Source organism: Babylonia areolata, chromosome 8, assembly GCF_041734735.1.
Source record: "Babylonia areolata isolate BAREFJ2019XMU chromosome 8, ASM4173473v1, whole genome shotgun sequence".
Classification (NCBI taxonomy): Eukaryota; Metazoa; Mollusca; class Gastropoda; order Neogastropoda; family Buccinidae; genus Babylonia; species Babylonia areolata.
The window spans coordinates 39,213,663-39,340,986 of NC_134883.1; the positions used below are offsets into that span (position 1 = coordinate 39,213,663).

Sequence of the window (127,324 nt, forward strand, 5' to 3'; positions counted from 1 at the left end):
TCCCAGGTTTGTATAAACATTAACATAACAAGAAAGGCAAGGCCTTCAAGACTCCCTTGTGATACACTTTTTTTAAAATCCAAGCTTTTTATGTATTGAGTATAATGCATTTACTGTTATATTTATATTTTTTATATTCTCTAAACTCGGCACTTTGATCTGATATTCGACCCAACAAAAGATCTGTCATTATTATCATTTTTTGTTCAAACAGGAACTTCTTTTGCTAAGCATGGAAGTTTTGTTTATTGCAAACGTTTTGGTGCAGACAGTAAAACAAGGGAAATTACTCTGCTGGGGGACTTAGTTTGCTTTAAACTGATCTTTCTCATCTTAAACATTACATTTTGAAATTATACTCAATATATAAAAAGCTTGGATGTTTTTTAAAAAGTGCATCACAAGTGAGTCTTGAAGGCCTTGCCGCTCTTGTTTCAAAATGAAATGTTTAAGATGAGAAAGATCAGTTTAAAGCAAATTAAGTCCCCTCGCATTAATTAGAGTAATTTCCCTTTTTTACTATCTGCACCAAAACGTTTGCAAAATAAATGAAACTTCCATGCTTAGCAAAAGAAGTTCCTGTTTGAACAAAAAATGATATTAATGACTGCTCTAGCTGTTGGGTCGAATATCAGATCAAAGTGCCAAGTTTAGAGAATACAAAAAATATAAATATAACAGTAAATGCAGTTTGCATATAATTAGGCTTCATTCTTTATTTTTTGTGCCCATCCCAGAGGCGCAATATTGTTTTAAACAAGATGACTGAAAGAACTGAATTTTTCCTATTTTTATGCCAAATTTGGTGTCAACTGACAAAGTAGTTGCAGAGAAAATATCAATGTTAAAGTTTACCACACACACACACACACACACACACACACAACCGAACACCAGGTTAAAACATATAAATATAACAAAAATGAGATACGATAATAGTACAAAATAAGCAAATAAGTAAATGTTTTGAAATATAACGAAGGGAATGATACTGAGAAGGCAAGAGATTGAAATATTTTGCATCTGACACTATTGATTTAAACAAGAAATGGGGATGTGTTTGGTGGAGGAAGGGGGTTGTGATCCACGGACTTGAAGATAGAATACTGTATGGGTAGATGAGGGTCTTAACCTTTCTGCCGCCTTCCTCCTCACCAGTCTCCTGTGCTCTTCTTCTTCATGGACTGGGACTGAGTCTGCTGAGCAAGATGGGTATGATGAGTGGGTGGCCCAAAGCTAAAAAAAAAACCCAACTTGATCTAAAAGATTAAAACATGTACACGTGATGCTGCTGGTTAGCTGTTCTTAGCTGGGCCAGTATGCTGACCCAGACCAGCTGGAAGAGCTCCAATGAAGGAGTGTCCTCGAGGCTTAGTGGCAGGCAGGGTTGTAGGAAAGAAATTTTGCAGAGGGCTGGGTGGGTCGTACGTTCCTGGAAGTCTTTGGGCTCCCCTTGTCCGGCTATCCCCTTTGGTGTAAAATAAGGATTTATCAACGTCAACCATACTGTTATTGATTTTGTACGACATGGTGAGGCGGTTGTGTTGTCTTCTTTCCGCGAGATGCTCCCACAGCAGCGTACTGAGCATACTGGTCACACAGCGCTGTAGTTATCGAAGACGTAGCGGGCTGCCCTGCGTTGCAGTTTCCCAAGCGCCGTGACGTCTTTCTGATTGGTCGGGTCCCAGACGGTGGATGTGTAGCCTACTTTAAGACCGGTCTGACCACGGTCTTGTCTTTGGGCTTAGCTGAGCCAGTATGCTGGTGGAACATTCACGGAAGTTCCGAATTAAAAAACCCACAGCTCTGTTACTGTTGTTGACCGTCAGTGTTGGCAATGTGTTTTCTCCAGGACAGTTCCTCTGTGCTGGTAATGCCGAGGTATTTTGCTGGATGCTGTTGTTTCCATTGTCTGCCCATGGAAACTGTATTTGGTACTTCAGCTTTCTTCTTGCTTGGGGAGATGCGGTTAACGGAGCATTTGCTGGGGTTGAAGCTCATTTGCCAGGCTGCTTCCTAATGTTCCAGGGATTAAAGTTCTTATTGTAGTCGTTTCAGAAGAAAACAGTCATTGGCAAAGGGTTTGGGGGTGCTAAAATTGACAGCGTTGGGAAGGTCATTTATGAAGCTGAGGAAGAGAGAGGGCCTAGGACTGTACACTGCCGGACTCCCGAAATGACGTCGACCGGCGTGGATATATTGCCCTCCAGGATCACCCGTTGCTTGAGCTGACTGAGGAATGCGAGGATCGACTGAATGGTATTTTGGCGCACTCCATAGTAGTCCAGTTTTGTCAGCAGGCGGACACGCGGGACCTTTTCAAGCGCCTTCTAGAAATCCAGCAGAATAACGTCGACCTGGGCACTTTGGGCGAGTTGCTCTGCGATCCCGTGGACCATCATAATAAGCTGGGGTTTCTGAAGCCGTACTGGGCGTCTGTCAAATACTGTGTTGGTCGATGCGTCGTATGATGGAACTGTGGACGACATGTTCGAGGTTCATGCAGATAATGGAGGTCAAGGACACAGGTCGATAACTGCTCGCGATGTGCCGTTCTCCCTTTAAAAAATAAGAATGGGTACAACCCAAACTTGGCGCCAGTGGGGTAGGATTTGTCCTGTGTCCAACGATAGCTGAAACCCTAACAGGACATTTGCCACCCGGACAATAACCACCCGGACTTCTGCCACCGGATTTTTACCACCCGGACATTTGCCAACATAGGACATCTGCCACCCTAGGACATTTGCCACCCGGATTTTTACCACCCGGACTTTTACCAACATAGGACATTTGCCACCCTAGGACATCTGCCACCTGGATTTTTACCACCCGGACTTTTACCAACATAGGACATTTGCCACCCTAGGACATCTGCCACCCGGATTTTTACCACCCGGACTTTTACCAACATAGGACATTTGCCACCCTAGGACATCTGCCACCCGGGCCTTTCCACTAGGTTTTGCCGATGAAAAAAATCCGACACCTGTACATTTGCCAGCGTTAATCAATCGCCTACAAAGGCTAACTGATATTTCGCCGAGTCATCATCAGCAAACTTTCAAGACCTGGATGGGCGACCTAATTAAATCTTCATTTGGACAGTGTTGGTCAGAATCTGTCTTAAACTCGGTTGAAAAATTCACAACAGTTATATGAATAAATTTTTCAAACATGGATTTATTGTAAAACTGAACATCAGTAACAATTTGAATCAAGACATTACGTGATGAAACGGACCTGGTAAAACTGGCAGTTTTCATAAAGATCATGATGCTTCTGTAAGAGAGCAAGAAAAGCCAAAGCCTATTAGTGAAATAAAAAAGACCGCTAAGTGAGTGGGCCAACCACCAAAATATTGTCTGTTTCATATAAAAGGACCATTTTGTCAACTCATTCTGTAATGGATTGAGGGGGTGAACACTTTCGATCCCTTACAGAAGGATCCAGAGTATAATTCAATTGCTCAGCCAAAGACACCAGTATCATTGTCTACCAAACAAAACAGCTTTTGGCATAAGACAAGTCATTTGTCAAAGTACTCATTTTTTTTTTAAATTCTTACATGAGGGCTTTTTAAAAAGGGCACGGCATAATTGTAATTACCGGTACTTGAATACAACAGATGGTTCACACCTGGAATCAACAATTCGGGCTACAGTGACTAATTACATAACCTGGAATCAACACAGAAAAAATACTGTAAATAATTATTTACGACCTAACCCATCGCACACCTGTGACTGAAATCAAAGCGACGGTGACCTGGCACCAATTCGGGCTACAGTGACTAATTACATAACCTGGAATCAACACAGAAAAAAAAGCCCATCGCACACCTGTGACTGAAATCAAAGCGACGGTGACCTGGCACCAATTTGGGCTGCAGTGACTAATTACCTAATAAATTTCTTATTAGAACTGTTATTTCAAAATCAGGTAGCAGTGGCATTGTCACAATGGCGTACTTGCCACTTTGGTTTCTTGTGCACCACGCTTCCAGTAGACAAATAGTAGAAGTCATATCTGACATAAAATGCTTTGCCAAACACAAAGGCACCAGTAACACTTTGAGAGTAAAATATTGACAATAGTGACATATTATCATATATTGGTTCTCCACTTCCTAAATTACAACATGAACTACAGTACTGTAAAGTTGGTCCTACCAAGTTGGTCCTACCCGGATCGCAGCCCGTGCGACCACAGTCGGCTGGGAACGGGATTGGTCATTGACTATGGAAGTTTCAGAGGCACGCCTACATCCGTGTGAACGTAGATGTGCAGGCGTGCCTCTGAAACTTCTAATCGTCCCAGCCAATTGTGGTCGCAGGGGCCACGGTCCCGTAAGAGACTTTACTGTAATTGAGCAAAATTAAACACAGTTTCCATTAATTGGGCAAGTCAGGCTGTGCTGGTGGAGAGAGTGTTCTTAAGAATACTAACACAGACTCACTAACACAACAGTGTAGGCATCATCTCAGTCAGTTCCAATGAATCAGATACAACAGGCCCTAGCCTCTCAGTTCTTTCATGGCAAGATCAATAGTTAAAATTGTGTGCTATTCCTCTAAGGAATGCGATGATATCTCGGTTGGGGTAGTCTTCCACAATGTTCCTTATGCGCTGCTGGACGTCTCGGTAAACAGCCCTCTGCTGACGAGGATTCTGACCAGCCTGATCTTGGACCATCTCCACATGCGTCAAGGATTCTTCCCTTTTGATTACATCAAGGAATTTCCAGAAATTTGGATGATAAACCCCGATATCAGCTTGTAGTCGACGATGCCACCCCTCGACGTTGTTATTTGTTCTTGGCAGGTTTTGGAGTGTGCGTTCATGCATGTTCCACATTTCAATTGCAAACAGTGGATTCCTTCGACCGTTGCCATTGTTCCTTTCTTCTCCAATGTACGTGGCTTCAAAGTATTGGAGAATAGGTGCAGCATTGGCAGGCAGGTAAACTTGGAGCTCCTCGAAAGATTGGATAACATCATCAGGAGGCACAAATGCTAAGGCAGGAATCATTCTAAGTTGAAGAGCGAATTCAGCGTCTGCCTGGTAGGCATTTGCTAGCCCATGAGCCTGAATCTGAAATGCAAGGTTAACATGAGAGGCGCCCTTTTTGTCATGGGGTGGGGTGGGGGGGCATATGGGACCGTATTTTAACACCTTTTCGGCTATTCAATGCTATTTCACATATCCCGCGATTATACATGGTTAACCATGCTGTAACCAAACCAATCTAACACAATTCCCAAGGCAATAGACATACAGAATATCATCACAATACTGATCAGTAGGTTTCTGGGTTGCTACTTCAAATTTTCTTTGGGTGAATGCATGGTCACCCATCGGGTTTCCCGAAGGTCTCCCAGGCACCAAGGCTGACAGCAGAGTATGCTGGGCCAAGGATTAGATTGATAAATCAATATTACTCTTGATAGAAAAAATTAAGAAATCATTTTGACATAGTTAGATCACGGTTACCATGGTTTTACGGTTATCGTGGTTAACCATGGTTACTGTTGTAACATTATTTGACTGGATAAATTTAGAAATATTTCTAATAATTTTCAATAGCCCTCACTGAGAGCGTTTTTTTTAAATTTCACACTTCACTGAATTGAAGAAAGTGCTAAGCCATGGCCACTTCAATTTTTCAAATAGTATACATGTAATCCAAAAACTGAAGCATCGACAATCACTTGATTTACTTTTTCAATGTCTGTTTCAGACTGTACTCTACACATTTTTATTCATCTGAATGAAAAAAAAATGACCATTTCTAAGACTCGACCATTGGCCTACATACCTGACGATACACGTTTTGGGTGAGATGGAAGAAGCAGCCCTTTACTTCTATACCGGGGAAGACGTTGGCGAGTGCATTCAGTGCCGCTCTCTCAAAGTCTATCAGTGCTTCCTCTGGATGGAGTCCGTTTCCAGCAAGAGCCGAAACTTCTCGAAGGACATGTTCATATGTATCCTGCCTTTTGTTGGTCAACAACACAAAGACACAGGGGAAAACTCGTCCATTTGCAGAAAGACTATGTAGCGTGTAGAGCTGGAAAAACTGATCGGGGACAGTCTTAACTCTCTCCATACGAACGGCGAAAGAGACGGCGTTAACAGCGTTTCATCCCAATTACCATCATCAAAATATTGCAAGCAGAAGGCTCTTATACTGAAGAGGTGAATGTTGACAAAGAATACCACAGTTCTGACGACGGAAGCTAAAGATTGGGTCATTCAGACACCCACTGAACATCCGAGGGGTCTGTGTAGAGGAGAAGAGAGGACTGGCCGTACTGAGTGAGTTAAATGTGCCATCTGCAAACCAAAACTGCGACGCCAATAAGCACTGCTGGCCATCATCGCTCATGAAGATGAGGATCCTCTCTGCGTTTCCTTCACCATTGTCATACCTCAAGAAGAGACCACCTCTGGTGGTAACCTGGTATGCTGGGGGAATTACTATGGCGGCAGCATTCTGGGGTACTGGCAGTCGATTCCCAGCATGTTGTCTATTGCGACGGATATTTCGACGAACGTTCTCAACAGCAACCATTCTCCCACTCGCTGCGTCTGACATATTACGCACACCTTCTGTTATGATTTGCTGTGGCGTTTCCTCCGTATCTTTTGCTCTTTGTGTCATGTTTGCCCGAGTGGCTAACATTTCTGTTCTTGCTGCATCTGCAGCGTGAGTGTGCTCATTGATTTGATCGAGTAATCTGTTGCCCCGCAGATGCAGTTTCGCTTTGCAGTTTGTTCTCCTCCTTAGTTCACATTCCCATGATTCTTTCCCATCTGACAAATCTTTGAGCTTTACATAGCAGAATCCTTCATAAAGAAGTTTTCTGCCGCCTCTGGTTGTTGCGATGAACTCCATAGTTGTGGAAATGCATTCAGCAACTAAAACAATGATGCTCTATAGTACCCGGATTCTTGGAATCACTGTGTGGTCAGGTCTATGTTTCCAAGAATCTGAGCATCATTTTCTGGGAATCAGTTCAAGGCATGTGAAGGGCAGGGGACTGCTGTTTCATCGAACCCAGATTTTTCGAATCACTGACATGGAAATGTGTCAGAGAACCAGAGCATCATTTCTTGGAATCAGCGCGACAGAAAAGGCGTGATGTGGGTGGGTGGGGGTGGGGTGGGGGGGGGGGGGATGCAGCTTCAAACAAAACATCACATGTTTTGGTGGATGTTTTTGGTAGGATACCCAAAGGAGATGTTTGTTGCTTTATTGATGGCAGTGGAACTACTCTGTTTCCCGATATTCTGAGGTTGGCTTTTTAAAATTTTATATGATACTGAATAAAACACACAAAAAGAGACATTAAAACTTTGAAACTTTCGAAGATCCATTTCATGCATCTAAATATCTCTCTATCTTTATCTCTCCTTCCTTCCAGACCCCCTCCCCTCCCTTTTCTCCCCCGCATGTACACACACAAGGGCATGCGCATACATTCGTGCACACAGACAATTTCGGTTTTGTAGAGAAGAATGAAAAAAAAGAAAGGAAGAAAGAGAAAGAAAGAAAGAAAGAAAGAAAGACAGAGAAATAAATAAAGAAAAAAAGAAAGAAAGAAAGACAGAGAAAGAAAGAAAGAAAGACAGAGAAAGAAAGAAAGACAGAGAAAGAAAGAAAGAAAGAAAGACAGAGAAAGAAAGAAAGACAGAGAAAGAAAGAAAGAAAGAAAGAAAGAAAGACAGAGAAAGAAAGAAAGACAGAGAAAGAAAGAAAGAAAAAAAGACAGAGAAAGATGGGGGGGGGGATGCAGCTTCAAACAAAACATCACTGTCATGAAAATGTTTGCAAGAATTCATTTCAAATTTTCATGGGAAATGTTCAAAGAGGGCAAATGTCATAGATTTGCCAAAATCTACATGGCAAAAATCTGGGTGGTAAACATCCAGAAGGCAACTGTCCGGGTGGCAAACATCCAGGCGGCAAATGTCCTGGGGTGGCACTTGTCCTAGGTTGGCAAAAGTCCGGGTGGTAAACATCCGGGTGGCAAATGTCCTGGGGTGGCACATGTCCTATGTTGGCAAAAGTCCGGGTGGTAAACATCCGGGTGGCAAATGTCCTGGGGTGGCACATGTCCTATGTTGGCAAAAGTCCGGGTGGTAAACATCCGGGTGGCAAATGTCCTAGGGTGGTAAAAATCCGGTGGCAGAAGTCCGGGTGGCAAATGTCCGGGTGGCAAATGTCCTAAAATCAGCTGAAACAGCTTGGTCAGGACAGGTGCCAGTTCATCCGCGGCATTCTTCAGGATGAAGTCTTGCTTCTGGTATGGGCCCATTGCTTTGCATGTCTGGACTGAGTTCTCTCAGCAGCTTCTTAACTCCTGCCTCACTAATTAGGATCTCATCCATCGCGGGAAAGGGCTGTTCCCCTTGCTTGGGAGGTGAAATGTGTCCTCAGCAGTTAAGGCAATGCGAAACTGTTCATTGTAGGAAGCCATCAGCATTTTTCACTGCAGTGTCTTGCCCTATGCTTTTCATATAGGCCCAGATTTTCTTGCTCTTAGTGGTGTAATCTTCACTGACGATGTCTTCCATGTACAGCATGTGGGCTTGCCTGATGAGGACCTTGACTTCCCCTGGGAGCTTCTTGTATCGATTCATGTCGCGCTTCTTCTTCGTTCTTCTGGCTTTCTTGTGTGCCCGCTGCTTTCTGCGGATGCGTCTCCTGATAGGAGTGTTGATCCATGGGTGGGAGAAGCGACTAGACGTGAGCTTGCTGGCCCTGGGGACTCTCTTCTCCATGACGTCCTGCACCTGGGACTTGAGAGACTGATGCCCACATTCCTTGGAAGTCAGAGGGGTCAGTCATGAAGGTGTTGGAAAACTCCAACGCCAGATCTTCTTTGATACCAGCCGCAAGAAGATCCTGTGGCGACATGGGCGTGGTGTGAAGGCGAGAGCGCAATCATAAAGCACGATGTCATAGTCACTGTTGCCAATAGATGGTGGGGGGAATGGAAGCCAGGGAGTGCAGCGCTGTTTCGGGCCTGGGTGGGTGGTCACAATCAGATCCAGAGTAGCGTCTTTACAAGTGGGGAAATCAGTCCACAAGCTGTTCCATGCCAGTGTCTGCTTGCCGTAGTGGGAGTCATGGTACTCATGGTTAATGTGCTCTGGGTGCTGGTTTCCTGTGATGTTTGTGTCACTAATGTCTGGCAGATTGTATTCACCCCTTGTCAGTGATAAGGATGTTCTTCTTGACCATGATGAAAGTTGGCAAATTCTGATGTAGCTGCCTTTGTAGTATTCTTCGTCTGTTCTGTTCGGTTTGTGGCCGGTAGAAAGGCGGAGGTAATGTATAGCTTCTTGTCACCACTGATCAGCGTTGTTTCCTTGAAACTTGGGGTGTCACTTGCTGACAATACATGGTAAAACGACATGCATGTAGGACTGATATAGCATCACGTCACGGTGCCGCACCACCGACACACCATGTCACATCTCACTGACACTAATGGCCATATCATATCTTGCCAATGATTTTATATGGCTGTGATCAGAGATAGGCTGAATGCGATCACACAGATTTCACGTCAGTTTTGTGATGCACTTTTCTTTCTGGCACAACGCTTTTCCAAAATAACGATGAACTGCGCCAGTGTTCTAAAAGAAGCTGATAAATTTGAACTGTGTTCCCAAATCATTTTAACTCGATCCCATTCCATCAAGGCTACACCTCTGCGGCACAGAATGTTTTGATATTGTGGATCCAATCACCACTCTGCTCACTGTAGTTGCTCAAATTTTCACTGACTTTTGCCAGCGAAACAATTTTGCATTGCAACGTTATATAATGACGTGACTGTTTTGACCGTGGCTTTAACTCCAGAGAGGATTCTACAGAATATTGATAAACTGAATATTTGTTAACACAGATATTCAGTATTAGCAAATATTGTAGGTGCTTGAATGTAGTAAATTGATAGGTGTCCGAAATGAACCTGCGACTTGCACTGATGCTCGTGTTTTGTGTGACTGATGAGCTTATTGGAAAAAACTTGAAGAAGAAAAAAAAAAGAACGAAAATCATAATCATCAGTATGCAGATATTTTTTAAATATAACTTTTGGAAATTACGCTGATGGTAAAATTCGATTAATGAGGGTACACATGGAGAGTTTACAGAAGGGAAAAAAGAAAAAAATTCGTGACCCCGACGTGATTCGAACACGCAACCTTCTGATCTGGAGTCAGACGCGCTACCGTTGCGCCACGGAGTCCACATACCAAGTGTCTTGGATTATAAATATATATAAATGAGTAAATGATCATACGCAGATGAAGTGACCGCCAATGACAATTTAATCTGTATGGTTAATTTCAGTTTATCTATGATGTGTTGTTGTTTTGGTTTTTGTTTTTACAATTAAAGTGGTAAAGTCCTGTTTTTACGTCCTAGTTTCCTGGAGCTATGATGTTTGGCCGCCGTTCAGCCTATCGTTTTCAACGTGGTACATTAACAGAAGGGCTTTGATAAGGTTCGATCCACTAAGACTCACAGAATGAAAGAGTTGGTTATTTTAGTCGGATAGAAGACTGTACGTAACAGAAGCCAGTATGAAAAAAATTCAGGTGATTGGTCAAATGTAACCAGTAGTGTTCCCCAGGAAAGTGTTTGGGGCCGACGTTCATTTACTCATAATAAATTATTTCCTCATTTATTCATATTCATGTGACATGCCACATGTGTTGAAGTGTTTTGTAAAAAATATTTGCTGATGACACAAAGGCGTATTGTGGAATGAATAATAAAGGCAAGCAAATTCTGCTCCAAGAAAGTGTGGACAAACGAGTCAAATAGATAGTGATGTGGCAAATTAAGTTCAACAATGAACAACAATGTAAAATACTTCATGTTGATAAGAATAACCCCAAATGCACTTAATATCATATCGCACCGCAGATGATCTTGATTAAACTGAATCAGAAAAGGATTTGGGAGTTTTTGTGGATAGAAATCAATCATTTGAACAGCACATTGATTGTGCTACAGTATTTTTAAAAAGATAATAATAAATAAAATAAGATAAGCAAACAGAATAGCACACATGTGATCATTCATTTTATTCAGTTTGAAAATAAAGATGTCATGGTGCCATTATTTGAATCATTAGAAAGACCAGTCCTGGAATATGGTAATGTAGTATGGTCCCCAACCTTCAAAAATGTATTGACTTAATGGAAAATGAACACAGAAGATTTACAAAGAAAATTATAGGGATGGTTAGTATGTTATATATGTTCTACGAAGAGAGATTAAGTAGTAACTCAAATCAAACATTTTTTCACACTTTTTTTTTTTTACTAACAACTAGTGTTGTCAACTTGTGGAATAATCTGCCCAGTCACATTTTCACTGCAGGAATACTTAACAATTTTAAGAATTCATAAGATAAACACTGGAAGGAATATGGCTTCCAAATAAAATTTTCCATAGGAAAGTAGCCATAATATCAGAAATTGTCCATTTTTATAAAGTTCAAAAAAGAAATGAAAAAAAGTCCTAATGATCAGGCAAACGGCTGATAAAGCCCAAAGGCCATGACATGCGATACTTTTGTGAGAAGTTTCAGTGAGATGTTTTTTTCAGATGTTTGACTAAAATCCTTAACGCAGCACAGAGAATCTGGATCTGGATCATGTATGAACCCAAGCTGGCTTTTTCCTGGTGTCTGCACCTGTGGTCTTTTCTCAGCTGGTTCCACTCGAATATTGTCACAATGAGTCTTTTAAAAACCAACTTGTTTTTCGATTTTTAACTTTTCATGCCTATTGTTTGTGGTTGCTCTGTCCATGATGTTGGCTGCAATTGTCATTGTGTCTTTTTGTCTTTCGGTGTCTTGGAGCAGATCAGGTGGCTATCATCTCCCGGTCTCATATAAAATGAAATAAGCACTCTGTCAATACAAGCACAAATCTGCTCCATCCTCTTCATGTTATTGCCTTCACGTCTGTACCCCATCTCACCCTCTGCTATCAGCTTCATACCAAGTTTCAGTTTCTCAGAGGAGTCACTGCATTCAGACAAATTTATACACTCTATACTACATCTGCTAAACAGATGCCTGATCAGCAACATAACCCAACTTGCTTAGTCAAGCCTTGAGTGCATAAATATATATTCTGTGTAACTATCAGTGGACTTTTCAGGCCCAACACTCGGCTTTTATCACAGATCGACATAAATTAACATTTGGGCCAACAGCAAAGTAAGAGCTGTATTATCAATGGTTTCTACTCTGCAATGGGAAGTCATTTACAGTTTCATCTTTTGTGAAGGACTGATTCTGAAAATAGGAGACAAGATTGCATTGGCTCTCAGTGCTGCAGCCCTGGGTGCAAGCTGGCATTTCTGATTTGGGAACCATCCCAGCGCCGACTGTCCTAAAACCCTCTTGGCTGAGAGAGTGGATATGTACCTTCAGCAAGAGACTCCCCACTATAATCAAATTCTGGACCAGATAGTCAGGACAGCAGTTGCATCTTCTGCTGTTCTGGTGGTCATAGTTGGACACAACTGGCTATCATACATACATACAGAAAAGGACTTCTAAAGAATGTTACCAGTGGAAAACCCTTTTGCTGCTGTGGGTTCTTTTCCAGTGCGCAAAGTGCATACCGCACATGGGGCCTCAGTTTATCATCTTATCCAAATGACTAGTTGCTCAGTTTGATTTTTCCAAACTTGGGAGAAAGGGCAAGAGCAGGAATTGATCCCATATACTCTGTATAGATAGATGCACAGCTTAACCATTCTGCCACCTTCCTTCAGATCCACTTTCTCAAACACTCCACCTACCACTTTTCTCTATCTCTGGACTGACATTTGGAACGATTTCCCTTTCGCTTCATCAAAGCCCAAGACTGTTCTTTCAAGACAACCCTACCTCCTTCCAGATCCTCACTCCTTTGCCTCTTTCCATCCCTGGTTTCTCTAGCTTTCAATCTGAATGTATTTATTTTCAATACTTTCTTTCGTCCATTTGATAGAAAGCAATGCTTTCATGTTAAAGCCAGGTGTGAAAGCACTCTGATTTTGTCTCCACACAAGATTCAGTGCAACATGAAAACATTCATCTTTTAAGATATTCTATTATTATTATTATGAAAGGCCAACAAGAGGGTTGTCAAAACAAAAGCCTCATCAAAGTTACAATGAACAAGGTTTAATTCCTTTCACCGTATTTTTGGTGTTGGGAGGACAATCTCAACGACCAAATTGTCACCATTTGAACATTTCACATTTGTTTTTTTGAAAGGTGAAATTCTATTTGATAATTGTTGTGATGACATACACCATGCACAAGCACATTCAAGTGAGCATATGTGTGTAGGCTTTGTTTTTGTGTGTGTGTGTGGTTGGTGTGTGTTTTTTTGTTTTTGGGGTTTTTTTTTGGTGTGTGTTTTTTTTTGTTGGTATACTTATATCTTAAGAAACAGTTTTAACTCTATGTTCATGGACTTTTTAACTGTTTGTGTCTCTATTCTTTTTTACCTGAAACTCTTTCCTTTTACACAATGACATGGACATTGCATTCAAGGAAGAATTACCTCACATGATTATTTTAGTTCTTCCTCTGTTGACAGACACAGCATTTGAATGAACCAAAAGAATATTTTGTTTGAACTGTGCTTGAAGCAGATAATAAAGTCCTCTAACTGGCTGATTGATAATGGTGCTTGACTGCCTCAGTGTCATCACAAAAACGTTTGTGAGAGAATTGGTGACATTCAATTAGATTGTAGCAGGGGATGTATATGTAACAAAAAAGACAGGTCCCAACACATAACTTCATGTTCTATAAATGTAGCAGTTGAACAGACTATTTATGAACTTTCCACCTCAGTGCATTAAAGAATTTATCCTCAGTCCCATTTTCATGGAGATGTAAGAGTGAGAGGACAGATTTTCATAAACTATCAAGATATTATCCATGTAAAAACATCACCCTGAATTCCAAAAGACAGGTTAGATACTGGGTTTTTTTTTTAATCTGATGTTCTGGGTGAAACTGACACAAGTTCACAAGACTTGTGAGAACAGAACAAGAGGTAATTTTCTACACTCTACTGCTGCACAAGTAAATCAATCTGAAGGTTCACTAGACAAAAGTTTAGAGATTTTACTGTGAGGAAACAAAAGCTGTAGAAATGCCAAGATTCACACAAATGTCACAGCAAAAGAAAGACAGACATGTATTTGACATTCTGCATACATACAATGGAGGTTCAGGTCTATATATCAGTTGATCTGTGAAATCGGGGAAGTTTCCACCATTCTCATTTACCAGGAGGAACTGTACAGATTCAAACTCAAAACTCTCATTAGACGAGTCCAATGCTGTAACCACTGTGTTGTAGCACACATAAAAATCTTAGCGTGTGTGTGAAACTGGTTTTGTCTGTTAATGCTGTTGCCTTTGTTGTTTGAACTGCATAAAAAAAAACAATAAAATGGTAAGCCTTTACCCATGAAATCACTGACAGCTTCAACTTGGAGGACAAATACAGACAGCTCAAACTTGTATGCATTTATCTTTAACACTAAAATTGGTACATAAACCATCTTTACCTATGAAGCCCACTGAGTGATGCTGTAAACTTTTGATATGCCCTTGCAAATATCACCGTTACATTTGCTTTGACGAAGATAACAATCAGAAAATGCTCCCCAACTCCCAACAAACAACAGCACGTTTTGAAGGCACAACAGCAACACTGTTCAGAAAAATAATCTAATAGCTACATTTTTTTAAAAGCTTGTATGTAACTGTTCCAAATTAATGGAATTCCAAATGTTCCTCACACCAGATATTCATGAAGAATTGCAACCCATTACCACAGCTCTGTTTTCTGAGTCTTTTCCGAGTAATTTTTCCATCAGGCAAAAATGTTTAGTTCAAGAACATAATTGTTAAGATTAGAAGAAGAAAAAAGTGATGAAAGTTCTGTGTAAACTGGTTCCACTGTTAACTATCAAAGTTATGTTACATTCCTTCAGGATGCAGTGACAAAAATCCAGTAAATGCCCATGTTCATATTTATTCATTTTTTAAGCATGAAAATCACACAGGTTTTCTTTTCCTCTTTTAATGTCAATACTTTTTTTTAAAAAAGAAAAGGTGTAAACTGCGTCAATCAATCTAGGAAGGGTGTAAACTGCGTCAATCAATCTAAATCATATTTTCCCCCCTCAGCATCAGGATTGTGTTGTCAAACTGAAAGCTTTGTTCTGGAAAGCTAAGAATTCCACTCAAGGCAACTCACAGTGATCAGCATTTCATGATTTTTCAATATCCATGCAAATTCCAGCCATGGCATATCCAAATTTCCTACTTCGGGAGGTTATCGGCCATAGCTACTTTTGTTTTCTCCGCATAGGTAGGAAGTAGTTTGCACAGGACAGGAATCAGAGCCCTGCCGGAGTCTGCACTAGTGGGTTATGGTTAAGTATGTGTAATTAAATTCATTCTTTTGCCCAGTTGCATCATGACTTTCCAACTTGGGCACTTCATAATTGACTTGTTTGTCCAACAATCCATACAAAGATGTAGGCAAGATGGCAGAAACTGTTTCATTTGTAAATTTTATCTTGTTTCAATACTTAACAATTACTGCAACAACAAAAATAAGTGAACTGTATCAATCATTATATTTTCTGCTCACCATCAGAAAACGTTTTTTAATAGAAAGCTGTGTGTTGTTATGCGAAAATTTCTTCCGAAGCTTGGCTGTATCAATGTCAACATTGGATCAGCATTTCACTCTTTCATATTCAAACAAGCTGAGACAGTAGTATTTGTTGAAATCTTAAATCTGGTCTTACCTTTTCCATGACTTTACCATCCAGACACTTCAACACAAGCAGAATATCAATGCTGGATGCTTCCCACAGAAAAAGACTTTGAGACAGAGAGAACTTTCGCATTCATTTAATTTTTTGTCTTCAATTTATTCAATAATACAATGAAGGTGTGAACATTTAACTATGCATAAATGTACAAAATGTATGCCTCCTTGCATTTCAACACTCTTAAAATTCAAGAGTGTGAACAATGGAGGAGAGAAGACAGACTGACCGCACAAAAGGCAACAGAGCACTGTTCCATCAAATAATCATCAACAAGGCTGGCAAATAAGTTTCTTCTGTACAAGAACACCAATGATGAATCAAGACAAAATGTTATTAAAACATGTTCGTTCCATCTACTGTCTAAGTCCTGTACCTAATATTCTTTGCAAGTCACAGACTAAATCAACTGACCACACACTGATTCAGCTACACAAGAGACAAACACACTCAGTGATATCAATCATACATTCTCTGCAAAGATATCAACCATACATTATCAGCAAACACTGAAGTACCAGCTGACAGCAAATTTAGTATTACAAATGCATCTATACACAAGTACCACCCTGCTTTGTCAAACTTAAATATTTCTCAACGTTTTCACATTTTGATCTTTATTTGTGAAAAACAGACACATCTACCACACATTATTCATCAACATTTTTGACAAGAGGCTGAGTTTCAGTTTTAAGGAAGCGTCAATGCACACAGACTGATCCATATGAGTTATGCATTCATTAATCTGAGTGCAGGCAAGTGCTCAGTTCATAAAAAATGCACAATTCCCAAAAAATCGCCATTTCTATTTGGTGGCACATTCCGGTCAAGAAATGCTTTGACAAGCTAAGGATGCTTCTTCCTATCTCTGCCTAAAAGGGTGCCTTTCTGTCAAAAAGCCTTGGCAACTGAGAAAAAAAATCAGTGCCAAAGCCTTTATGCACCAGCTAACACTGCATAACAGGCAAGTTCATCTGAGACGGTCTGACCACTATGCTGAAATGAACGTTTTCTGGCATTAAAATTGCACAAAGAAATAAAAAAATAATTTTCATAAATTGAAAGACTCCTTTACATTTATTATTGACTCACTTGTGTAAACAAGTTGAGTCTATATAATAACCTAGTGTTTGGTTGTCTGTGTGTGTGTCTGTATGTATTGTATGTCTGTGTTAACTTTGACATTGTCATTTCATCTTAAAATACTTTGCCAATACAACATTTGGAATAAACATAGTTGGAAAAAAAAACTTCAGTCATACCGATAATAGATCAAGTATAATAGGATTAAACTGTATTTCTGGATCATCAATAGTTTATCTGAATACAAATAAATCACAATTTATGGTTTGGTTTAAGATGGCATGGCCTAGTTTTTCTTGCTCAAAATTAAAAGAAAAGAAATACTAAATCTGGACAGAACACATAGTGACACTAACAACACCACCCATGTTTACTGTATATGGATATTTTATAGTGGATACTGAAGTAACTAAATGAACATGAAAGAGAAATTGTATGGACCGTGTTGTAGTTTCTGTCTGCCTCAGTGTTAACTGATCAGTGTAGTACATTTTCATTTATTTTTCAAGAGTAAAAAAAAAAAAAAGAACACTGGTTATTATTTTCCCCAGCAAATAACAGTGTGCTGTTTCAAATTCTACATAAATTGTAAAATATTTCAAATTTCATGGAGTTGTAAATTTCTTTGTGTCTGCATTAATCATATATGAAGTTTTCTATTTTCCTTCCTTTCTGTTTTTCATTATTTGTTCATTTTTCTGATCAGTTTGAAAACATCTATGCATATTGTATTGTCATCATTACTGTGCTTGTTCACTTCCAAAAAATCCGTATAAACCAACAACTCAGTAGGTTTAATTATGGAACTATATTTTCTTTCTCTGCCTCTCTCTCCCTTGCTCTAGAGAGCGAATCACTGTGTGTGTGTGCCATGTGACTGATAAGAATGCTTGCACATGTTGGATGATTGTATGACTTTGCGAGTGCATAACTAAATGCAAAGAGAAGAAATGCATGTTAATAATAAGTACTATGTTTTGTCTACAGAATACTATTAACATACATTTCATTTCAAGGTGTCTGCAAATAAATATGCCAACACTGAAGTTAAAAAACAAGTTTATTTTTGCTTCCAAAGAAATATATCTAAAAATCTCATGAGACACATGACATAACTGAAATTTACTGTCTGGAGTACTAACAAAAAGAATTAGAGTGGACAAGTCTGTGAAAACATTTCAAACGTTCACTAATAAAACTTCCAAATCATTCCATAAAATGTTCCATTTTTCTTCCACAACCAGCCCACTTTGTTGCACAAACACATCTGTACACTTAGTGACACAAACACATCTGTACACTTAGTGGCACAAACACATCTACTCACTTTACAATTACACTTACTCATTCTGTTGTATGAATTCTCCCACTCTCTTTTCAAACACATCTGCACACTTTGTGGTATAAATACACCTCACTTTGTCACATGAATCTATCCACTCACTTTTGGTCAATGTCAGAGTGTGGATACCGCATAACTGTCATAACAGAGGACACAAAGATGATGGCAGCACACTGGCTGGGATACTCTGCCCAAAGAGAAGTCTAATATGTCTTCATGATCCTTGTCAACACACAAGTTCTAATGATGAAGATGCACCAGCTCATATAACATCAACAAAGATGGTTATATACAAAGAGAGAACTGTCAAAAGCTGAATAACAAAGATGTAGGGCATGGCGGGGGCAGGGGAGGTGGGGGGGGGGGGATTGAGGGAAGGGGAGAAAACAGACTTCCCACCCATCCTCGAACACAAAGACAGTAATTAAAAATAAAAAATAAAAATAAAAAAATGTTTGTTTTTGCAGCAGCAGAAAATAAGCTGCAAGCAGGACAGGGCTCATCCCCCACTTGCACTGAAGAGTCACAGAGTCAGGCACTGATGTCCTTCATTCAGTTTCGTTGTATCTGGCAAACAAGGTTTTCTTCACATTCTCCTTGTAGGTAGCACCCTCTTCCGCCACTATGTCAGCACCCCTGGCTCCCAGACCCGCTGATGCTGCCCGCCGCTGTGTCTGAACACACACACAGATATCTCACCACTTGACAACCAAAAGCTGCCTCTGGAGTAGAAATGAACAATGAAGGCAAAGCTCAATCATTCTCAGTTTTACTACAATCATTCAAAATGTTACTTTACTGCCATCATTCACATATAGAGAGAATAAACATAAGAACTGAAAATCACAGAGATCAATCAGTCTCATTTTACTTCTATTATTCAGATGGTCGTCTTTCACAATGTAATGCATATGGTCAATTCACAATGTAATGTATGTGGTCAATAAATATTAACTGAAAATATGCAGACAGAGCTCTGTCAGTCTCATTTTTTACTACAATCATTCACATTGTCAATTTACTATCATTCACACCGTAATATATACAATCAAGAAATATATGAACTGAAAATATCTAAACAGAGCATGATCAGTTTCTTTTTATTACCATACTTCACATTGTTATGAGCATGGTCTTCATAGGAATTAAAAGCATGCAGCACACTATGTGCAAATCGAATTAACATGCTCTTCCCTGTTTTGGCAATACTTTTTGTTGAGCTGTCTTGTGTGCTGAAAGCATAAACTTTTTTTTTTTTTTTTTTAAATAAATGCCTTTGCAACAGATCCCACAATATTTCTATTTGACATATCAAGTACACATCTCACGACCATGGGCAAAGATCCAGTATGCTGCCTACCTCAACAGGTGCAGTACGACCCTGGTTGCTTTTACCAAGCCCAAGTCCTGCTGTCCAGCCCATCTTCTGCAGCATTTTGTTACCAATGTTTTCCACCCCGATCCCCGCCTTGGTGGGCTGCTCGTAACTGTAAACAACCAGCCAAGCAAGCCATGTGACGACTCTTTCCCCAAGCTCATTCGGACAGAGAAAAGCAAAACACTGCCTGACTGATCAATGTGCACATCATGTTTTCTTTTACACAACAAAGCTAAAGAAGGCATGCTGATACTTGCACACCAACTAATCTTATCACATTAGTCACTTTTATGAAACACAACCAAACCAAGATAAGATCCATGTGGTATCCAACTCTCCTCCTACCCTTGTGCATCAGCACACAGGTCTAGGGAAAATGTGCGAACGCCGAGTATGGATTATGCCTCAGTGAGAAGACAACCCAACACCATCACTGAGAATAATGGCCACACTCTGGTAATGACAGTTTGGGGTGAAAAAAGGACCAGGCTGGGGAGACTCCAGGACAGGTCCTGCTATAGTGGCCATCATACAAGGATTGATAATTCAGGGGAAGGCAAGCCAGAGAGAAGGCTCCTGTTTTGCAATGAAGAGCAGAGCAGTGGTGTGGGCACAAAAAGCTAACACAGGACCGCGTGAGGGTGGACATCTAAAGCCTCATTATGCATCTTGGTGCCTCAGTGAGGTTAATGAAGTCAGACCCACTTCCATGTGGTATATTTCAGGACCATATAAGGACTGGTATTTTGGCAAAACATGCAGCCTGCCAGTAGTGACTTTTGAATCCACAACAGAAATTGAAAAGGAGTGACAACTTCTTTTTTCTTCTTCTGTTTTTCTAAAAATTCTTGAAGAACCCATGGAAACATCAATGTCCACTATGTGAATGATGAGAGTGAAGCTGACAGGAATACAGTGGCAAATTGAGATTTATGAAAACCAGACATGTATGATTTACCCCTGGAGGGAAGATGTGGATATGTTTGTTTATTTTTCTTTGAATTTAATAATTTGAGGAAGGTGCGTATACATTTGTCCTGTTGTTTATCGCTGGGTTGGAGTGAAGAAAGAATGCAAACATTGTGTGAGAGTCTACCTGTTGTGTAAGCTTGCATTAAGTGAATGCAGCAATGTGACAATGGTTTAGCAGCAAGCAAATGTTGCAAATAGTTTCTGCAAATAAATCAGAGACAGGTGTATCTGTTCATATCTTTGCTGGCTTGCCTAAGGTTTCATCACAATGCACTGTCAGCAATCATTGTGCTTCATATGTCCAATAGCATCTCATTTTCTGCCTCACACTAATATGCTAAAAGAGGAACAGTGTGCACATTTCTGGAAGGGGTGAATGAAGTATCCAATTTGCCTTTAAAACTACTTTTCTTTTGTCTTGCCAGCATTATTTTTCACATGCTGTCAGAGAATTCACTGCTGAAGTTTTTAATATTAGATATCAGAAGGTTGCTTGTAAATTAAACATATTACAATGGTGCAAAGTTTAACAACCACCTGCAATGGACCACTTGACACATTAGAATTTGCTAATGCTCAAGATCCATTTCAGCAACCTACCAATTTTAGTACTCAGTAATAAACCACTACTAACACATCCCATGTACACACAACCACGCATACACACAAAAGTACTACAAAATGAATCCACCAATCACAATGTGAAGAAAAGCAGCCATGGTCAGAAGACTTACACCTCTGGTTCATCATTGCCTGCCTGTTTTCGAGGCTCAGGTGGGGCAGGCGTCCCGTATTTCTGTCTTCGTTCTTTCGCTCTGTCTCGATACTGAAAGACAAAAGTCGACTTGTCTCCCAAACAACTCTCTGGCTTTGCACATGAACAGTGAAGTTCACTATATCTGGGAAACTAATGAGGACACCCCCCTCCTCTTCCCCTGTCTACATTAGCAGTTCCAGCATGCTTTACTCTTCCACTGACCATCCCATTCTTTCTTGAGATACAGACAGACAGGAAAAGAGCTAACACTACTATGTGAATAAATGTATTGAAAAAGTAAATCTGGCTCTCTCACACTTTACCTCTTTTTTTTCTACTTTGCCTGCTGACTTGACCTTCAGATTCTCCAAGTTATTCTGGAAACAAAAGAAACATCCTTTAATAAAGAGCAAAACAGAACATTCACACACACAAAAATACTAAAAAGGTCCAGTACTAAGATAATTTGGTTTACACATACACATTCCTCTGTCATGTAAGTTCTTTGAAATCACATTCAGCAAATCTGTACGGTATGCAAATGTTTATGAAAAACAAAGCAAATCATGTCATGTCTTATCAAAATTCGGACTCCTAAAAACACAACAATCAAGCAAGCTTTTCATTCATTCACAAAACTCCAACTTCTACATGCTGCTCATTGCTGACAACACAGTACTACAACTTACTTTGTGCAAATCAGAAAACTGTGTGTGTTTGGTAAGGATCTCGCGCGACTGGAACTGCCGTTTACACAGTAAACATGCCAACTTGGACCAGTCCACCAGTTTGCTTTCATCAACAACACCGTCCTCTTCATCACCAGACTCATCGCTGTCACCACCGTACGATGCCACCAGGCCTGTCTTTGATGCAGGGGCAGCTGACACAGCTGCTGTCTGCACCTCTGGGGCAGGATTCAGTGTCAGCTGCACACAGTGCACATACTTCTTCAAAGTTCTTCAAATCCCACAGCATGATATACTACCAGCTGAACAAATAAAGCTCTTTTTTACTGGTCTTCAAAGCACAGACATAATCTACTTGGATGTGCCTAAAAGGAAATTTTCTATCTAAAATTACGTTTAAATAGCATATTTACCGTGACCCAACTAGTGCAGACTCCAGCAGGGGTCTAACATTCCTGTCCTGTGCAAACTACTATCCGCCTACGCGGAGAAAATGAAACTACGGCCGATAACCTCCCGGAAGTAGGTAACCTCCCCTTTGTCCCGCTGGCTAGCGCCCTCTTTTGATGGCAATATGCCATCACCAGCGCAGCGAGCAGGGAGAGAACAGGAAGCGGGGAGGACAGGAGGGTCTTAAATTTGGGTCACGGTAAGTATGTTATTTAAACATAATTTTAGATAGAAAATTTCCTTTTAATTACACATACTTAACCGTGACCCAACTAGTGCAGAATAGCGCGACAAGGTGGAGGGCTCGCCTGTTCTACTGTCTGTGTGCTGGCATCGTATTAGCCAAATGACTAACTGTCTGTAACTATTATGTGATTTAGGTCCAAATTTTTAACAAGGCAAATCATTGAAATACGATCCATGATATATCCCGGAAAAGGATCTTCCAAAGATGAACAAACAAATACAAATACTGAAAAAATGGGGGTGAGTTTAGATAACGCTACTAAGCTTCTCACTTTAACTTTGCAAAAGTAACTTACAACTTGACTGCGTCGAAAACAAACATGTATAAACGGCAATACACCTCACAGAAAGAAACAAGCGAATATGTCAAAGTTTCACCTCATGCAGAACAAATGTTGGAAAATTACACTTAAATTTTTAAAACTTACCGGTGGAGGTGGCATCAGTTTCATGTCTTCCTTCTGAAATCACACAAAAACATAATTAATTCACTCAATGTGTTGGAAATACTTGAATAACATCCTTTATTTATTGCTTTTAACTTGTTGCTGCATCCTTCATTGTCAAGAGATTTCTATATCAATTGTATGTTTTTATATTCTTAAACTTGAAAACAGAGGCTACTTTACCCTTTGAAATTGTGTACTAAGGGTGTGGGTGGCCAGGCAGAGATATCTCTTGAAAGCATTTTGGATGGATCCCCATTCATTAAGTTTTTTCATAAAGCAAGGCTTATTTGTCACTGAAATCAGTCCTCTGTTAAGATTACAATGACTGCCAGCCAGAAACCTGCTACATTACACCAGCACATCTGCATCTAATTTGTCCTCTGAAGACCTAAATCGAAGCACAGTACAGGCTCAGCTCTTACCGACTTCTGGAGAATGGCAAAACCAGCATCAGCAGCAGCAGACTCCCTACGGCCAGCAGCTGTGGTACTCTTCCTCTGTTCCTCTTTCAGGGCATCCTTCTGGGCATTCATGGCTTTGGCCCACTTCTCCATGTCCTGGGGCATCAATCAAACAGATATATGCCAGCACACACACACACACACACACAGTATCTTCATTCACTAATACTAAAACATGAACATTTCCATTACTTAAATTCTAAACTCTGACAGAGCAAAACGCTGTATACTCCAACTAAAAATTCAGATAAGGGAAAGTGAAAGAAGGGAAGAGGAGGAGAAGGGAAGGAGAGAGAGGGAGGGAGAGAGAAAGAGGGGTGGAGAGGGACAGAGAATGAGAGATAGGTGGAGGTTAGTCTTCCCACAAAACCTGTTAACACTCTCACCTTGGCAATTTTCTTGGCCACTTTTGTTTTTTCTTTTTCCTTCTTTTCCTCTTTGTCAACTTTCTCTGCTGTGATTTGTCCTGCGCCCTCTGTCCCTGGGGTCTGCTGTGCTCCCTCCATGTTCTGTGTGGGTGCTGGCAGGTAGGTGGACTTCTCTGCATCCCAGTACATCCACTGACTGGTCTTAGCATTGTAGTAGTACTGAAACAAAACACAACCCAAACACATCTTTTTTACCTTCACAAGATCCTGCTGAACACAGTGAAGAAATCTTTAACAAAGAAGAGTAGGGGCAATACATAACAGAAAGCAATTGTTCATAATTCAACTCCATGAATGTGACCTGTTTCTGTTTTGTCCACATGCATACTCCCTATTCTGGCCCTTTCTCAAAGATAATACCTTTTTATAAACAAAAAACAAAACAAAACAAAAAACCAACCAATAATACACTGCATTTTGTACAAATAAGTCCTATCAGCTCTGAGACAATGCCATAACTTCAACTATTCAGACACGCTCATCACCTCTGTCCTCCATTATACAGGCAAATGCTAACAGATCAGTGTCTCATGTCTGTCCACCATTACATTTGTCCACCAATGCAAGGGGATGAACATCTCGTGTCTGTACTTCATTACAACACAAAAAGACAATAACTAACAATCTACATACTTTGACAATCTCATGTCTGTACTTCATTACAACACTAAAAGACAACAACTTTGACAAATTACAGACATTACAACACTAACAAACCACATACTTTGACAATCTCAAATGCCAACAGACTATCACTTTCACATAGACAAAGACAAACCTGGGTGTTGGGCTCATAGTAGAGTCCTGTTGATGGATCATAGTAATAACCCGAGGTCTTGTCATACTGGTACGTGCTCACATCCGGTGGTGCTGAAACCACAGACAGACATTTAACTCACTCTGGACAAAGAGCCCCGATCGAGGCCATACTGTTTATAACTATTTCAGGCAAAGGGCCCCAATGAGGGCTTAGATAGTTATGAATTTTTGGAGTGGCACCTAATTTACATAATGACATTATAAGCTAAGAATATCTTAACTGACCTTTCCATTCTCCACTGCAACCAATAAATGCAGAGTGTGTTGCTCTGCTTGCGAGTAGGACAGTTATTTTCACGGTGACTGGTTCATGTGAACAGTGCGTGCCAACAATGGTGTCTGACCCAGTTTCTTCTCAGTCAAAAGGCAGGCAACAGATTTAGACGGAGGGGCCCTATTGTGGCTATATAATGTTCTGAATCTAATCTGTTTCAAACTCTGTGTGCTTTCCTGGATTGGTTTACACGTCATCAGTGTGTGTAAATTTCCAACAAAAAATATAGATCCTTTCATCATCTCACTTTATGATAGCATAAGAAGGGAAAGTTTTAAATTTTGTCCCCAACTAACTCGTTATGTCACTGATCAGTATGGAAGTTTTCAGTTCATAAATTCTAATATTTGGTTTTTGGCGATTTTATTTCTTACCCATGCAAATGGGTCGTCTGTGGGGAAAGTAAGGGGAGCTAACTGGCAGTAGTGAGTTAAGCACTGGTTTGCTGACTGTACATGCATAACAGCTCACATGGCGACACCACCATTTCTCAGATCTTTGATCCAGCTTTGTGATCCACCAGTGTCAGTCATCTTTTCAATAAGTAATCCTAAGTTTAAAAAATAAAAGTGACAATAATCTACTAAGTGCACTGTACTGACTGCATCCTGCAAAGATGCAATGCTTCTGAAGGTTACACAACACATATGCCTTCGATGTCTAAAAAGCCTTTCTTTTGCGGTGCAAATTTAGTCTGAAAATCAACATCTACACGGAGAATAGTTTTCCTTCATTCTCCATACCCTCAAATTTAGTGGGGCTGAGGAAAATGGGTACACCATAAAAAGGGTGAATATCATGCATTTTTTATGCTTACACTGCATGCTGATCACCTGTATTCAATAGCTATGACTGAACATGGATCATAACACACAGTTTGTTTTTTCTGTGTCCAATGTCATACACACAAGTACTTACGATAAACAGGGTACTGACTGGTTTCCTGACTTTCTGTCTGGTTGGGTGCTGCAACCTGCAGAAATGAAATATTCCTCATCTGAATGATGGTGGTCCTTCAAACAACTGGAATATCCTTGTATCAATGACGATGTAAGCCTCCTCTCATAGAGACGCCGAAATGCAATGCGACTGAAAAACTGATGTGTTTTTCTAAACAGCAGAGAAAAGGCCTAAAAATCAACCAGAAGACAACCGAATCCATGAGAATCAAATGAACAGGCCTTGAATCAACTTAAGGAAAAGGAGACATACTCCATGAAATCAATAACCAAAAAAAACAAGACCCAATTAATCTGCAGGGCGATAACATCAATGAAACTGAGCAATCTGTCAACCTGATAGCACAGTCAGGAAATAAAGGGGAACATGATGAAGACCCCAAGTACAGTATCAGTAAGACATGAATTGCATCCAACACAACTCAGCCTACATGGAACTCCACAGCCCTCTCCAACCACAAGACGATAACACATACCTCTCCAACCACATTCTGATATGCAACCCAAGTGTGACATCTGTCTTTTATAGACCAGAGGCCAGGTGATCAACTGCTCACATACAACAGATGTCTTGGACCCATTATGAGCATTAGATGGCCAGAAACAATACCAAACACCAACCTATGAAAAAGATCCAACCAGATTACCATCATCAAGATCAGGTAAAGAAAATGGAAATGCGCTGGCTCCATGCTGCTCAAACATCCTAACATCACCAGATAAGCGCTGCAAAACAAGGGAAAATGAAAGTGGGCAAACCAAGGCAGACAAGAAGATGTATAAAGGATGAGATGGATGCAGCCAAGTAAATATGGACTCAACTAAAGGACAACCCAGAAACCAGTCCATGGAAGCAGTGTTTGAGGCCCTCATTGTTCTCCTCAAGAAGTGACAGGGACAAGTCATTCATCAGAATGCTGCACATTCACATTCATATCTGCATTTACTTCTGATACAATATTTTGATATCCCTCCAAACAAAACGAACAACCAATCCTGGAGCCTGCCTCATCTATCAGGGACCCCTATGCCTCCAAGGATATCAGCAGAACAGAAAAAGTACAGCAAGTGTTGCACACTGGATAGTGAGTCACGACTGCCAAACCACTGCCTAATGTAAACCAGAGGTACAGCCAGCTAAACAGATCCCGCTCAGTGATCACAGCCTGGCTGACAGCCTTCTTCAATCATCACCATGGACAGGGTGCCATCAGCACAGCCAACAGACCAATTCCAAATCACCAAAAGGACTTCCCTCCACACTTATCCCTTCCCGCCTACAAAACCAGCAACAGGAAATACTAATTCTTTCCTCTCCCATTCAGTGAATGTAAAATTTTTCTGACACAGACAGTGTCATTAAATCCCAGATGAAATCTACCAATCCCTCATACAGTCCTAGCCCTCCCTCCCTCCCAGATTAGCCTTCATTTCCCTCCCTCCCATTCCCTCTTAACACCATCCAACTCCTCCCAAACATTTAATGCTATCTTAAGAGCAGCCACAAAATGAGAACTCTATGTTTTACATAAGTTGAAATGTTGATGGAGTAATTAACCTGAATGATGAACTTTCACGACCCTCACTGATGATCTTAAGTTTTTATGTTGATATTAACATGCAAATGAAATAAAGAATCAGATCCAAGATTTTGCAAACTCATGCAATATCATCTTACAATAGTCCTTCCATACTTCATCTTCATTTATCACTTAACCAATCTTAGTTGTTTTTTAAACTGAATTTACTATGTCCTATGTATCCCTTGGTCTGTGTCACTGCTCTCAACAAAAAACATCCACACCATCCAGCCAAGCAGACGCTGCAAGGAAAGGAGTAAAGGGAGTAGAAAAAGACATTCTGTGGACCACTATATAAATATACTTACAGCTGCCTTGGCGGCCTGAGCTTGCATAATTGCTGTCTGTGCTACTGCTGCAGCTGCATTTGTTGAGTTGCCTGAAACATGTATGTTGCCTTCAATGACTATGTGTGTGCTCCTAACTTCGCCACATCTACAGAACCATTTATTGGGAGTGTGAATGATACAATGTGCACTTAATCTCCAATTTTTACCAAATCTGACATAGATAATCATCTGTGAGTTTTTGACACACCTTTCATACCTTCTTTCTTTGGTAAATGTAATGTTTAAGATCAATCATACATATACCAACCACTAAAGTGACAAAGACAATTTTCTTGTTTTGAGCTGGTCAATAAGGATATACGATTTTTTTTCTTTTTTTAAAATACAAATGCAGAGAGCCAAAACCCTGCCAACTGTATGAAGGAACAATCAGGAAATTTGGTTTGAACATTTTGAGTTGAGAAGGAACACTTAGACTCCAAGCCACATCAGCAAACATACATTTCATCTGCAAGGCATACACATACTCGTCATCCATAGGTCTAAAGCGTCTGGGCAATGCGACGACAGGAAAACATGTGACCATTCAAAAATGAACTCGTCGGAACAATTTTGACGTTGGCATAACAAATTGTGATTGAGCGTAACAAAATATGGTGAAATTTTAACAGCTGGCATCTCTGCAAATGTTATGTCTGTCCAAGAAAATCAAGCTGGCTTATCATGTACCCCAGAGAATGGAGTGAGTTTACAAGCTGTTATTTATACTTCAACAAGGATGACAGCAGTTCTGCTGGCAACAATTAAAACAATCCAGTCTCTGTGCTCCTGCATTTCTTCTTCCAGGAATCCATTTTGAATTTCTCTGTTAGGTTATATCATTAACATGGCATCTTTTCGTCTGCACCCAAATGTCAGAAAATTTAATGGGTTTTTTTTTTTCCTAAGCCCTAGATGAAATAGCTGCTCTAACTCATTATTTCCTTTGTCATCTATGGGAATAGCTTATGCAAATCTTCATCTGAACAGGCTAATAGGATCTTTTAAAAATTATACCACCATTTATACATTTCCAAGAGAAAATTATTCTAAAACAGTACATAAAAACAGGCTCACTGGTCCCTCATCGGTACTGAGTAACCTGACCAAAAAGGAAGACATGAACTTTGTCCTCTTCCCACAATGACCTCTTCATACTGACCTGGTGCTGTGGTGGTAGTGGTGGTGGTAGTGGTGGCTGCTGTCGTCTGCTGGGAACCATAGTAGTAATTGTAGTACTGACTGTTGGCATCCTGACCTTGTTGTCCATAGTAATTATTGTAATTCAGATAGTACTGGTTCTGAGCCAGTTTCTGCAAAAACAAACCCAAGTCTTTCCAGTTTCCAACTAATGCAGAACAACTCAAGAAACAGAATTTATAGAAACAGAGACAGACAACAGAAACAGAGACAGACAGAATCCAAATGTTAATTGTTCATAAACAAGGAAAATGTCTTACCCCTGCATCAAGAATATCTAATGTTCTTATGTTCATATCTGAATCAAGTGTTAAGACACTGTTTCTGTCTTCCGACACAAAACCTATGTACCCCAAAATTTTCCAAAAACCATACCAGGACTATCTATACAAGACAAAAAAAACCGCAGTGTCCAAAAACCCTACATAACACTTACATAACAATAAAAACATGCCTATAAGTCCATACCAAACCTCACACAACAACTCACGAGAAACAAATTAAATTCAACAGGCAAAACATTTCTAATTGCACCACTTGAGTCACTGTGACAAATAAATCAGGCTAACCAATTTTACCTCCCATTTAAATAAACTGAAGGTAAAAGAGTTGGAAATCAATAAAAAAAATAAAAAAAATTCACAATGCCATTTCATACGAAACAGATCATATTGGCAAATAATACTACAGGATGCCTTTACCCTCCACCTAACCCCATGCCTCCCTTCCCTCCCACCCAACAAATGCCCACCAGGGAGTTCTGTGGGCATGGCTGGCTCATGAATATTGCAGTGCGCAGTTAAAATGCAGGTGAATGGATCAGAACGGACAGGACAGAAGGAAAATTAAAACAAGAGACAAATCCTTCAAAACTCACTAGTGCTTCACGCTTCATCCAGTAAAGGAATCATGAGAAAAAAGTAATGAGATTTAAAAAATCAGCGAAAAGTGCTCTGTATTAAATATAATATATAAAATATGCTTGGGAGAAAAAAAGAAAAGAAAAAAATGAGAAGCGAGTGGGATCGAACCATGCATATTCAGTTCCGAGGCAAGCAGACTAATCCCCACAGCTGCAGCACATCTGATGTCATTTGACTAAATTTAATACTTAAAGCAACGTTGACATTTTCTTCTTCATGCAATAAATAGATGTGATTGTAGTGGACGTAAAAACACCGTTCAAATCATGTTTTTTGTGGGTTTCATCATATCTGGATTATTCTTTTATTTTGGAGGTAAAGGAGACGTTGCCATCGCTTCAAGCATGCCACAAGACATGGTAGATCTCTAGATCTGCACAAACCAGTCCACAACAGGCTCAGTGAAAGAACAAATCGATTCAATTTTTCTTTAATTCAGTGTCTTTTGAATATTTATATGTAGTAAATATGTCAATGGTGTACTTAGTATCAATGTATGTGTTATGTCCAGATTTTGTATTTCTTTCCTTTTAATTGTGAACAAGAAACAGAGGTCATGTCGTCTTCAAACACAACCTACCTTATAGTAACTCAGTAGGAAGCGGTTTTTAGAATTTTTGGATTTCGGAACAAACTTCAACGAAATAAACTGTTAATGATTCGGAAATACGGATTAATTCGGGAGACTTACAACCTATTAGTATGACTGTGAAGATTTTTTTTTTTCATACTAAGTTTAAGTTAAATTTGGTATTGGCAGACGAAGTATTTCCAGAGAAAATGGCAATATTAAAGTTTACCACGGACAGACACACACACAAACAACCGAACACCAGGTTAAAACAGAAACTCAGTTTACAGAAGTGAGTCAAATAAGGGGGGAGAGACACAAAATGAAAAGAGCTATAGAAATGTGTGAATATTCAGCACCGATTTTCCAAAAGCATCTTCTATCTTTTATCAAAATCAACTATGCACTCAATCCAATTATTTTGACGGGTGCAATAACCAAGTGGTTAATGCGTTGGACTTTCAATCTGAGGGTCCCAGGTTCAAGTCTCAGTGACAGCACCTGGTGGGTAAAGGGTGGAGATTTTTCCGATCTCCCAGGTCAATATATGTGCAGACCTGCTAGTGCCTGAACCCCCTTCATGTGTATACACAAGCAGAAAATCAAATATGCATGTTAAAAATCCTGTAATCCATGTCAGCATTCAGTGGGTTATGGAAACATGAACATGCCAAGCATGCACACCCCTAAATGTGAAGTATGGCTACCTACATGTCAGAGTAAAAACAGTCATACACTTAAAAGCCCACTTGTGTACATACAAGTGAATGTGGAGTTGCAGCCCACAAACGCAAAAGAAGAAGAATGATTCCAAAACTCCTACTCATAAGTGTTTACAACATTCATCCAGGTACCATAAAAATCAAATTGCACATACCTGTTGTGCCTTCATAATTATATCAAGCCTGAAACAAAGGATGTAGACCAGTAATGCATGTGCAGTTTCCAAAAATGCCATTCATGCATGACAGACAAAAAATATGTGCACTTAATTTATTCACTGAAGAAAAGAAGACTATGTCTGTGCCAGTGAGTGAGTGCGTGTGTGTGTGTGTGTGTGCGCGCGCGCGCGCGCACGCGCATGTGCATGTGCATGTCTGTGTGTGTGCGCATGCATGTGTGTGTACATGTGTGTAAGACAGAGAGTGCGTGTTTGTGTGCATGTATGTGTGTATTTGTTTTCAATTCAACTCCACAAAGACCAGAGCGAGAGTGAAATATACCTGGCAATCTAAATTAGATGCCGAGGTCGCAAGTGCATTTGAAGAAAACCATGTTTCATGCATGTAATGGGGAAATGAATGTTCAGATCCAGATCTAAATGTGCGTGCGTGCGTGCGTGCATGCCTGTCTGCGTACGTGTGCGTATGATCAAAAACGGCGATCGTGAAATGTACCAACATCCAAATGACAGGCCACATGAGCGTTTGGTAAAGTGGGTAAAGTGGATCGATGCATCTCCAAGTAAGTGAGCTGCACCAACAGCTGACATAATCTCAGTAATACGGGATGGTGTGGTGGTGGTGGGGGTGGGGGAAGGGGGGGGGAGTGTTAACGCCAAATGCTATGAAAGTTCATTGTCAGTGACGAACTCTTCAAATGTGTGCGGCGCTTCTCAGCATTTGCTCTGTGTGTGTGGGGGGGGCGGGGGGGGGGGGGGTTAAAGTTTCGCGGTTGGCAAAATCATAGCTTTTGTAGTCTGGGGGCTTGCACTGTAGAAACTTCGGACAAACCAAAAACAGTCTTAATGTCTGTGTTTCATGCCCTGCTCTCATGGTGACCTCAGTTTTGATGCCCCTCCACTTCCGTGCTTGGGGTGAGTCCTGTCAATGTCTTCAGTGTCGGCAGATTCATGGGGGGCTGTTGTTTGAGAGACATGGTGGCGGTCTCCACTCTGGAAGGGACGCTCACTCAGTCTGGCTCCGCGACTAAGCCATTATTGTCGTTAGTAGGGGGCTTAGTAGGTGGTGTCCTAAGTACATTAAATCAGAACAGGCACCACTGAACACCACCAAAGTGACTCAGCAGCAGTGCAAGGTCTCCTCTGGTGTGTGCCTCCTGATGACCTGACATCGATGGTTCCCTGTGGACTGCCGACGCTAGAACTATGACGGACGAACCCGGGTGTGGCCGTGAATGGGGGTATCTAAATGAGCGGCGTGGGAGTAATGCCACTGAAATGGTGCAGATGATGGGGCAGCAAAAAAATATAAAATTAAAAAAATTTTAAAAACTTCGGACGAACCGTAGTACTAGGCAGGTCTGAGATAAGCAAAACAGTGTCATAATCTTGACTGTGTGAAAACTGAGAAAACCAAGAAGTGCAGTACTTACGATGTGTTGTAGGTGTTCTTGGCATAGCTGACCATCACCTGCTTGCCATCCACAGCCAGAGGGGGGTTGATAGCCTGAAGAAAGTCATGCAACTGTTTGGCTGAGGCCACCGAGTTCAGCTCCAGGAAAGCAAAGCAGAGTGAGGTGCCCATGTCGTCGCGAATCACTTGCGTGTTCTTGATGGCCATGGAGGTCAAGGCAGCGATGGCTTGGAGAACTCCCTGCTCTGTCGTCAGGGCGTCAAGGTCACGGAACAGCAGAGCTGTACACCAGCACGCAAACCTTCTGTCAGTATCTCAGTATGTATGTAGGATTTGTATGAATTCTTAACACATTTCCTACCGCAAATGAGAGTTTCTCGTTTTCACTGTGACGTCACAGCAGACCGCAAACGAGAGACTCTCGTTCCTGAACAGTACTTTCGTTTTTGCACTTCTCCTGTGTGAATAACCTGCCCTGGCTCGTTGCGAGGGGATTCCCCTTCAAGGGACATTACTCTAGTATGCACAAACGTCGGTAGAACATTTTCGAGTGCATTGAAAAATGTCGAAGCGACGATCTTTTGCCCCCAAAGTTTGCGAGAACGAACTTGTTCTTGATTCAGACAGTGAATCGGAAGAAGAACTGTCTGATGATAGTTCAGGCGAGTTTCAGCCCAGCGATTCATCAGAAAATGACAGTGAAGTGAGCGAAGAACATACTGAGCCGATCACTGATCCACAACCGTCAACATCGCGATCGACTGCGAGTGTTAGTGGAACAAGTCGGAGGGGGCGTGGTGCTAGAGGTCGACCAAGAACGACCAGAGGAGGTGCACGTCAGCGAGAAAAGGAGCAGACGAACCTTCTATGGACAGAAGAAGGGACTGATGACCAACTTCATACGCCACAGTTCACAGGTTAGCCTAAGCTTGTGTATGAGTGAGTGTGTGCTTGTGTGAGTGTTGGTGTTAGAGGTGGGTGTGTCAGTTGAAAATGGTTTTACTGTACCCAGATTGTTACCTACAATAATCCATTTTTTACAGCAGATCTGTTCTGTCAGCAGTAAGATCAGATTGTGTTGGAGTTCAGATGTGGTGTGAACAAATTATGATAACATAAAGGTAAATTATATGATGTGTGTAAAAAATATAAAAAATAAAAAAAATTTTAATATAAAAAAAATTTAAAAAAAGATTCCAGTCTCACGTTTTGTTTTTTTCCAGAATAAAAAATTATGTTTATGTGTGTGTTACAGGGAATCCTGATATCATGGTAGATATCAGTCCTGATGCCTCTCCTTGGGATTACTTCAACTTTGTTGATGATGACCTGCTGAAGGAGATGGTGGTGCAGACAAACCTCTATGCAACCCAGTACAAGGCAGCTCTTGGACAAGCTATCAAGCCCCACAACCTCTTGGCAGACTGGCAAGAAATCAGCACCCAGGACATGAAAATATTCCTGGGACTGTTATTTTTGATGGGGATTGTGGACAAACCAGACATCAAGTCATACTGGAGCACAAACCCCCTTCTTGAAACGCCAATTTTTGGGAAAAGTATGAGTAGGAATCGATTTGAGGCAATCCTCATGGCTTTTCACCTGAATGACAACTCAAAAAACTTACCTCGTGAGGATCCTGCCCATGACAAGCTATACAAAATTAGACCACTGATCCAGAAACTGCAGGACAGGTTTGGAGCCATCTACAGTCCGTAACAAAATTTAGCCATTGACGAGTCAATGATGCCATGGCACGGACGTGTTGGATTTCGGCAGTTTATTCCCAGCAAACCCATAAGATATGGGATAAAAATGTACATGTGCTACGAGAGTCAGTCCTCCTATGTCTGCAGAATGGAAATCTATTCTGGGAGAAAGGGGGAGCAAAGAGAGAAGGACCTTGGCCCCAATGTCGTCAAAAGACTGGCAGAGGATTTTCATGGGAAGGGCCACACAATTTATACTGACATTTTTTTTTCTTCTGTAGATTTGTTCACAGAACTGAGGCAGAAGGGGACAACCCTCACAGGAACAATACGCAAAGACAGGAGAGGTTTGCCAACACAGCTGGCTGAAAAAAACCTGCTGAAGGGTCAAGCTGCTGAAATGAAGCGCGACATCACACCAAATGAACAGGACCCAAGAGACACAAGTGCTGCCCTACATGTTGTTAGATACCATGACAAGAAGATGGTAACACTCCTTAGTACATGCAGCACAGGCTGTCTTATAGACAGTGGCAAGAAGACCAAGGCCACAAACCAGCCCATCATGATACCAGGAGTAGTGCACATGTACAACAACAACATGAATGGTGTTGATCAGTTTGATCAACACATTCAGTACTACTCCTTCAACAGGAAGACCTGGAAATGGTGGAAGAGAGCCTGTTTCCATCTGCTTCATCTGGCAAAAGTACAGTCTTATCTCATATACAAAATGAATAACCCAGGAAAAAAAACAAGTCAGCTGCAGTTCACAAATGATCTGATCCAGGACATGCTGGCTGACACACCACCACCAAAAGCCTTCAAGCGCCGGCCTTCTGACCCTCCAGCAAGACTGAAGGAGAAGCACTTCCTGACCAAAGTGCCTGCAACAGCCACCAAGCAGTACCCATCAAGGGTGTGTGTTGTGTGTTCTGCCAGAAAAGATAGTGGGAAGGCGAGGAAGGAGTCCAGGAACGAGTGTCGCGAGTGCAACAAGGGACTCTGCATGGGGGAGTGTTTTGAGCGCTACCACACCAATGCGGCCTACAAAAAACCCAGAGTGGATGAGGGAGGTGACCAGTAGTTCAAGAAAGCTGTTGACAGTTGTATATATTTTTTTTCTTTCTTTCTTTCTTTTTTTGTGTGTGTGTGTGTGTGTGTGAACATTCTTCTTGCTAAGTGGATTTTTACTCCAGTCGGAGAAAACTGTGACTTTGACCTCAGCTGGAAAACAACAAGTTCAGAAAAAAACAGTGTGTATTTTGAGTGGTATTCTTTTGCAAATGCTTTACACTTCTTGTGACACTTATATTCTTGGATTACCATGGATTTCAACAACAAAAAACCAGTCAGTGGCTATGTTTGTATTGTGCGTCACCCATTTCAGTTTTTTTTAACTAATTAAAATAACAATAATTGCAGAAGTTTTTATTTTTGTGTCATGTTTTATGTTGTAACATATAGAACAAACACACAGCCACACACATGCAAAATTTCAAAGCAAACAAGCTCATAGTTTTTTTTTACCAACTTTTTTTTATTACGTAACCCAACTTTTCATGATTAAAACTGAAAACTACTTGGGCCGGGAGTGTTAATTTGTGCTAAATTACTTGGTATGAATAGTGTTAATCACAAAATAAAATTTCATAATTTCTATAAATCTTTGAAAACACCCATGGCCAAAAACTCATTTGTATTCTTTGGGTAACCTGTCTGCTGAACCTTTATAATACTTGCTTTATATATATATATATAATCACATCATGTCAAAAATAACAAGCCCACTAGCTGTTCTTTTGTACCATATCTTTCCTAAAAATAACAAGCCCACAAGTTGTTCTTTTGTGCCATATCTTTCTTAGCAATTTAGTACAGGTGGAATAAAAATGTCAAAATATATACACAAAAGGCACACAAGAAAATGGCAAAAACATCCAATGAGCACATTCTCAATTTTTTTGGTGAAAAACCAATTAAAAACAGCTAAAGGTCACCACCAGGCACAAACTCTCCCCCTCCCCCATCAAAAAAAAAAAAAAAAAAAAATAATAAGTTTTGCTTTTTTGTTGTTGACAGAACTGGACAGCAGAAAGGAGATGACAATGGGGAAAAAAACCCATCAATTACAATTCAACATACAGACATCACAATTCAATTAGAAGGCAGAAAACAGCCACATAACTCTAACAAACTCAGGTATTTGTGAAAGGCATACAACCACTTTTTTCTAACCCAAAAGTTCCAATACATTTTTCTATCATTACTTAAGAACTTTACCTTACAATAAGCCAAAGAGATTGTAGTCTACTAGTAAGGATAAAAAGTAGTAAACGTATGACCTCAAAAGCTGGTGTGTTACCACATCCCACTACCCTGACCACTCGCTTCACAACAATGAAATAACTTACTGTTACAAGGATTCTTGCCCACATGCGTTGCTGGGTCCAGTTCTGTCACTCCACACAGCGGATCTGCACAAAAGAATGTGTTTAAATGCTTGTGCAGGGCACTTCTTTTCAGCAAATACCTTTTCTTTTATTTTTGTTAGATTTTTTAAAGAAAACTTCTCAATGAAATTTTCTGGAGCCATAATACACACAGATAACTAACTTATGAATTCTGCATACACGTACATTCCAAAACCCACATAATCATATGAACACTTACGTAATTACTCTAGTTCATTAAATCTGACCGAGATGGAAGCAAATGCACAGAATTAGCATCCACAAAATAACAAAAAATAACAAAAAAAAAACCTCCTTCCTCCCTCCCCTCATCAACCACCTTCTACTGCATCAATGATTTTTTTTTTTTTTGGGGGGGGGGGGGGGACCAAAAAAAGCAAAAAGCATAAATTTGTAACAAACTCTTCCTGAATCACTTCTCTATCTTACCTTCAGCAAATCGGCGATTTATATTACACTTGTAACAGAAGTCACGCCTTTTGAAATTGTGAGCTCCACACTGAAACAAAACCATATTTCATGGACTACGAACAATAAAATTAACAAATGCCACACATAATAAAAGCAAACATTTGTATCAATGTGTAATGCAATGACCAGCACTATACTGCTATAAAATCAGATATGCTATAAAATCAGTTAATGTTTTGTCAGTGTGATTTTCCAGCCAAGTATTAATAAAACAAAATGTGTACAGTTTTAAACATCTTGCATTTACTCCAACCAATGACAAACAGTTTCTCTGTGAAATGTCTGAATGCAAGATGCAAACCATATAACTAATTGTAAGATCAACTGAGCAATTCATTTTTATGATAAAATCATCAGATGCTCCAAGGCTTAAATTAAGTCATAAAGGAAATGCTGAAATCAAATGTGGTACACCTAATATACCTAAATGCGTTAATACTATAACACCATTTCCTTTCTCTATTCTTTTTTTCTAATGAAGCCTTCCAACAGAGCTCCATAATTCTTATTGTTACAAAGTTGGTAATTCATTTAATATTGATTTTTTCGATGAAACTCCACAATCCACCTTTTATTTCAAAATACAAATTGTTATTCTGAGAGATGATTAGGTGTAGCTTAAGACTGATCAAATGCTCTGGAAAGAATCCAACAAACATCAGTGATTCTATCTGGTGAATTTCAAACCTGTAATAAAACTCCCAAACATCAGTCAGAACCACCTCAGTCATTTGCCACCCCAATTTTTTTTTCAACAAAGCATATTTTCCCACCCAATGAACTTTGCCATTTGCACATCAGCTCAGTATTGGTTGGAACCACTTCTTTATTCTTTTTTTTTTTTTTTTTTTTTACTCATTCATTAGTGGTCAGTATTAAAAAAACATAGAACAGAACACAATACCTTGCACATCCAATCCATCTTGTTAGCCTGATCGCGGGAGTCTCTGTTGACACGTGGGGCACTATAGTACATACTGAGGCGTTGTCCGGACACGACAATCTGGCCCTGTGGAAAGAGAGGCCTCAGTTAGACACCACACTTGTATATGGCAGGTGCCCAACCTGCCTGACTAGCTCTGCCAACCCAGTGAGAGTGCCCAAGCCTGCCTGCCTGCCCAATGCCATGCCTTGCGCCAGAGACAAACTGATGGGTCGTTTTGTTTGGTTTGGTCAGAACACAACAGCTTCCGTGTGAGGGGACACACATCAGAAGAGGGGCCATTCCGCTGTGTGCTCTACACTCTCCCCTCTGAGGGTTGGCTTGTCCGCCGGATCTTCTCTTCCTGTTCTCATGTCTCATATTTTTACTGCTGCTTTTGTGCTTAACAGGAGACTGCACCTAACCATGACACAACACACTTATGTCTCTTCTCCCTCCCTCTAATTCTTTGTCAGTCTCAAAGCAGTGTCTGTGTGGGGCTTTCAGAGAATCACAGGCGTACCTTTACCTTAAATGAAGACAAGCATGCACTTTCAAATAAAAAGTTTTGAACGTGACAACCTCATACATATTGAAATCAAAAGATTTTAATAATGAGCAAAGCTGGTGCACTGAATAATGTATTCCTCAAAATGCATCTTCAAAACAATCAAAATCTGAACATCTGACAGATGCAGTCCAGCAAAAAATCCATGTAAAATGCTTGACAATGTAACAGCGAGCTTGACTGAGAAACTTATGAAATTGCAGTATTTCACATTTCAATAAACTAAATAAAGAGCATGATGTCATCATACTCCAGGCAGAATTTCAGAAGTCATCTGTGCTTTTTCATGCATTGTCATGTTGTTCTGGACACTAAAATGAATTCTGATGTTTATCCAGCTGTATATTTGCAAATATTTCAGGTGTGATAACACAAAGACATGTGGTTCCACAATTCATATCTTTAAACTGGAACAGTAGAATCCTCCTCCTTCCTATTCAAGCCACTGCTGCTATTGTTTACTAAAAACATACATTCTGCCAACAAAGATCTATCTCAACTTTTGACAGGAATGTAAACAAAATCACAAAACGATTCCTTTGTGACCTATTGTGTGCTAATGAAACAGAAACAGTTTAAATGTCCCTCTCTTTCTACTCAGACAAGGAAGCAGTTGTAGGATGAAATCGTTATAACAAAATTACTACTCAGAACGTTGCTTTTCTCTAGTTCCCCTTAAATGTGTTATACAGGTGTGTCCTTCAAACATAAAACAAGATGAGAAATTATACAACTGTTGTTGCCCTCAATGAACAATTTAAATTTACAAATATACAAACAAAAATGTGTGGAGGGTCTCAGAAAAAAGAGTGTGATCTAGCATTTTATAATTGTGACAAAAATTAGTCAAATCTTTCTCAAGACAAAAGAACCTGGTCACAGTAATATGATCTCTAAGGCTTAAAATAATGGGTGCAATAGTTAAATGGTTAGCATGTGGTTCCTGGGTTCAATCCCAGGATCAGGTTTGTGGCTTTTGGGTGGATATCATTTTTCCCCATTTCCCAAGACAATGTTTGTGGTGACCTGCTTGTGCCTTCATACCCTTCATGTGTACACACATGTAGATCAAATATACACATTAAAGATTCTGTCATCCATGTCAGCGAGAGACATTTGGTGAATTATGGAAACATCAGCGTACCCAGCACACACCCCCCAAAAATGATTGCTGCTAAAACAGCAGGGTAAATGGTCAGACACATTAGAGCCAACTGACAGATGAAACAATGTGGGATCTGCAGCCCATGAAGATAACGAATATGCTGTTTAACAATTTTGGCACACACTACCAGGTTTCAATCATCTTGCCTCAAAGACTGATTCATATGAAATATAAACCAAAGGTCATAAAAGGGAGGAGGAACAAAATAAATTGGAAGGGTGTGTACTGGCTGAAGAGTGAATGAGAGAGGGAGAGAGAGAGAGGGGGGGAGAGACAGGAATGAATAAGGTTTGGGAATTCAATATGCTGAAGTGCTTTGAACAATCCACCTCTGGACTTTTCTGGGTCCTGAAGCCATTGAAAAAAAACTGTGCAGATTGTTAGAAATCTAAAGTTTCACAGCAGTGTTGCTTCTAGGATTTTTTTTCTGAAAAAAACAACAACACATAAATAATATCAAAATTTTAAAAACCATGAAAGAAAGCAAAAAAAACAAAAGGGTTGCAACCTGCCTAAACATTCAGTTTTATGTTCATTTTGAAAACAAATACTGAAATAATCAAACACTTGTTGTCTGATTTTAAACCTACTCATGATTCAAAGAGTTTAGATGTCCGTATGTTGGAGGGGGTGTGATGACTGTATGGTGAAACCAAGATATCAAACCATTTTTCATGAACAAAACAATCATTGCCCAATTTTGACCTTTCTTATCAGTTCAAGAGTATGTGTATGTATATGGGATGGAGTATGATCACTACATGCTGAAACTATGATACCATACCATTTTTCATCAGTTACAGTTTTTATAGAACCAAAACACTGAAATTCAGTTTGAAAGTTACCAATCAGATCAATATGTTACGGTATTTTTCTACCTGTTACAGGCAGTTATTTTTCTGTCACTTGTTATAACTTGAAGCAAAAGAAGATGAGAATAAAGAGAACTGCATAATGTCTATAAAATATTCAACAAATATTCTCTTTGCATAACATACATTGTATTTGTACTGTTGCTCATGCTAATTCAAATATTTCAAAGACATTTATATGTATATCTATGTAACATGTATATTATCCCATTCAGATTTTTTTTACTTTTTGCTTTCAAAACTTTTATACTACACAAGACTGAAGAATACAAAAACAAAAGGAAATAAAATAGAAACAGAAGTAATATTTTGATCAGCAGAACGCAAGAGAGAGTGGGGGTGGAGAAGGAATTGAAGACAAGGTGACCTGTAGATGCAGTTGTGCTTTTGAAAAACCACCACCTGCAAGTAAAATGCAAGCACTCTTTTTCAGGTTTGGTTGTTGCAGTCTATTTTGCAGGTTGCGTCAAAATGTTGACCAAGCACTTCAATATAAATGAATGTAATTGATGTAAGATCCATGTCAATGTGCAATACAGAAAATGTCCTCAGTCTCATAGCCTAGAAGCAACACTGACAAATATATTGAAACAATTTGTTTCATTCATTTTTCTGATTTTCAGAACTATGACTGAAACACGAGAAACTCCATAACTAGCTTCTTCCAAAATGTGGATAACAACACACTGTGTGTAAAATGGTAAAATGAAGGACCTACAAAAGATGAGTGGCGAAGTAAGGGCTTTTGGGGTTTGAGTTGTTTTTTTCCTTTGAATTTTAAAAAACAAAACAAAAAAAGTATACTTGTTTACATTTATAAATTCCCTAAGTTAAAAAAATTTTAATTCAATAGACAAAAAAATGAAACATTCTGACAGATTATATCGTAACCTATTAGATAATCCAAGTGTGCTTGTTGGGTTGAAATAAAACTAATTCCCGGGACCATTTGGGGGCCCCAGAAGGGAAACAATTAGCTAAAAGGCAAAAAAAAACGGGGGAAATCCTTTCCCAAACCATAATTTTTTAACAGTTTCCCCCTTTTAACCCTTAAATTCTTGTTAAAAGGGCCCTTCCATTTAGCAATTTCACCCCTGGCAACAAATACGAAAGAAATCAAAAAACCGGGTAGTGTCTAAAGGGTCCGCAATCAGAAAATTTCCAACACAGACATTTTCCAATAAATTTGAGGGGGAAAAAGGGGCGTACCCCTTAAAATAATAAAAAAAAGCCCTCTCTTTTTGGGATTCCTTCTGTTCAAACCCCAAGGGTTTTCTTTTACCCAAACGATCGGGAAATTGGCCCAATCTGTTTTCCCACTTTTTTGCCAAAAACCTTTAATGATTGTACATCTCCCCTTCCTTGTAAAGGGATACCAAGTTTGGAAATTCTGCTTAAATAAAAAAACCCCAAAAGCATGGCCTTTTCTTCGTAAAGTGGCAACTTTTACCAAACCCACACTGCCCTTTCTTTCGAAGAAATTCATAAATTAATTTTGGATAGGGAAATCCCCAACTTTTCCCAACCTGAAAAAGGAAATTTCAAAAGATATAATTTTTTCGTTTTAAAAAACCCATTTTAAACGGGCCCTTTGGGTCTTGGAACGGGGTTTTAAGTGTGGGGGTTTTTGTGAGGAAATTGAAGAAGCGGAAATGCACTCGCTTAAACTTAAGTGGGAAGACCGAAAAAGGGGGGAATTTGTCCCCTTTCCATAAAGATTTTTGGGGCCCAAAATGGTGCCTTCTGGATAATCGAAACAGTTTTGTTAAATCAAAGGCAGGGGGCCTTAGGGATTTAAAGAAATTAAACCCACGACTTCCAATCCATTTTCCAATCGGCGAATCAAGAGAGGAAAATGCGTTTGGGGGGCTGTTTTTTTATGAAGTAGTTCATGTAAGAGTGTTTCCCGTAAATTTTTAAATATTCACTTATTCCCGAAAAAAGTTTCCTTCCCACTAAAAACCAAAAAGGTTTTTTCCCACCAGTTTTTGGGAACCAACTCTGAATCAACTCTTGTGTACATTCCCAATTCAAATCGTTCCAGGTTATAATTCCCAAAAGTTTGAACCGAGGCTCTGTAATTTTCCCTTTTGGGTCCCCCTTACAACCCTTCTTGTCACAATCCGGTTTTTTCGGTTTTAGCGATTTTTCCTTTTGGTCTGGAGAAATTCGCCCTGTCGGCCCCCCTTTCTAGTTCGGCTCCTTGTCCCCGGGATTGTGCCCCGCGGTTTCTCCTCATTCCAAATTTTTGGGAAATGGAATTTTTTTGGGAAGCAATCATAAAAAAAATTTCCCCACCCAATTTTCAAAATCCAAAAACCGGTTCGCGGGGGGTCCCATGTGTGTGGTGATTAAACAAAATTAGAAAACTAGAAATTTTTCCTTTTAACCATTACTGCAAATTTGCGCCCCCCCCTCCCCCAAAAACCCCCCCCCCCAGCTGTCCTATGAACTTCGTGCCAATTCCACGGACCTTTCAAATTTCTTTTTAAAATTGAAAAACATGCTCTGATGAAACCAGCTTGTGAATTGCAAGAAAAAAATTTCCCTGTGTTCAAGAATTAGTTTTCCATGTAAAAAAAAAATATGGCCAGTAATTTTAGGATTTCCTTGTGTTAGAAACAACTGTAATCAGTCCCTGTTGTAACCAATTGCTGTGGAAAAAAGGCTTTCTTATTTTTCCAATAAATAAACTGAATTTTTTCCACAGGGTTTCCAGCTCTTACCTGTGGATAAATACTGAGTGGTTTGGGTTTTTTTTGGCAGTTGGGTTTGTGTTATGGGGTTTCCCCTTTGGAAAGTGAAATTTTAAAAAAAATTGTTTATAAATTTCTTCTTAAGGAAAAGGTGCAAGGTGAAAAGGAAGAGTGAATGCTTGCCATTTAAAAGGAACCTTCTTAACAAAACTTTATTGGAAAAAAGTGTAATTCTCTTTTGTTTTTGGAATGGGTTCTGGTGACCTCTTTGAGTGCGCCCGGCATTTGTTACAGATCTGACTGCCAGTGCTGGACTTTCGTTGGACACTCCCCTGTTCCGTAACTACGTCTGAAATTTTGGGCCCGGGATCCCGTTTTTGGTTTTAAAAGTTAAAACCCTCATTTTTTTGGGGGTTGTTAAATTAAGAAGAGCAGAATCTTAGCCTTTCCCTTTTTAAAAACTACAGGTTTTGGGGTTTTTGTTATGGGTTAATTCCTGACGGATACGCCCAAAAAGTACCTTGTCCCTCCCCCCCGACGCCACACACACCCCCGAAACCTGCGTTCCAAGTGCCAAATTTAAAATGCATATGCCTTTTCCCCCTTTCTTACAAAACGGTGGAGTGTGGGTGAAAATCCCTACCCTAATTATTTGGTAAAAACTAAACTTTCTTTCGTCTATAAAAAAAAGCCTAGAAAGAACTAATTTATCGGGCGGAAAAGCAGAAATGAAAATAAAATGTGTCACTTATGAATCATTTACAACTTGGTGAGCCTAAATTCAAATTCACAAGATTTTCCAAAAAGAAATTACAAATTTGGAGGTTTGTTCGTAACGGAATTACCAGTATTCAAAGGAAGGCTTTTAGGTGCTGACTGTGCTCACCCCAAAGAGCAGGGATTGCTACGGTCCATTACTCGCTGAAAAAATGAATGATCTCCCAATTTTCCAAATTTTAATGGGGGTAGGACGCCCGGTTAATCCCAAACCAAACTGCCCGAGGCTGCGGGTTAAGTGCCCGGGGGAATTTGGTCCGGGCCAATCATCCCCCTTTCCCAAAAAGACTAAGTGTAAATACTTCCTGCATGGGAACCATTGTCTACACACTAAAAGCTTTGGTAATGTAACTAGTGAATGTATTAAACCATTTTGTTAACTTACTTCCTGTCAACGGGAATAGCTATTGGGAGTTTTTTCCAAATTTTTGGGGTTAACATGAAAACGGGGCGCGGGCCAAAGCCAAAAGGCTTAGGCCAAATTTCCGTACCATGGAAAACCCCCTGGACCCGCCGCCGCAAACCCAAAGGCATTAAGTTGCATGTATTTTAACCCCCAAAAAGGGGAGGAAACCTGCCCGGGAGAGGACCCACTGGGGGGGTTTGGGGTTTTGTCACCTGGAGTTTTTGGGGGGCCGGGGGGAGGGGCAAGGGGGCCCTTTGCGGCCCGTGGGGTGTCACCCAGAAGTGTGGGGGTCCGGTGGGGGGACAAGGGCCCTGGACCCAAACCCCCAAGGGCCCCTGGTGCACCCCAAAGAGGGAAAAGGGGAAACCCGGGGGGGCCCCATTTGGGGTTGACCCGGAAACCCAAGGGCTGGATCCCGGACCCCTAAACCCCAACGGCCCCCCGGAGGGGACGGCCCGGGATTGGGGAAAGCCCAAAGAGCGGTTGCCAGCCCCCGGAACCCCCGGGGGAACTGGGGTCCCCTTGGCCGGGGGGCAAAGGGAAGACCCCCTCCAACATTTCCGCCCCCCCCCGGAGGGGGGGTGGTGGGGGGGGGAAAAAAGGGGCCGTGGGGGTCCCCATCCCCCAAAAGGGGGGGGGGTCCGGGAGGGGGGGAGGGGGACCCAACGGGGCAGGGAGGGCCTTCCATACCCTTTTGGCCCGGGGCTGGGACCCTCGGGGGACGCCCCCCCTTAGAGTCCCCCTGGGACTGCCATTCCGCCTTCTACCGCTCGCCCGGGTCCATCGGGGGAACATGACCCCCTGAAGTTTTACGGTCTCAACCCAGCATCAGTTCCCTCCTCGTGGGGCCACGGGATGGAAACCCCGGCTGGGCCCCGGAAATCTACCCCAATCTAAAGGAATCGGTTCGATTAGGGCAGAAAAAATCGAACGAATCGAGGGTGCCGAGTCGAATCGAGTACACAGAATGTAAGAATACAATAAACACAAGCCGCATGCAACAAAATAAGGCCAAAAGGATACGCTGAATAGCCGAAAAAAGCGTAAGACGAGACAGAGCGTAAACCTGACAAGATGGCGTGGAGAGCCTTGGCCAAAGGAAATGATTAAGCGCTTATAGTTTTTAGAGGCGTTTGATTGGCTGAGAGCGGGTGGGCCCATCTTTTCACTGTTAGCCGCGCGAAATTTGGCCAAGCAGAGCAAACCAATAGGCCTAGTTTGCATCAGTTTGACATGGTACAGTATATGACACCAAACATGGAGTATAATACAAACTCCTCTTTTGGTGTCATATACTGTACCATGTCAAACTGATGCAGAATTTAAAGCAAATGGAGGAGGGCAACGCCTACTGGTTCGTATGGGGAGCCCTTGTAACTGAGACGGCAGTGTTAGCCGCGACAAAGGAAATCCCCTTGGAACCGTCAGCCCTGGTCATTACGGAAATTCCTGAGGTAGAAGTTGATGAAGGGATTCTCAGACCGCCAGAAGGCTGCCTCCAAGACATGCTGCATTGGCACTGAGTGCTGGAAAGCAGCCGAAGTAGCTATGGCCCGCACTTCGTGTGCTCTGGGATGAAGACAGCTGATATCCCTGTGTGCATGAGAGTAGGTTCTACGAATGACTTGGGAAACCCAGCGGGAAATGGTGCCTGCAGCGATGTCTTTCTTGCAACTCTCATTGAGGGAGATGAGCAGACGCCTCTGAGAAGAACGCCGCGAGAACTATCCCAATAAATATTTGAGACACCGAACAGGGCAGGGATGCCTATCCTCATCATCTTGGGCAAGAATATCAGACAAAGGTCTGACCCTCAGAGAGGGGGAAAGAACCTCAGGGTCTTTGTTCTTAGCAAGAAACTGGAAGGAAACGAATAGTGATGGAACCATCTCTGTGGAAGGCCAGATCTTGTGGCATTCCACTAAGACCATGAATCTTCGCTTCTACGACGGCCTGTGGCCAGCAACAGAAGGAAAGTGGTCTTGAGGGTGAGGATGTCAAAAGGAATAGTCCCCAATGGCTCGAAGGGCTGTTTTCGAATGAAATCCAGCACCAGGAATAAGTCCCAGAGGGGCACTCTTCTGGGGTCTCTAGCTTCCTTCAGAGGGGCACCCCTAGCCACCTCTCTGAGCAGGAAATCCGCTTCAAAGGCAGGACTACCTAGCTGTTTGATTGTGGTACAGATGGCAGACCTGTACCCTCGCACAGAACTAGCCGACAGGATGAGAACCGAGGAGCAGTGAGCCAGAAAGTTGGCCAGCTGCATGCTCGTAGGGTTTGTAGGGGTAATGCCCTGAGCTGTACACCACCGCAACCATTTCTTCCAGCTAAAGTCATACAAAGTCTCCGTTCCCTGCCTCCTTGCTCTGGTGACTATGGAGAGGAGGTCAGAGGAGGCACACCCCTGGGTCAGCGCAGCCGACACTGAGGCCGACCGAGGGGTCGAGGACTTCAGTGGTGATGCTGACAGTTCCGACCGTACAGCAGCCATGCGTGCAGGTGGAGCAGTTGAGGATTGGAATGAGGAGTGCCCGAGCGAGGCTGCCTCAGCAGATGAGATTTGGTTTAAGTTCCAGGGGTGGAAACATGTGTCAGGGACTGAAGGTCTGGAAACCAGATCTGGGCTGGCCATTTCGGCGCAATGAGGATCAGCTGCGGGCGTTCCAATCTGTCTTTCCGTATCACCTTGGACAGAATTGGAAAGGGAGGAAAACGCGGAGGCAATCAGACTGCTCCAGTCTAGAGAGAGAGCATCCACTGCCCACGCTTCTGGGTCGGCAACTGAAGAGACATAAGTGGGAAGTCTCTTGTTGAACAAGGTCCACCATCGGTCGAAACCACTGTTCCCACACCCCCTGAAGGCTGTCCTTGTCCAGGGTGCACTCTGTGCGTATGACACTCTTGGACCTGCTGAGAGCATCTGCCAAGATGTTGGCTTTTCCTGCTAAGTGTCTCGCTGAAAGTGCAATGCCCTTGCTGTGGCACCAACGGAGAGCCTCGGTCCGCATGGAGAGGTCTGCCGAGTGCGCTCCCCCCCATTTGTTCACATAACATGCGACCGTCGTCTTGTCCGTAAACAAGCGGATGGTCTTGCCAGTGGCCTCCCCCATGAAGTGCAGGAGAGCCCTGCAAACTGCCTCCAGTTCCAGAACATTGATGTGGCATAGACGCTCCTCCGGGGACCAAGTCCCTGCTGCATGGAGTGAGTCCATGTGGGCTCCCCAGCCCAGGGAGGAGGCGTCTGTGAAGAGTGCCACCTGAAGAGTAGGTGGGGCTATGGGCACCCCCTGTGTCCGAAGAGGGGTGAGTAACCACTCTGCTGTCACCTCGAGGAACCACTCGCCCAGACATATCTGGGTATCCCATGGCTGAGTGCTCTGGGACCGGCGTAACCTCAGTGCCCTCTGGAGAGGGCGCTTGAGAACCCTGCCCAGGGGAATGAGAGGTGCCGTGGACTCCATCATGCCCAGGAGGGAAGAAAATGTCCGCGCTGTATCTTGGGAGGAGCGGTGCAAGTGGCTCAGGAGGCTTGCCAGACGGTCCCAGCGATCTGGCGTCAGAGAGACTATCATGGACCGCGTGTCGAATCTCATCCCTAAGAAGTCGAAGGACTGACTTGGGGACAGATCGCATTTCTCCTGGTCCATGAGGAAGCCCAGTTGGGAGCAAAGGTCTAGAAATCTGGCCGTATGACTCTGGCACAGGGCCTGCCACTGGGCCAGGATAAGCCAGTCGTCCAGGTACACACAGAGACAAATGGATTCCGAGCGGACGATGGACACCAATTTCCGCACCACCTTGGTAAACAGGAAAGGGGCAAGGGACAGACCAAATGGGAGGGCTGGGAACTGGAACACCTTGTCCCTCCACACGAACCTCAGGTACCGACGGGATGCCGAATGGATGAGGATATGAAAATAAGCATCTTTCAGATCGATAGAGGTAGCCCAATCGCCTTGTTGGATGGTCTCCCGAATCTGTGCCTGTGTGTCCATCTTGAATTTGATTTTGGGGAGGAATTTGTTGAGGGGGGACAAGTCTAAAACTGGTCTCCACCCTCCCGAGACCTTTGGAACAACCAGCTGTAAAAACCGGGGCCCGGCTCCGAGAGTTGAGATATCGCCCCTATGAGGAGTAGGTGCGATATCTCTTTCTCTAAGACGCTCTCCTGCTCCGTCGAGCTGGGCACCTGAGGAGGAGTGGATCTTAGAGGGGGGCGGTCCTCCGCCCAAGGCAGCATGTACCCCGACTCTAGCACCGACACAATCCCGTCGTCGAGTCCCAGAGCACGCCACTGATGTGCATGCCGGGACAAGTTTCCTACTTGGAGGGGCTGAACGACTGGCGGTGCTGAATCGGGGCCCAGTCATTGGCGGTGCTGCCTTCTGGCCTTGGGCATGGCCAGTCGACTTGGACGGACATAAGATGGTTTATTCCTCTGCCACTGATTCTGCACACACTGCTTTGACTTAGGCGGCGTGGTATATGGAGGGGCCCTGGTGGCCGGTCTCTTCAATGGCATAGAACCCTGGAGCCCATGAGAGGTGTGGGCCAAATATGAGGCCACCTCCCTGTTTGTCTCTGCCCTGTGGCTGACAAAATGGGGCGCATACTGACCAAAAAGGGAGTGCTGCTGTGCTGGGATGGACCGCAGGGCAGCCCTCTCCTCCACAGGAATGTTAGAGAGGCGGAGAATGGCATCACGCCGCGCTAGCACAGTACTGAAGTGAAGGCTGGTAGCTGTGTCTGCAGCTGCCGTGAGACCAGATGCTACCCTATTGCCAAAAGCGTTTAACCTCTGGTCGGTGAAGAGGCCAGGCGGGACAGAGGAAGGAGACCCCGTGTCCTGATTAACCGGACGCTGTTCCCACAGCTCACTGGCCCTGTGGAGGAACGCGTCAAAGAAGGTATAAGCCATGGAAACCTTGAGGAGGCAGCGGCGGGCCAATTTGTCCCACTCTGCTAACGTTTTAAAGGATAGGGTAGCTGAAGTGGGGAAGGTGGTGCGCTGTGAGACCAACATCCTGTCCTGTGCGGAGGGCTCTGCTTCACTGTAGGCAGGGTGGTCCTGTGTGTACCAGGACCACACCCCTCCCTTGGAGGAATCTTTAAGGAACTTTCCCGGGGAAAAGGCACCCGGGGCAGAGAGGGACTCCCTGCCTGGAGGAGGGATGGAAGCAGCACCCCTGACAGTGCGGGCTGGCTTATTAAGCAATTCCTGTACCATTTCTGGCACTCTGAGTCGCCTTGTGGTTCTGGAGTTAGAGTCACATGGCGTAAGGAGGGTCAAGGGTAACAAAGTAGCCTGAGGGACTGATTCGGCATACGTGACCCTACAGGGGAGGGTCAGTTCGAGCTCGTCAAAGTCCGAGTTTGGTTCAGGCTGGTCCCTAGGGAGGCGCGGGCTCAATCTGTCCCCCCTGGGATGTGGGCGAAGAGTGCTCATCTGCTTGTTCGTCCTCATCCGAAGACAGGGGCTCCCACTCTTGTTCGCAGTCCATCCCCTGCTGGGTGCCATCCCAAGTGGATGTAGCCACTGGGGCGTCCTGTGAGCTGTGGTCAGCCCAGCGGGATGAGCTGGGACGATCCCGAGCCGGGACCATGGCCGCCGCTGTTATGTCCTTGACACCTGAAGTGGGTGGGGAGCGTGTGGACCGTAGGTCCAACCATGCTTGGGATGGTGGGTGCCACACCTTTTCAGAGAGGGCGTCCCTGGATGCAAGAGGGACCCACGAGTGCTGTGAGGGGACAAACACCCACTCATCTCACTGTATGACTGAGGGCTGGGTAGGTGGGAACCGCAGGCTCCCACGGGCCGAGTAGGGCCCCTCAGCAGCCGTCGGTCCTGACAAGGAGGCCGTTGTGACTGTGGAGGTCACCTGTGGGTTGACAGAGGCCCGATTTGTGGACAGAGTGGCAATATTGGTCGAGGAGCTCAACCTGACCGACAAGAAGTCGATCCCACTTGTCGGGGCTGTGTGTGTCACCCTGTGAGATGTGCTGGGTTGGGTCTGGTGGGGAGCGGACAAGGGGTTGGCCCTTGGTACTCCCGGCAACCCAGCGTGCACCATAGGTGCGCCCCAGTACGGGTAGAAAGGGGGTAACCACCCGTGGGCACCAGCCATACTGTGACCCGAACCCCAAGGGTCACTGGCGCCTTGACCTCCATGAAGGGAAAAACCTGGCCAAGTCAGAGGGAGGTCAGGTCCGACTTGGGTGTCAGTCCCGCCCCAAGACGAGCGGGCTGACTGCCTGGAACCGCCTGACACGCGTGAGCCTCCCCCAGCAGGGGAGACCGGCCGGATAGCGGGAAGACCTGCAGAGCAGGTTGCCACGCGCCCCAAATCCCCTCCCGTGGGGAGACTGGGGTGGCTTGGCCCGGGGTGGGCAAAGTAGAGATCCACCCCCGGAACCAAATTTTTCTCCCCCCCTAAAAGGAGGTGGGGGAGGGGGGTCGACAGAGAAGGGAGGAGGGGAAACAACAATGGGGCCCGTGAGGGCCGTCTCCGAGTGGGGACCTGGGTAATGGCCGGGCGCGGCCTCCCCTTGGGAGTTCGCGCCTAGCAGCGAGTCCCCACCGCCAGTAGAGGACTTGCCACTCCCCCTTCTCCCTGCCTCGCGCTGGGACACCTCGGGAGGCGACGCTCATACCTCTTTCCCCCCGGTCCCCTTCATGACCGTTTTACTGGTACGAAAGTTGCCTCCACGATCAGCGTCTAAAGACGCATCGCCGCGGTCCGTATCGGGAGGAATCATGAGCTCCGGGCCTGGGAGAGTCTCTTGCCGAGTCTCAGTCCCAGCATCATGATCCCTGCCTTCATGGTATGGCACACGAGGCATGGAACCCGCGCTTAGGCACCCAGCGAAAATGCGACCCCCAACAGAGAAAGGAAAGACAGGATCGACTTAGAGGTAGAAAAAAACGAACGAATCGAGGGTGTCGAGTCGAATCGAGTACACAGAATGTAAGAATACAATAAACACAAGCCGCATGCAGCAAAATAAGGCCAAATGAATACACTTAATAGCCAAAAAAAGCGTAAGACGAGACAGAGCGTAAACCTGACAAGATGGTGTGGAGAGCCTTGGCCAAAGGAATGATTCAGCGCTTATAGCTTTTAGAGGCGTTTGATTGGCTGAGAGCGGGCGGGCCAGTCTTTTCACTGTTAGCCGCGCGAAATTTGGCCAAGCAGAGCAAACCAATAGACCTAGTTTGCATCAGTTTGACATGGTACAGTATATGACACCAAAATAAGCTTACGTCAATCTGTGATACAAACTGAGCACAGGGCTGAGCTGAAAATAAAATTTTCTGCAATTTAGTATATAAGCAATACTAAACGGTAAACCTGTGTAAAAATTAACTTCTTATTTTCTGTAAACAATACACTTATACAGACCTTGCATAAAAATTAACCTCTTACATTCTTTCAGCCTTATGTTGAATAGCTTCCACCATCCTCTGGGCTATGATTATCTGTTTCCATAATTGACAAAATATGAATGTCAAAAAAAGTAACTAAGAAGTTACTAATACAGAAGAGTCCAAATTGTTTAACTCACTCCGAAAAAGGGGCCACGATCGAGGCCCTACTGTTCACAACTGTTTCAGACGAAGGAGCCCAATCGGGGCTTTAGAAAGTTTTGAATTTTTGGAGTGGCACCTAATTTGCAAAGTGATGTTAAAACTAGCTAAGAATATCCTAACTGACCTTTCCACTCTCCACTGCGACGAATAAATGCAGAGAGCGCTGCTGTGTTCGTGAGCAGGAGAGTTAATTTCTAGGCAAGTTCATGTGAACAGTGCATATAATTATAAAGAATGGTGTCTGACCGAGTTTCTTCTCAGTCACATGGCAGAAACAGAATTAGACAAAGGGACCTGTCGGGGCCATCTAACATTCTGAATTTAATCTGTTTCAAACTCTGTGTGCTTTCCTAAATTTGTTTACAAGTCATCAGTGTGTGCAAAACTTGAACAAAAAATATGGATACTTTCATCATCTCACTGTATGACTATGATAACATGAGAATGGAGGAAGTTTTATATTTTGTCCCCAACTAACTCTTTGTTACTGATTAGTTTGGAAGTTTTCAGTTCATAAATTCTAACATTTGTTTCTTGGCATTTCTTACCCATAAAAATGGGTCGTCTGTGGGGTAAGTCAGTGGAGCTAACTGGAAGTACTAAGTGAGCTAATGCATGACAAAATATGTTTTATCTCCAGATGCAACATGTATCACAACTACCATTGTATCAGTCTGTGTATTAGACAGGGTTAATGCTGAATATGAACAAAAAAATGATATGAACAGTATCTCTTAGTCTTATGGTGTAAACACAGCACCCCACTTGATGACAAGTGACAGAGAAGAATTGCTCTCCTCAACACCAATTCAATAAAATATCACATCAACATTAATCTTTACTATTCAAACAGTGGATTGCAGAATTGTGATGATTTGTACTTACCGCTCTCTCTCTCTCTCTCTGTCCATTTCTCTCAAGCTGTCACGTCTGTCAAAGTCAGTATCTGGTCCAAAGCCATAGGTAGTTGAACCATATCCCATTGCCCCTGGACCACCTGGTCCAACTGGTCCACCTGGACCTCCTGGTCCCCCTGGAACTCCTGGACCAGGGGGAAGATCTGACTGATGATAGAATTCTTCATCCATGCGTCCACCGAGCTGTGGCTGTCCCATACCAGCACTAAAACCCATGCCCCCACTGTCTTGGCGGTTGAAACCTCCAACCTGGGGCCGTTCACCAAAAATCCCTGCTCTCTCATGGAAGTTGTCAAAACTGCTGTTAAAATTACCACCTGGGAATGCACCTTCTCTCCCTGGGCCAAAGTTTTCCATTTGATTATTGAAACCAAAGTCATCCGCCCTTCGCATAGCCATGTGATCTCCACTAATCATGGATGCACCACCTTTGTTGAACTGGTCGTTGTAGTACATCATGAAAATTTTCAGATGCCTGCAATGAAATTAAACATACATGTATAAACTGATATACAGTCTTTAACAGTTTAAGGATTTTCTCTCTTCTTGAACATTTAATCATTATCTATGTTAAATCGTACAAGCACAGGGTTTGGTTGTTGTTTTAGTCTTTTTAACTTTATGTTTGTGCTTGCATGTGCACACATAATTGCATTACCTGAGTCAGTTAATCACTGCAGAAGATTTGCACTTGCTGTCTTTGGGCACACACTCTTAAAGTGTTCGCTTTACGCAATACCCCCCGCCTACACACACACACACACACACACACCCTTTTGGGCCAGTTTTAAATTTAATGAGAAAGTGTAGGAAGTATACTTCTGCACAAATGAATGATTAATTTAAATCTCACTGGCACTCACTGAAGCTCCCTTGGGATACAGTATATGGAACAAAAAACATGACAGTACTTAAGATGGTAATTCAAATTCATTGGTTTTGGGGATATAAGTGCATTTTTGCGGAGAGATTTCCATGTTCCAGCATCAGTCCCTGCTACTGTGCTAGACAGGTTATTTCCTCTTCATCTAGATGAAGTAACTTTCAGGCAATGACACTGAGGATTTCTCAACACTCTTCCACTGACAGAAAATGAAACAAAATTGAAAGACCTAGGGTCCATGGTCCACAATGACACCTTTGCTCTGACAAATTGCTTTCTTTTTAAAGCCTCTTTGCTAAGGACCATAGGGGATCTAAAAATTAAGAAAAAAGACAGATGCCCTGGAAGCATTTCTGTTTTTGATCTTATCTTGAACTTAACAATGGCAGTTTGGATGATCCACAATGGGGTTTTTTTTATGTCTTTTTCTAATAAAAACATTTCTGGTGAAAATCCATAAACTGGTTTGCCATCTCTGTCATCTCTAAACAGGAAAGCTGCATTTGTGCACCATGCAATCATCCACAAACAATCAAGTTCTTGAGCTAAGCTGGACTTGGAGAGCACTGACAAACATACATGGAGAGGGGGCAGTACTTTGTTGGAACCCACTAACAATGGCAACCATTTCAGATTTCACACCATCTACAATGCTTCGTTTGGTGCAGTTGATTACTGTCACACACTGACAGTCGATCTCACTTTTCCAACCATTTCAGATTTCACACCATCTACAATGCTTCGTTTGGTGCAGTTGATTACTGTCACACACTGACAGTCGATCTCACTTTTCCTGCTTTTGCAGAGGAAGGATATGACATTCTTGGTTTTGGTGGGGTGTGGCCACCACCTTAACGGACTAGTTTGTTCCCAGTGTGTAATATGTGGTTAGTTGTTGGTGTGTAAGTGAGGTGGAGAGCATGCTGTCACCAGCTAAGTTAATTCATGTAGTTAACAGTGTCTGTTTTGAGGTGTGTTTTTTTCAAAATGAGCTCTTTATAAAGTAATCTTAGGTGGACAATGGACCATTCATTTTACAATGTTTCCGTCTTCGAAATGAAACGAAACAAAATGAGTACAGGGGAAGAAATGTGGATACTGCCAATTTATATCCTCATTAATTTTCTTACTGTGCTCTTTCATTTCAAAGACAGAAAATGTAAAACGGTTAATAATATTGAAATATATTTACTATACATTTCTTCCCCTCCACTCATTTATTACCATTCTTTACAGCATTAAGAGAGATGAAATCAAATGCTGAGCATATATACTACAATGTTATTAACTATTTTACGTTTCCGTCTTCAAAATGAAACGAAACAAAATCAGTACAGAGGAAGAAATGTGGATACTGCCAATTTATTTAGCATAAAATAAAACACAGTTCCAGAAGTGAATGGGTTGAAGAATTTCTTACATGCCTGAGATATAGAACAATAACATGATTTAGACAGCGTTATCACTTCAAGATTAATTTATCATGCTTTAAAAAAAAAAAAAATAATTAAAAGCTTTAAATACCTTAACTGCCTCGCACATGTGCATAGTCACTGATGACATCATCAGTAAAAGAGGAAATTTGTATTTTGTATTTGTATTTGTATTTCTTTTTATCACAAGATTTCTCTGTGTGAAATTTGGGCTGCTCTCCCCAGGGAGAGCGCATCGCTAAAAGGAGGAGTTTGTATTATACTCAATGTTTGGTGTTACATATACTTACCATGTCAAACTGATGCAAACTAGGCCTATTGGTTTGCTCTGCTTGGCCAAATTTCGCGCGGCTAACAGTGAAAAGACGGGCCCGCCCGCTCTCAGCCAATCAAACGTCTCTAAAAACTATAAGCGCTGAATCATTCCGTGGCCATGAACAAAAATGCCCCATGAGAACCACGGCGGAGACGCGGGGACGGACGGGCGGGCATTCGAGTTTGACATGGTAAGTATATGTAACACCAAACATGGAGTATAATACAAACTCCTCCTTTTGGTGTCATATACTGTACCATGTCAAACTGATGCAGAATTTAAAGCAAATGGAGGAGGGCAACGCCTACTGGTTCGTATGGGGAGCCCTTGTAACTGAGACGGCAGTGTTAGCTGCGACAAAGGAAATCCCCTTGGAACCGTCAGCCCTGGTCATACGGAAATTCCTGAGGTAGAAGTTGATGAAGGGATTCTCAGACCGCCAGAAGGCTGCCTCCAAGACATGCTGCATTGGCACTGAGTGCTGGAAAGCAGCCGAAGTAGCTATGGCCCGCACTTCGTGTGCTCTGGGATGAAGACAGCTGATATCCCTGTGTGCATGAGAGTAGGCTCTACGAATGACTTGGGAAACCCGGCGGGAAATGGTGCCTGCAGCGATGTCTTTCTTGTAATTCTCACTGAGGGAGATGAGAAGACGCCTCTGAGAAGAACTCGCCTTTATGGCGAGACCTATCCCAATAATATTTGAGACACCGAACAGGGCAGAGGTGCCTATCCTCATCATCTTGGGCAAGAATATCAGACAAAGGTCTGACCCTCAGAGAGGGGGAAGGAACCTCAGGGTCTTGGTTCTTAGCCAGAAACTCTGGAAGGAACGAATAGTGACGGAACCATCTCTGTGGACGGCCAGATCTTGTGGCACTCCACTAAGACCATGCAGCTCACTTCTACGACTGCCTGTGGCCAGCCACAGAAGGAAAGTGGTCTTGAGGGTGAGGATGTCAAAAGGAATAGTCCCCAATGGTTGGAAGGGCTGTTTTCGAATGAAATCCAGCACCAGGAACAAGTCCCAGAGGGGCACTCTTCTGGGGTCTCTAGCTTCCTTCAGAGGGGCACCCCTAGCCACCTCTCTGAGCAGGAAATCCGCTTCAAAGGCAGGACCACCTAGCTGTTTGCATTGTGGTACAGATGGCAGACCTGTACCCTCACACAGAACTAGCAGACAGGATGAGAACCGAGGAGCAGAGAGCCAGAAAGTTGGCCAGCTGCATGCTCATAGGGTTCGTAGGGGTAATGCCCTGAGCTGTACACCACCGCAACCATTTCTTCCAGCGAAAGTCATACAAAGTCTCCGTTCCCTGCCTCCTTGCTCTGGTGACTATGGAGAGGAGGTCAGAGGAGGCACACCCCTGGGTCAGCGCAGCCGACACAGAGGCCGACCGAGGGGTCGAGGACTTCAATGGTGATGCTGACAGTTCCGACCGCACAGCAGCCATGCGTGCTGGTGGAGCAGTTGAGGATTGGAATGAAGAGTGCCCGAGCGAGGCTGCCTCAGCAGATGAGATTTGATTTCAAGTTCCAGGGGTGGAAACATGTGTCAGGGACTGAAGGTCCGGAAACCAGGTCTGGGCTGGCCATTTCGGCGCAATGATCAGCTGCGGGCGTTCCAATCTGTCTTTCCGTATCACCTTGGACAGAATTGGAAAGGGAGGAAACGCGGAGGCAATCAGACTGCTCCAGTCTAGAGAGAGCATCCACTGCCCACGCTTCTGGGTCGGCAACCGAAGAGACGGAAGTGTGAAGTCTCTTGTTGAACAAGGTCCACCATCGGCCGAAACCACTGTTCCCACACCCACTGAAGGCTGTCCTTGTCCAGGGTGCACTCTGTGCGTATGACACTCTTGGACCTGCTGAGAGCATCTGCCAAGATGTTGGTTTTTCCTGCTAAGTGTCTCGCTGAAAGTGCAATGCCCTTGCTGTGGCACCAACGGAGGAGAGCCTCAGTCCGCATGGAGAGGTCTGCCGAGTGCGCTTCCCCCCATTTGTTCACCTAATATGTGACCGTCGTCTTGTCCGTGAACAAGCGGATGGTCTTGCCAGTGGCCTCCCCCATGAAGTGCAGGAGAGCCCTGCAAACTGCCTCCAGTTCCAGAACATTGATGTGGCATAGGCGCTCCTCCGGGGACCAAGTCCCTGCTGCATGGAGTGAGTCCATGTGGGCTCCCCAGCCCAGGGAGGAGGCGTCTGTGAAGAGTGCCACCTGAAGAGTAGGTGGGGCTACGGGCACCCCCTGTGTCCGAAGGGGGGGTGATTAACCACTCTGATGTCACCTCGAGGAACCACTCGCCCAGACATATCTGGGTATCCCATGGCTGAGTGCTCTGGGACCGGCATAACCTCAGTGCCCTCCGGAGAGGGCGCTTGAGAACCCTGTCCAGGGGAATGAGAGGTGCCGTGGACTCCATCATGCCCAAGAGGGAAGAAAGTGTCCACGCTGTATCTTGGGAGGAGTGGCGCCAGTGGCTGAGGAAGCCTGCCAGACGGTCCCAGTGATCTGGCGCCAGAGAGACTATCATAGACCGCGTGTCGAATCTCATCCCTAAGAAGTCGAAGGACTGACGTGGGGACAGATCGCATATCTGCTGGTCCATGAGGAAGCCCAGTTGGGAGCAAAGGTCTAGAAGACTGGCTGTATGACTCAGGCACAGGGCCTGCGACTGGGCCAGGATAAGCCAGTCATCCAGGTATACACAGAGACAAATGGATTCCGAGCGGACGATGGACACCAATTCCCACACCACCTTGGTAGACAGGAAAGGGGCAAGGGACAGACCAAATGGGAGGGCCGGGAACTGGAACACCTTGTCCCTCCACACGAACCTCAGGTACCGATGGGATGCCGAATGGATGAGGATATGAAAATAAGCATCTTCCAGATCGATAGAGGTAGGCCAATCACCTTGTTGGATGGTCTCCCGAATCTGTGCCTGTGTGTCCATCTTGAATTTGATTTTGGGGAGGAATTTGTTGAGGGGGGACAAGTCCAAAACTGGTCTCCACCCTCCCGAGACCTTTGGAATCACCAACAACCAGCCGTAAAAACCGGGGCCCGGGTCCGAGAGTTGAGATATAGCCCCATGAGGAGTGGGTGCGATATCTCTTTTTCTAGGACGTTCTCCTGCTCCGTAGAGCTGGGCACCTAAGGAGGAGGAGTGGATCTTAGAGGGGGGAGGTCCTCCACCCAAGACAGCATGTACCCCGACTCTAGCACCGACATAATCCCGTCGTTGAGTCCCAGAGCACACCACTAATGTGCATGCCGGGACAAGTTTCCTACTTGGAGGGGCTGAACGACTGGCGATGCTGAATCGGGGCCCAGTCATTGGGGGTGCTGCCTTCTGGCCTTGGGCATGGCCAGTCGGCTTGGACGGACATAAGGTGGTTTATTCCTCTGCCACTGATTCTGCACACACTGCTTTGACTTAGGCGGCGTGGTATATGGAGGGGCCCTGGTGGCCGGTCTCTTCAATGGCATAGAACCCTGGAGCCCATGAGAGGTGTGGGCCAAATATGAGGCCACCTCCCTGTTTGTCTCTGCCCTGTGGCTGACAAAATGGGGCGGGAACTGGCCGAAGAGGGAGTGCTGCTGTGCTGGGATGGACCGCAGGGCAGCCCTCTCCTCCACAGGAATGTTAGAGAGGCTGAGAATGGCATCACGCCGCGCTAGCACAGTATTGAAGTGAAGGCTGGTAGCTGTGTCTGCAGCTGCCATGAGACCAGATGCTACCCTATTGCCAAAAGCGTGTAACCTCTGGTCGGTGAAGAGGCCAGGCAGGACAGAGGAAGGAGACCTCGTGTCCTGATCAACCGGACACTGTTCCCACAGCTCACTGGCCCTGTGAAGGAACGCGTCGAAGGTGTACGCCGTGGAAACCTCGAGGAGGCAGCGGTGGGCCAATTTGTCCCACTCTGCTAACGTTTTAAAGGATAGGGTAACTGAAGTGGGGAAGGTGGTGCGCTGTGAGACCAACATCCTGTCCTGTGCGGAGGGCTCTGCTCCGCTGTAGGCAGGGTGGTCCTGTGTGTACCAGGACCACACCCCTCCCTTGGAGGAATCTTTAAGGAACTTTCCCGGGGAAAAGGCACCCGGGGCAGAGAGGGACTCCCTGCCTGGAGGACGGATGGAAGCAGCACCCCTGACAGTGCGGGCTGGCTTATTAAGCCATTCCTGCACCATTTCTGGCACTCTGAGTCGCCTTGTGGTTCTGGAGTTAGAGTCACATGGTGTAAGGAGGGTCAAGGGTAACAAAGTAGCCTGAGGGACTGATTCGGCATATGTGACCCTATTGGGGAGGGTCAGTTCGAGCTCGGCAAAGTCCGAGTTTGGTTCAGGCTGGTCCCTAGGGAGGTGCGGGCTCAATCTGTCCCCCCTGGGATGTGGGCGAAGAGTGCTCATCTGCTTGTTCGTCCTCATCCGAAGACAGGGGCTCCCACTCTTGTTCGCAGTCCATCCCCTGCTGGGTGCCATCCCAAGTGGATGTACCCACTGGGGCGTCCTGTGAGCTGTGGTCAGCCCAGCGGGATGAGCTGGGACGATCCCGAGCCGGGACCATGGCCGCCACTGTTATGTCCTTGACACCTGAAGCGGGTGGGGAGCGTGTGGACCGTAGGTCCAACCATGCTTGGGATGGTGGGTGCCACACCTTTTCAGAGAGGGCGTCCCTGGATGCAAGAGGGACCCACGAGTGCTCTGTGGGGACAAACACCCACTCATCTCACTGTAGGACCGAGGGCTGGGCAGGTGGGAACCGCAGGCTCCGCCAGGCCGAGTAGTGCCCCTCAGCAGCCGTCGGTCCTGACAAGGAGGCCGTTGTGACCGTGGAGGTCACCTGTGGGTTGACAGAGGCCCGATTTGTGGACAGAGTGGCAGTATTGGTCGAGGAGCTCAACCTGACCGACAAGAAGTCAATCCCACTTGTCGGGGCTGTGTGTGTCACCCTGTGAGATGTGCTGGGTTGGGTCCGGTGGGGAGCGGACAAGGGGCTGGCCCTTGGTGCTCCCGGCAACCCAGCGTGCACTCTAGGTGCGCCCCAGTACGGGTAGAATGGGGGTAACCACCCATGGGCACCAGCCATACTGTGACCCGAACCCCAAGGGTCACTGGCGCGTTGACCTCCATGAAGGGAACAACCTGGCCAAGTCGGAGGGAGGTCAGGTCCGACTTGGGTGTCAGTCCTGCCCGAAGACGAGCGGGCTGACTGCCCGGAACCGCCTGACACGCGTGAGCCTCCCCCAGCAGGGGAGACCGGCCGGATAGCAGAAAGACCTGCAGAGCAGGTTGCCACGCGCCCCGAATCCCCTCCCGTGGGGAGACTGGGATGGCTTGGCCCGGGGTGGGCAAAGTAGAGATCCCCCCCGGAACCAAATTTTTCTTCCCCCCCAAAAGGAGGTGGGGGAGGGGGGTCGACACAGAAGGGAGGAGGGGGAACAACAATGGGGCCCGTGAGGGCCGTCTCCGAGTGGGGACCCGGGTAATGGCCGGGCACGGCCTCCCCTTGGGAGTCCGCGCCTAGCTGCGAGTCCCCACAGCCCGGAGAGGACTTGCCATTCCCCCTTCTCCCCGCCTCGCGCTGGGACACCTCGGGAGGCGACGCTCGTACCTCTTTCCCCCCGGTCCCCTTCATGACCGTTTTACTGGTACGAAAGTCGCCTCCACGATCAGCGTCTAAAGACGCATCGCCGCGGTCCGTATCGGGAGGAATCATGAGCTCCGGGCCTGGGAGAGTCTCTTGCCGAGTCTCAATCCCAGCATCATGATCCCTGCCTTCGTGGTATGGCACACGAGGCATGGAACCCGCGCTTAGGCACCCAGCGAAAATCCGACCCCCAACAGAGAAAGGAAAGACAGGATCGACTTAGAGGCAGAAAAAAACGAACGAATCGAGGGTGCCGAGTCGAATCGAGTACACAGAATGTAAGAATACAATAAACACAAGCCGCATGCAACAAAATAAGGCCAAAAGGATACGCTGAATAGCCGAAAAAAGCGTAAGACGAGACAGAGCGTAAACCTGACAAGATGGCGTGGAGAGCCTTGGCCAAAGGAATGATTCAGCGCTTATAGTTTTTAGAGACGTTTGATTGGCTGAGAGCGGGCGGGCCCGTCTTTTCACTGTTAGCCGCGCGAAATTTGGCCAAGCAGAGCAAACCAATAGGCCTAGTTTGCATCAGTTTGACATGGTACAGTATATGACACCAAACTTTCTTTTTTTTTGTTGTCATTTTTCCTACGTGCAGTTTCTTATTTGTTTTTCCTATTGAAGTGGATTTTTCTACAGAATTTTGCTAGGAACAACTCTTTTGTTGCCGTGGGTTCTTTAACGTGAGCTAAGTGCACGCTGCACACGGGACCTCAGTTCATCGTCTCATCCAAATGACTAGCGTCCACACCACCACTCAAGGTCTAGTGGAGGGGGAGAAAATATCAGCGGCTGGGCCGTGATTCGAACCAGCCTGCTCAGGTTCTCTCAGCGTTACCTCCAGGCCATCACTCCACTCCAGATAACTAAAGGCTGAAAATTCAGTTTATCAAGAGTGGTATATCTCCAGACCATTTTCTCAGTTTTAGGCTTATTGTTTTATGACGTGAAGCACCACATTCTACTGTTTTTTCCATGGCAGTAAAGGGGGTGGGGGTTTTTTGTTGTTGTTTTTTTGGGGTTTTTTGCTGAATATCATTAGATGCGCAATTGCGCTGTGAACACGCTTTCACTTTCACTGCGTTGACGGCCACAATCATCAATTTGGTTTTTACGCTTGGTTCGTTTCAGCTATTACTGTATTAACATCATGCCTTATTATTATTTTTTTCTAAACCCGAAGCTTTACAACAAATACAGAACATATTTTAACGATTATTTTTTTATGTTTACCACACGTCAGTCTTGAAGGTCCTGCCCTCTTTTTTTTTCTTCTTTTTTCTTTTTTTAAGCCGTTGACAGATCACTAAATATATCTTTAAATCCCAACAGTGATACATATAAAACAAAAACACAAAATTATGAATGCGTACGTAATAAGCAGCAAACCATCAAATTCTAATCAGCAAAACGTACTAATGAAGACTAAATCTGGATGGTCAACGAACAAACGCATTGTCCCCGTCCTCAAAAATGGCGAAGTGTTACCACGTAAATGTTGAATCACTGTAAACGCAACGAAACGATATTTGTTACGAAGCGTTAAACTGGTAATTTTATTTTGTCGCTAACATATGGCATCAAAAAACGAAATATGTCCGCGAAAGAGAAAATTCAAAGTACCAGAATGGTTTCATTCAAAATATTTCATTCGATATTTATTTCAGACACGTATTTTTATATAATCTGCTTATACACACTGCAATCACTGAAAATTGCGTAAATTGTTTCCTGCTTATATGCACAAAAATTATTCTTCAGTTCTCTTCTCTTCTCTTCTTCTTCGCCCTAATAAGTCTGTGAAGAGTGACTGGGGCGTCGCACCATATTCATTCATAATACAATGTGATTAGAGATTGGGTTGGAAAAAGATAGTTTTTATACTTTGCACATAACCAGAACATGACCCAAACATGATCCTGTGAAAAATCCGTCAAAATCCATGCCCAGCAACATGGAGATTTATGGCGTCATTTTTAACATTTTCGCTATGATAGTATACGCCTGAAATCTGGACGGTAGGGAGAAGGTTCATTTTTTCCTTCACATTCAAATCGACATTACTGCTTCAGCTGAACAAACAATGGAAGTGAGCACATTCATCCTCATCATCATATTCAATTTTTTTTAAAAACAATGACGTCATAAGTCGTCATCGCTTAAGTCGACCTCGCTTAAGTGGTCTCGTCAAGTAAGTTGACACAATTTCTTGGCCCTGGCCTCAGTGGAGCCTTCCGGTTTTTCTCAGTAAATATTCCTTCAGTCGAGGCTTAAGCCGACCTCTATTAAGTGGACACCTCGCATGCATCGACTGACAAAATTGTTCTGCCCCTGTAAAGTTTTCTCCTGGTAAGTAAGCAAACCTCTTTTAAGTGGATACCTCGCATGCATCGATAAAATTGTTGTGCCCCAGTAAAGTTTTCCCCTGATAAGTCAACGCTAACATATAGACGCTAATAATTATGCTTGCTGATCCTGATAGAAATGACATTCTAATTGCTAGCTTCCGAGTCTAAAATCATAATTGAAGTGAAATAAAACTCCAAGGTGGTGTTGGCCTTTCGAAGAACAGTGTAATAGAGAGGATAATTAGAGTAGTAGTAGTAGTAGTAGTAGTAGTAGTAATGTCTAAAATCATAATTGAAGTGTAATAAAACGCCAAGGTGGTGTTGGCCTTTCGAAGAACAGTATAATAGAGAGGATAATTAGAGTCACGTGGTAGTAGTAGTAGTAGTAGTAGTAGTAGTAGTAGTAGTAGTAGTAGTAGTAATATCTAGTAGACATCCTTCAATCTCCGGGAAGACTATGGAGTTGCGCTCTAGGTGTTTATTCTTGTACAGCATCGGGTGTGGCTGGCCAGTCCGACGCGGGAATGACTCCCTGTGGCAGAGGACACAGGTGAAGCCTGACGCTGGTCTGTCTGCCTGGGCTGCTACCTTTCTTCTCATTCTCTTTTCCTCGTGCTGCTGAGCGAGTGTCTTTTCGAACTTGCAAAGACCTTTCTGCACAGCGGTTTGTCTCCAGGCTGACCGTTCGAGGGCTGTTGCTTCCCAGTTGTTCTGGTCGATGGATTTCTGCACAGTCTGTCTCCAGGCTGACCGTTCGAGGGCTGTTGCTTCCCAGTTGTTCTGGTCGATGCTCAAGGCTTTTAGGTCCCTCTTGAATCGCAACTGTGGTCTGCCTGTGGGACGTTTTCCATGCACAAGTTCTCCGTAGAGGAGGTCTTTACGGATCCGTCCGTCGTCCATGCGCACGACATGGCCGAGCCAGCGCATACGTCTCTGTTTCAGCAGCGTGTACATGCTGGTACATCCAGCTCTTTCCAGGACAGTGTTGTTTGGGACCTTGTCCTGCCAGGTGATGTTCAGAATGCGTCGGAGGCTACGCATGTCACATTGAGCTTTCGCTCTTGTCGGGCACGCAAAGTCCAGGACTCGCTGCCATACAGGAGGGTGCTCACGACGCAGGCTCTGTAGATCTCGATCTTTGTGTGCTCAGTCAGCTTGCTGTTGTTCCATGCTTTCTTTGTCAGTCTGGTCATGGTGGTAGCTGCCTTGCCGATGCGCCTGTTGAGCTGTGCGTCAACTGAGAGGGTGTCTGATATAGTTGAGCCCAGATAAACGAAGTCGTGGACGACGTCCAGTTCATGGTCATTGATGCTGATGGCTGGGGGAGAGTCAACATCTTGTCCAATGACCTGTGTTTTCTTCAAGCTAATGGTAAGCCCGAAGTCTTGGCAGGCATCGCTGAAGCAAGTCATGAACTGCTGTAGGTCCTCGGTTGAGTGGGCGGTTACTGCTGCGTCGTCTGCAAAGAGGAAGTCACGCAGGCACCTCAGCTGGACTTTAGTCTTGGCTCTTAGTCTGGAGAGGTTGAAGAGTTTTCCATCTGTCCTGGTTCGGAGGAAAATACCTTCAGCTGCAGGACCAAATGCGTGTTTCAGCATCACAGCAAAGAAGATCCCCGTAGCGCAGTGGAAAGCGCGCTGGACTTCTAATCCAGAGGTCGCGGGTTCGAATCCCGCCGGGGATGCTTTTTTTCTCAAGGCCTGACTAAGCGCGTTGGGTTACGCTGCTGGTCAGGCATCTGCTTGGCAGATGTGGTGTAGCGTATATGGATTTGTCCGAACGCAGTGACGCCTCCTTGAGCTACTGATACTGATACTGATACTGTTGAAGGCAGCTGATGTTGAGCCGTCAAAGACGACGGTGCCTTTCGTGTCTTTGTGGAAGGATCTGATGATGCTGAGAAGTTTGGGTGGACATCCGATCTTGGGAAGGATCTTGAAGAGGCCATCCCTACTGACCAGATCGAAAGCCTTTGTGAGGTCTATGAATAATAGAGAAGATAATTTGAGTAGTAGTAGTAGTAGTGTCTAAAATCATAATTGAAGTGTAATAAAACGCCAAGGTGGTGTTGGCCTTTCGAAGAACAGTATAATAGAGAGGATAATTAGAGTGGTAGTAGTAGTAGTAGTAGTAGTAGTAATGGATACATATATAGCATACTACCCAGAAATCTGCTCCAGGTGCTTTACAGAAACACTTTTGTTAACATGACACATTACATCAATGTTACATACACACACCAAAATGTGACCACACACACACACACACACACACACACACACACACACACACACACACACACACACACATTGTGAATGTATTTTTGACAATTTCAAGATGTTATCCGCTATTGCAGAAGGTTTGCTGCATAGTCCAATTGTACATTTGTTATAGTTGTTACAGTTGTTTGATGTTAGCGTTTCCTTCTATATTATGCCTATGTCTCCCCTTTTAATGTTGCATTTTTTTCAAATACTCTGTATCTTTCCCCACCACACACACACATGCGCACACACGCGCACACACACATACACACACACACCATTGACCCTCTGCCCAGTGCTGTTCCCACCACCACGCCCCGCACTCCACACCTCCCCCCTCCCCCCCTCCCCCGCCCCCTTTCTTTTTCCGTCTGATATCACTTAAAGTGGAAGACGTTAAACTGAAGACTACTACTACTACTACTACTACTACTACTACTACTACACACACACACACACACACACACACACACACACACACACACACTGCATACATACATTTTAACATACATGTCAGTGTATCTAACAGCTACCCTCAACACATGCGCACACATAGGCGTGTGTGCACAGGCGCTCAAAGGCGCACACACACACACACACACACACACACACACACACACACACACACACACACACACACACACACACACACACACACACACACACACTGCACATTCATATACATGCATGTAGTTATGTACACATACATATAGTGGAGTGATGGCTTAGAGGTAACGCGTCCGCCTAGGAAGCGAGAGAATCTGAGCGCGCTGGTTCGAATCACGGCTCGGCCGCCGATATTTTCTCCCCCTCCACAAGACCTTGAGTGGTGGTCTGGACGCTAGTCATTCGGATGAGACGATAAACCGAGGTCCCGTGTGCAGCATGCACTTAGCGCACGTAAAAGAACCCACGGCAACAAAAAGGTTGTTCCTGGCAAAATTATGTAGAAAAATCCACTTCGATAGGAAAAACAAATAAAACTGCACGCAGGAAAAATACAAAAAACAACAACAAACAAACAAACAAACAAAAATGGGTGGCGCTGTAGTGTGGCGACGCGCTCTCCCTGGGGAGAGCAGCCCGAATTTCACACAGAGAAGTCTGTTGTGGTAAAAAGAAATACAAATACAAATACAAATATACACAATATATATACACACATAGTCAAGCACAGCTATCGCAAAGGAAGTGGACCTGCCACAATTGAACTTATTGAGTACTCCAAATCGTGGAAGTGGTTGCTCTTCAAGAACCTGAGTCCGAGTAAAGCTCCCGGCCCAGATGGTATTAGCCCGAGACTACGCGAGAGCTTGCTGAAGAAATAGCCCCTGCTTTCACACTCCTCTACCAGAGCTCCCTCAACACGGGCATAGTACCAAAGGACTGGAGAACTGCCAATGTTACCCCAGTCTTCAAGAAAGATGAGCGATTCCGCCCAGAAAACTACCGTCCTATCTCTCTGACCAGCATACTGTGCAAAGTAATGGAGCACATTATCACGCGTACCGTCATGAACTTCGCTGAGGAGAATAGTGTTATCACCGAAGCACAGCCCGGATTCAGACGTAGCGCTCCTGTGAAAGCCAGCTCATTGGACTTGTACACGAGTTATCCGTAAACCTTGAGGTTGGAAAACAGACAGACACTCAAATTATGGATTTTTCCAAGGCGTTCGACTGAGTGACAAGGTCTGTCACTTCCTCCTGCTCCACAAGATCCATTCCATGGGCATCACAGAAAAAATACACACCTGGATGAAGAACTTCCTTTCGGATAGACAGCAGTCAATTGTGGTGGATGGAGCTACTTCCAGTCCTGTTCCTGTGGACTCTGGAGTCCCCCAAGGCTCTGTTCTTGGGCCTAGCCTATTCTTACTCTACATCAACGACATGCCGACTGGACTGTCCTCCACTGCTAGTCTCTTTACTGATGACACTCTGTGCCACAAAACTGTCTCCTCCACTAGCGACCAGCAAGCCCTCCAGAAGGATCTCGACCGCCTCGCAGAGTGGGAGCAGAGTGTGCCACAAAACTGTCTCCTCCACTAGCGACCAGCAAACCCTCCAGAAAGATCTCGACCTCCTCGCAGAGTGGGAGCAGAGGTGGCCCATGAGCTTTCTTCCAGACAAATGCCAGACACTATGAGTGAACCGGAAGAGGAACCATCTACCTTCAAACTACACTCTCAGGGGCCACACCCTCGATACAGTCAGCAAGTCTAAGTACCTTGGCGTCACCATCACTTCTGACCTCAGCTGGAGCCCACACATCTCCAATGTCTCCAACCGTGCCAACAAGACTCTTGGCCTACTGAGAAGGAACCTGAACTGAAGTAGGATCCCAGCGAATCCGACACAAGTAGGAAGCCTACCTATCACTTGTCCGCCAAACCCTTGAATATGCCAGCTCTGTGTGGGACCCCTACATAGAGAACTGGACACCAAGCCCTTGAAACTGGAAACGATCCAACTGAACGCCGAGCTGCCCACTGGGTCACCCATCGACATCGGAAAACCTTCAGTGTACAAGACATGCTGGACTGAGACCCTTCAGTGGTCCCCCCTCACAGAGCGAAGGAGAAGGGCGCGGCTGATGAACTTTATAAATCCCACAACGGAAGCCTCATCATCAACACGTGCCACAAACCCTCCCAGAACCCCGCTGCACCCAAAGGAACCCAACGGTCGCATCCAACAACATATCATCCTCCCAACTTCAGGACTCTATACAGACAGAAGTCCTTCTTCCCCAGGACAATATCCGATTGGAACAGCCTTCTTGCTGAGGTTGCCCTCAGCCCCACCCTGGAAGGCTTCGAGTCCCAAATCTGATCCCCCCCCCAGGTCCCCACCCCCCACCCATCCCCACCCCCCAGCACCCCCGGACCCAGCAAACTGTACCACAAGTAACTCAAACAACAGACAAACCCCCTTTATAATCTACAGAATCTTCACAATGATTAAGGCGGTAGACTGGAGAAGGGAAAGAAGACATGTACCGACGGACAGACAAAGGGACAGATGAATACACACACTAACAAACATGCACAATCCCATCTTCAGTTTGATGGGTAACTTCAAGTTTATGGCAGATTCCAGCTCTCGCAGTCATTTCAGGTGCCAGAAACAAGAAATGCCAGATATCGTGCAAAAAAAATCAGAAATATCAGCTACTGTGCGCATACCCTCAAGTCCGAACTGTGTTCCTGTTGGACAAAAATCATGGCAGCCGTCAAGACTGAGATCGACGAGACAGAAGTCAAAGAAGAAAACAAACCTGACCTTGATGGACAAGAAAATGCCGTAGAAGTTGAAGCAGAATTAGCTGGCGATGCCGAAGAACCAACTAAAAAGAAGAAGAAAAAAAAGAAGAAGAAAAAGTCAAGTGAGTGTTAGTTTAGATTCATCCATACACGAGGTCGGCAGATGTGTCGATCCTGTGTCTCAAGTCCAAGCATTTCGTGTGACTGGATCTGAATCGAATCGAGTAGAAGGTGTCGTTCGTTCCTATGTTTATAAACTATTGCACTTTTTTTTTTACTTGGAAAATAATGATGTGTGCTGTGGCGGAACGGTTAGACTTTGGATTCTCGCCGAGTGTCTTCGGTTCGATCCCCGGTTTTGACGCACCTGATGTGTAGGCCTAGTCGGTAGAGATTTTCCCCATCTCCAAGGTCAGCATAATAATTTATGTACATCCTTGTGCCTGAACCTCCTTCATGTTAACACGCATGCAGAAGATCAGTTATGCACGTAACCCATGTTAGCGTTAGGCGGATATATGGAAACGCTGCATGGGACCCCACTGCAAAGAAAGAAGTGGAAAAGATAGAAGCAGTCAAACGGAGAGCAGCGCGGTTTGTACTCCGTGAATTATTGAATATCAGAGGACAACAAATGCCCCCAGCTACTGCAAGCACTGCAGTGGGAAACCCTGGAATGCTATGTGATTAGGGCCAGATTTCCATACTTTTCAAGATCAGCAGGGGACTTGCAAAAGTAAGGTGCCCACACTACCAACAGCACCAGTGTGCTAGGAGAGCCTATGCTGAGTACACGCAAACCTTTGGCAGGATCCCCAGTTGAGCAGACATAAGTCTGATTGCCTTATTCCCACAGACAGTATCGGACTGGAACATCCAGCTCCAGGAAACCGCTGATGCCACAGCCCTTGACATATTCATCCAGAAGGTGTCAATATGCTGACTCACTACCCCCTGACAAATCCACCTGTGCCACTACCCCTACTTTTTTTCTCTCTGTCACTATCGCTTTTTTTTTCCAGACCAGCACCCATTGCCTAAATGCCAATAATCGTCAACTTTTTTTTACCCTGGGCATTGCTGTGACAACACATATACACATGTACTAATAACCAGCCTTAATATTAGACAAATTTTCAGGGGGAACATGATGTATATCCCAGAACTATAGCTATTATTAGTGTATACATTGCTTTGTAGCTTGTTTTATCTTGTAAACGAAAGTCATTTGTTAAGAAAATGCTCCACTTCATTTGATTTATGGCTGTTGCAGAGGTTGAAGATGCTGAAGGGGAAGAGAATGGGATTGCAGATGAAGTGGATGCTGTGACAGCCCAGGTGGAAAAGGTCACTGTGGATGGGAATGCAGAAGCAGGTAAGGTCTTCAATGGCTTGGAACATTTCTGCACATAGATGATAGATATACCGTGACATGCTCATGATACTGTAACATGGTACCAGTTCTGAAATTAGAGTATCTGTTATATCTATAATGATGCTTTAAGTTTAAGACCTTGCTAGTAGAGCAAAAAATGCTTTTTTGTGCATTATGCAGAGGCTTTATAAAATTATATTTTTAATAACAGTTCTTTCCAGCTATTTGTTAATCTGTTTGATTCACGAGTTGAACCAATACTACAGCATGGGTCCAAATTATGGGGATTAGAGAAAGCCCAGTTCATTGTGAGTCAGTACATTTATTTTCAATTAAGTATTTACAAGTACACCCAATGATCTTGTTTACAGTGAGACAGACAGATATCTTGTGTATGTGAATTCTGCATTTAGCTGTATTCGTTACTGGCTCAAGTTAATTCAGATAGAAACATTTAGAGTACGATACAAAGCGTATAAAATGTTATAATTCAGATAGAAACATTTAGACTGCCATACAAAACGTATAAAATGTTATATCACTTAGATGTAAATGAAAAGAAAAATTGGGTTTCAAATGTTCGTATTTCTTTGTATGAGAATGGTTTTGGTGATGATTGGGTAAATCAAGGTGTTGGCAGTATGAATGGATTAATAAATGTTTTTGTCAATGTTTGATTGACTGTATGTGGCATAACTGGAATGATCACATTAATACAAGTGAATGATTTAATTTTTATAGGACATTTTGTAGTGCTCATGATCTTAAATATTATTTGCAAAATTAATGAACATGGACTGATAGTTGAAATATGTAACAAGATTTCGATTTGGCATTTCCAACTTGAGCGTATACTGATTTAGATATGAGTCATGTAATGATTATGAAGTGTTATGTCATTGAACAGAACATCAAAAGAAGATGATGTGTGTCCATTGTGCAGAGCATCGAAAGAAGATGATCTACACTTAGTTCTCTGTTGTCCAAAACTTAACAATATTAGAGCTGAATTTATTAATCCTAAATATTACAGAGATCCTTCTTTGTTCAAACTAAGTTTGTTGACGTCATACAGAAAACCTGATGTTATATGTAATCTCTCTGTTTTTGTACAAGGCTTTCAGAGTTAGACTTAGAGATATAGTTGTTTCATAATCACAGTCTTGTTTTCATTGTTTGTTTATCCTCAAATTGTGTTTATTGCTCAAAAATGTTTTTGTACAAGGCTTTCAGAGTTAGACTTAGAGATATAGTTGTTTCATAATCACAGTCTTGTTTTCATTGTTTGTTTATCCTCAAATTGTGTTTATTGCTCAAATACCCCTTCATGAGCGGCTATGGCCTGTATGAATAAACCATTCATTCATAATGATGAAATCCATGTTTACCTAGACTAATATTGTAATAATGATTCCGAAACTGTTTTTGTGTATCTTGAATTTGTTATTTGAATTCCCTCTACATGATATATATTATGAACTATACAGCACATGTGCACATTTTTGATATTTTCAAATTCTTTTTATCTTGTGTTTTAAATCAAATAAGTTAAAACAACCAAACATAATTGTGAGTGTCTAGTATCTTCTGGAATGTGTTTTCATATGTATGACTTTAGTTTTGTGGATGTGTCTGTGTGTATGTTTGTGAATGTTATTGTTCATGCAGGGTGCTATTGTTGTTTTTTAATAAGTGCCAGTATATGTTGTTTTGAAAATGTGATTTTGTGCAAAGCTACCTTTTTTGTTTGTTGTTTTTTGTTCATGATAATTGATATGCGTAGCATGGTAATGACAGATCAGAAGAGATCTGTTTGTCAGAATGGTGTACAATTATGTGATGGTTTCTGTTTATCAGCTGTGGTTTGATTATGTCTGTATAACAGATGGTGCTGGTGTGCATTTCAGTTAATCAGCCGTGGTTTGATGATGCATTTTTAACAGATGGTGCTGGTGTGGCAGTTTCGGTTCATCAGCTGTGGTTTGATGATGTCTGTATAACAGATAGTGCTGGTTTGGTAGTTTCGGTTAATCAGCCGTGGTTTGATGATGTCTGTATAACAGATGGTGCTGGAGGAGATGGGGCCAGCAAGAAGAAAAAGAAAAAGAAGAAAGGTTTGTATCAACTATTATGCAGTGTACGATAGTCTGATTATGACAACCAGAACATCAGAGGAGGCAACTGATCCGAACTACCTGGGTTAGAATTTGATTATAGTGGAGAATGTCTTGCCAAAGTTACATCCCCACTCTCTTGGCCAAGAGGGCATTAGGATAGTCGACGTTAGGGTCGACCCCAAAGGCCTACTAGCCCCCAAGGCTGTAGCGCAAGGTGTCAGTTCAGTTTTGCCTCATGGTTTGAGAGTTCACAAAAAACTAATCTATAAATGAATTCCCACTGCAGTGGAGAAACTATTGATCATACAGCACAGTAGTATAGTGTATTACTAGACTGAAGTTGTGATTCAACATGATACATATTGTTGTTGAATCATTCTACACCCCAAATGAGTACAAAAGGATTCAATTAAAAACAAATATTCAAATTACTGTTGAGAAGTTGACAAAACTTTCCCTTTGATTTTGGTTTATCACTGTGTCACTTGTTTAGTTTACATATTCAGTTCCAGTTTCTAACATTTCTCTCTGACATCTGCTGAATTGTTTGCTCTGCTTTTTTTATGTTTTGCAATTTTTTGACTCACTTGTGTAAACAAAGTGAGTCTATGTTTTAACCCGGTGTTCGGTTGTCTGTGTGTGTGTGTGTGTGTGTCTGTGTGTCCGTGGTAAACTTTAACATTGACATTTTCTCTGCAACTACTTTGTCAGTTGACACCAAATTTGGCATAAAAATAGGAAAAATTCAGTTCTTTCCAGTCATCTTGTTTAAAACAATATTGCGCTTCTGGGATGGGCACAAAAAAATAAAGAATGAAGCCTAATTATATGCAAACTGCATTTACTGTTATATTTATATTTTTTGTATTCTCTAAACTTGGCACTTTGATCTGATATTCTGACCCAACAGCTAGAGCAGTCATTATTATCATTTTTGGTTCAAACAGGAACTTCTTTTGCTAAGCATGGAAGTTTTATTTATTTTGCAAACGTTTTGGTGCAGATAGTAAAAAAGGGAAATTACTCTGTAATGCTAGTGGAGTTAATTTGCTTTAAACTGATCTTTCTCATCTTAAACATTACATTTTGAAACAAGAGAGGCAAGGCCTTCAAGACTCACTTGTGATGCACTTTTTTAAAAAAAAAGCAAGCTTTTTATGTATTGAGTATAATTTCAAAATGTAATGTTTACGATGAGAAAGATCAGTTTAAAGCAAACTAAGTTCCCCAGCAGAGTAATTTCCCTTGTTTTACTGCCTACACCAAAACGTTTGCAATAAATAAAACTTCCATGCTTAGCAAAAGAAGTTCCTGTTTGAACAAAAAATGATAATAATGACAGATCTTTTGTTGGTTCGAATATCAGATCAAAGTGCCAAGTTTAGAGAATACAAAAAAATATAACAGTAAATGCATTATACTCAATACATAAAAAGCTTGGATTTTTTTTAAAGTGTATCACAAGTGAGTCATGAAGGCCTTGCCTTTCTTGTTCTGGTATATTTCTAGCAAGTTGTTTGAGTTGAGGAATAGTTGTTTTAAAGAAAAAAGGTTGATAAAAAAAAAAGACCACACTTCTATGCATGGTTTATTTTGGGTTGGTACATATTTGGTGAAATATATAAATGTTTGGTTTTTATATGAATTGAAAGAAGAGAAAGATCATTTTCTTTTTATTTCAAAGTGAAGAAAAAGTATGCATGTAAATAATGAGACTAGTGAAAGTGAAGGAAGAAAGAGAGAGAAGCAGTAAGGAGTAGGAAGCATGTAGCTATAAATCAGTATTTTGTGTACATAATAATAAAAAAAGAGAGAGAAAAAAAAGAGAAGGGAACACTTGGTGGCACACTAAGTCCCAGGCCAGTCAGCTGTTGTAATTGATTGGTATTTAGGTGTATATCTCATAATTGGCTGAGACCTGGTACTACTAAAAAGGCAGCAATTTAAAATAAAACAAAACATAGAACTTTTAGAAGGAATGATACTGTGTGACTAGGTGGAGCCAAGACCCAGACAGATCCTCCCAGCATTCCCATCTGTGAGCTGTTTGCCGATGGAAACTTTCCTGAGGGAGAAATCTGCAAATACCCTGTCAGCCAAGACAAGTATGTATAATTACTGTAGATAGTTTCCCTGTAAGCAAAGGTTGTCCAGGTAAATTATTTGCATGTAATTGAAAATGAAGCAGTTTTGTTGTACTATATAATGTAGGACATCAGTACATGTGTAACAAGAACAAAATTTTGTGAGGTACGCTAAATTTTTAAAATTTTATTTTCTTTCTTCTTTTTTTTTTAACAGGACAAAGGGCAAGCTTTTTGAAGTTAGGCAATGCAAACATCTGTCACCACTGTTCTTTAGTTTATTAGATAAGATCTTTAAACCATTTTAAAAAGGATCTGATAAACACAAGTAACAAAATTTCATGTTGGCAAATCGAGAGGAGTTGTTTTTTTTTTTAACCCCTAGGCTGCCTATATGACGAGATAACTCGTCATGGAAAGCATGTACGCTTCGCTGCCACAATGACGAGATAACTCGTCATTGAAATATTCTGACTTTTCCCTACTTTGCATTCAGTTCGTTGACAAAAATGCTGGTAGCTTTAGCTTGGGGAATCTTTCTAGATTCTATTCATAGCTAGAAACACTATCTGCATCATAAGGCAGTCCTTTATTTGAACGTTTTGGTTGGGTTACTGGCCGCAGTCTTTGCCTGGCTCCTCTCCTCGCTCGCTCAACAAAATGTCGGACTGACTCTGTGCTCAAGACATGCGATTGTGGTGAACTAAATCAACCAAGATTACTTTCTTTAGCTGATGCTCAGAAAGAATTGAAGCATAAATTCGAAGGAGAAGACAGTGGTGAACATTTATAGGATGATTTGATAGAAAATAATGGGAGCAATCAAGAGAGTGGCCAAGATACGACTATCAGTGAGTGATGCCGGCTGTTCAGCTCTAGCAGATGACAGAAGTCAATGAATTTTTAGCAGGCCATGGTGCGGGCTATTTTCTTGGCACTCAGCCAACGTGGTCTGATGAGAACTGGATAAAGTGACCGTGTGAGAGGGGTGAAGAGGAGGGGGGTGGAGACTGAGGGGGCGGGGCCTCGCATCCATATTATCACTTGCAGAAGTCAGTGCATTATGTATCTATTTCTTTTTCAGTTTTTTCATATTGTGGTTGTTCTAGTATGATTTTGTGTGTGCAGATATCCATTTGTCCAGAAAATATAATATTTTAGTGCAAATTACCTGACTAATGTTTGTAATGAACAAGTTGAAAATGTGACAAAAAACAAAACACTGATTTCAAAACAACAGCATGTCACTAAAAATATATAAAATGGGAAAACATCATGCGTTTTGTATTCTTTATTCATTTCCCTTTCAGAAAATATATACTTTTATGGGTCTTTCTCCAATAACAAAGAGCACAGAATTTTTTGAAAATTTATACCCGTTTTTTGTGAAAAAACCCTGGCAAATAGATTTCACTTAAATCTTAATTTCCTGGCAGCGAAAGGGTTAAACAAAGGGAGTAATATTCTTGAGATGCTCATAGTGTTATGTGAAAAATGTTACGTAATCATTTTGATTTTTTTAAATTCAGATTTTGTTACACTCAGTCAGGTATGTTGGGGTTATTTTGAATTTTTTGTTTGTTTGTTTGTTTTTTGTTTGTTAAGTTTAGAAACTCATTATGGTCAGATGCAAAAAGCTTATCTTCATTTTTAGATTGAAAGGGTATTGTCTGTTCGAATCTTTAGTTTAAAAAAACAACAATAATTTTACAAGTTAAAACAGATCTTTTGAGGAGGACTGTACAAAAAACAAGATAGGTTGACATGCTTTTATACTTGAGTTGGACTTTGCATACAAGAGTGATTATAAGGATTGAGTTTTCCCTGTCCTTGATTAAGACTTGTGAAAGTCTTTCAGTGTACCATCACTGGTCTAATGCCTATATATGATCTTATATTTGAACGCTGTTAATTTTACATCCTTTCTTGGCTTTCTCCTTCTACATTATTGTTGTTGTCTGGATAAAGTGTGGGACTTGAAGTTGGAGCATCTTTATTTTTTCAATCTCACCAGAAGACCTTTGTACTATTCTCTAAAAAATGGTGTCCTTTGCCTGCAACTAGGGAACTTTAAATCACATAAATGTAGTTTGTGATTCTTTTTCAAGCTTATTGTTATCCCTATCTTGGAGCCCTGGGATTATAAAAATTCCTATAATTTTGATAACACACACAAAAAAGTTTGTTTTAATTCACCCACTGTTTTAATTCACCCACTTAATCTTAATACATTTCCACATACTGCAATCATTTCTTCATTTTTATTTTTTATTTTTTTTAATGACAAAAAGCAAGCTACTTAAATCATGATAGTTGTATGAATGTTTTTTTGTGTGTGGTTCTCTGATGTTGGTCCCCAGTTGCTGGAAGCAAAGCATCGCAGAGCCAAGAGACTGGCTGAAAATGAGTTTGGATTTTGTGTCTGTGTGTCTCGTCACCCCTTATTTTGTCTTTGTCATTAACAGTGTCATCAGTGCACTAATTTGTCATCAACCGTGCAATATTTATTATAAGTGCATGCCAGTGGGTTGTTTATTGAAATAGATTTACCTGTACTTTTTTTTTTTGCTCCCCAGCCAGATGGCCAAAGACCGATTCACAGATGAGGAGAAGCGGGCACTAGACCGTGCCCATAACTACCTGTACCAGGAAATGCGACAGGCAGCTGAGGCCCACAGACAGGTGAGCACTTGGGTTCCACTCTTTCCCTGGTTCAAGAGATTATGATATATCTGTTTAACAGAATAAAATGTAAAAAACGCATAAAAAAAGATTTGCTTCATGATGTTGGCATATGCTGTATTGAAAAGTAAGATCAGAGGTGAAAGGTCAAGTGAGGTAGATAGTGGCAGTCAGTAATTTATGAGTAAATCTGACTTTTTTTGTTTGTTTGTTTACAATTTCTGTCAGATGTTTCTGATATCACAGTTTCATTAACATATGTTTGTTACAGACTCGAAAATACATGCAGTCTTATATCAAACCTGGGATGACAATGATTGAAATATGGTAAGTTCGTCTTTGCACTCATTATTCATACATATATATTGAACGTACATCTCAGTACCTTCTAAAGCAGTGTCATATATTGCCACTGGTTTTGTATTTTAGTTGGGTTTTTTTGTTTTTTGTTTTTTGTTATGCAATCTCTGTCTGCCACTCACAGACATATGCACCATACATATGCTCAGATGCATGCACAAGCTTGCATGCATGCATGTACACATATTATATTTCAACAGTGTAATCCAGGAATGAATGATGAACCATGTTAACAAGGTCCACCTCCTGATCTATAAGCACATGAAAAACATGAATGGGCTATGGCTGCACTCAAAACTACAGGGAAAAGAACCTGATGGCATTACAGCAGAGACTGTGTCATTTCACATAATTGGTATTTGTCCAACCATTTTGTTGTGTGCAGCTGATTACCTTTCATGCACAGACCTGGCAAAGCCCTGCACTGCAGTCCTGCAGAGAAACCTGAAGGTGCTCATTTCTAGATATATGCAGTGTAGCAGATATCAGTGGGTGCATTGAAGGGTATTGCCACTGTGACAAAGAAGACATTGTGGCTAGTGTGGTTGATGATGGTGATGTCTCATCTGTTGGCAATGGTGATGACACTTGAGTGTCCTGCATCTGTCGTTCACAAAATGCACTGATCGTTAACAAGGAAGTTAACATACGTATTCATGCACATGCACGAGTCCAGATGTATGTAACTTACTTCAAGTCATCGAATAAGTCTTTGTAAGACTGGAATTTTGTAGAAGAATTTTAAAAGGCTTGGAGATAATACATCATTACATCAGAATCCATTTTTTCTTATGTTCGATGATTGCAGTGAAACTTTGGAAAACACAGCCAGAAAGTTGATCAGTGAGAGCGGGTTGGATGCAGGACTGGCATTCCCCACAGGGTGTTCCCTGAACCACTGTGCGGCACACTACACACCCAATGCTGGAGACACCACAGTGCTGTCCTACGATGATGTCTGTAAAATAGACTTTGGCACTCACATCAATGGTGAGCGCTTCTCCTTCGTGCAGTGCTCTGTTCTCTTTGGTTCAGTGTCTGTTGACTGAGTGGGTTTTAACACATGTTCATTCATACTGTTGACAGGGTGTATGTTCATACTGTTGGTGTTCGTTCATACTGTTGACAGGGTGTTCGTGGTGTTCGTTCATACTGTTGACAGGGTGTTCGTGGTGTTCATTCATACTGTTGACAGGGTGTTCGTTCATGTGTTCGTTCATACTGTTGCCAGGGTGTTCGTTCATACTGTTTCTGCCAGGGTGTTCGTTCATACTGTTAACAGGGTCAAAAGTGGAGGAGGGTTTTTGCAGTTTCTGACTCGCGTGTTCAGCTGAAGTGCGTGTGTGTGTGTGTGTGTTGTGACCTTGATTCAGTTATCTGTCTGTAGAAAATTTATTCCACCTTTGTAACAAGATTAACATTCTCTGTCAATCACTGTCTCACACAGTACGAAGAAATCGAGGGGGCCGAGTCGAAACGAGTACACAGAATGTAAGCACAATACACATGCAAGCCGCATACAACAAAATAAGGCCAAATGAAAACGCTTAATAGCCAAAAAAAGCGTTAGACGAGACAGAGCGAAAACCTGACAAGATGGCGTGGAGAGCCTTGGCCAAAGGAATGATTCAGCGCTTATAGCTGTTAGAGGCGTTTGATTGGCTAAGAGCGGGCCAGACTAAGAGGGGCGTCTTTTCACTGTTAGCCGCGCGAAATTTGGCCAAACAGAGCAAACCATAGGCCTAGTTTGCATCAGTTTGACATGGTAAGTATATGTAAACACCAAACATGGAGTATAATACAAACTCCTCCTTTCTCTGTCAATCACTGTCTCACACACAGAAAAAAAGATATAGGGGTTGAAAATATAATTCTTTCATAGTGACATTATTCAGCAAGTGATGCAGGCATGCATGTAAGAGTCTGAAGCCTGAATTCATGCTTTGGCATGAACAGACAAGCAGCACTTTGCCTGAAGAAAGTGCATTATCAGGAGACACAGCTCAGATGTGTGTACATATGTACTTAAAACACCAATTTGATGTCATATACTGTACCATGTCAAACTGGGCCTACTTAAATTAAAACTCTTACTTTTTGTTATAATTATTGTCACTTGCACTGAAATATCTTCAGAATTACGGACCCTGATTACACTTCCATTTTCTTTGTGTTGTCTCTTTCTTTTTTCTGTTTTTTTTTCTGCTTTGGTGGGTCATTCACCAACATTTTTTTTTCTTGAATTTTTTTTTTCTTTTTTTTCTGGACTTGATAATCGGTCACCCTTACTCTGTTGTATTCTGTTTTACACCAAGGACATGTGAGGTGGCCATTGGAAATGTTTGGTTTTGTATGCCTGTTATTATACATGATTTCGTTTTATGTGTGGTTGTGTTTATGTTTAGGCGAAAATTTGACAAATGATCAACATAAGAGGTGTATTCTAGGTGTGTTTGTGCATGAATGTGATTGTACTTGTTCCTGATTTTCTTTTCCATTATTTTTTCTCCGGCTTCTACAACAAAGATAGTTTCATTGATGGATAGACCTTGTGTACACCTGTGGTGATGGCACATTGAATTAATGTTTTAGTATGTTCCAACATATATTTCTGTCCTGTCAGGTCGTATCATTGACTGTGCTTTCACACTGGCGTTTAACCCTAAGTATGAACAGCTACTGGCAGCTGTCAAAGATGCCACCAACACTGGTATCAGGGTAAGTGTGTTTGCAATTTGTACTTATATTTCTGTTGTTGTTGAGAAAGTGATAGTGAGCAAGCACATGCATATATATATATATAGAGAGAGAGAGATGCATACATATACACATAAACGCTTATGCATGCACTCAAGAACAAAACCAATAGCACAGCAAAAACAATTTGAAGTGCAGTGTAATAGACAGAAAATGATAGGCTCAAATTTCCAGCAAGTTTGCCATTCTCAGGTGGTCATGTAAAGACTCTTCTCAAATAGAACTAGAGTTATGTTTTTAATGCTTTGGTGCAGTATTTCTCTGCTTGCATGCTATATTTGAAAACAAAACAAAACAGAAGCCTGTTCTGTGTGCTAAACCACACTTTTTGGCAACTATATCGATTATTACATGTACTGTTAGATATATATCTTCAACTGTGTGTAAATAGTTTTTTTCTTTTTCTTCTTTATGCACATATAATTTGTGTTTTATCTCTTCCCTTTTTATTTCAGGATGCATTTTAGCAATGTTTCAAACTTTGGTCTCATTCAGAATTTTTTGTGTGAACATTGATTAGCACAGTGAATGATGTAGTCAGTATGTGACTGGTGAAGAAAGTGAATTCCCTGTTTCCAGGAGGCAGGGATAGATGTCCGTCTGTGTGACGTTGGTGAGCGCATTCAGGAAGTCATGGAGTCCTATGAGGTGGAGCTTGATGGCAAGACCTATCAAGGTAGGCACACGAAATGGAAACCTGGGCAATGCCTTTGGACACTTAGATGCAGGATGTAACATGCCAGCCGCAAAATTGAAGTGGTTAGTGTCACAGACTGGTGTCTTGGAGGAGGTGGGTTTGAGTCCCATCAGAAGTAGGGAGGGTTTGTCTGTGGCCAGCTCCTACCCAGAGCTGAGTGTGCGATGGCTCAAAAAGGAAGACTGTTGCCTCACAGTCAAGAGACGCCCACTTCACAGATGTGTCTTTGGGAGTGTTGCTAACAGAATATTTTCCTGACTAATACTGCAGGTTTCTCTATCAACATCCATGTCACTAGTCATCATCACATGCAGAAGAAATTGTCACAAACTCAGTGTCCTGCTGATAATGACTTCAGTTTTGAATTCCCCTCCATTTCCAAGACTGAAGTGTTGGCAGGTTAGCAAGGAGAGTTCACTTTGTCTGGGTCCTCAACTCAGCAGTTATTGTTGTAAAACAGTAAAGAAGAGGACATCATCATATACACAGATGGCTCAGTCACCAAAGACCAATCCGGTTGGGGATTCACTGCGAAACAAAATGGAAAAACAGTTAGGGAAGAGAATGCTGCCTACAAAGTCACAACCTCCAGCCTAACGATGGAAGTTGAAGCTGTGACACATGCCCTCCAGTGGCTATCGTCCATCCATACGCCCGGAAACCAACATGCCATGATTCTAACAGACTCAATGAACCTCATACAGAAAATTGAAAACGGAATGGGAAGCCCAGAGAGGCATAAGGCAATGCGCAACTTTCAGATAAAAAAACTCACATGGTCATACTGCCCGGGACATGCAGGAGTTAAGGGAAATGAGCTAGCTGAAAGACTTGCTGGTAACGCAACACCAACGAGCGGCCTACATCTAGGAAAATCGGAAATCCTCAGAAAAGTCAAAGAATATCAAAAAGAACAGGTACAAGGCCATCACACCATCGATCGCCTCAAAGAAATAAAAGCAGAGAGAGGGAGCGGCCGTAAGTCTAACATGAAAGGTAGAGCACGATGCTTTGCAAATCAAACAAATATCGGCATCATTTCCAAACCAACATTGCGCAAATTTCTTCAAAACGGAACAGTGTCTCTGTGGGCTTTTCCAAATACAATAGACTGAGCAACACGCTAGACGCCACGTTCTTGGCATCAGAGATCTTTTCCCATCCCTCTTGCGGCCAATCAGTGGCAGCCTCTGTGCGTGTGTGTTTGTGTGTGTGTGTGGGTCTGTGTTTTTGAGTGCGTTTGTGCATGCGTGAGAGTGTAAGTGTACACAAGTGTCAGCAGAGTTCTGTGCATGTGTGTGTGTGTGTGTGAGGGGGAGGTGGGGGTGCAGGGAGGAGGTGAGGTAGAGGATGAGGTATGTGAGTGTATGCATGCCTACACTGTGGGAGCAACAGGATATTGGAACGTATATATTATATATATATCTTTGTATATATGTGTGTGGGGTTGGGGGTGGGAGATATGGGCGTGTGTGTGTGTGCTTGTACAAGTAAGCGTTCATCTGTGTGTGTGAGTGTGTGTGCGTGTGCGTGTTTGTGTGTGTGTGTGTGTGTGTGTGGGTGCCGTGGAAGCTGCGATACATAGACTAGAAATGAGTGTGTGGAGGAGGGGGTAGAGGAGGTGCAGGGAAATTTGTGGTGTGTGTGTGTGTGTGTGTGTTGGAGCTCATGTACGTTTATATGTATTTTACTGTGCTTTCATATCTGTGAAACTGCGTTTTTGGGGCATATCTGTTATGCATGTGTGGGTGTATGTGTGAATGTGTGTCTTCATGTTTTATATTTATTTGCTTATTTATCATCATTGTTGTCTTATTTATTTAATTATTTATTTATTATTATTATTATTTTATCATTATTTTCATTACTACTATCTTTTTTTTATATCATAATTATTATTTATTTATTTATGTATGTACGCTTATCTCTCTCTCTCTCTCTCTCTATATATATATATATATTTTTTTTTTTAAATTTATTTATTTATTTATTTTTTCTCAAGGCCTGACTAAGCGCGTTGGGTTACGCTGCTGGTCAGGCATCTGCTTGGCAGATGTGGTGTAGCGTATATGGATTTGTCCGAACGCAGTGACGCCTCCTTGAGCTACTGAAACTGAAAACTGAAACTGTTGTAAGAAGGGGGTTCATAGGTGGTGTCCTGCATGAGTTGAATCAAAACAGGCGCCACTGAACATCATCAAAGTGAGGCTTCTCTGATGTGTGGCCTTCTGGTGACCTAGCATTGATAGTTCCATGTGAACTGCTGGCACCGGAACTGTGACAAGACAAACCAAGATATGGCTGTGAAAGGGGTTAATGCCCCTGAACATGAGCAGATGATGAGGCAGCAGGGGAAAGATAAACCCACTGAATCTTTGATATGATTGTTTTTCTTCACATGTATTTACAAACAATGTTTCATTATGTGTACACCTATACAACTTACAAGGGCCTTTACATGTTTGTCCATGCACACATGGTGCATGCACAAAGGAGCAAGTTATCTTACCTTTTTCTTTTTCTTTTTTTTCAAGATTTCTGATCAATGCAGATACAAAGCATTATAGCATGTGACTTGAAAAAATGACAAGAACAACACACAGATCAATGTATAGATTGATCATGTAAAGAATGTTGGATATGCACATTCCTGCATACTTTGCATTAATTATCACCCCCCCAAAAAAAAAAACATCTTTCCCCCCCTTTTTTTAAGGAGCAAGTTATCTGGCAGTTGAAAAAGTTGCAGTGGTTTTCAGCAGAGAAAAAATGGTTTAGATAGGTACCAGCATTTGTAGATTGTGTGCTTGCAAGTGAACCCATATTTCACTTATTTCACTGTCATACCTGTAAGTGTTCTCTGTAGGAACAGAAATGTTTAGGATAGATGTACAAAAGATTCAGGCACAGTTTGTTGTGTTGTTAATTAATTAATTTATTTATTTTCTCACTTGCCAACAGTGAAGCCAATCAGAAACCTCAACGGCCACTCAGTGGGACAGTATCGCATTCATGCTGGCAAGACTGTGCCAATAGTGAAGGGCGGAGATGCTACCAGGATGGAGGTAAGTTGGCTACTGTGCTTTGGGAGGGGGTAAATTCATGCTGTGTGCGTGCGTGTGTGTGTGTGTGTGTGTGTGTGGTTGGTTGGTTGTGCAAGTGCATGTGCATTGGTACAGACACCATCACATTAAAAAAAAAAAGGATTGTGTTTCTGGACTATGCTAATTATTAGGAGAAAAAAAAATCTCCATCTGAATCTGTTCAGTTGACTCTCACAAACAAGACCTGCAGGTACTTAATGTGTGGTGGCAAAATTGTAAGAGGCAGACAAGGCTTGACAAGCATAGTAAGGATGTGTAATTCAGGCACCTTTTCCTTCTGTTTTTCTTTTGTGTTACTTCTCATATTTGTTTGTTCTTTCTTTCTTTTTACTTTTAAATTTTGGTCTGTATTTTTTCCAGTGTGCTGCAGCATTTGTTTGGATGATTTATATTCTTAATACCTTTCTGCTGTTTTACTCCTAACAATCTTATATTACAAACAAGATTAAATGAAGTCAGTTCACATGATTGATGAATAGTGAGGATTAATCCTATGATGGCTGCTGATAAGTACACTTGTCATTGAAGGGCTGTGATCTCATTGAAATGAGACTGAGCTTATGGGTCAGGATGTCAGTCACCACTCTCAATTTGAACTGACAAACAAAATCAGTTCCACCATTGATAACTACACAAAAAATAGTAACTGCGCTTCAAACACACACTGCACTGATCTCATTTCACCAAGGTTCAGTGGTGAGGGGTTAAAAGTTAGTTAAGATTGTGGTATGTTTTTTTCAGGAAGGGGAAGTGTATGCAATAGAAACGTTTGGCAGCACTGGAAAGGGGGTGGTGCATGATGACATGGAGGTGTCCCATTACATGAAGAACTTTGAAGTTGGCCATGTACCTCTCAGGTAAGGCTGCGGTTTGTTGATGTCTCTTCCATGCGTGTGAGTGTGTGTGTGTCTGTGAGCACAGTGTGTGTATGTGTGTGTGAGCGCTCTGTGTGTGTGTGTGTGTGTGTGTGTGTGTGTGTGTGTGTGTGTGTGTGTGTGTGTGTAAGGTTTGTCACTTCCTGCATGCATGTTCTGTATGAGTGAAAAGGTTTGTGTGCATGTGTGTAAGTTGTTTTTTTGTGTATGTGTGTATGTGCATGTAGGGGTGTTTGTACATTTTGAATCTGAAATGTGAGTTCATGCTCTCTTATTGTAATGTGCCGTGTGATTTTGGAAAGCTCTATATTTGGGATAAAACATATTTTTCTGTTCCTATAAGCCTCAGAAATTACATAGAACATTAGTGGAACTGATCTCTGAGATGAAGATTTATTACCTGCTATTCATTTTGTTTCTTGCGTAGTTGGAGATGGGAGTGTGTGTAGTATTATGTGTAGCATTTCAGAAATTTGGTTTTCTTGACTTCACCTATTGTTGAATATGAGACTGAATTGTTGACAGCCACACATTGCAGATGCTGTGGCAGAATCAGGCGTTGGAATTCTGACCCAGTCTTCACCAGTGATCAAGGTTTGAGGCCCAGTCTTAGTGTTGTGTCCTTGGGAAAAGCACTTTCTCCACCCAGGTGTGAAAGGGTACCAAACCAGTCAGGGAAGGTTAAAACGGTGGAAGGAGAGGATTGGGCTCCACCTTCCCATGCTATCTGAGCCCAAGACACAGCGGATATGAATTCACTGCCCTGATGACTGTAAAAGGCTATGGGACCTTTAACCTTGAATTTTTAATGCATGCAGTAAAACAAGTAAAGAAACATTAATGGAGATACAGGCAGACACAGTAAGAACAGGTAACAGGTGTTACATGAGCATTATTTATGCCTGTGTGCAGGTTGACCAAGTCGAAGCAGTTGCTGAACGTGATCAACAACAACTTCAGCACCCTGGCTTTCTGCAGGCGCTGGCTGGACCGCCTGGGCCAGACCAAGTACCTGATGGCCCTGAAGAACCTGTGTGACGTGGGCATCGTGGATCCCTATCCGCCCCTCTGCGACATCAAGGGCTGCTACACAGCGCAGTTTGAGCACACCTTGGTCCTCAGGCCCACCTGTAAGGAGGTTCTATCGCGCGGGGACGACTACTAGGTGTGACGGGTTGTGGAGCAGCTGGGGGATTGGAGATTTCCCAAAGACAGCTGGAAGGAAGTTGGGGGTGGAGGGATGCTTTTCTGTTGTCAGCAGTCAGCACGGTCATCCCGGTCTCTTCAGCAGTTTGTCATCGCACTGCAACACTCCTACCTTGTGACCAAGTTAACGTTTTGCAGAGCAGTTCAAATGTACTGCAGCCCATCCTCTCATCACCCTTTCCCCCACCCTACCATTTTTTTCTTCCTCTTTTTTTGTGAATACTTATCTGGGCCCGTGTGGTATTAAAATTGGACATTTTCTGGATTGCAAGAGATAGTGGTTGTTGTTTGTGATGGTGAGATGGATTGGAAGATTCTGTACACTGCATTTACTGTCAGTCTATGTTGTGAAGATTTTCCTGCTGGTGTGAGTTGGCAAATAAAGTGAGTGATATCATTGAGACTCAGCGCATTGAGAGGAGTTGGATGTTAGCTGTAAGTGCATTTGCATGTTGGAGTTTGGAGTGAAAATGTATTGTGTGAAGCTGTGTCCTGTACACCTTTCTCAGTGAGAAGAATATGGTCTTTCTCTGATTATGAGTCTTACATGTGGAGTTATGAGAGCTGTGTACTGACAGTGAACCTGTGGCTTTCTGTTATTGACCATGATGGCATATGTCAAACTGTCGGTGACATCTGAAAATCTCATCACTCAAATCAGAACAAATAAAAGTTTAACACATACAGTGTTAGTTTGCCACATGTCCAAACATTAACAAAAGCTTCTGGAGAAAGCATAGAGCTGTGGTCAAGATCAGAGACCCATTCACTTGCAGTTTTCAACATTTTAATCCATTTCACCCCAAGGAAAACTCATTTACCTCATTTGTGAGACTTCAGGTAATTTTCGAGTGGTGAAGATCGAAAGAGAGTTAAGTAATAAAGATCAGTAACGTTTTGTTTCTGAGTGGAGAGTTGTAAGATTTTGTGTGCATGATGCAAAGTGATCACTGAATTACAGGTATGCGCCAAGAGAAAATTTGGGAAAAAAAGGCTAGTTTTTTTTCTCTCCCTTACATGCTACACACAGGTTAATTTGTACAGTGACAAACAAAACATAACAAAACAACCAATGGCAATACAGAACAAATAAGACAGAACTGAAAGTCAGGTTCAAAACAGAAAAAGAAAGTCGTGCTGCACTGTGGTGACATACCCTCTACGGAATGATAGCCCAAATTTCACACGGAGAAAGCTGTTGTGACAGAAAAGTATCACAAAACAATACAACACAAACATAAGTGTGTTGTTCTGTGGTCTTTGCCCAATTGTTGAGGGACACTGCTTGAGTCGAGGGGCAACACTGGTTGACTTTTCTCCTGTTGTAACAAGGCGAACCAGTTTTGGTGCTCTGGAATGTAAATTAGGGTTCAAAAGGCACTGTCTCTGTGAGTACATTGTGCCATCAAAAAGTACTTGTGATGAGGATGAAATATGTTATGGTCACTTTGTCCACTTTGATTTTCGTTCTTCCCTGTACTGTCCTCTTCCTCTTCTGCTATCTCTTAATCTAGCATACACCTACCACTTCTGTGAGAGACTTGTTACGTGTGGTTTTGTGTTTTATACATGGTGAAGGCATGCAAGTGTGATTATTAGTATTTGATTATAAGTTTTTTTGAAAATTTAAACACTGGTGTTGGTTTATTTGGTTTAGTTTTTTTTAATAAATGATATTTAACTCACTCCATGCCAAGAGTTTTTCCCCTTGCGATTCCCAGAAAACCCAGGGTTTGTATAGGATGGGGAAAAAATTCTCAAAAAAACAAATAAACACCCAGACAATTGAAATTTAGTATATGTATTCAGTGAATGTTGTTACATATTTCTGCAAAAAATTAAATTATTTACTCACCATCTTGTTGTTGATTACGATATCCATTTTTTGTGTATTTTGTAGCATTTTTGAACCCATCAGAAAGGTATACCAAGTGTCCTTGAACAGCTTACAAATGTTCCACATCACATCCTAACACTATTTGAGGAACTGAAGACCTAGTACATGCAATGAAGTATGAACAGATGGTGGAGAAAGTTGAAATTCACGCACAAAAAAAAATTGTCTCGACATAAAAAAAGGAGTTCACTGTACACAAAAACCTGATGTATTATCACTGACAATAATCTTGTCTGGAGTGAAAAAGCTCATGGCAGGTGATGTTGAGTCCTGGGCACAGCTTCACACACAGTGGAACTCCACATTTTGGACACCAGTTGGCAGTTTGGTGTCTTGGTGTGTTGTGGCACTTGAACAGGTCTTCACAGACCTTGCACTTGCAGTAGCTGGTCACTCATATCCACTCGAGCCATGTTGGTGATGTAGTCTTGTACTGATGGCTTCTGTCTTTCAGGACGGTGTTGTGTTGTCACAATGACCATGGTAGTTGGCAGCATGACTGTTGTCAGCATGTGAACTGGCTTTTTGTCCTGCCACTTCAGCACAGCAACATGACCTGCAACCATACACACACACAAATGATCATGCAGGTCTGACTCTTTCTTCTTATTGTTGTTTAAATTATTTGTTTGCTTATTCCCTTGTTTATTCTAAATATTTATGTGAATGGAAGCATAATGTGGTAAGTTTTTTTTACATGTAGTCAAAGAAAACCACCTTAGATTTTTTTTATATTTTTTTTACAATATTACAAACAATAATGACAGTATCATCAGTATTAGTACTATTACTGTCATTTCTATAGCACCTTGTTCTACAAATAAACTCAGTGTTATTGTAAAACAGAAAATAAGTAAACATATGCATGCAATCACACACACACACACATACACACAGAGTTGTACACCTGAGCATGTGACATTGCTTTCTTTCACACACACACACACGCGCGCGCGCACATATATAAAATACATACACACTCACCATTTTCAGTCCAATCACTGGTAAAAACACCAGCAAAGTCGTCTGTTTCCTCAGTGATTTCGTTGTCAGTGTCGGTCAGCTGGCACGTGTTCAGGACTCGCTTTCCTCTCCACTGTAAACACCCTCTTCAGCGGCCGAATCTATTTCTAGTTCATTGGGATATGATTCAAAATCACTGTCTGATGAATCAACATTATCTCCTTCAACATTGGAGCCTTCAGTTTGGATCATTTCCAAAGTAGCTTCAACGCTGTGTTGCGTTTGACCTCTCCTACCGTGTCGAACACTTCGACGCGACGCCATCTTGTCAAACAACTTGCAGAGCTGACCGAGGGTATGCTTCGTTGTCGTCTGCTAATGAGCGTGTCACTTCACACACGCAGTGCGTGTGAATGAAAAGTTGGCCGGAGATAACTTAAGAATCAGTTCTGCTTTTGATTTTCGTATCCGCCACATCACTCCAACAGCGCGACTTTTCAAAATCCAAATCCGCATATGCGGACATCGGCATCCAACGCTTTGTCCGACGACATCCGCGTATGCGGACAATGGCAGCGAGTGAGTTAAACAGGAGAGGAAAAACCCTATGCCTTGTATGTGTGATTCCAACTGATCAAAAAAAAGACACACCCTCTCAATTTTTGTTGTTAACTCACTCAGTACGGCCAGTCCTCTCTTCTCCTCTACACAGACCCCTCGGATGTCCAGTGGGTGTCTGAATGACCCAACCTTTAGCTTCCGTCGTCAGAACTGTGGTATTCTTTGTCAACATTCACCTCTTCAGTATTAGAGCATTCCGCTTGCAATATTTTGATGATGGCAATTGGGATGAAACGCTGTTAACGTCGTCTCTTTCGCCGTTTGAATGGAGAGAGTTAAAACTGTTTCTCAAGTGCTCAGCCACAGCATCCAGATGCTGTTGGAAGCATTTTTGTCCTTCCTGAAGCTCACTGGTACACATTTATTCCATACCTTGAATCCATTCTATGGAATATCCAGCAGAAGTATGTCTCTGTATCCCTGCTAAGATTTTCATGTCCGGATTTATTTGGCAATACAGTTGATGATGTCAGGAGTAAACAACCAGTATGATATCTGTTTCATTGTTAGGCATAACATACTTAATAATTACTTGGACAAGTCCAGTTCTTTTCAACAAAATAAAGTGGTGGATCAGATTTGTTCTCCTACTAAGAAGATCTTTGTCTTCTCCATTACTTCAGTCACAATGATTAGAGGTCTGCCCACTAATAAAGTCACTAACTGTAAATTCCAAGCATTATGTTTTTGACACAAAAGTCCCAAAATGGTCAATCATGGTCAGAATCAGAGAAAAGGCCTTGGAGAGAAGAACTGAATTGATAAAACGAGTGCTTTCAGTTAGCGTGTCAATATGTAAAAGTGCTAAAGTTTTTAAATGAAGCAGTAAGCAACTGTGAAAACATTTTTGACTTGTTCATAAATTCTTGTGCCCTTGCCAGAAGTGCACTGGATTGTGCAATTGGATTGCTTGGAAAGAACTTTTTTTTTTTTTTTAATTTTAAAACCAAATTTGGTGTTGACAAAGTATTTCCAGAGAAAATGAATTTGTTAAAGTTTATCACACACACATACTTACATATAATTATACACTGACACAGACATGTTGACAACCGAAACAGAGTTATTACAGAGACTCACTTTGTTTACACATGTGAACCATTATTGTGTTTAATTTTTATTGTTTTAACATTTTATATTATTGTAATTAATGTGTATTGTGTTAGCTAGTGTTTATCTTTTTTGTTTTGGTATGTCATGTTTAGGTTGAATTTGAAAAAAAAATTGTCAATTCACCAGCAGCTAGTCATGATTAAATGAATTTGGGGCACATGGTATGCAGTAAAGCTTCTATGGTCTTATGTAGTTTGAAAGCTTTGTAAAATTTATGGCCTTGTGTATAAAGAGAAGATAATTGCAATACAGATTTGCAGTATTTAGATTTTCTTCTTTTTTTTTCATGTTTGGCTCAACAAGCCACTTCAAGTCAGCATTGTACTTCTGTTTCCATTGCATGACCCACCACATCTGGGAAGTGTCTGTTTCTCTGCCCAAGGAATAAGGGACACAACCTTGTAAATAGGTTCTAATTGAGAGTTACTTTCCTTGTGCTATTGTTCAGCAAGCTTTGAACAAACGGACCCTGTCCTCCAAAAGACCCCAAACCCCAGCTTGTGTTGCATTTCTTGCCATGACAGCATGTCAGTCTGGCAAAGGAGTGTGCCGTTGTGGATCCATGTATTTGTTAACATATTTCAAAGACAGTCTTGTTTTCACCCACTTAATCTTGATTTTTCTTTAAAAGTAATAACTAATGTAATGATAACGTAATAACTAATGTAGTAATAACTTATGAAACGATAAAGTTTTGTTGAGTGCATGCATACACAGTGTTCGACACAATATAGGATGATGGGAGAGGTGTGCACTGCATGGATTTCTTCTGAAAAAAAAAAGCATAAGCTATTGCATACACTAATTTTTTTAAAGATTGCTGAAGGCCCTTGCAAATGTTTATAAAAACTTGTTCAAACATTACCATGTAAATGAGCTTTATAGAATGAATACACTTTTCTTTAAATGATGGATTGCCAGTGTTCAAATCAAAATGAGCACTTCAGGATTTTGACAGTGCTGGTAAACAGCGGTGCTGGTCGTTGCAAAATTTCTTCAGTCATTCAAGCACTTTCTCTTCACACGATTAATGCTGGGTTAGTGTCTGTGCACTATTGATGGGTGTGTGTCATGCATCTGTCACTGAACATGAAAGCAAATGACTCCATGTTTGTAAAGCACTTGGACGGGTGCAAAAGCCGAGTGTTTAAAGTGTTGAACTTTCAATCTGAAGATCCTGGGTTCAAATCATGGTGACGTCGCCTGGTGGGTAAAGGGTGGAGATTTTTACAATCTCCCAGTTCACCGTATGTGCAGACCTGCTAGTGCCTGAACCCCCTTCGTGTGTATACACAAGCAGATCCTGTTAAAGATCCTGTAATCCATGTCAGCGTTCGGTGGGTTATGGAAACAAGAACATACCCAGTATGCACACCCCCAAAAGCGGAGTATGGCTGCCTACATGGCGGGGTAAAAACAGTAAAAGCCCACTCGGGTACATACGATTGAACGTGGGAGTTGCAGCCCACGAACGCAGAAGAAGTAAAGGACTTGGAGCTTGCTCTCAGACCAAGGATAGGCACTATATAAGAATCCATATTAATCCATACCAGTGTTGCACTGAATTAAACCGTCTTGAAGTTGTTCTGTATAGAAAGTAATTTTAGTTAGAACTGGACAGGAAGGAGATGTGTAGGTTGTGGTGGGTTGTTCACTCATTCATACCTCCTCTCTTTCATCCTCCACCACCTTCTCCACACACATCCAGTAATGTTCACTTATCACCATCATAAATGTTCATGGCAATCTGCACACATTTCAAAATGAGGGAGTCAAAAGGAGTCAAAATGAGGGAGGATGCGGAATTTTAATGTCCCATCAAACATTCTGGTGATTGTAGACATTTTTGTTAAAGTATTACTTTTCACATTTGAATGTTATTGAAAAGATAGGAGAAGGGGTTGGGGGGAATGAATGGTGAGTTGGGGAACAGGTTAGATGGATGTTCTGTTGTTCAGAATCAACACTTACTCACATAAAGAAGTTTGCGTTATGATTTGTTCAGAAGTATTCAAGAACCGAGTAAGCTATGTGTTAATTCCTTTGTGCTTCCAAGGTCAAGAAAATAATATCTGGAAAATGAGGGGTACTTTTAGTTTTTGTGATGTGTCACATTGAGCAGACAGGGTTGTTTTTTTTTAAAGTGTTTATCAGCTTTTTTGTTTGTCTTTTGTTTTTGTTTTTGAATAAATGATTTCCTGCATAAATCAGGTTATCGTGCTATGCTCTTGATGAGACAGATTCATTTAAGTTCTGTATTCATAAGAAATCAAAAGTATTCTTGCTTGTTAACTGATATTATGCATGAATACACCTTATGATGAGAATACAGGTGTTGAAGAGACATACTGTTTTCATTGTGGTTTTTGAAGAAGAAAAAAGTTTGACTGGAGCCGATGTGAAGTGTAGCATTTTAAAAAAAATGCTTTTTTTTTTCCTTCTGTTTTCTTAGTATTACCGTCAGTTTAAGTTAAGTTACAATTTGCTATTATCTGTATGGGAATACACAGCTGATGACTTTGTATAGAAAACGAAACAAAACAATACAAAATCTTGAATCTTAAAGAAAAAAAATCAGATGTTGATCACATAATTATTGAGTTCACTGTCATCTTTTAAACTGGAGCTATACACTGCACCAGTGGATATGACAGATACATTAAAAAAAATATAATAAATTTAACCTCTTCTAAACACACGTGATCACCAGAAAGAATATAGTTTTCCAAGTTTTGATAATTTTGGTTTGCCAGTAATGCCTAATAAGTAAATCGAACAGTTTTTTTTATATAATTTTTACACAACTACAGTCTGGCAGGTCAGTGTATAATTTCTTTTTTAATTCTTCAATTTACAAATGTAAAAAAAACAACAACATAAAACTACTCCTAAGAGCTTCTTTTGCTTTTGTAACACAGTCTTCAAGAAATGTGTAAAGACAGTCAACCCTGAGTGACACAGACACTGCTGAAAGAGTCTGTGTCATGACTTGATGCTCTTGATTTGAAATCACTAAAAGTGTTGCACATCCAGATGGTAATCATTCAGACTACCAGTGCACTGTTCTATGATTATTTTCATTATTACATGTCCACACTCCCAACTGTGCTTAGTATGCATACTTCTGCACCTCTGTCTAAACTACAAACACATATTTTTAAATTAAAAAACAAAATGAATCAGAGGGGAGGTGTGATACACTTATCCTCTGAAATCCTTTCAGAATGGCAATTTATCACACAAAAATTTGCTGTCATGCATTACCCATGTTTTCACTGAGCAACTCTCCTTCTCTCCTTCACGATGTTTCTAATAAGCATTGAATCTTCTAGCTGCAGTTTTTTTCCTCATTTGGGTTGCTAGAATTGGTGTGTGTGTGTGTGTGTGAATGTGACAAAAAGTACATAGTGAAAAACGACAACGAAGAATACATGAAAGTGGAATGGAAAGCCCAGAGTGGCATAAAGCAATGGGCAACTTTCAGATGAAAAAACATGCATGGTCATACTGCCTGGGACACGCAGGTGTTATGGGAAATGAGCGGGCTGACAGACTCACTGGTAACGCAACAACAACGGGCGGCCTACATCTTGAAAAATCGGAAATCCTCAGAAAAGTCAAAAAATACCAAAAAGAACAGGTACAAGGCCATCACACCTTCAAATGCCTCAAAGAAAGGAAGGTAGAGAGAGGGAGCGGCTGTAAGTCTAGCATGAAAGGTAGAGCGCGATGCTTTGCAAGTCAAACAAATATTGGCATCATTTCCAAACCAACAATCTGCAAATTTCTTCAAAATGGAAGTCTCTCTGGGCTTTTCCAAATACAGTAGACTGAGCAACACACTAGACACCACGATCCTGGCATCAGAGATCTTTTCCCACCCCTCTTGCGGCCGATCAGTGGCAGCCTGTGTATGTGTGTGTGCACGCGCGTCTGTGTGTGCACGCGCAAGGGTGTAACTGTACACGTCAGGAGAGCTCTGTACACAGGCAAGCACATACACTTGTGTATTTGCTTATGTGTGTTGAGTGGGTGTGGATGAGGGTGTGGGGATTGTGCATTGTGGTGGCTATGATTTGTGTGTGTGTGGAGGATGAGGTGTGCGTGTATCCAAGTCTGTACTGTGGGAGCAATGGAGTATCGGAAGGGGCAGGTATGCATATATTTGTATTTGTATTTCTTTTTATCACAACAGATTTCTCTGTGTGAAGTTGCTACACTACAGCGCCACCCATATTCTTGTATTTTTTCCTGCGTGCAGTTTTATTTGTTTTTCCTATCAACGTGGATTTTTCTGCTGAATTTTGCCAGGAACAACCCTTTTGTTGCCGTGGGTACTTTTACGTGCGCTAAGTGCATGCTGCACATGGGACCTCGGTTTATCATGTCACTGTGTGGGGGGGTGGGGTATGGGCGTATGTGTTTGTGTGAGTGAGTGTGTGTGTGTGTGTGTGCCATGGAAGCTGTGATATGTAGTCTACAAATGTGTATGTGGGAAGGGGTGGGTGGGATGCAGGGTAATTTGGGAGATGGCTTGTGTGTGTGTGTGTTGGGGCTCGTGTACGTTTATGTGTATTTGGACCTGTGCACTTTTGTTTGTGCTTTCACATCTGTGAAACTGCATGTTTGTTGCATATCTGTTATGCATGTGTGTGTGTGTATGGGTCTGCATGTTTTACATTTATTTGCTATTTGTTTGTTTATTATCAATCTTGTCTTTTTTTATTTATCTGTTTATTTATTCATTCATCTTTATTCATCTTTATTTTATTCTATTTCATCTTTTTTCTTTTTTTTTCTCAAGGCCTGATTAAGTGCGTTGGGTTACGCTACTGGTCAGGCATCTGCTTATCAGATGTGGTGTATTGTATATGGATTTGTCTGAACGCAGTGATGCCTCCTTGAGCTACTGATACTGATAATGATACTGTGTATGATTTAGTGTTGATAAATAATTATTATTTTAAACGAATTCTTTTAAACAGTTAGATGTCACCTTTTTTTGTTTGTTAGTCTGGGATTTTTGTTCTGTTTTTTTTTTCCCCTCTCAATAGTTAGAACATCACAAGAGAAAAATGCTTGATCGCATAATATTTAATGAAACGATACTTCTTAATGTAGCTATCATTCCTGTCATCATAAGGCAACAACAAAAGTGCACCATTCAAGAAGCATTTCAAATGAATGTAGTTAATCTAAAAGCAATTGACAAATGTAAATAATAAAATCACAACAGTCTTGCCACACCATCAGGTTCACTCTCACATAATTTAGTATGATGATAAAAAGAAATGGTTACTAATTATATTTGCATCGTACAAATACACAATTTGGAAATAAAAACATATACAAGTAACTTACTTGCAACTGAATCCAACAAGACTTGCTTTGAATCCCTCAATCTCTGCCTTTATATCTCCTTTACATTTTTTTTATGTAAACAATGTAATTCACAACAGTTTGTAAGTTTCACAGATAACATACTAATCAGTGCAAAACAGTTTGGTATGCATAAAACTATAGAAGGGACCAATGTCAATGTGTTATAAGTACAAAGACAATGTCAACCCTACAGTTACATGTAATGGTAACAGATTTTTTGTTTTATGCATCACCAAATTTAATCTGGGATGGTACACATTTCAAGAAGTAGTTCAGCAGTCTCCCTTAAAATGCGCTAATGAAGTGACTGTCAGAATCAAGATGCTGCATTTTTACAGCAGTATCATTTAACACTGGCTTTCAATTCCTTATACTTCCAACACTCTGGATATTCTATTAATATAAAAAATCTAAGAGTGTATGCGCAATTGTCAATTGTGTTTGCATTTTCCTGAGGTTTAAACAAGAGACCAAACTGCTTGAAAGCCTTCATTTTTTCTTTCAACAGTTGTGTTTGAAAAGCTGCAAATTCTTGATTATTTACAGAAACCTTTTACTGATCACAGTGATGCGTTTTTCTGTTTTTAGATCACAATAACTCTAGACCTGTGTCCAGAAAAGGACAGTCAGAATCAAGATGTAAATTTAGCACTGATTTATCTTTCATTCATGTTAGGTACTTTCTGGTTCTGCATTCCTCTGTACACCACAGCGAACATGAAAATGTCAGCTGAGAAATTAACACACTGCCAAGTTATGATTTCCAAAGTAAACATTTTTTTAACTTCAGAATGGAATCAAAATCATAAGAAAAGTGAAGATGTAACTGCAGATGAAAATCTGCACTCCACATTATAATGAAAATGAAGGTGCCAGTGACTGAATCAACCATCATTATTTGATTTCAAGACTTGCAATTTTAAACTTTGATACTGAATCAAAATTATATATAAAAATGATGATGCAATCTGAGATTAAAACTTTCTACATTTAACTTTCTACATTAAAAAAGAAAGAACTGCATGGAATGTGTGTAACAATCAAGGACACGGCATAATATTCAATTCCTGGTAATACAATATATATAAAATATATATTTCTTGCTGATTAAATTTTCTAGATTCATAACTGGGAATAGGCCTGTACTGAAGAGCAGTGTAACAAATATTTGGCTGTCATAATCTGATTTTCTTTTCTTTTTTTATAGTTAAAAATGGCACAGAACCTGGTGAAGAAATATAACAGTAGTCTACCTACAAAAACAATGTTCAGCTTTAGGCACATACTGCATCCACATGTTGTCCCCTCCTCTATTATTTCCTCACAGGAAAAGAAAAAGGAAAAATATCCTGGTAACTGCTTAACCAGAACTGTACAATGTCAGGGTTTTAGCTGCAAAACAATATTTTATCTTTCTCCCTGCATTACTCTTTCTCACAACCCCCCTTCAGCCCTTCACTGGTTCAACAGTGAACTAAGTTTGATTTTGCACCCATCATTTCTGTGGGTAATTTACATTCTCTGAACATAAACTTTTTTTTCCTGAAGATCACTGAAAAGCAGTTACAAAATTGTGTTTTCATTTAATAACATGTCTCCACACAGGCTTCACACAAACTAAAGCAGTCAGTGCTTCAGTCACTCCCAGTCATCCTCGTCGTCATCACCACCATCATCAGCAGTAGGTTTAGGGGGCGACGGAATCATGGCGGAAATCTTGTCCATGGCAGAACCACCACCACTCACGCTGCTCTCGGACTTCTCCCCTCCACCACCACCACCCTTCCCGCTCCCGGAAATACCTTTTCGGCGCATGGACAACTTGCTGAACAGGTCGCTCATAAGGTCGCCCCCACCTGCCGATGGCGCTGGCCCCCTCTCCTTCTCCTCCTGCTTCTTCTTCTTGCTCTCTATTTTCTTCTCCTTGGCCGAGCGAAGCTTGGCCTTGCCTGCCCCTCCTGCGGCGCGAATGGCGTTCATGAGGTTTGAGCGGGAATCGCTGGCCACTTCGGCAGGTACGTCGGATGGGGGCGCACCCTGAGAGGAGCCCTCACCCCCATCTTCTGAAGGCCCCGGAGGAGGCGGTGGTGGTGGTGGGGGGGGAGGAGGAGGGGGAGGGGCCGCAGACGGTGGGGGAGGGCCTGGAGGGGGTGGTGGGCCGGGTGGGGGAGGGCCGGGGGGTGGGGGTGGGGGAGGAGCAGCTGTGGCGTCAGAGGATGTTCCACCCACAGGAGCAGCAGGGCCTGATGGGATGTTTTCTGTTTCAGGGACAACAGAGGGCAGGTCGGGGATGTTGGTGGCGAGCATGGAGGGGGCAATCGAAGGGCCCTGGTCTTCGTTGAATGACAGGTCGGCCACACCTGCACACAGCAACAGTGTAAAAAATACATCAGTGATCTTACCCACAACAATGTCACAATGTCAAACACACAGACAGCACCACAACAAATCACTGCTATCAACATGTGAAACGTGATGCAAACTCAACAAGACCTGTACACAGTCTGCCTCAAGAATGAACATGTACATGACCATACTCTGTGGAATCTAGTAAACACAAGTCTGGTTTCTGCAAAAAAGAAAAAAGAAAAAAAGTTTTCAGATTAATTTACTGAAACAGCATGAATGAGTTTATTTTTATATCATAATACAAGCCACAGTGACTAAAGAAACAACATTAATGAGTTGAGTATCATGGTGCAACTAAACTCAATGTAATTCACACATCAAAATATGAGTCAGAGTAACCAAAGAGAAATTAACAGAATATCTGGCTACACAAACTGTAAACTACTTTCAGCAATTACTCAGAGAAAGCCAGTCACAGTACATCAAAATATAAGTCTGAGTAACTGAAGAGAAAACAATAGAATACCTGGCAATACAAACTGTAAACTGCTTTCAGCAATTGCTCAAAGAAAGACAGTCACAGTATTTGTAAACAGGACCAAAATTCATCACAGATCCTGACCAGTAAAAACAAACAAATTAAGAATTGCTGAATCTATTAACCAAACATCAATCTAAAAGTAAAAAATAAAAAAAAAGAAAGAAAAGAAAAAAGAAAAAGATCTAAAACTAGTAAAAATATAGGTATATAAACCTACCCAGCAAGTTTGGCAGAATGTCAGGGACAGCAATTTCCGGAACATCCCCAAGATCTGGGATATAGGAGTAGTTCTCTTGCTGCTGCCGCTGCATCTCCTCATTGTGTACGATGGTGGTGGGAGCATCCGCCGGTCCTGACACACCTTCTGTGACCACTGAACGTGTCTTGGTCACCACACCAAGAGGGTCCAGCATCACATACTTCTTGTACCTGGGTAACCAGTGCTTGCTTTAGCCATCACCATACATCACATTTTACATGCCTCAGTATGTGCATTCTGTGGGTTGAAACATAACATTCTATACTGCAGCGATACTGTTGATATCCATTTCTGAGCTTCAAGGGTCAGAAGAGACTCAGTACATTTTGTAGAGGCAAGATCTCTTGCCGTGTCATGTGTATACACACAGAGTATGGTAACTAATACACCTGAGTTTGGATCTGTAAAGCAAGACAATAGATAATGCTCTTCAAGACCCTGTCTGCATTTTGATTATGATGAATATTCTCATATCAATGTACATTTTGCCCAAGTCGAACTTGAAGATAACTCAGAATTCCTACACTCCTACAGCAAAAGCAAAAGAGTTCAATAAGCTTTAGAAGATGTCTCTGCCTATGTCCTGCTCAATCCAGGATGATACATGGCAAAGGTTTTAAGTGTAAAATAGATGCAGCTGTTTTCGTGTTTAAGACTAAGAGGCAAACAACTGAAACGTATGCACACACACATGTAGAGTGACACAGAATGACAGCTGACACACTCACATTATGCAAACCACACGAACCAAAGCCAGGAGCCCATAATAAGGAAATAAATTATTTGAATTATTATTGAATCAGTTAGGGGAAATAAAAAGAATCTATTCATTTAGAAACAACATATGTTTGTATTTAAGTATACCACCCCAGCCCCCACCCTGCAACTCCTCCCCCAAAAACCAAAACAATGCATGACTGCCTACATGGCGGTGGTAAAAACAGTCATACTGTGATATATATATAAAAGCCCACTTGATACGAGTGAACATAGGAGTCACAGCCCATGAACAAAGAAGAAGAAAAGTATAAGTATGCAACATAAAATGAATTAAAAAAGTAATTTTATAGATAGTAAAAATGTTCTTTTCCGGGTATCTGTCAACAGTAAAGATATTCTTTTTGGGGTATCTCTCTACCTATCAATCAAAACAAACACTAACAACAGCATCACAAAAACATTTTTATACATCAGAAAACAACTATGATATTTAAAGAAAGAAATATTAAAAGAAGGAATATAAAGGAAAGGCTTAACACATGATTTTGTTCATTTAAAAAAATCAACTCACGGGTTTTCTGAGGTGTTGAAGAGAAGGAGAGAGCTGACCGAAGGCACAGAGCGCGGCAGACCCCCCAGTCCTTCCCCTTTGTTGTCCACATCTTTCTTGGACTTGGTGTTCAGGTGCACATTGAAGAACTGAAGTTTCTCTCGCAGCACGCGTTCATCTAATGCTGGATGCTTGGACTGAACCTTGTGGTGCCTCTTCTTCGGAGCTTTGATCCCATCAGTGTTGGAGAACAAGGTGTCATAATTCTGCTGCTCATTTTCTGCCGGATACTTGGACGAGGCAAACACTTTAGTGGCTTTGCTACTGCCTTTAAGTTTGTCAACACGGGCCTGAGCAAGATTCACTCGATCATTCACCTGCTGCAGTTTTGTCCTGTTTTCCGCAACTCGACTGCTGATACGTGTGAACACATCATTAGCAACCTTTTCCAGATACTCCAAAGAATCTGCAATGTGCAATATTGTTTCTTCTCTGCGTAAGTCTGGTGGAATGGTGGGGACTGCATAGCCCTGGTCCGTCATGCTGTCATGAACTTGATGAAGTCAGCAGAGCACACTGGTCACCAAACTCGTGATATTCACTAATTCAGTCTGGCAGACATCACCTGAAATTGGTACGTAACAAATAATTTCATTCATACAAATGTCAGCCAAGCAGAGTGGACATATTTGAATGTGCTGAGTTTAGTTTTTAAAAAAGAATATCTCTAGTCTCTATTAAGTATCAATCAGCCAATCTATATCTTCTTATTTGCTTTCACCCATTTCTAGATATGTTTCATTAACTCCAATCAATAAATCATACTGAAAAATAGAACAAAATTCTCTGTGGCACAACTTCTTACTGCCCTCTATCTCCTATATTTTCAGAGTGCAAGAATCAAACAGAAAAAACAACAATTCAAAACAACAAAAAACAAAACCTGAAGAAAGGAAGGTCATAAATAAAATTCCCAAAGAATTTGATACATGCTCCTGGTACACTTGGTATTAAAAAGACCTGTTCTGTTCTGTTCCAAATGTGAAAGACCAGCAAAGAAAATGAGGACTGATTTTATAATATCACATAATGATGATATGACCTGTCTTTGGGTCCTGTGTAATCTTATTTGTAGTAATGAGTACAGAACAGACATGCACTTTCTTTATATACACATGAACTCCCCTTGCCAATGAAAATGTTATCTTTCTTCATCATATGATGAGAACAGGGCTCCCTGTGATGTGCAGAATGTATGCTGTACACAATCTTGTCAGGTTTCCAAACCATCAGTGATAAAAATAGCTTTTGTCATCACTATCACTAGTATCAGTAAATGACCAGCTCTTTTTTGGTCATCTTCTAATTCAGTCAAAGTAAAAATCCTTTGTTTCAGTGCCTAATTAAAAGGACATTTCCCCTAAAAATTATGTTTAATCTAACAAACTTGCCATGATCCAGACCCATTACAGAGTCTGCACCAGTGGAAAACAGTATAGTATGTGTAAACTGTAATTGCACCTGCTTGACAAGACACTAAAATAAAGTGTTAAAAAACTGACAGCAGTGTTGATTGTAATGAACTACACAATGAAGACAGCACTGTGAAACCCAAATTCCACTTTTCATTAAGCCTGGATACATCAGTATAAGTATATCCGTGTGTGTGTGTGTGTGTGTGTGTGTGTGTGTGTGTGTGTGAGTGTGAGTGTATGAGCACACACACATACACATATGTGTGGGGAGGGGGCTAGGTACATATGCATGTTTGAACGCATGCTAACACAACTTATACAACATTTGAGGCCCCTTCCATTTCCAAAGGGCCTGTTCATTGTTCTACTGAACATGTATGCATGTACATATGTATGTACGCATTGTGTTTATAAAATATGCCTGTAAAGTTTGCTAGGTGTGTATGTAAGCAACTTTGATGTAATGTGTTATATATAATAAATATCATGTAATTTGTAAAACACAATAAGCTGTCTTACATTATTAGCAGTATCATCTAAAACTATTATTATAATTAATATTATGTATCACTAGCACAGTTGCGAGTCAAAAGATGGCTTCAAAACATAATCAGTAAACACGGTTTTCAACGAGCTCCACAATCCTTTAAATTCAAATCAGAAGAAATGAAAACAATATTTCTGTCCCAATAATGTAAATGTAAAAGAAAAAAATCATGACAATGCAAAGAGAGAGGTAAGGATGCTTTGTTTTTGCTCATGTCAGTGCAACTTTTGAGTGGTTATAAAATGTATCAATAACATGTCTAATACATGCAGTCACAGACATACATACATTTGTGTACTTGAAAACAAACACACATGTTTATAATTTGTAAACCAAGGTTTGCATTCTTGTGCATTTGTTTTCAAGTACACATGTTGACACTGTGCCCTAAATGTTTATCAGAGTAAAAAATAACTCTAATACTGTCAAAACAAGGACAAGTCCACCCCCTAAACTGGAGAGCCTTTAAAGTTATTTAAATACATTTTTCTTAAAAACAATTATCAATAAAGCAAACAGACGTGTGTGTGTGTGTGTGTGTGTGTGTGTGTGTGAGCGCATGCTGAGGAATTATCAACTCTGTCACTTGAGGACTTATAAACTTACAGAAAGAGTTACTGAAGTAGATGACCGAGTTTTCAAAATGGAGGAGGGCAAATTCCCACAACCAATGAAAGAAGCCATTGTACACATACAACACAAAGTCCAGGAGCAAGCTTGAACAAACACACTGCTCTGGAGGAAGTAAAAAGAATGGTTGACACCAAAGCAAAAGAATACACAGCTGAATCAGAGGACAGAACAAGGAGGCTAACAAACCTGATGATTTTCAGACTCCCTGAAAGCTCAGACCAAAGCAATGAAAAAAAGGCAGAGAATGAAGACAGAATCAGGCAGGTTCTGAAGGAAATTGGATCCAAGTCTCAACCAATAGATATCTGATATATGAGAACCAGACCTCAGACAAAAACTCAACAAAGAAGGATAGATCACTGCAAGTGTCATTCTCCAGCCAAGTATCACGAGATGAAATCCTGAGAGTCTTCAACAAAGTAAAGAAAGAAGAGAGATCAAGTGAAAACGCTGAAAATAAGAGACTGATTGACAAGATAGCAATGCACCGGGACATGACACCAGCAGAAAGAAAACAGGAAGAAGAGCTTTATAAGAAACTAAAGAAGAAAACAAGAGGAATCAATGAAGTCGGGCAACGAGCTCGCCAGATGGGCGCACAGGAACAGCCTAAGTGGTCAACAAAGAGAAATACCCACGCAAGCGCCCAGAACCAAAGAATCATGAAAAGGAATTAGCATGAAAAGGGGAGACACAATAACTGTAGATAGTTTTAAAGTTTCCTTTGATTTAAACAATTTTGACATTTCTACTTCCAGTCAATCAAACTTTTCATCTTGTTTCCCTTTGAATCACTTTTCTTGTTCATGTTCGTACACAAATGCGGACTGTTTGATGAACAAAAAAGCTGAGCTTCAACCACAGACTGAACTGTTCAATCCTGCTATTATTGCTATAACAGAGGTCAATCTGAAACATTGTCGATACTCTGTTCAGGAATGTGAAAATGCATTGGATGGCTATAAACTTTTTCACAACTTAGAAAAGGGAGGGCGAAGGATTGCCTTATATTCTAAGTGTAGCCTGAAACCGTCTCTCCTTGAGGACCTTGAGACTGAATTTGAAGAATCAGTATTTATTAACTGCAGCGTTGACGAAGGCAAAAGTATACTTGTGGGGCTTATCTACAGAAGTCCTAACAACAGAGCAAGGAATAACAGATGGTTAAATGACCTGTTTAGAAAAAATGGCAGACAGAAAACCAGCTCATCTGCAGCTTCTAGGTAACTGTAATTATCCAGAAATTGATTGGATAAAGGAGACTTGCAGCTTGGGAGAGGATCACCCAGCACAACAGTTCTTGAAGATGTGCAAGGACACCCGATACAGAGTAGGCCAGATGCCAAGCCTTGTAGATATGGTCTTCACAAACACGGAGGAACTTGTGAACGATGTCATCACTGATGCAGGTCTGGGAAAAAGTGACCACGCTATGATCAGAGTGAACTTGGAATGTAGCAGCAAGAAAGAAACTTGAAAGATACAAATTACAATTCAACTTTTCCAAAGCTAAGACTGGAGAAATAGTAGATGAACTGTGATCAATCAACTGGGAGTCAGAACTCATGGACAAGACAACAGAAGAAACCTGGACCCAAATTAGGAATATATTGAATGTTGCAATAGAGAAGCATGTTCCCAAGATCAGGAACATGTAATCAATGTCAGCGTTTGGTGGGTTATGGAAACAAGAACATACCCGGCATGCACACTCCTGAAAACGGAGTATGGCTGCCTACATGGAGGGTAAATAAATAAAATGGTCATACATGTAAAATGTTATATGTCTGAGTGTGTAGGACGAGATACCGAGGCAGGGCTGAAGCAGCAAGGGACCAACTGGACTGGAATGGCCAGAACAGCCCAGAACAGAGTGCGATGGTGAGGGGTCTTTGATGGCCTATCTCCACTGGGAGCAATGGGCATAATGAATGAATGAATGAATGAATGAGTGTGAAGGTGTGTGTGCCTGAAATCTGGTTGAATGACACAGGCAATGAATGACGAGTGCCCAGCTGCAGCCGTCAGTCGTCAGTCTACCCAGGTAGGCAGCCTGTTGTGCAAATGACCCCGTATTTGTAAAGCGCTTAGAGCCTGGTCTCTGACTGAGGATACGTGCTATATAAGTATCCATATCAATAAATCAATCAGGAAGACAGGCAGACAATCCAAAACATGGATGGACAGGGGAACTCTGGAAAGTGTTCTAAAGAAACATTGAATGCTCAGAAAGTGGACCAAAATCGAAAGCTGAAAGTCAAGTTGACAAGAAGACAAACAAAAGGATTGAGACAGCCACGAGTACCGAGACTATGCCAGATCCTGCAACCAAGCAAGAAAAGCAACAAGAAAAGCCCACAGAAACTTAGAAAAAAACTGCTGCAGCCCAGGCAAAGAAGAATCCAAGATCCTTCTGGGTCATAATGTCAAAAGCAAGACAACTAAGAGTGGTGTTGCAGATTTAAGAAGAGACAGTCGATCACAGACTTCAACTGACAGTGAAAAGTCAGAACTGCTGAACAACTTCTTCAAGAGTGTCTTCGCTGCTGAAATGGACGACGAGTTGCCTGAGCCACCCCACTATACCTACACCAGTGAACTAAAGGGTATCAAAATATCAGTAGAAAAGGTCAAGAAACTTCTGAGTGAGCTTCACACAGACAAATCTCCAGGTCCGGACGGACTACATCCTCTGATCTTGGCGAAGACAGCAACTGTGTTGGCACCACCAGTCACTCTTCTCTTCAACAGGTTACTGAGTGAAGGAAAGATTCCTGATGATTGGCGCCACACAAACGTCACACCCATCTTCAAGAAAGGAAGCAGACTCTGCCAATAACTACCGCCCTGTTAGTTTGACCTGTATCTTGGGGAAGGTGATGGAGAAGATAGTGAGAACAGAGATGATTCAACATGTGGAGGAGAACAGACTAATCAGTGATAAACGACACAGCTTTGTGGGTGGACAGTCATGTATCACACAGCTGCTTGATGTGCTAGACTTTTGGACGAAGTCTCTGGATGAAGGAAGTTCTGTGGATATAATACATGGACTTTCAAAAAGCCTTTGACAGTGTCCCTCACTGTAGACTTATCTCTGAGATAAAAGCACATAGTGTGTATGACTGAGAGACAGGCAGTAGAGAGTGGTGATTGGTGATGTACAGTCAAGACCAGCGAGCATGGCTAGTGGAATCCCTCAAGGAAGCGTGCTGGGCCAAATCCTATTTGTCATGTACATAAATGATTTGCCCAATTGTGATTTGTGTACACAGCAATGTTTGCCTTTTTGCAGATAATACTAAACTTTTCTCTAGGAGTGATGATGATGAGGCCACACATATATTACAGGAAGACCTTAACAGTTTCCAGAACTGGTCAGAGCAATGGCTCCTCCGCTTTCACACAGATAAATGTCATGTCCTCAAACTGGGGAGAAATAAGTCGGGTCAGTGTACCAGATGAGAGGGATGAACACTGATGAGGAACCTTGCCCAGTCAACCTAACAGAGGGTGAAGTGGAGAAGAACCTTGGTGTCTACATAGACAACAAGCTCTCATTCAAAGACAATGCGGCTCAAGCAACATCAAAGGCCAATAGGACATTAGGAGTGATAAGATGAACTTTTGACCACCTGTCAAAAGAGACATTTGTCCAGTTATATAAATCTCTTGTCAGACCTGTGCTGGAATACCAACACTCAATCTGGCAGCCCCACCAAAAAACATAGTGTGCTGAAATAGAGAATGTCCAACGCAGAGCAACAAAACTCCTGTCCTTTCTCAAAGACAAACCATACCCTGAACACCTTGCTGCCCTCCACTTCCCCAGTCTCGAGCATCAACATGCCCATGGTGATATGATAGATCTACATAAGTACATCCATGGCATCTACAGATTACAAAATCCAGAATTTCAACTTCTGGAAGGTAGGGACAGGAGGGGCAATTGCCTAAAAGTCTACAAGGGGCATCATTTGCAGAACGTGTCATGAACACCTGGAATAACCTTCCAGACTATGTAGTTACAGCACCAACAGTCAACACTTTTAAGACCAGACTGGATGCCCACTGGGCAAACCTACCGACACTGTACAATCCTGCTCGCTATGAATGAGTAGGTCAGCAAGACCTGTACCGCCACGCATGCAAGTAGTAGTTCAAATCTGACGGTGAACAGGCCTTTGAAAAGGCCTCAGGCACCACAAGTTCAAGTTAGTTAGAAAGAGAAGGGGGTGTGGCTTGTTACCATACTCGAGAATGGCAATCTCCCTGTCACGTCATGCAATGTGTTTCAATTAAGTGCCCTCAAGTTCACGACGTATTCTGACTCGACAGCGAGAGTAATATGATGCACCTACAACACAACTCTGTTTCATGTGTTAAAGTGTACATTAAAATCAAACCTGACAAGGTAAGTTATCCCAGCCACGGTCAGCCGTTTCGGGCGTTTCGGATGTCTTCCATTTTACCGGAAATACTGTGCCTAAAGGATCATGTGATTTCGCAAGTCAGCTGACTTGATAATGCCTTGCGCATGAGGAGAATCACACATTGGATAAAGACAAAAATTGCTCTCCACCCCTGAGAAACTCTCATAGGTTAAAATATATATATATATATACTCTCATAGGTTTAAAAAAAAAAAATATATATATATATATAAGGTTCTATTATTATGAAGGATTTTTTTTTAAACGGAGGATGATTTCAGTACAAAAACACATTGCGTTTTGAAATTAATCGATTTTTTCTTCTCTTTCTCTCTCTCTTTATTTATTTATTTATTAATCAATAAAAAAAAAAATCCCGATTCGTCGCGCGAGAGCGATAGTTCATGAATCGAATGCTTCGCGGAGCTGACCCAGATTGCGACCTGGAAGAGGGCGTGGCTCTTTGGCTGGTCGCGAACAACGCGGGTGGACTGAGTAATGCAAAAACGAAAAGTTTTCTTAATTTAAAAGGAAACTAAATAATCTTAACAAAGCCACAACATGAGCTTAAGCAGTCAGTTTGTTGAACTGTTCCAGAGTTTTCATTGACACCAACTAGCAACGAAAGTTGCTTGTGGCGTTGCAAGGCACACATGCATGCTAAATTTGGAACTGATGAATCAGCAAGTGTGCTGGCATGTTCGAACACGATTATTTCTTTCAGTATAAAGTTCAAGATAATCGGCTCCCGTTCTCAGTGTCGTTACAGACAGACTCGCAGCAGTGCGGAAAGTAACGACCAGTTTCTAACTGCGGCAGGGATCGAGCCACTTTGAGTTAAGGTGCACACACTTAGTAAACAATATTTTTTTTACTGTGGGCTCCTGACTGAGATTCCTTACTTGGGACTGTGCACTTGTTAGGAAACAGTCACCGACCACCATTCTTCTTCTCATTTTTTCCCAGTCTACGGTACCGTGGCCCAGTGTTCTCATTTGCAACCAGTGAAGCGGTGCATTGATTTGATTGAGGTGTCACTACTGTTAACTACCGCTGATCGACCTGTGCCAGGTGAGGCGTTAACTTTTCTACGTGTACACACAGTTATTTCGGTTGTTGACGCTCATTCCTAGAGACATTTTACTGAATCCCTGGCCTTCAGCCCCCTATCCCCTCCTCCCACTGAAAAGGGAGTCCATGAAAAGTAGGGATGTTGAAGACCGGGGCTCTGCGGTCTGATGTATTTCCTGGGACTGCTACGATACAGAGACAGAGAGACATACAGAGAGAGAGAGAGAGAGAGAGGAACGAACGACCGGAGCCAGCTCGACCTTGGCCCAAACAAGATGAGAACATCACTGGGCTTTTTTTTTTTTTATGGCAGCCAGTACTCCAGTCCATGCTGATTTTCCCCCATTCTTCACATTACTGCACAGATCGAAGAAAACAATTCATTTAGCTGTGCATGTTTGAATGGATAACCTGCTGGATCAGGCATGACTATGGCAACTTGTTCTGTGCAAAGCTGGCATATGTTATTCATGCATACAAGTATATCTGTATGTTTTTTCAGTATTTGTATGCGCATGAAATGCATGCATACAAGTATCTCTGTATGTAATTTTAATAATTGTATTGACCATGAATGGAAATTGCCTGCATGTTCATCTTTGGGATTTGATTTTCACTTGCTTATAATAAATCAACAGTGGGTAAAACAGTTTAGAAGTGGGTGTATTGCTTGCATGATATCATGTTCATGTTTGTCAACTAATCAGATACTCATTACAAAAAAAAAGGCCACTGACATGAAATGAATATGGGTGTAACTGTTTGCAGAATGTAAGCATATATTGAGTGTTGGCCTCACCTACTGCTGTGCCTGCAGGGGAGATAGTGGAAGTCACACACACACACACACACACGCGCGCGCGCGCGCACATGCACACTCTCGCACACACATGCACACACAGTGCGCATGTATATCTAAAAGACAAACCTGTGATCCACCAGGTTTAATCTGTTGATCAAGTGCAAATACTGTTTTCACCCTGCCCCCTCTCCCTAACCCATCCACTTTTTTTGCCCGTCAGATACTGACAACAACGGGGTTATGATTTGACTCAAAATTTATCATCATCTTTTATGTTTTGTTGGTAATGGTGCTCACTGATGCTGGTAGAGGTGGTGGGAATGGTGATTCTAACCAGGAGGTTTTCATTTATCCAGGATGAAGCGGAAGGCATCCAGGCCAGCCCCCTATGAGGTACCCTCCAAGCTGACCAAACGCAGCACATCTGTCACAGTCAGCAGGAAGCTGAGCACCCTGAAAAAAAGGAAGAGTGCTTCAGTAAGAGCGTCCATGCCCCCACCCAAATGGCCCAGTGTCGAGAAGAAAACTCCATCAGTCTCACATTCTTCTCCCTTGCACATGCCCAAGTGGCCCACACTGGTCCCTCCCAGCATGAGCTGCAAAGATTCAGATCCCTCCACGTCCACTGGGGACATGACAGAGATCAGTGAAGAGTGGCCAATTCAATTTTCCGGCTTGAGAAGAATGTCAACTCTGCCTCTGGAAGAGGAAGGAGAGCTGAGCCGTGAGGGATCTAAAAAACCAAGCAAAACTGGCTCCAAAACGCTGAGCAAGAAAGGGTCTTCTCTGAGTGGGGGAACGGCAGTGGCCGTGTTGGAGAAAAAAGATTCTGTGGTCACGCTGGACACGAGTGGCACCGTCACCACTGTCACCCGTCTGGCGTCGGGTTCCTCTATTGGAGAGACCACCGGCCTATCTGTCGCTCCCCCCTCCATCCGCAAGGAGCTCTCCAAGGTGTCCAGCACCACCACCTCCACCAAGACCAGCCTGTCCAAAAAAGTGTCCAGCATCCGAGTGTATGGGATGGATGCTCCAGAGGATCCTCCTGCCAGCTTAAGCAGGGGCAGCTCCAAAGCCAGCAGAGCCGGATCCATCAGAAAAGAACCTTCTCTTGTTCCGTCTCCATCCACCTCGTCTCATCCTGTGCCTTTGCCTCCTGGGGGCCTGATTGAAATTGTCTTTTCCTTTGACACCACTGGCTCTATGAGCTCCTGCATTGACGAAGTGCGTGGACGTGTGGGAGACATGATCCAGCGGTTGCAGGCTGACATCCCTGGCATTCGGATCGCCGTCATCGCTCATGGTGATTACTGTGATGCAGACATGTTCTATGTCATCAAGTGGATTGATTTTGGTGCAACAGTGCCAGAACTGTGTGACTTTGTGCAGAATATTTCTGGCACAGGGGGCGGAGACTTTGAAGAATGCTATGAGTTGGTGATGGCACGGGCACAGACAGAGCTGTCATGGACTCCAGGCAGTCAGAGGTCCCTGGTGATGATTGGAGATGCCACCCCTCACCCACCAAGCTTTTATAACAACAGGGATGAAAAACTGGACTGGCAAGAGGAAGCTCAGAAGCTGGCAGCCATGGTAAGTTTGATGACAGTTGACACTGCAGCATCAGATCACTTAGAAACAAAGAGAGACAGTGAGTGACAGATGGATGAACAGACTGACAGTGGACAGACAAAGAGAGTGAAAGTTAGAAAGAATTTACAAGTCTATATATTTGATTTGATTTGATACTCACTTTGGCAGTGTCTCTCTCTCTTCCATTGTCAGGAATATGTGTTAGTGCACAAGTATATAAATGTGCAAATATGAGCATATCACACACACACACACACACACACACACACACACACACACACACACACACACACACACACACACACACACACACACACACCAACTACATGTAAATCCACAGACATGCATACACACACGTGCTTGGTACAAAAAAAAAAAATCAAAACAAATATGCTGACCATGCAAATGTACAAATTTGTAAACTGATACATGTTCTAGTGTGAGCTTTCACACACACACACACACACGCAGACACACACACACATGATCTTCAGACACTAAGTTGAAGAAAAAAAACCCACAACACACACAACACTTACACAGACTCATTTATGTACTCACTCTCTCTCTCTCTCTCTCTCTCTCTCACACACACACACACACACTCACATGCATGCATGCACACTCACACATGCATGCATGTAAACAGGTGCATACCTATCATCTCCCACACACATTATACAAAGCACTCCCTGACTCACAAACAAATAAAAGATGAAACAAACACTTCATCCAATCCACAGGATGTGAAGATTTATGCTGTACAAGCACTGGACCAGCCTCAGAGCACCACCTTCTACCAGACTTTGGCCGAGGTGACCAGAGGGCGCCACCTGCGGCTGGACCAGTTCAGCAACATCTTTGACATGCTCATGGCGCTGTGCTATAATGAGAGGGGATCCACTTTTGTGCAGGTATGGGATTCATCTCTGCGTGACTGAGGCTGTGTTTGTTTTTTTACACAGGAGTTTGGCAGTGCATGCGAGTGTGTGTGCGCACGTGTGTGTGTGAAAGGGAGTTGAGTGTGTCTGTATGTGTGTGTGTGTGAGAGGGTGGGGTGTGTATGTGTGTGTGTGTGGGGGGGGGGGGGTTGAGCATGTGTGTGTTTGTGTGTGTGTGTGTTATGAACGAAAGAGAGAGAAAAAGAGACAGAGAGATAAAAGTTGTCCTTTTCTGTGCTTTTTAAGATAAGATAAGATAAGATAAGAATAACTTTATTATCTCCACCTGGAGAAATTTGGTCAGGTGCATTATCACAACATAGACAAGTAAACAACATGGGGACCATAACTGTAAAAGCCAACAACAGCCCCAACAAATATTACGAAGATACAAATGTAAAAAATATCACATACATCGTTTCATACATACATCCACACACTGCAGGTAATAACTAGTATTCTTAATGTAAAAACAGAAAGAATTAAGAAACATTATTTGAATATAATTATAAACATAGCCTACTATACTGCACATTGATTATACTAGACAGATAAGATAAGAATAAAGATGAATTGCGGAAAACCACAACCAGATAATCAGCACACACCCGCACCGCACCCCCCCCCACCCCACACACGCAGATAACTTGATCAAACAAGAGTAATAAACATATGTTCTCAAATAAAAGCATTTCACATATTCGCTTTTAAAAACATTGCAATTAATTATTACATCGTAATTATTAAACAGAAATATATTTAGAATATGGACGTTAGCATTTTGCCTCTACCTGGCCCCAACTGAGGTCCATTTTCTTGATGTGTGCTAGAGATATCCTCACCAGGTGTTTCTCAGTTGGCCTTTATGTCTCTTCCCTTGAGGGTTCCATGTGAGGGCCTGCTTTGTGATGCTTGACACTGCTTTCACAGCATGTGCCTGATCCATTCAAACCTTCTTCTAAATTCTCTTTTTATTTTTTCTGTCAGTAATGGTGTCTTGTACATTACATAGTCCTTGGGCAAAATCTTTTCTTATCATATGAACAGAGAGGTTATTATGTGAAATTGTGAAATCCTGGCAATCTCTGTGTTGACCAGGCCTACGAAGATGAGGTACGGCACCGGGAGGGCTCTGCTGGCTTGCACAAGGACCTGGAGGGACTGTTCAGTGCCATTAGAGGGGACAAGCCCAGTGGCGCAGCCATCAAAGTTCTCAGCAAAGGAGCTGCCAAAGCGAAAGCAGCCACCACTACTAAGAAAGCAGCAGCTGCACCAAAGGGCAAAGCCAAAACAGCTGTGGCCAGAGGAAAACCGAAGGCAGGGACAGCTCCGAAAGTCAAAGGCAGAACAGCAGCTGTGAAAGGCAAGGGCAAAGGTAAGGGAACCAAGACCAAGGCGTCAAGCAAGGCGGCAAGCAAGGCGGCAAGCAAGGCGGCAAGCAAGGCGGCAGCAAAGAAGGCGAAAGGCAAAGGAGTGAAGACTGTGAAAGGGAGAAAACCATCCAAGAAACCCAGCAAGAAGAAAACCAAGATGACAAAAACCAAGCCCAAGAAACCCATGGTGAGCTTTTGGTCACTCACACACACATATAATTTTATCTATCTATCTCTCTGTCTCTCTCCCTCCCTCCCTCCCTCTCTCTGTGTATATATATATATATATATATATATATATATATATATAGAGAGAGAGAGAGAGAGAGAGAGAGAGAGAGAGAGAGAGAGAGAGAGATATGACTTACAGTGTAATATTTTAAAGTATTATTTATATTGATCAGAGGTAGCTTTTCATTTGTTTTTTGTTGTTTACTTGTTTAACTTAAAACGCTAAAACCAACTGACATGTGATACATCTAACTGGTTCTTTACAAGGTCTGATAAATGATTTTTGGTCCAAGAATTCAAAAGACATTTCATGAACCGTATGGTTGTTTTAACTGCTTAAATGTTGAGATACAGGGTTGATGATGGTTTTTGGATTACAGGTGTTGTTTTTATTTCAGTATTGTTGTTGAAACTCATAGATACCATCACATCAAAGACCAGCTTCCACTCTGCATAGTGACTGTCTTTTTCCAGCCTGGAGTGAAGCGAAAGTTCCGTGAAGCAGTGAAGGACGAAGAGCTCAGCCAGGGCAGCTGCATGAAAAGTGTCAAGTGGACCCCCTGGTTCAAGGCCATCGTGCCCACAAAGCCCAAAGGCAGGGAGTCATCTCACTTTGGATACCGCACGTCCCAACGCAGCCTGAAACAGGCGGCCACGAAACTGCCCACGAGGCTAGGTCTGCACAACATCAGCATCCTGAAGGACGACAATAATGTCCCTGCTGTGTACGAGGTGGCTGTACAGCTGAAGGCTCGGAAAAGGTACGTGGTATTCTTCAAGGCCTGCAGCAGCTGGCGGCCCCGTGTGCACTGGGACACGGTGCTGCTCAACACAGCGTACCTGCGTCAGGAGGTCAACGCCGTACTTCAGGCTGGTGGCCAGATCTGGCTGCGGAGAGGCAACGTCAAGTCTGCAGACAAGCTCAGTGAGGTTAAGCGTCATGTCAACAAGTTGTATGACTATGCCTGGGAGAGGCGGAAGTCAGGTGGAGGGGGCAGTGTTCGGGTTCGGCGTGTCAAGAAATGCAGCACAGTCATTTCGGGTAACAGTAACAGTTAGACAGCAGGCCTAGTGTGAAGAGAGTCTGTGATGAATATTGTGTCTTTGGTTCCTGGTATTAGATTGGCTGCTCAAGTGTGCAGAGAATTGTTGATGAATACTGTGATTTTGAATCCTGACATTGGGCTGACTGCTTTGAGTGTAAAAAGAACGGTTTAACCTGCTTTGATGAAGAACAGTCATTGGTGTATTCTGTGACTTTAGGAATCTGACATTAGATATGATTACTTTATTGACTGTTCCCAGAATATTCAAGTATAGTATAAGCACAAGAAAAGAGGATCTTTAGGAAATCAGTATCACATGCCAAAAATTTTTAGAAGATTTACTAAATTAAGAACAATACAAGATTAATCTCCCTGTGGAATAATGTTATTTCAGATACAGCTTCGATCTTGGTGACATACATGATGTATGTGCAGGCATCCATAAATTTGGCCAAGAGGTTCTTAATGCTAATTCATCTTTTATTCTTTATCATTTTCAGAGATTTGTCTTTAATCATAAGGATCCATTGCTATCTTATAAGCATTCTTTATAATTGAGGCATATATGCATTCACTCCTTTCAACACACACATAAACACTGATGGGTGTGGAGAAAGTATGATGGGTCAGACGTGGCATGGAGGTGAGGGGGAGGGTATTGGGAAGAATAAAAATCACATTGATTGCATCACCTTGTACTGTTTACAGATGCTTGAGTTCGTAAACTCAGCAATTTATGTTTGAATAACATGTTTCCATGCTGTGATACTAGTTTGATTGTCTGTATTTTGATTTTGTTGCTGTTATTTGTTTTGTTTTTTGAATATCCAAATTATGTATTTCAGTTTGTTGTTTTTGTTGACACCATTGTTGTTTGTTGCTGTTGGTGGAGGTAGTGAACAGAAATTATGCAATGACAAATGTTTCTATATATTTGTAAATAAGAAACTTTTGTTATAAAATAGCAATATACACAAATGAACACAGACATGCATGCATGCACGCGCGTGCACACACACACACGCACACACACACACTTTTTTTCTCAGTTTTTGTTGTTGTTGTTGTTGTTGATAGTCAAGTTATTGCATTATAAAGAACTTAAGAAGTAAACATGGTTACTGGAGTTTTGTCAAAGAATTTTATGTTCAAAATAACATGTTTTGGGCTGTGATACTGGTTGGTTTGTCTGCAGTTCAGCATTGTACAGAGTCCATTTAAAAGGCAGCAAATGCTTTTGCCATTAGACATGTTTAGATCCACACTGACACCAGTGATTTAATCTCAATCAGGTGACAAGAATAGTACAGGGAATCTGCACAAAATGTGAAAACAGTACTCAAATGAATCTGAGCTATCAATGGTATCAGTTCCTGGTATCTGATTTTTCCTCAGTCATAAACTATTCTCAACCATATCATTGTCTCTGTCTCCCTCTTGTGGTATGACCTCATCACATATCATAGTCTTGGGATATGTATGTGTCCTTGTTTTGCTTGCATGAAATGATGGATATTTGTGACTTGTGTGTGTGTGTGTGTGTGTGCGTGTGCGTGTGTGTGTGTGTGCGCACGTGTGCGTGTGCAAGACTTCAAATCTTTGGATTGTTTTTCAGTTGTTATTGCTGTCGGTGTCAAGTGCGATTTATTTCATTGAGCCACTAGTCTTTTTGTTGGTTTACCTTGTATCTATATTATCACACAGAACCCAGGGCTGTAAGATATGAGCTATGCAAATATCATTTTTGCTTTTACTACTACATGCTTACATCCTGCACTCCTGAGAATCAAGAGTGACCACATCCATTCCTGGACCCTCTTATGAAGTGATAGGTCCTTTCTTTCCCGTGGCGAAAAACTTGCATTGTCTTGCATGATCCTTGAAGGCACTGAATACAATGGCAGGACTCATCTGTAGATATTTTCTTTTGTGAGATCATACACCTCCCTCCCGTCTTTCATTCTCTTCTTGGCTGTCTTTCTCTATGCCCATTTCTTCTGCCTGTTAATAGATTGATTCATCTATGTCATTCTGACAAGCAATATATTAAGATTTTATAAAGAAAATTGTGATTTTGTGTGTGGTTTTTTCTTTTCTTTGTTTTTGTTGCTGTTGTTGTCATACATATCAAATCATTTTGAAAAGCATTATATAAGTGAATTTGTAAATAAATCTCTTTTCTTTTAACATGCATTCACATTTTTTCCCATTTCATTTAATCATAATTATGATAATACCATTGTATTGAAGATACAAAGTAAGGTTCAAATACATCTGTTCTGTGATTCGTGCTCAAAAGTGATATATTGTTCTTATCAAGATAAAACAATTTTCCAGTTTTTGGCTTGTTCTGTTGAGAATTGTAAATTTTTGGTTGTTTTAATTATAACGTGTGGGAGGTTTGAGTGCTTGTTAATTAGAATGTGAAAGTTTATGTATAGTGTGCTTATGGTGATATTTTTGTAAAGATTGCTGTTGATTTTTGGTATAAAGATTTAAAAAGAAAAAAAAAGAAGCTTCTCTTTTTCTTTCCGTGTGTGTGTGTGTGTGTGTGTGTGTGTGTGTGTGTGTGTGTGTGCAGCTCCTCTATTCCCTCTCAATACAACAAAAAGTCAGGTAATATCTGGTCATCAAGGCTTTTAATGTCACAGAATAATTTTAGAAAGAAGGAACAGAGTTATGGTCAAACCTACAGTTACTTGTAGGATTTGAATTAGAAACTGCCTCACATACTCCAAGAACAGACAATCCTCTGAAGCATTTTAGTTTTTACAGTCCGAGTACTTTTTTTTTTTCCTGTGCATTCAGGGAACAATAAAAAGCAAACAAAAACAACAAAAAAACAACAACAAATAAATACAAAAACTAAACAAAAAACATGGACTTACATGTAGCCAAGCGCTCAGCTGCCTACAATAACCATAGTTCAACTCAAAGCACATGCCATGAAGCAGATGACAGTTTTACTACAGTGACGGTGTCCAACCATTGACTTGTTGAGGTAACTTGTGTGGTGTAACACTATTCAAATTCGAATTTGAAATAAAAGCTGTAAAGCGTTCAGTGTCCGGCTGGTCAGGTTGCACATTGTGTGGCTTTTGAACGCACAGTGTCGTGCACACAGTCCGCTGCCTAACATTCTACTGCACTGTGTTCTTTTCTTCTGTCTTTACTTCTCATAGAAAAACACTTTGTGACTGGCCTCTATATGTCCTTGGTCTGTGCAAAGGAGCTTTCTGTCCTTCCACTCTTTATTCTGTCTACTTGCTTCACGGTCAGTTACAAACGTGGCATCACCAACAGGATTATTGATTCACAATAAAGAAGGATCCCAAAATTATTCAAAGATCATTTAATGTTTTAATTCTTTAATCCCATTATCAAAATTCAACCTATTTATAAATGAACATCCCAACCACTCAGTTTTCTCCATTACATACTATTATTCATTCTTGTAACGTAAAGAAATTGAGAAAGAAAAGAGTGAGATAACAATATATATATATATATCATACAAGTACAGTAGTGGTGTAACTTACTACATTACAGGCGGTTTTCTCATCAATGGTCATGGGAAGAAAAGGCATGCTTTTTTCTCTTTAGGCTCTTACGTACATGGAGGAGCATGGCCTTTACCATTTATCCATATCTGTTACGTACGTTGGTAGGAAACCAACCCAAAACAATCAAACAACAACCAACCAACCAATCAATCAGCAGTGATCACACTCAAGATGTCTCTCTTCTCAGTATCTGCTTTGCCATCTTGCCGAAATTGCCTTTATTCGCCCGAGCGGAATGCCGCGGCCTCATGGGAGATGGCTCTATAGCAGCAGCTGCTGGAACTTGCACTTAGGGCTACTGTCCCGGCCTCCCAACCCAGCTGGCTGGCTTGGGCATCTTGAGACACCAGAAGGTGGCAAAATGATGTGCCGTTCCAGATACATATCGGCTTCTGGTACAGATTGTTCTGTGGTCACATGGTTCCGTGTTCCCATGGGTTTCAGATGCACCGGAGGGAAATAACGTTTCAAATCTGAACAAGTGGCCCTCTTTTCCTCTCCGATTCCAACCCATGGGCCGAATGACAAATGGCACCCCATTCTTGCCGGGGACACTAGTGACCTTGAAAACCTGTTCACCCCAGATGTCCTTGATTTTGTGACGGGTCCAATAGTGTTGCCAGGTAACCATAAGATCTCCTGGTTTCAAGTCAGGGGACATTCTGCTTCCATCATGGGCCTCCTTTCTTTTCTAAACAGCTGGGAGGAGATGCTTCCCTGCTTTTTCGTGAGCCAGTCAGTCTTTTTAAGTGGTCCCCTAGCCACTGAGTGGGCATCACAGCTCTCCACTCTTTCTCTTCCTCTCCTAAGAAGAGCACACACACACACACACACACACACACACACACACACACACACACAACCCAACTAATTATACTATCAATAACTAAAGAAAACAAATCAACATCATTAGGTTCACCAACAAAATCAGATATCTAAGCTCGAGAAAAAAACAAAACACATCATCATCATCCTCAAGCTGATCCACAGCTATTCATGTCATACTTTCAAATGTTTCATTGTCTCTTCACTAACACCACCATGGTGCAACCTGTGGGAAAGAAAAACAAAAACAAAAAAACCCCACCAAAATACACAAAATCTCATCAAAATCTGCATTTGAACTGCCACTGCAGTCAAGCATGGCACTGTCCCATTCACACGTGGCTCTGGTTTCCATCGTAGTCTTGTGTGTCCTCCTGCGTCCCGAGGTTAGTGGTTGATCCTGTTGGCGACGACATTTTATGTGTGTGTGGGGGGGGGGGGGGGGGACAAGGTGTAAAGGGTTGTGTCATGCACCCTTGTAGACTCGAACCACACTCACGTCCAATTCTCCGTTCAATTCTTTTATTCTTTATTCAAGTCCATACTAAAACCAAAACTTCCGTTGTAGTTCTTGGCAACCTCATTTGGGACAGCTCAGGTTTCGTTTCTCCGATTTTCGCAGCGCTGCAACCTGCTTTCATTTGTCGGCCAGGTTTCATGGGATGCTGTTGAAGCTACTGGCACGAGCACTGCCGCTTCTTAATCTCATCTTCTTTCCACGAAGCCGCGTCACTTTGCAAGAGTAACGTTCGGCTGCTGGTCTGCCATTTTGTCGTGTGTGTTAGTGTTAGTGTGTGTGTGTGTGTGTGTGTGAGAGAGAGCGCGCGTTCAAATGAGTGTGTGTGTGTGTGTGTGTGTGTGTGTGTGTGTGTGTGTGTGTGTGTGTGTGTGTGTGTGTGTGTGTGTGTGTTTAAATAATTATGAGTGTGTGGATTAGTGTGTGTTAATTCAGTGATCCTTATCCATTAACAACAGACGTAACTTTACCGAAAGGAACTACATCAAATAGAAGAAACAAGTGCTTTTAGTTTTAACAACATTCTTTTTTTTTCTTTTTCGGAAATTAAACAATAAGTGGGATTTAATGGAGTTTGGGCGGTTTCTATAATATCTAAATAAATACTTTTGTCTCATCAGCAATGTCGTTTGTGGAACATTTATCACAGATTCTTTCGTTTCTTGGTAAATTGCAGCTGCATGAGCGCTGACTATTAACAGGCAAAGCATTACTGGTTGTCCTAAACTCAACTAACCGGATAACACAGTTATTTGGTAACCGACAGTAAAGTAAGCATCTTATTGACCAAACTTTGGCTTAAAGATCCTATAATTAATATACATAGTAACATTATCTATATGTCTATACCAGTCTTGCAAAAACTGATCTTTTAAGCAACATTCAACCTTCTCTTTGAACCACTACTTCAAGACTGTGCTGGTTTAACCAGAAACTACTTTATCCAATCTAATTCAAAATATTGTGAATACATTTAAGGTACTGGTTCTGATGTATGTTTGCGATGTATAATTGAAGAGACATTTGTAAACAATCGAAAATAGTTTTGAAGTACCTAGGTTAGTAACAAGCTTAACCAAAATGAAAGCATTCTGGATTTTACAGATACAGACACAGGGAGCTTTCACAGTTTCACAAAATACCATGTAAGATGGGTGGACTGTCTAAGTTTCAGAACTAATTTGTAGAATTTCAATTGCAATTTTCCCACAAACCAGAAATATAAACCCCCCAAATTTCACAACCATATGTAAGTACAGGAAGATTTAATTGATTTGTCTTCCTCAGAAGTGCAAACGCTGCTCCCGAGGCACGGTTGTAGAAGTCTCGCTGGGCAACATGCATTCTATTATTGTAATCAAGCTTCAGTCCCAAGTACTGAAACTTACAACCTCAATTTTGTCCTCGTTGATAAGAAAATCAGGAAATGCGCTATCACGGTTCTTACTTTGCCCCCAGAGAAAATTATTACTTTACACTTTTTGGCATTCAGAGTTAACTTCCACATTTCACAATACTGTTTCATTGCAGTAAGACCATTTTGCAAACCTGTGGCTGTCTCTGAAAAAATCACGTACAGCGTCGTGTGCATAAAGCAGGACAAATAGTTTTTAGAAAACATCCTGTTCGCTCATATTCATTTTCTTAAACTCATCGGCAATAGTTGCTAATCCATCTAGTTCATATTGTAGGTGAGATTTCATATCCGGCGTTTAAAAATAATGCAAACATTATCGGGGAGAGAGAAACACACACACACACACACACACATTCAAATGTTGAAATATGCGGGCGCGCGCTTCCAGGTCATGTCTCCGTCGTCAATACCCGCCTGTGGGATGTAATGCATGCACGTGTGTGATTGCGCAAATCTCCAGTCTGTCCGGTCAATATCGCTAAGTCAAAACCAATATGTATGTCATGAAAAGAAAGTTCTCGGCTTGCCTCTTCCCACTGTTTCAGTGCGTCTATTCGATAACTCAGGTAACTTTCTTAGTGTGTTGAAAGTACAGAGAGACAGTGACATCGTTTGATTTATTTCTCTGCTTCAAACTGGTCAGTTTCTTTTTTTAATTATCTCCCCCTCTTTTTGTCTCATTTTCGTCTTCAGTTCTCTATTGTGCGTCTCACACATTCACGCGGCACGCACCGTTCGCACAGGCGGAGAGGGTGGGGGCGTGGGGGAGTGGGGGAGAGTGTGTGTGTGTGGGTGGGGGTGGGTCGAAACGGCAAAAAGAAAAAAGTTAGCTTGTGGAAAAACTGAAAAAAACAAACAAACAAAAAACGAAGGGAAATAGTTTGTGACAATCAAGATTAAGAGAGAACTAAGCAACATAAAATTATTTTTTTGTCGGGGACAATTGATAAGCAATTATGTGCTTTATTCATTGTCGCTAGAGAGAGAGAGTGAGAGAGAGAGAGAGAGAGAGAGTCCAAATTAAAACCGTCTGAGGACGAAGGAGTCAGGTGAGTGGGTGGGACGGGAGGGATCGAGGGGTGAAGGTTACCGAGAGTGGAACAGAGACAGCGCTTTCGATGAAGTAATGGTTCCATCAGACAGTTCATTGTAGCCCATATTCTTTTCTCTCGTGACGTAATGGGGAGGTGTGCACAATATATGCTGAGGAAACAACATACCATCACGTTAGCTCGGTGACAACAGCCGCACTAAAACTGTGTAGGTATTCTGACGACTGATTGACACAGCAACACTGACTTGAGTTTCTAGAGGAATTCTGGTGGTTGCATGAGCGAACTGAGCAGCGCCAAGTTTGCATTGTCGAAAAGAATGATGTTCCTTTCTCTACGGTAAACTCCATTCTGTGTGTAGTTGTTAAAAAACAAACAAACAAAAAACAACAACAACAATAGATTAAATCAAGCGTGTGCCCCGGCAGTGTGTGTGCCTCATGTGTGTATGTGTGTGTGTGAGTGTGTGTGAGGCTGAGCCACAGAGAGAAAGAGATAGAGAGAGAGAACAGTTCAGAAAGCAGAACGCGCAGTGCCGGCTGGTGTCGACGTAAACCATGTGCAACGCCTGTCACGCTTTTCACGATCTTTCAGCCGTTTGGTTTTCAAAGTTGAGTTCGTCATGTCTCTGTGACACTGAGATTGGAGGACTGACTCAGGAGAGGCACGCGCGCGGCATTAGCAAACAGTTGCAGAAACCACTCGGTCTGGTAATTAATTTGGCCTGGTGTTTTGGTTCAAGTTGAAGTTGACTTTGTTAACGGAGTTATTTTACCGGCAATTTTTGAGCATGTATGAAACGATGTTACCATTAGATCCTGTAAGTTTATAACCCATTTTTAGCGGATTTCGACTCTTATTTTGTACACCGTTACTTTAATACTCAGTTTTGATGACAATCTTGCTTTTTCCGTTTTTTGTCCCCACAAGCCATGAAAATGTAACCAATGAGAGCAATAATTTAGGATGCTAAAATCGGACATTCACTTATCCCCACTGTCTTTCCGATTCGTCTGTGCATAGTGAATTTGAATCATTGTTGTAATTTGGTTTTTGATGTTTGTCCTCAGGAAGAAGTGAAGACTTCAGGCCAGCTGAACCACCAAAGAGAAGCCAACATTAACAAAAATTAAGTACTGGTACACATTCCTCCCCGACCCCCCCCCCCTCTCCCTGTCTGTCCTCTTTGTTTCTCGGCCTGTCTATCCTTGTTTCTGCCTGTCTCTGCACATGTTGTTGAATCTAACCCATACTAATGACACTAACACTGCACAGAGTGAATGTCTGAATGTGTGGTCGTTTGTGTGAGGAGTGGTGTGCGAGTGTGATGATGGAGAAAAACAAAAATCTGCCCGAAGGTGTTTAGCTGTGTTTCAGGCGGGTCACTGAAGATTCACACCACCAGACCAAGGGCTGCACCATGAGACAGGACCAGACCTCATCACCAAGAGCTTGTAGCCGCTGATGACGTCCAGGTAGTTTTCACACGGATGCAAACTGGCTTATGCCCACGTGCATATGGTTTTTCCATCCCACACCTATTCCCCCATGCACACACCTACCCCCACCTGAAAAAAGTATCTGCCCATACCATCCCTCAGCATAAAAGAATATCTTTACATTTCCAAAACTGTTTATTTTTCCCTGCCTCCCTCCCTCTACCCCATTTTCACCCGAACTGTAAACATCAGACATTTTGTCTCTAGTTGGCCTCCATTCCTTCGTCTACAAGGTTAGGTGTTTGTTTGCAGCATCCCACAGCCCACAGTGGATGCTTTGGTTCAGAAACACCAAACTGTGCATGTAACATTTGCAGGCTTTTGTTTGAGAGTTGTCGATGGTGCATTGAGTGCGACTTCAGAACTTGATAAAAAGACAGAAAACCCCATTGTATCCTCAGTAAAAGAATAGTTCGTAGTCACATCAGTACTACCATATAATATAAATACGAGGGTCATTCAATAAATAAGGTGAATTTTTTGGTATAAGGACTTCTAATACAGATAGAAGCTTACTTTTATTTATTTATTTATTTTTTTGGTTTTACTTCTTTTTCACATGGATTTAATTTGTTTTGCAGATTAAAAAAAACTTTGAGAGTTTTGGCGATTAACAAAGATGGCCGACCAAGAAGCATGCTCCAGGATTGAACAGCGGTCAGTTATCAAGTTTTTGGTTGCTGAAGGGTGCAAACCAGTTGAAATTCATAGGAGAATGTCAACTGTGTATGGTGCCACATGTTTCAGCCGAAAAAATGTCTACAAGTGGGCTAAATTGTTTAAAGAAGGACGGAGCAGTGTTGAGGATGAAGACAGGCCTGGAAGGCCTACAGAAGTGAGGTCTCCTGAGGTGATCGAATCAGTCAATGACCTCATTCAGTCTGACAGAAGGGTGACAGTGGATGACATGGCAAGGACTTTGAGCTTATCTGTTGGTACAGCACACAAAATTGTCCATGATGACCTTGGCTACTCGAAGGTCAGCTGCCGGTAGGTGCCAAAGATACTTACTCCAGAGCACAAACAGAGGAGGGTCGAGTTGTCCCAGCAGTGTCTCTGCCGCTATGAGAAGGATGGTGATGAGTTTCTGAAGAAGGTGGTCACATGTGACGAGACATGGGTTTGGCACTATGAGCCTGAGTCCAAACGGCAGTCCATGGAGTGGAAGCACGTAGCCTCTCCAGTGAAGAAGAAGTTCAAGTCCCAGCGGTCCACGAGGAAGGTGATGCTCACCGTTTTTTGGGATATGCAAGGCCCAATCACTATTTCATTCCTTGAGAAAGGAAGCACTGTGAACAGTGCCAACTACTGTGAACTGCTGAGGCAGGTCAAGAAAGACATAAAGAACAAACGCAGGGGTCATCAGTCAGAAGGAGTCATCTTGCATCATGACAACGCAAGGCCTCACACAGCAGCCCGAACGGTGCAGACCATCAACGAGCTGGGCTGGGAACTGCTCCCTCATCCCCCTTACAGCCCAGACCTTGCCCCTTCAGACTTTCACCTGTTTGGTCCCTTGAAAGCGTTCACGAGAGGCACGAACTTTGAAAGTGACGATGAAGTCAAAAGTGTTGTGAGCGACTGGCTGAGACATCAGTCCAAAGATTTTTACGCTGAGGGAATACGGAAGCTTGTGCACAGATGGGAAAAGTGTGTGACAGTGCTGGGAGACTACGTTGAAAAAAAAAGAAGTAAGCTTCTATCTGTATTAGAAGTCCTTATACCGAAAAATTCACCTTATTTATTGAATGACCCTCGTAGATGCATGTTTCATTAAACATACTATAGTGTGTGTTCTGTGGCGAGGTAAAAAAAAAAAAAAAAAAAAGAAAAAAAGAAAAGAAAAAGAAATCATCTGAATGACTACTAAAGCAAGTTGTAAAACTGACAAACTTATAAGCTTGTGTTTTAGCCTACACTCATGCGCTCATACTCTCTCTGTATACTCTCTCTCTTCTTCTTTCCCCCTCTTTTTTCTTGTCTTTGCCTGTCTCACTTTCTCTCCCTCCCTCTTCCCCTCTCTACTCCTCCGTTTTTGTAAAAAAAAAAAAAAAATTTTCATGATTTTCTTTCTTAATTTTTTTCTCCTTGGGCTGAGTGGAAAAAAGCAATTTTGTCATTGTGTTTATCTCAGTTCCCTGGACTAATAAAGTTTTGTTCATTTGTTTGTAGTTCTGTCTCACCCCACCCTACACATTCCCACACTCACCCTTCCTGACCCTCTCTCACAAATACTTTCTCTCTCTTTGTCTTTCTGTCTGTCTGTCACACACACACACACACACACACACACACACACACACACACACACAATGCACTCTCTCACTGGTTTTCTCAACCATTGTCACTCAATCTCTGAAAGATTCTGTTGCTGTTCAAGCTAGAGGTGACATGCAATTTGCAATGCAATTAGGAAAAACAAAATCTGCAGGCTGTGGGACAGCTTCGAAATTGTTACTGAATTGAAAGTGGAGCAAGAGCTCAAACAGCATTTGAGAAAGGAATGAAAGATATGTCTTTCATAAAATCATTGCTCATTTGTTATGATTCCATCAGGTTCTTCACCACCCGTCATTACATTAATGAACAAAAGAAGAAGAAAAAAAGAGAAAGATTTGGCTCATCAGTTGTAAAAGGCAGGTACCACTATTGAGCATCTACCAATACTGAGCATGACATATATATGTATATAATCAGACAGTATGCTTTTGACTGGCATATCTTATTTTGTAAACTCAGTGGTCATCTCTGTTTTAAATGTATTTGTTTGAATACTAGGTCCTTCCCTGCTCGGACAACACAC

General features: G+C 42.2%; 5 protein-coding genes and 2 non-coding genes across 11 annotated transcripts; 3 read left to right on the forward strand and 4 right to left on the reverse strand.

Moving 5' to 3' along the window:
• Positions 1 to 10,193: 10,193 nt before the first annotated feature.
• Positions 10,194 to 10,265, reverse strand: Trnaw-cca (transfer RNA tryptophan (anticodon CCA)). Its single transcript has one exon. It is a non-coding gene; the product is annotated as a tRNA-Trp (tRNA).
• A 5,696-nt stretch (positions 10,266 to 15,961) lies between these two features.
• On the reverse strand, positions 15,962 to 42,066 carry LOC143284789 (RNA-binding protein 5-like). 2 transcript variants are annotated; one of them, XM_076591810.1, is made up of 17 exons: positions 38,679 to 42,066; positions 37,733 to 37,802; positions 37,244 to 37,306; positions 33,140 to 33,401; positions 31,683 to 31,710; positions 29,274 to 29,424; positions 28,091 to 28,161; positions 26,162 to 26,216; positions 24,929 to 25,020; positions 24,109 to 24,309; positions 23,684 to 23,818; positions 23,241 to 23,273; positions 22,117 to 22,356; positions 21,751 to 21,804; positions 21,405 to 21,496; positions 19,681 to 19,807; positions 15,962 to 18,994 (listed from the first exon to the last, which is right to left on the reverse strand). In XM_076591810.1, the coding sequence occupies exons 1-17, from the start codon at positions 38,748 to 38,750 to the stop codon at positions 18,869 to 18,871; spliced, it is 1,872 nt and encodes a 623-aa protein (XP_076447925.1). In that variant the 5' UTR covers positions 38,751 to 42,066; the 3' UTR covers positions 15,962 to 18,868. The 2 variants fall into 2 exon arrangements, 1 of the variants encoding a protein (XP_076447925.1); XR_013055612.1 differs by lacking the exon at positions 21,405 to 21,496 and having other exon boundaries at positions 18,857 to 18,994.
• Positions 42,067 to 53,476: 11,410 nt separating this feature from the next.
• LOC143284790 (uncharacterized) lies at positions 53,477 to 63,471 on the reverse strand. Of its 3 annotated transcripts, none has more exons than XM_076591811.1 (2): positions 63,391 to 63,471; positions 53,477 to 54,160 (listed from the first exon to the last, which is right to left on the reverse strand). In XM_076591811.1, exon 2 carries the CDS (start codon positions 54,063 to 54,065, stop codon positions 53,685 to 53,687), a length of 381 nt encoding a protein of 126 aa, XP_076447926.1. In that variant the 5' UTR covers positions 54,066 to 54,160; positions 63,391 to 63,471; the 3' UTR covers positions 53,477 to 53,684. The 3 variants fall into 3 exon arrangements, with proteins under 3 accessions (XP_076447926.1, XP_076447928.1, XP_076447929.1); XM_076591813.1 differs by having other exon boundaries at positions 63,348 to 63,468; XM_076591814.1 differs by having other exon boundaries at positions 63,364 to 63,462.
• A 2,462-nt stretch (positions 63,472 to 65,933) lies between these two features.
• Trnar-ucu (transfer RNA arginine (anticodon UCU)) lies at positions 65,934 to 66,006 on the forward strand. Its single transcript has one exon. It is a non-coding gene; the product is annotated as a tRNA-Arg (tRNA).
• A 3,781-nt stretch (positions 66,007 to 69,787) lies between these two features.
• On the forward strand, positions 69,788 to 88,449 carry LOC143284793 (methionine aminopeptidase 2-like). The gene is made up of 12 exons (XM_076591817.1): positions 69,788 to 69,973; positions 71,125 to 71,226; positions 73,290 to 73,340; positions 75,340 to 75,448; positions 78,004 to 78,109; positions 78,381 to 78,436; positions 79,278 to 79,459; positions 81,093 to 81,187; positions 81,806 to 81,902; positions 84,885 to 84,988; positions 85,769 to 85,884; positions 86,815 to 88,449. Exons 1-12 carry the CDS (start codon positions 69,811 to 69,813, stop codon positions 87,065 to 87,067), a joined length of 1,434 nt encoding a protein of 477 aa, XP_076447932.1. The 5' UTR covers positions 69,788 to 69,810; the 3' UTR covers positions 87,068 to 88,449.
• Positions 88,450 to 92,475: 4,026 nt separating this feature from the next.
• LOC143284792 (WASH complex subunit 1-like) lies at positions 92,476 to 108,667 on the reverse strand. Of its 2 annotated transcripts, none has more exons than XM_076591815.1 (4): positions 108,565 to 108,667; positions 101,525 to 102,128; positions 100,192 to 100,403; positions 92,476 to 99,444 (listed from the first exon to the last, which is right to left on the reverse strand). In XM_076591815.1, the coding sequence occupies exons 2-4, from the start codon at positions 102,043 to 102,045 to the stop codon at positions 98,723 to 98,725; spliced, it is 1,455 nt and encodes a 484-aa protein (XP_076447930.1). In that variant the 5' UTR covers positions 102,046 to 102,128; positions 108,565 to 108,667; the 3' UTR covers positions 92,476 to 98,722. The 2 variants fall into 2 exon arrangements, with proteins under 2 accessions (XP_076447930.1, XP_076447931.1); XM_076591816.1 differs by having other exon boundaries at positions 108,570 to 108,656.
• Positions 108,668 to 109,048: 381 nt separating this feature from the next.
• On the forward strand, positions 109,049 to 118,151 carry LOC143284794 (uncharacterized). Its single transcript, XM_076591818.1, has 5 exons — positions 109,049 to 109,662; positions 110,821 to 112,057; positions 112,801 to 112,971; positions 114,097 to 114,558; positions 115,077 to 118,151. The coding sequence occupies exons 2-5, from the start codon at positions 110,822 to 110,824 to the stop codon at positions 115,659 to 115,661; spliced, it is 2,454 nt and encodes an 817-aa protein (XP_076447933.1). The 5' UTR covers positions 109,049 to 109,662; position 110,821; the 3' UTR covers positions 115,662 to 118,151.
• Positions 118,152 to 127,324: the final 9,173 nt, after the last annotated feature.

Coding starts and splice junctions, on each gene's coding strand:
- LOC143284793 (XM_076591817.1), top strand. CDS start 69,811: ATGGCAGCCGTCAAGACTGAGATCGACGAGACAGAAGTCAAAGAAGAA. Junction 69,974..71,124: donor AAAGAAGAAGAAAAAGTCAA/GTGAGTGTTAGT, acceptor TGGCTGTTGCAG/AGGTTGAAGATGCTGAAGGG. Junction 81,903..84,884: donor TGATGGCAAGACCTATCAAG/GTAGGCACACGA, acceptor ACTTGCCAACAG/TGAAGCCAATCAGAAACCTC.
- LOC143284792 (XM_076591815.1), bottom strand. CDS start 102,045: ATGACGGACCAGGGCTATGCAGTCCCCACCATTCCACCAGACTTACGC. Junction 100,404..101,524: donor TTCAACACCTCAGAAAACCC/GTGAGTTGATTT, acceptor CTGGTTACCCAG/GTACAAGAAGTATGTGATGC. Junction 99,445..100,191: donor CATTCTGCCAAACTTGCTGG/GTAGGTTTATAT, acceptor TGCTGTGTGCAG/GTGTGGCCGACCTGTCATTC.
- LOC143284794 (XM_076591818.1), top strand. CDS start 110,822: ATGAAGCGGAAGGCATCCAGGCCAGCCCCCTATGAGGTACCCTCCAAG. Junction 112,058..112,800: donor CTCAGAAGCTGGCAGCCATG/GTAAGTTTGATG, acceptor TCCAATCCACAG/GATGTGAAGATTTATGCTGT. Junction 112,972..114,096: donor GGGGATCCACTTTTGTGCAG/GTATGGGATTCA, acceptor TGTGTTGACCAG/GCCTACGAAGATGAGGTACG.
- LOC143284789 (XM_076591810.1), bottom strand. CDS start 38,750: ATGTACTATAGTGCCCCACGTGTCAACAGAGACTCCCGCGATCAGGCT. Junction 23,274..23,683: donor TTGCCATTCTCCAGAAGTCG/GTAAGAGCTGAG, acceptor GTGTGATTTCAG/AAGGAAGACATGAAACTGAT. Junction 21,805..22,116: donor AGTTTTCTGATTTGCACAAA/GTAAGTTGTAGT, acceptor TTTTGTTTCCAG/AATAACTTGGAGAATCTGAA.
- LOC143284790 (XM_076591811.1), bottom strand. CDS start 54,065: ATGACTTTGGTTTCAATAATCAAATGGAAAACTTTGGCCCAGGGAGAG.